This window comes from Vidua macroura, chromosome 26 (genome assembly GCF_024509145.1).
Source record: "Vidua macroura isolate BioBank_ID:100142 chromosome 26, ASM2450914v1, whole genome shotgun sequence".
NCBI lineage: Eukaryota > Metazoa > Chordata > Aves > Passeriformes > Viduidae > Vidua > Vidua macroura.
In genome coordinates, this window is record NC_071596.1 from 4,036,373 (window position 1) to 4,176,086 (window position 139,714).

General features: G+C 46.6%; 6 protein-coding genes and 1 long non-coding RNA gene across 15 annotated transcripts; 2 read left to right on the top strand and 5 right to left on the bottom strand.

Moving 5' to 3' along the window:
• Positions 1-12,739: 12,739 nt before the first annotated feature.
• Positions 12,740-14,294, bottom strand: LOC128819431 (uncharacterized). Its single transcript, XR_008440704.1, has 2 exons — positions 13,777-14,294; positions 12,740-13,007 (listed from the first exon to the last, which is right to left on the bottom strand). It is a non-coding gene; the product is annotated as an uncharacterized LOC128819431 (long non-coding RNA).
• A 514-nt stretch (positions 14,295-14,808) lies between these two features.
• AP1M1 (adaptor related protein complex 1 subunit mu 1) lies at positions 14,809-23,790 on the bottom strand. Its single transcript, XM_053999579.1, has 12 exons — positions 23,720-23,790; positions 23,077-23,233; positions 22,585-22,652; positions 21,921-22,051; positions 21,634-21,781; positions 21,082-21,208; positions 20,232-20,374; positions 19,463-19,534; positions 19,022-19,180; positions 18,266-18,391; positions 17,997-18,072; positions 14,809-16,909 (listed from the first exon to the last, which is right to left on the bottom strand). The coding sequence occupies exons 1-12, from the start codon at positions 23,759-23,761 to the stop codon at positions 16,887-16,889; spliced, it is 1,272 nt and encodes a 423-aa protein (XP_053855554.1). The 5' UTR covers positions 23,762-23,790; the 3' UTR covers positions 14,809-16,886.
• A 259-nt stretch (positions 23,791-24,049) lies between these two features.
• On the top strand, positions 24,050-32,178 carry CIB3 (calcium and integrin binding family member 3). Of its 2 annotated transcripts, XM_053999709.1 has the most exons (7): positions 24,050-24,086; positions 28,147-28,333; positions 28,650-28,684; positions 29,462-29,573; positions 29,929-30,076; positions 30,803-30,998; positions 31,483-32,178. In XM_053999709.1, exons 2-7 carry the CDS (start codon positions 28,283-28,285, stop codon positions 31,502-31,504), a joined length of 564 nt encoding a protein of 187 aa, XP_053855684.1. In that variant the 5' UTR covers positions 24,050-24,086; positions 28,147-28,282; the 3' UTR covers positions 31,505-32,178. The 2 variants fall into 2 exon arrangements, with proteins under 2 accessions (XP_053855684.1, XP_053855685.1); XM_053999710.1 differs by lacking the exons at positions 24,050-24,086; positions 28,650-28,684 and having other exon boundaries at positions 26,454-28,333; positions 31,483-32,176.
• On the bottom strand, positions 24,298-26,266 carry FAM32A (family with sequence similarity 32 member A). Of its 3 annotated transcripts, none has more exons than XM_053999708.1 (4): positions 26,145-26,266; positions 25,322-25,460; positions 25,175-25,228; positions 24,298-25,018 (listed from the first exon to the last, which is right to left on the bottom strand). In XM_053999708.1, exons 1-4 carry the CDS (start codon positions 26,249-26,251, stop codon positions 24,950-24,952), a joined length of 369 nt encoding a protein of 122 aa, XP_053855683.1. In that variant the 5' UTR covers positions 26,252-26,266; the 3' UTR covers positions 24,298-24,949. The 3 variants fall into 3 exon arrangements, with proteins under 3 accessions (XP_053855683.1, XP_053855682.1, XP_053855681.1); XM_053999707.1 differs by lacking the exon at positions 26,145-26,266 and adding an exon at positions 25,849-25,994; XM_053999706.1 differs by lacking the exon at positions 26,145-26,266 and adding an exon at positions 25,583-25,695.
• RAB8A (RAB8A, member RAS oncogene family) lies at positions 32,101-40,445 on the bottom strand. 2 transcript variants are annotated; one of them, XR_008440717.1, is made up of 9 exons: positions 40,143-40,445; positions 39,831-39,891; positions 39,525-39,585; positions 38,594-38,671; positions 38,089-38,178; positions 37,359-37,424; positions 36,955-37,005; positions 36,567-36,645; positions 35,946-36,032 (listed from the first exon to the last, which is right to left on the bottom strand). XR_008440717.1 is itself a non-coding variant. In XM_053999705.1 (8 exons), exons 1-8 carry the CDS (start codon positions 40,300-40,302, stop codon positions 35,940-35,942), a joined length of 660 nt encoding a protein of 219 aa, XP_053855680.1. In that variant the 5' UTR covers positions 40,303-40,445; the 3' UTR covers positions 32,101-35,939. The 2 variants fall into 2 exon arrangements, 1 of the variants encoding a protein (XP_053855680.1); XM_053999705.1 differs by lacking the exon at positions 36,567-36,645 and having other exon boundaries at positions 32,101-36,032.
• Positions 40,446-40,528: 83 nt separating this feature from the next.
• Positions 40,529-48,999, bottom strand: TPM4 (tropomyosin 4). Of its 4 annotated transcripts, none has more exons than XM_053999700.1 (9): positions 48,766-48,995; positions 46,684-46,809; positions 43,788-43,921; positions 43,405-43,522; positions 42,920-42,990; positions 42,621-42,696; positions 42,264-42,326; positions 42,109-42,178; positions 40,529-40,913 (listed from the first exon to the last, which is right to left on the bottom strand). In XM_053999700.1, the coding sequence occupies exons 1-9, from the start codon at positions 48,877-48,879 to the stop codon at positions 40,831-40,833; spliced, it is 855 nt and encodes a 284-aa protein (XP_053855675.1). In that variant the 5' UTR covers positions 48,880-48,995; the 3' UTR covers positions 40,529-40,830. The 4 variants fall into 4 exon arrangements, with proteins under 4 accessions (XP_053855675.1, XP_053855678.1, XP_053855677.1 ...); XM_053999702.1 differs by lacking the exon at positions 40,529-40,913 and adding an exon at positions 41,377-41,611 and having other exon boundaries at positions 48,766-48,999; XM_053999703.1 differs by lacking the exons at positions 46,684-46,809; positions 48,766-48,995 and adding an exon at positions 45,900-46,144.
• A 10,553-nt stretch (positions 49,000-59,552) lies between these two features.
• TINCR (TINCR ubiquitin domain containing) lies at positions 59,553-74,244 on the top strand. Of its 2 annotated transcripts, XM_053999729.1 has the most exons (5): positions 59,553-59,812; positions 67,406-67,843; positions 68,209-68,379; positions 69,653-69,769; positions 70,809-74,244. In XM_053999729.1, exons 1-2 carry the CDS (start codon positions 59,553-59,555, stop codon positions 67,407-67,409), a joined length of 264 nt encoding a protein of 87 aa, XP_053855704.1. In that variant the 3' UTR covers positions 67,410-67,843; positions 68,209-68,379; positions 69,653-69,769; positions 70,809-74,244. The 2 variants fall into 2 exon arrangements, with proteins under 2 accessions (XP_053855704.1, XP_053855703.1); XM_053999728.1 differs by lacking the exons at positions 67,406-67,843; positions 68,209-68,379; positions 69,653-69,769; positions 70,809-74,244 and adding an exon at positions 67,142-67,217.
• The last annotated feature ends 65,470 nt before the right edge of the window (positions 74,245-139,714 follow it).

A 139,714-nucleotide genomic window follows, 5' to 3' on the forward strand; every position in this document is an offset into this window, starting at 1 on the left:
AGTCCAGAACAGATTTTATCAATGTTTTTGATAAATGACAATGGTAGGAGCAGCAGATGCCCCACACTTAATGCTCTAAACTCACTATAATTAATTAAAAAGCTCTAATGGAAAAATATCCTAAATCTCATGGCTGGCCAGAAACCAACTCTGGCTTTGTTTTACCAAGAGCAGTAAATAAACCCGACATGAATAGACATGAAAGGACATTCTGGAAGTGGCTGGTTGTGATAATTCTGCCCAGGAAGCTGCCAAAGAGCACCACGGACTGGCTGCCCTCTCCTTTGCTGCCTCTTTTTCCCCTGTGTTCTTATAAAATCAGGGGAATTGATTTTGCTTCGTGACGTTGGTTGACTTGGACCATAGAGCTGCACTTCTAAAGCCTGGATTCTGGGAGAGAACACTTTTAACATGCTTTACAAACTGTTTTGGCTATTTTCAGATTGACTATTGAACCACAGTGGAAGTCTATGTATTCAAGATATTTCGGGTGATTGTGTAACTGGAAAAAACTGTCCTGATTTTAAAGTATTTTTGGCCTACAAGTGGAAGTAAATAAGCAATTTTAGAGACTCACTGGAAAGTAATTGCTCCTGCAGGATGCTGGCTGTGCCAGGAACTCTGGCAGATGCACTGAGCCCTCACTATTAAGCTTCAAAAACCCCTATTTTCTGATGCAAAGGATCAAAACCAAGGATATATAATCTAAAATGCAAGGAACGTGGAAAGAATGGATGTCTGTGAAGGGTGATGTCTAAACATATGAACTGCATTAGGAGGCAATACAAGGGGAAAAATGCCTGGTGAAGTCTGGAGACTCCTTGGCCTGTCTGGTGGGAAGCAGGAGCTGTGGTGGCACTGGGAGCCTGCTCTGGGGATGGAGCTGCTGGTGGCACACAGACCCCAGGGTGATCAGATGTGAGCCTGGCCTCATCAAAGACTTGGGCAGGAAGAACTGCTGGTGACAATGACATGAGAGAGAGCAGGAGCAAGAGAAGCACCTTGTTTTGGGTGACACTCAACCACTGGATTGAAACCCTTGGATTAAGAACAGTCTGTCCTCACTCTTCCATCCAGTGATTCACCAGTGACTAGGAAAGAGTCATAAAAGCACCACTGTCAGCTAATGTGTCATCAAAGGAAGTGCTCTGCTGCTTTTTTTCCTAAACAAGAAGTTAACAAAGTGTTATTTTTCCCTGCTCACGCTGTAAGCTGGCATTTCAAAGGCTGGGGTGACTTGCCTTTGCTGTTGCTTTACTTGCACCTCAAGGCTGTAATGAATTCACCCAGGCTGGTTTGCAGGTCTGTGCTGTCAGTTCTCTCCATGGAAATCCCTGCTCTCCCCTCCAGCAGCCCAAGAGTTGATCTGAAAAGCTCAAGGGGCTGTGGACAGCCACATCTCTGTAGTAAAGGACATGAGTAGCTTTGAAAGAAAAGTTTTTTACCTGCAGAAAAAATTCAAGATATGTGTACGACCAACTCCCTCCCCGAGTTTACTTTTCTTTTTCCTTTTCTTTTTCTTTTTCCTTTTCTTTTTCCTTTTAATTTTTCTTTTCCCTTTTCCCTTTTTTTTTTTTTTTTCTTTTTTTCAACCAATATTTGCTTGAGCTGCCCTTTCCCTATATTCCCAGATTGGGGGTTATAGCACAGCAATAGTTTTTTTGTTTGTGTAGATTTATCTTTCTTTCCCAATCCAGCCCAAATGTGCTTGTCTAAAGAACTTTAGCCTTCCTGAAGCACCCAGAATAGTTCAATACAGGATGACAACAGAAAGAAGGATTTTTTTAATGCTTCAGGATGTATAACTTTGTCTTTAGGATTTGTATCTGGGTTCAATCAATGCAGTAGCAGAGTAGTAAATCAGCCATATGAGCATTAGCTCTCTGTTTAATCTGATGGGACACTCAATTCCCTTCTGAGAGGAGCAGGAAAAACCTCCAGAGAGAGAAAATCTTCCCAATTACAGTAAAATGCCAGTGCCATGGTGAAATGTGAATGTCTCTGTTTTCTATAGTGTCATGGATAGTAATCATGAGGTGCTGAATTCATTAATATTAGCAAAGGTCCAGCTTCCTGTCTGATAGAAATTTACAGAAATTTTGTTTTTTAATATATTATAACTCATTTTTAGCTGCGTTTTAGAGCAAGCATTAGTGATTGCATTCTGATTAAATGATATATATTGCATTGTGATATATATTACATTATGATTGCATCTGATTAAATTATATGTATATATTTTATATACTTAAAAGATATAAACCATCTCTGTATAAGCTATATTTACATGTACACACACACATATATATAAAACCAAAGATTTTTTCTGAAAGGGGCACTGAAGGAAGGCTATGAGAGGAGAAGGACCAGAGTCATCTGTGCAAAAAGAAGCTATTTAGCCATAATGCATGTTTTTGAAATTGTTTCCATATATTTTTTAGGAAAAACAAACACCCTTGTTATATAATAAATCCACGTCACATGTGTATAAATACACCAGAAACCACCACAAGCTCAGCATCAAATGGCACAAAACAAGCACACACCCCAGTTAAACCTCCCCAGGCAGCCTGCCCAAAGCTCCAGCCTTCAAAAGGTGGAAGAAAAAAGTGCAAGGTTCATGTAGCTGCCCCATGGACATGAATCTCATCGAGCTCATCTGGGAGGCTGTGCCTGACTGGGGTTTTTGCTTACAAGCATCACCCCTCCAATGATGCCGTGGCTCAGCTGCGCTGTGGGAAGGGTTGTTGTGATGGGATGTGATGCCAACGCTGTGCTTTTTCCATCTTGTCACTGCCTCTGGCTGTGTGGCAGCACTTCCTGAGTAAATGGGCTTGTGGCAGCAGAGGAGCAGCTTCATTTTGCATCCCAGAAGCTCCTGCAGATGGATGATCCTGCAGAACATGAGTGCACACCTCCCAGGAGCCACTGGCGCTGGGCTCTCGGTGGCAGGAGGGAAAGTGGCAGCTTTGGGCGTGTGACAACTTGTTCAGGGACAAGGTGCAGGCCTTGTATGGCTCTTCTTTGGTCTGTCTGGCCTAGGGCACAGCTGAGTTTTCAACTCCTCCACAATTTCGTACCAACAACCGAACAAGTCGTTGGAAACCACTGAAACTCCACGCTCCACGAAAGCAATGGTGCCACAGCCCTGCTGAGCAGCACCCGAGGGAGGGCTTGAACTGACAGGCCATCAGCTACACTGACCATCTGCAACGCTCCTTTTTGCCTTTGGAGCTGCTTTGGAGGGTGCTGCTGTGCCCAGGGAAGATGCTCCTGGAGGAGGACAGGACAGCTCTGTGTGCCAGGCAGTGAGACCTGGAGTTGTCCCCTCCTCCTGCTGGTTTTCTGAGAGCTCAAACTGCCTTTTTGACAGAAAAGCAATGTTTCAAACTTGCTGTCGTCTTTGAAACTGCAGCCTGAGCACAAACAAAACTCATTGCACCCCACCAGTGGCATTTCCTGGAGCCTGTGCTCTCACTGACAGTGGTGTGCAGGGTGGGAGTGGACCCCTGGCCCTACAGGGGAAGAGACAAACCCAGCTGGATTTAAAAGTGAATAACAAGTGAGCTCTTTAGGCAAGGACTGATTTTCTTGCCCATTCTCTGGTGCAGGGGAGGTTTTATGTGCTTGGGACTCCTCAATACCACGGCAGGAGTGGGTGCCAATGAAATGACACGAATCAGGGCAGGTCAGCCCTAGGGGCAGCAGGTGATGTAAGAGCACCCAGAGCAGCCCTGTGTGTGCCACTGAGAGCTGCAGCACTCCCAGCAGACGTGATGGATTCGCTGCAGGAAACACAGGAGAAACTCTCTGGCCCCTCTGGTGTGGGTCAGAGGGGGAATCACAGTCCTCTTCCAATTCTCTCTCCCCCTCCAAATGACTCTTGGCTCCTGCACCAGTGCAGCTGGTAAGGACATGCTGTGAGGCAACCCCTACAGGCGCTCTGGATACTGAAATGTGCTGCTCAGTGAAGCAAGTTAGTAGTTGTCATCCCCTCAAAAAAGTCCAGAAATAATATCTTAGAGCCAAAGTGAAGCCTGCCAAGGAATGAATGCCCTTGGGTGGAGATTACTGATGCTGTATTTGTTATATTAGGCAGGAGAGATCAGACCATTCTTTAAAATAAGCTACAGTAAACAAGCTGGGTAGCTGAGCCCTTCGAACATTTAATTACTGATGAGTTTTAACGTTAAGAGCTTCTATCATACAAATCTTGATCGAGGGGAAGATAAATGTGCTGTTTTTTAGCATTTCACTACAAACATGGTGTTTGTGCCAACTGACACAGTGATTAAATATGATCATCTCTTCTGAGAAATGAGGAGAACTGTAACCGCACCGAGCTCTCCGCCGCCGATTTGAGATAAAAAGAGTCAAATCATGTGTGGTTTTCTTCAGACCAAACTTGTGGTGTAGCGTTTCGTGAATGATGCTGTCCAAAGTCAAAATAATCTGTTTTGCCCGAAAGTATCTTTACAGAAGACTGCAAGAGTGTATTTTTTCAAGGGAATAATAGAAAAAGTTAATTTATCCTTTGCTCCATGCTCACTGATGGCTCTTTGTTAGGCCAGAGGTTCAATGCTACAGTGTGGGAATTATTATGTGCCCAATTTCTTTCATTCTAACAACGGCTAAAAAGGCAATAGCCTCCAAACAAGCTGAATATATGGTGGGGTTTTTTTTTAAGAAGATCTAAAATTCAGGCCATTTTCCCACCCCTGTGCCTGCTCTTGCTGAGTGGTGCCCCCAGTACCCCTGAGAGAGGGGCTCAGCCCAGCTTCATGCAGCATGGTGGGGCTCTGACAGCAGCCCTGGCACCGACGGGTGCTGTTTTACACAGAAAATGAAAAGCAGCTGTTTCTTTCTTTTCAAGAGTATCAGAAAAACAAGAAGATGGTTCCCTCCCTATGTGGGCCAAAGGCTCCTTCATCCCTTTCACTTTCAGCCACGCTGGTAGCACTAGTTCTCTGCCTTTCTCTGAGGAGGCTTTCCAATTTATTTCACTGCTGCTCTTTCAGGCCCGTGGGAATTAGCTACAACTGTCCTTCCCCTGTTGCAAACCAAGATAAAAGCAGTGGTGGAGCCACCCAAAAACCCAGAGAAGCAGAGAGTCTCAGCCTCAGGCACCTCAGCACCCTGAGGGTGCTGCCCACAGGGCGCTTTGCAGCCTCTCCAAGCCTTGCAGGAGGCTTGGTTTGCTCACTCTGGGGAGGATGCCTCACCCTCCTCACGAGCCAAGGGCAGCTGTGCTCACGCTTCCTTCACCACCAGCTCTGAACTGATGCCTTGTGCAGGCTGAGCTACAGCAGAGGCTGGACAGAGCTAAAGAATAAAGCAGGGATTTATTCAAAGGATCTCCTCCACGAATCCACCTTGGGCAGCACCAGAGCCCAGCCTGGGCTGCACCCAAGGTGAACCAAAATGGTCCCAAAATGCACGAGCGCTCCCGGGGGCTCTCACTGTGATCAGCTCTGCTCCATTTGCACCTTGCAGTTCATTGTCCCATTCCAGCTTTAGCCCAGGCACTCCCATCCTGCTTGTTTTTCTCTTTTCAGCCCACGTTGTTTGTGCTCTTGGGCCTGAGGTTTGGATCATTTGTCCTTGGTGCCCAGCTGGAGCAGGAATTGTTTTGTCTCCCTGCTCTGTGCAGAGAGCTCCCCATCCCCTGATGTGAAGCCCAGAGTCCCACACTAAAGCAGCACAGAATGTGAGAAATAGAAAAGCTCAAACCTGAGGCATCAGATACCTCACTGGTACCTCCAGGAACCAGCAGCCCCTTCTGCCTGGCTCCACCAAGGCATGAATCTTTTCTTGGCACAGCTGTCGTGGCCCATTCCCCAGGCTCCAGCAGGTGCATCCCAAGTCCTTTAAGCTCTGCTTTACAGGGCATGGGCTTTGTAGGACATGGGCTCAGGCAGTGCCCTGCTGTCCAAATGACCTTCTGGAACACCTGGACACTGCCAGGAATAAGATCTTAGAGGAGATTCATTGTGAGTGACAATTATGATTCATCATGACTGACCTGTTAATTGCTCCTGAACCCACAATGTGCTATTTAAACCTTTTCTCCGTTGATGGAGCTGTTTAATGGCTCTGAACCAAAGGCTGTTGCTGATGGGATCTGACATGGGGCACCATTAAATGCTGGGCCACAAACAGCAGGCTGAGAGCCTCCCTTCAGAGCTGCACTGTGGCTGCAGGGAAAAGCAGCTGTAACATTTATTTTCTCTCTCACTCTGTGGCTATGGGGAGAGGAGATGGTCAGAAGCCAGGAGAAGTGAGGCCAACATCCCCCACACAAGCACCAAGCCAGCAGCTCCTAACCCATATGGCAAAGGATGGGGAACCAACGGCCTGGAGGGGAGAGGGAAAAATACCTGGTGCTCAAAATTCACAGCATTCACAGCCGTGGGTGTGGATGGAGGGCAGGGAGCAGAACATTTCTGGTACCAGCCGCCCAACAAGGCAGAATGGGACACACCATGGGCCGCTGAACTTTCCCACCCACTGGCTTTCCCCTGCCCTCGCAGAGACAGCGCTCTCACCCAGGATCCGTGCAGGAAACGTGGGTGAGAGGTTCCCCGAGAGCAGAAATGATCCTGCACCCAGCCCAGCCTCCCTCCCTGCCGTGCTGTGCCTTGACTCAGCGTGTGGGGAGTCACAGCTGGGGATGTCCCACGGCACCTGCAGGAAACTTGAACCCAGTGTGGAGGTGGTGGTGTTGTGAGGGCAAGAGCTTTGATGAGCTCAGCGGGGGGAGAAGATCTAGGAAGGATTACGCCGATGTTTTGGAGGCGAGGAGCTCCTGCAGTCCTTGAGAGCATCACCTGCAGAGTCCACACCTGAGGACAGGACCTGTGGCAGCAGTTCTGGGGCTCTGCAATTTTTGGAAGAGGTGTGTTTTTTGGTGGAGGTTCCCTCCCATCTTCACACAGGGCTCTGAGCTCTCCCCTGCATCAATTCCATCAGCAAATGCTTGCACACAAACAAATGCTCTCCTGGAAGCAAACTCCTCTAGCCTGACTTTGCTTTAACTTCCAGGCATTGCAGCTGCTCTTTCTTTTCTCTGCTGAATTCACGTTCTCATCCCAATTAAAAAAAAAAAAATCATCTTGTATTTGCTACAAAAAAAATGTCACTTCATTAATCTGAACCTCTCTGGCTTTGCTGTCACAAAATCCTGCTTGGAAAAGAGAAAGCTGCTCCAGTGCTGCTGCCTCAGAGAGTTTGGGCACTCCAACACTTCAGTCAGGAAGACCAAAATGTTCCCTCCTTCCCACCACCTCCACCAGCATGCTTCAAGAGTGAGCAAGAGGGAGGAAAAAAGCTCTCAGTTCCCCATCTATGACTGTGTCACCCCCCCCAAAATAACACCTGTCATCATCAGCCCCTGATATTTTGGGTATTTGACACAATACATGGGAGATAAGTTTGGGGACATCATTTTGCACTGCAATCCCAAGCCTTCAAGTGCTGCAGCTCCTGCCTCTGGCTTTGCTGGGAGATGTCAGGATGTTTTGAGACAGGCATCAGTGAGGGCCAAATGAAGCTTCTGTCACCAGTTAAATGCTCAAATGAGCCTGCAAACTTCTAGGTTGGGTTGGTTTTTTTTTTAGTGTGTACTATATAGAATAAAATGGAAAGAAAATCCTGACTTTTCTCATTATAGAAGCCAGTTTTATTGGTTACAAAATGATCCTTTTGTCCATATTTACCAAAAATTTTGCTATATAAAAGATATCTTTGATTTCTGATGTCAGGAGACATTTAAGAAACATTTTAATAAGAGTGAAAGTTAAAAAATCTGGCTTTGTGAGGTTCTCCAAGGGCAACATGCAATAGTGCATAAAGGTTGTGTAGCACTGATTATTCTGAAGGATCAAAATCACCCTCAAGTTATTAGAATTTCTCATGATGCACTTTTTAGGAAAAATTTGGGCAGTCCTCGGGCTGCGTGTTTGGTGTTGTAGTTTTTCCTTCTTGGTAGTTACAGTTACTTTGGATGAAAACAGTGACGACAGCTGTGGAAAAACCCACTCCAGCTTTATCAAATGGGCCAAGCGAGGCTTGTTATAATCAACAAGTGGTGTAATTCCATACAGAATATTAATTGCAATATTGGCCCCCCTCCAAAAGAGCTCTTTACAGCTCCATTGAAACACTCCTTGCTCTGATCTAACACTAGTTATAGATGTTACTGCACTTTTTTTGCCATTAACTGTGTGAGGCAGAAGGGCTGCTCTGTTCAACACATGGATCATGCAGAACGCTGCTCATTTCAGAGCCCAAATATAACATTTTATCATCCAGTGAATCTGAAATTTGCCTGGATAGAGCTCAATCTTTCACCATAGAAGTCTATGAGTATTTAATGAAAGCTAAACATGGCCTGCATTGATATGATTTATGGATTTGTTGTTTATATGCTAAAGGCTTCTTTACGAGGCTTATATCACCATATTAATTCCTTTAAACATGTCCATCTGCACTCAAATAATAAAAATACACATATGGACTGTAATGAAATACCACCCTGAACCATGCAGGGCAAGAAAATTCATGCTGCAACTATAGCAACCACTAAAATAGCAAAGCACACTGATTTCTGACATGAACCTGTTCCTAATGTCCAAGAGACACTGTGTGCTGCAAGCTTTATATACCAGTTCCCAAAATATCCGAGTCCTGATAGGATGAGAAAATACTGTCATGTTCTTGCACCAGGCCAATTACAAAGCTGTAGTTCCTGTGCTGGTAAAGATGTTTCCTGTTGATAACACAACAGGACAACACAGCACTTAGCTGCTAATGTTATCTGGCACCCTCGTGACCTCTTGGAAACTTTAACAATTGTAGAGTCCACGACACGCAGAAGCCTCTCTTCTTGTGCTTTTGTTTGAATAAATAAGCAAGCAAGAAAATAAACACTTGTTCTGCAGCCATGTGCTCGTTATTGGTCAGAGTAATTAGAGACTGAAACACAGAGAGCTCTGCTCAAGGAGCAACAGGTTCCTACCTCTGATGCAGGGCAGTGCTTGACTGATAAGTCCTTTTCTAAACAAATACAGTGCAAAGGTGGAATTCTACACGAATAATATGTTTTGTCCATTTAAAACGTGCTCCTTTTCAACTTTATAGACTGCTTTTTTTTTGTGTTTGAAGATGAAAACGCAGATTTCATTTGTTTATAATGTCAGCATTTCTGAAAAAACCTCCTTCGTTATCCTTTCCCTCAAGCTTTTCCCTCGACTTTTATACTGAAATGTCTTCAAACCTTTCCTGTCTGTGCAGTTTTGTCTCATTTCCTTGGGCAGACAGCAGCAGTGACAGGTACAGCTTGGAGCAGCATTCCAGGAGTTTTAAGAAAGGACTTCTTCAAAATATAAAACAGCACGTGAATTTGGGTGTAGCATTACCTCTCAATAACTGAGAAATCGTTTGAGATCTCCCACACCCACCATCCAATCTGTATTTGCCTCAGTTTATGTAAAACCCCCCTAAATCTTGATACTACAGGAAACTCAGTGCCCCTGCTTGCTTCTGAACTTGGTGGGATTGTTGAATTCTTCATTCTCTGCTGGGGAGGAGCCAGCAGCTTCTGTGACCTCTTTAACTACTTAAAGTGGAAAAACTCAGATCAAGATTTGCCCTCTTTCTGATTTGGAGCAACAGCCAGTTCTCATCAGTGCAATCCAGTGTGCCCATGAAGAATCACTGTGCAAAGCTTTCCCTGAAACCCAACAGGTACAGGAGTGACCTGTAACCCAGTGGCTTGAAGATCCACAAAGAACAAATGGATGGATTTACCCTACGTGCCTGATTTCCCTAGATACTCTTCTGTCCCTCAAAATCTGTGGTGCAACCACCATGCTGCCTCAGATGGTCTAAGAAATTCTCAGATGAGGTATAGGACATTCCTTGAGAAGGATGGAAAAGGTAGCTTTTCCTAACTTACTAGGAAAAAAAAAATAAAGCCTTATAATTGAATATAAAGCCTATATATTGAATATTTGGGCTTCAGTTCAGTGCAAAGAGTGAGTCCTTTCAATGGTTTTTAAACACCCTATTGCTTTTCACCTACACCTGCCCAAGTGGAATAGCAGAGGTGAAGCTAGTCAGCATTCTTCCTTGCTCCATTGTTATTCCTGCTGGAAAGAGGCAGAACTTCTTGCAGTGGTTTCCTTTGAGTGGTGCTTATTCACAGCAAGTCACAGTGGGAGTGGGTGGGAGGCAGAGTTCATTCATTTTTGTAGCATAACATAGAGCAGATTGTGTTTGGATTTCACTAGATATTTGTTGTTTTATGTTCCTTTGCTTTATATTGGAGAAGGGCCTGTAACAAAACTTTGATCCAAGGTACAAATCCACAGCCAAGATTTGAACCAAGCCTACAAAACTTTCTCCAGCCCAGCATGCTGACTCTAGCAGCATCTTGTTCTTCACGTTGCTGATCATTTGATTCAGGTCTGTTTCTGTTTATTTATTTGACCATTAGCCCACAAACAAACTTGGAGGCTCCGTGATCTAGTCCAACAATTCCAGCTCAGGGTAATTCCACCTACAGCAAAATGAAGTTCCATTGATGCAATGCTGCAGCTGTCAGGGCAGGACTCAAGACCAGACAGACATAAAGAGATGCAGAGTCAGAGGAAAGAGATGAGGAGAGGTTATAAACTGGGCATAATCTCTGATGTTAAACTCAAAATTATCCAAGTCCTCTGGTTTAATGAGTTTGTCAACAATCGCAGAGCAGCAGAACAGCTGAAGTGGGAAAAGTGGCTTTAGTCTTGCAGTGAAATGCCATGGATTTGGCAGGGCTGTGGAAGGTCTCAGTTTTAGGGGGCTGTTTGCACCAATTCTTGGGAACTCAGTCCGGGATGCATCCTGATAAAACAGCACTCCTTCATTTTCAGGAGAACAAATACAGATCTGAGTTTAGCTATAACTCCTATCTCTTAAAAAATCCCTACGTCTTTCTCTTTGGGAGCTGGTGTGAAGGAACAGAGGCAGATGTGCTGCTGCCCAGAGCAGTGATGACACTGTGAAGAGCCCACACCTTGATCCCCACACAGCCCTGCACTGCCAAAGCCTGGGGGGTCACAGGCACAACACAGGAGAAGTACAAGGACCTCAAAACCCATCTTGTTCTATCCCCTGCCATGGTACCTTCTACTAGACCAAGTTGCTCAAACCTAGTCTTGAATATTCCCAGGGACAGGGCAAATCCTCTGGAAAACCTGTGCCAGGGCCTCAAAACCAATTTTTTTCCCTAATATCCAATCTAAACCTTCTCTCTGTCAGTGTGATGCCATTCCCCCTTGCCCTGTCACTCCAGGCTCTCTTGTGGGCTCCTGTCAGATACTGGCAGGTCACAGGTCACACCAAAGATTTGGAATTGGGATTCTCCCAGCCTTTCCTCACAGCAGAGCTGCTCCATCCCTCTGATCATCTTGGTGGCCTCCTCTGGACTTGTTCCAACAGGTCCATGTCCTTCCTGTGCTGGAGCTCTCAAAGCCCCAAGGTTTTTCACTAATTCCCTAACGTGCAATATTTTTCACTGAAGTTTTCACTAATTCTCTAATGTGCAATAGCTACAAAAGGGAATCTCCTACATCTGCCTGCAGCGAGCTGCAAGTGTGCTTTCACAAATGCTGAGTCAAGCCAACGTGCTGTAACTACAGGAGAAACAAGTTTTATCTGTGTGTAGGGAGGGCATGACTTAGAGAACGCATTGAATTGCACAAAATTCCGTGGAAAAGAAGTTTCACAATTGTTTGTTTACATTTTGACTTCTCCTGTAGTGTAAATAACATTGTTGTATAGTTAATTACCGTGGCAATTAAGATTATTCATATTGTCCCTTAACTTTGCTCTCTCATGCTGTTTTCTGCAAGGCCATCAACCTTGCCAGGGCTGCTGAAATTACAAACAGCAGTGGGTGTCAACCACAGAGGGGGAAAAAAAAGCACTGAACATATTGCAACACTGCATTTGGCACAAGATAAAGACAGAGGTGCCAAGGTTTAGACTTTTTATTTTCACAGAATTAAGTCAGAAATAAACAGGTGCAATCGCCTAACCAGAGGCAAATCCACTCCAGATAAAGTCTCATGATTTCTCTTTATGTGTAAGGATGTTTTATAGACAAAACCAGCTCAGACTAGAACTGGGAAGCAAATATAAGCAGTCCAAACAGTATTCCAGCAGAAAAAGTTGCCAAGTGAGAAGGAAGAGTAGGAAAACCTTAAAAACACGTAAGAAAAGACTCTTCAGCTGGAAGACCAAGGTGGAATGAAGCTTTTCTAAGGCACCCATTTTACTTGGTTGGGAAGTAGGTTCTGGCTTAATTTCTCGAGACAAAACCAGTTTTCTCTAGAGCTAATCAAGTGTGTGGGGGTGAAAAGGTCCTCTTTTTTTTTTTTTTTTCTTTTTTTTTTTTTTTTTTTTTTTTTTTTTTTTTTAATATTCTATCACACAGGAGCTTTCAGACCAGCAGCTGAGGTTTAATTTGTGACCCAGCACCAATGTACAACCCCAAGTAGTTGCTCCTGTGATACTGCACGGGGTCATCCCTTCCCTTGGCACCCTACTGCACGTTGCAGGAGTACCAGTATCGACCACAAGAGAGAAAAAGCAAGAAATAAGAATGTTAAAACTATCCAGCTAAATTGCGAAGTTGCTCAACTCAAAAAAAAAAAAAAAAAAAAAAAAAAAAAAAAAGAAAAAAAATCACACAGCATAAGGCTAAAAAAATAATTTAATGACATGTTTTGGGTGGTTTTTAATGCACGCAGGGGCACTAAAATAGCCGTGCCTTCCGAAATCAAGGCACGTTGGGTCCATACCGTTCGCACGGCTCTTACTGGTCCGTGCTGGGAATGCCATCTGCTGGCAGAGCCGGCCGCGGGCAGCGGCACGGAGCGGGCTCGGAGCTTCTCTCATTCAGTTCCACACACGCACTACTACAGGAAATGAAACTACTCGGACAGGGAGCGCCGCTGACGCACCTGCAGAGACAATTATCTAATCAAGGAGCAATTAAATGGTGCATAATGAAGTGACAGGTCTGCGCGCCTGGGGAGGGACAGGGAGTGTTTCTGCTGCGAGGATATCCAGCCAGCTGCCAACACAACTATGAAACCACAGCGAGCTGAAAACACAGGTTAGACACTTCAAACATGCAAATCCTCTTTTAAAAGTCTTTTGTATTAGGCACTTACCTATAACATGGTGGCAAACCAAGATATTTACATTTTACCACATTAAGCAGAGAACGAAGTTCAGTGAGATAAAGATTTAACAGATAAGAACAAAACTTGTGGGAAAAAAATTACTCATAGGATCACAGAGTAGTTTGTGTTGGAAGAGACATTACAGCCCATCTCATTCTAAATGAGACACCTTCCACATTCCCAGGTTGCTCCAAGACCTGTCCAGCCTGGCCTTGGACACTTCCAGGGATCCAGGGGCCTCTCCAACCTCCCAGGGAAGTTTAATCTCAGCGTGTCACCCAAACCTGCCCTCCTTGTAGGAGATCAAGTGCTGGATAACACCCCTTGTTTCTGTCTTTTTGCCAGTGCAGCTACACAGGCATCCACAGTGCAACAGTGAGTGGCCACACTCAGGGCCACGGGCCCCTGAACACAAACACCAGAACAAAACTCACCATGTGCTATTCACATGCCCCCTGAACAGAGGGAGACTTGGCTTTCTCAGGATTGCTCCTGAGAGAAGCTGTGAGAGAAGCAGAGAAAAGAGAATCAAACCAATTCTTACCTCATTTGCTGCTCCTGTTTGTGCCCACGTGGAATGTGGTTTGGGGATTGTTCACCCGAGGTGATTGCTTGTTGGATTCTGGTGATGGTGTTTGGATTCATTGACCAGCTGGATCCACGTGTGTGTTGGGACTCTGAGGAGAGAGCCACGGGTTTTCTAGTTAGTTAGTTAGTTCTTGTTAGTGTAATATAGTTATAGTATAATATAATAAATTAATGAATTAGCCTTCTGAAATCATTGGAATTCAGACATCATTCTTCCCAGGCATCAGGGATCCCAGCACCAATATCACCACCCCAGGTTCCTTGGGACTGTCAAGGAAGCTCAGATTTGAAGTGGAGGTAGGTTGTTTATGGGCTCCTTCCTGCACAATTCCGAATTTCAGGAGGTGGATGCCCACTCAGGGCCACAGGCCCCTGAACACAAATGCCAGCCATGTTCCCTGTGAAAGAAAACTCAGCAGCCCAGGTTCCTGATGTCAGTTTGTAGGGTTCCCTTGGGACTGTCAGGGCAGCACAGGTTTGAGGTGGGGGCAGCTTGGGTCTGCGACACATCCTTGGTCATTTGGATTTTTTGGAGGCGGCCGCCCACTCAGGGCCACAGGCCCCTGAACAAAACCACAGCCCTTTTCCCTGTGAAACAAAAGTGGCCAGCCCAGGTTCCTGATGTCAGTTTGCAGGGTGCTCTTGGGACTGTCAGGGCAGCCCAAATTCAAGGTGGTGGCAGGTTGGGTCTGGGTCACACCCTGCGCTGTTCGGAATTTCAGGAGGCGACCATGAAAAGGAGGGGGGGGGGGATTTTGCTTTCTGATCACCAATTTTATTGTGCATGGGTGGATTCTGTTGAGAATAGGAAAGTGAATTTTTTTCAGAATTTGGTAAATAAATCAGGAATATTGTTACTTTTTGCTTTTACAAAGTTCTGCTCCACTTATCCAGGCCTCACATTATAAGAGCTGAGCATACCCTGAGATTAGAGGCTACTACCTGGTGTAGATCAAACTGAAAAAGAATCAGGCAAAGTACAACTGAGTCAAAGAGGACTTTCTGCCCTTTATTACCTTCTGGACAAGCATGGCTGATGCCCCATCATCAAAACAGTCAAACTGCAACAAAATAGGAGAAAACATGGTTCTGGTCCACAAGATCCAAATTTCAAGAGGAAAACAAAGCTATGGAGAGTCACATTTTACAGGCATAATTAGAACAAACACTTGGAAAAATAAAGTCAGCAGAAAGTGATTTGTCAACAGTTTTAATATAAAAAGTTTTACTCCAGTCATAAGCTTAATTGTTCAAATGAAAATGAGTAGTGGAACTGAAATCTTGAACAAGATGATTCCATTTCAACATCAAGTTTTTTGTGTGACAGAGTCAGAATACACCTGGTCCACACCCATGGTTGCCAAAAACTGGGTGTGTGGCTGTTGCCAAACACCACCAGACATTAGATTTCCTGAGGCATATCTTCTGTGATGTCACAGCAGCTGCAGCCCGGGGGGAGTTTAGCTGATTTTTGGCTAATTGTACACACAGGTGTCTCTATGTACAGTCTGTTCAGTGAGGACAGTGACTGAAATACCTTCTCACTCTTTGTGCACACTCCTGGACTCTCCCACCAGCAGAGAATTTTGCACACAGTGTATTATCACATCACATCTGCAGACACAGATATTTAGATTTTGATGGTGTAAGTTTAGCACCGCTCAGGAGTACTAAATTCAACCTAAAATATCCTAAAAGTTGTGTAAAGAAAATACTGATAACCGTCACAATTTTCCTGGAAAAAAAAAAAACAACCTCACCAAAACCTAAAATAACTATGTACACCCATGCCAATTGTAGCTTCTCAGAAAAAAATGAAATGGCATGTAAAAAAAAAAATAATACCTTTAAGAATAACATTGCAAACTGTTATTCATTCTGCCAGGAAGATACAGAACAGAAAAGACTGAAAAAGAAAACATCTCTCCTTAGGGCAAATGAAGTTAAACAATTCTAGCAAACTATAGCAAAAAGGGGAAGTATTTGCCCTAAATTAACACAAAAGGCAAGCTGGAAGAAAGATGGCAACTGTATTTTTGTCGGCCTCTTCTTACACAGTAACTTCCAGGAAGAGCTTGGAGTAGATTACTATTATCTGGAAAAAGAATCATGAGCACCCAAGCTTCCTACCAAATGACATTACCTCTAAAAGTGTTTTGGTCTTTGAATCCCTAATCTAAGGCTTCATGCCTACATATGACAATTGGGAACATGTTTGATGAACAGAAATTTGAAAAAGCAAGTACTGGTCAGTTGGCAGAGGGTTTCCAGGCCCTGGGGTGTCACAAGGTTGGAACTCTTTCATCTGCATTTTGACTGAGTGGAGCCAGCAATCCTGCTTCCAGAGACTCTCCCACAGGCATTTACTCCTGTCATCTCTTGTTCTCAGTTAACTTAGTCTTTAACAAATCCCTATTTTTGTTTCCAAACCTTTCACTTGAAGCTGTTCTCTCAGATTAATTCCTTTGAAACCATGCAAAAAAAAAAAAGCTAACCGTGTTTTTTTGACTTCAGATAATTTCAACTCATATTCTGTAATTTTTTTTTAAAGTTAACAGAGCTATGAATGAGTTAAGGCACCCAAATGCCCAGAAAAAAAAAAAAATAAATACCTTGGGCTAAATACAACGAAGTGTTCAGCAGTCATTTAATTGCACAATCATGTCCCTAATTTGTAGCATAATGCTGCCAATGTCTTTAGGGATCCTAAAATACAAATACTAGAAACTCTGTGACTGTAATGGACAAGGCATCGACAAGACATTCCCAAGGTTCATTCTGGATTCCTGGCTCCTCAATGTAACTGCTACTCCTAATGTAATTAGCATTTAGCAGCAAGATCAGCATGTTCTAAGAATGAAATAAATATTCACACAATCAATACTAATGGTTCAAAAGCTCAAACACATTATTGAAATCAATAAATTTCCAATCTTTCTTCTGTCAATCCAAGATTGCAGAAACGAGACCCTTGGCAACAACATTCACAGCTCTCAGGACCACAGAAGCTTCTGCAAATGAATTCTAGGCCTGAAGGTTTGTTGTCTGTGGTGCCTGTGAGGTGTTTTACTGTGTTCGGAGCTGGTAGTCTGTGAAGGGGAAAAAAAACCAACAAAAACCCAATTTTAGTCATTTGTCTCATTCAAAGGAGTAAAGCAGAGCAGCAAGTTGGGATAAAGTGATAAAATGCATCCTTGTATTAACATATGTTAATAAAAGAATGTGCAAATATCAATAAAACACTGAGGGGGAATAGCCTTCAACTGAAGGAGGGAAGGGTTAGATGGGATATTAGGAATAAATTCTTTCCTGTGTGGGGGTGAGGCCCTGGGTGCCCAGGGAAGCTGTGGCTGCCCCTGGATCCCTGGAAGTGTCCAAGGCCAGGCTGGATGGGGCTGGGAGCAGCCTGGGGTAGGGGAAGATGTCCCTGCTCAATGGCAGGGGTGGAACAAGATGAGCTTTAAGGCTCCTCCCCACCCAAACCAGTCTGGGATTCAACAATTCTATAAAATAAACTCAAATCTTTGCTTAGAATGGCCATGAGAAGCAAGGCAATTGTGGGCAGTCATGCTTAAATGCCAGAAAAAATTACTTAGATAAACAGAAACAAAAAAAAGTGAAAAACAAACTAAACAAAAAAAAACCCAAAATGACAACAACAATACCACCACAGCAACAAAAAAAACCCAACAAAACCAAACCCCACCATTTTTGCACCATTTTGCTAAGAATCTAATATTTTGTACTAGACAGTGTCTTATACATTTTAAGAATAATATGCGTGAGCATACTGCTAATGTTGTCTTTGTTTTTAAATTTACTGAATTCCAGCTCAATCAGAAAATATTTGAACAGCATTACCACTCTACCCCATTGGGTCTTTCAATTACTACACCAAAAAGGGAACTAGAAAAGAAAGAGTGTAGTTTAATCTACTGTGTATGTAAACCAGACAGTTCCATACTCAAAAATAGGAGCTTCAATTTATAGGTTATATCTGGAGAAACAAAATATTCCCTTCCTCTCACCTCCATTCTAATCCCCAAAGAGGGGAGTAGAAAAGAAACAGTGTAGTTGAATCTACTGTGTATCTAAACCAGATAGTTCCATACTCAAAAACAGAAGCTTCAATTTGCAGGTTTATTCTGGAGAAACAAAATATTCCCTTCCTCTCACCTCCATTCTGGGTGATGTACCGGACCCAGGGCAAAGCCTGGTAGCCACTCTTCTCAATTATCTTTAAGTAACGAACCTGGAAAGAAAGATCTGTAAGACATAAAGCCTCCCATGCTGACAAAGCAGCATTTAGCAAAAAACCTGACCCTTTTACGGGTAAAAATCTGTCTTGTGGATAAAACTGAACAGGAATCATCAAGATGAGAAACAGCTCGTGTGTTAGAGGGCAGCATGTGAATTTATCAGTATTTCTGTTTTCAATCACTGACCTGGATTCCTGAAGTGGTGAAATAGGGAATCTCAAACTTTACACTGATGGGAGGTTTTCCTTCCTTGTCTTCAGCTTCAACACTTGGAAGTCCAAAGTGAGCTCTCATCAGGTATTCTTTTCCACCCTATCCAAAAGGGACATTTTTTTTTTTTCTTGAAACAAAAATAATAATAAAGAACTTGCAATGATACGAGTAGCTTTCTTAACATCAAACTGCTGAACTCCACTATGTACTCCAGCTCTTCTCCAGGGCCTCAAAGTGACATATATTTTAATTTTAAAAATCTTTTTTTTTTTTTTTTAAAAAAAAAAAAAGCAGATCCAGCCTGAGGCATAATTCATTTTTTTCCAGCCTCATACTCATAAATTCAGATTAAACAGTGACACACAGCTGCACTACTATCACATCATTAGCAGTGGACAGGCCTCATGCTCATGGAACCACCCAAGAAGTAAAGCCTGACAAAACTCCAACAGCTGCTGCTAAAGCCAGGCCAAGGATTACACCACCCAGAGACATCACTCAAAAATTTGCTCTCTGCCCAGGTTCTGAAAAAATATCCAAGTGAAACAAATATAAACTACATCTATTAGCAAGTTCCAATCTTTCATCCATGGAAAAAAGAGGAAGAGTCCACTGCTACTTGCCTGATACCAACAGGATTTGCTTTAGGCAGAGTCTAAACGTGAATGAAATATTAGTGTTAAGTAATTATTACACTCTTTGGTGGCAAGAGTAAAAAATAACACTTACTGGAAAAGATTTAATGGACCAGACAATTTCACTGTTCTCTGGAACCCATTTGACACTTCCAACAGTGGTTTTAAACTTTGGCGAATCTGCATCATTTGGAACTGGGATGTGAATCTCCACATTGTTGGCAGTTGATCTACGCTTAAATTGACTCTTTGCCTAAAGAAGAAAAACAATAAAGCAGAAAAGCAGGGTCTAAGTATTTCCATGATGCTGCTGAGCCCAGAGAGCTGTGAGACACACTGCTCCCCTCCACCCCCACCTGTATCCTGAGAACCAGAACTGGAACTGAGACCATAATTCACAAATGAAGTCTTCAAAGGTATCTAAGTCCCACAGAAATCCTGAATACTTGCACAAAAATGTATATACTGCTCATCAAGCTTTGAAAACAAACAAAAGAAGATTAAAATTAGCCGTGATTATTTTAGGATGTCTGACCTTGATCATGTACTCGATGCGGCTGTGGGAATGTTTCTCAATCACAGACTCAATCCAGATCAGGGGCTTTACCTGGTGGTGAAAAAACACATCACAGCTCTAAGTTTTACTCTGACAGAGTCACTAAAATGTTGCTTTTCCTTAAAACTACACTCACTATGTGAACCACACAGAAAATGCAGCCTGGGGCTTTCAAAATGACAGAATTGTGGTTTTTAAAGAAATAACTATACAAATGAGCAAGCACTGATATACCAATGAGCAAATGTACAAGAATTATAGGCTTAAAAAGGTATGTCTCAGATTAATCCCTAAAAACAGACACTTGCATCAGAAAATATTTGATAGTTTTACATACTAGGGACTGAACTATTTCTTTGCTATAGACCTTCTCTAGATTGAATTTTTTGACTTTTCTGAAACAAAGGCCACCTTTGTCACCATGGCTGGCATACACCAATAAAATGAAGTGCCAAAAATACTGCTGTTAACAAGCACAATTAATTGTTACACTGACATTATGTAGTTAGATTAAAATTAGTATTTCAAAAGCAGTTTCAACAGCAGTTGAAAATACAGAGACTTATTGCTAAGTTAAGTCTAAACCTTCTTCTTCCTCCAGAAGGAGTGAGCACCAAGTTTTGCTATTAACAGCTGACTCGAAAATCCACGTGCTGCCCATGTTTTATGAAAAAAAAAAAGAAGGGAAAGCTATTGTGGCTACAATCTAAACCATTCTCATTTTAAAAAGGCAAACATCCAGACTCACGTGGGTATTGAGACGATATGACATGAGCTCAAACTCTCCATCAGGTGGAATGAAGGAGATTGTCCTGTCGTTTTCAAAGCGAGAGAGACGAACACACTGGTGGAACTTCACATCTTCCAGTTCCACTGATTTACTTTTCCCACCTAGCAGGAAACACACAGGTCACACAGGCTATGACCCAAGTGTCACCACAGCACAGCTGCTGCCTGCTGACATTCCTTCCTTTTAGCCAACTTTCCAGGATCAGGGCAGTGACCATCCCCCTGTGCTGAGCACTGCTGAGGCACCTCCAATCCTGCCACCAGTTTTGGACTCCTCACAACAAGGAAAACATTGAGGGGTTGAAGTGTGTCCAGACAAGGAAACGGAGCTGGGGAAGGGGCTGGAGCACAAGGAGCAGCTGAGGGAGCTGGGGGGACTCAGCCTGGAGAAAAGTAGGTTCAGGGGGAGCCTTCTCACTCTCCACAACTCCCTGACAGGAGGATGGAGCCAGGTGGGGTCAGGCTCTGCTCCCAGGCAACACGGGACAGGACAAGAGGAAGTGGCCTCAAGTTGTGCCACTGGAAGTTTAGGTTATATTCTGGGAAACTTTCTTCACTGAAAGGATGGTCATGCATTGGCACAGGCTGCCCAGGGCACTGGTGGGGTCACCAGCCCTGGAAGTGTTCCAAAGGCCTGTGGATGTGGGGACACTGCTTAGTGGTGAACACGGTGGTGCTGCTCAGCAGTTGGACCTCATGATTTTAGAGGGCTTTTCCAACCTTCATGATTCTGTGATTACCATGCTCCCCAGGCACCCCAAAACTCAAGACAGCATCTGTGCTGATTGTCATGACAGTGCAACACTCACGGCCTGTGTTGTCAAAAAGAACTTTGTCATTCAACCCAAGGCGCAGCTCTGGCATTCCTGAGAGGAAAACTCTCATTTTAATGGATCCAACTATCTCACTCCGTAACACGTTCCCGTTGGCACTGACCTGAACAAAGATGAAGAGGGAGGTAAGACATCTCTGATGTGGTGTGCTGTGACATCAAGAAACACTCCCACCCTATCGCCATGCCCTGGGTTTTCTTGGATGTGTTCCTTATCAGGAATTAATCCAGTACAGTGAATTAAATCAGGGATGTGAAGCAGCACAGATAGAGGATCAAAGGACATGTCCAAAAATCAACAATACACACAATTAAAGCATTATTTGTACTGGATTTCCTTAATGATTACATTACTTAATTATTATTACATTACTTAATGATTTCATGGGAACTTAATGATTACATTGCTTTGGGTGTCACAGCACACCATCCACAGTCAGACTTTTTATTGCAGGTTTTCATACAAAAAGCCCTTTTTAACACTTCCTACTACAATTCTTACGCAAAAGTTGAAGTCCAAGGTACCCACCAAAAGGTTAACAGACTCTATGACATCGAGGAACACCTCATTTTTCCTGTATTTTATCCCTTCTGACCTCCAGGAAACAGCATTTGTAACAGTGGCAGGCGGGCGTGGGGCTCCAGTTTCAAGTTTGTGGCCTTCCTGAGTGATGTATCTTCACAACCAGAAAATTGGCATGGAAAAAAAATAAAATTAGTATTTTTGATAATTAGAACACACACAAAACATTTGTTTGCCTATGGAAAAAGGCTCAAAACATTCCAAGGGCTTTGTCACTGTTGAGTGATACTTACTCTTGTAAAATTTTACTATCAGTGGTTTGTGGATAACCAAAATCCATAAGCTCATCTAACAACTCATAAATAATAACAAAATTATCCCTAATGCTCTCTTCTTCCAACTCCTTGAAATATTCAGAAAAAACCTGAAATGCAACAAGAGGAGGGAGAGGGGGGGAAAAAGGACATTAACTGAGGCAGCACAGCACAAGCAGAAGGTATTCCTGCATCTAAAATAATAATCTTGTAAAGTTCCAACCCCATACTTCCCAAACAGCATTCTGCTCAGATCAGCCCCAGGAAACTCACCACAACTAAAACAGATATAGAGAATCCTAGAAGAAACTATTATGAAGAATAGCTATTCTGGAGAAAATATTTTTCTCAGCAGGTACAGATGAAGCAAACACAGGAGCTGTGTGAGGCACCACAACACAAGAACCAGTTCACAATCTCCTCCAGGTGCTCAGGTCTTGTGTAACTACTCACAGCACTGTGCCCCATCCTGCCTACACAGCTCCACAATATCAGTGCCCTTATTAGTGGTTAAGAAGATAGTTCTACAAAATAATTAAAATATAAAGTAAAAATGCTATTGATTGAAGTTCTTAAAAATTGTGAACGCTCTATGCTCTTCTATTTAGACAGAGCATAAAGGTTACTTCTGAAATATACTCACCTGAACTACTTTATATAAAAATGAAAACACCAGTGATACACAAGCATTTTTCTTAGAAGTTGCAACAACTGATAAAGGATGTTCAGGAATTTAAAAAAAAAGTTTACTAAGTGCATTTTAAAAAGCCTAATTTAAGGCACTTGGAGTTGCCTGGAAGAATTATGCATTAACTACTTAACTGCACCTATGAGCTAAGGAGATAGGAAGATAAACATTCAGGAAATCATTAATTAGAGTAAAATTAAAACACTTTTCTGGACCTTATGCTGCTGGTACATAAAAGCACACAAAAAAAAACCTTATTTAATATAACCAACTTTACTGAATATAGCACAAAAGCACACAAAAAAACCTTATTTATTATAACCAACTTTACTGAATATAGCTTCTTTACAGCACTTCACCCATCCTCCAAGTTGCATTTTGACATTGAAAAAAAAACCCAAGCCAGCAGCCCTTGGCACGTCAGCACATCTGCAGCACAAAGGATACGATACAGGTTGTTATGTTTAATCCACATGAAACGAACTCCTCCATGTGCTAGGATAGGAGAAAGTGTCCCCTCTTCTTCCTTTTCCATAAGGATTGGCATAAAATGTTCCACCTCTGACATGTCCACATCTCCACGATAATTCCGACATATCAGAACCTATAAGGAAAGCAACCAAATCCTTCTTTTTTCTCTTTCACAAGGGGGTTATCATGCAAGACGCACGAACGCTTGAAAAACCCCTCTAAAATAATCCAGCTTCCCTCGAGGCTCTCTGCATTTGTAAGTGCAAATCACAATGCCGAAGCGCTTTGCCGATTAAAACGCAAATACCAACATTTAATTGCAAAGTCATGTATTAGTATTTTCCAGACCTGTCTTTCCCCTATTACTGCTCAGGCTCTAAGAATGATTTTAGGATAAGAAAACACGCAACTCCTCTGAGGCAAAGCAGCTACGACACCGGCAGAGATTAATCCCCCCGGGGATGCCGCCTCACCCAACATCTCTACCGGCGAGGGGCTACAGGCCACAGCTCCCCCGTCCCCGCTCGGCTAACCCGCGGCCGGCAGCTCGGGAAGCGGAACGCGGCCCCCGCAGCCCTCAGAGAGGCAGCGGAGCCGCCAGCTCCGCGCCGGGCCTCACCTTCCCCTTCAGGTCCAGCACATAGACGGCGCTGGCCGACATCGCCCCGGCCGGGCCGCGTCCCGCCCGCCTTCCGCTTCCGCTTCCGCGGGAAGTGACGGCACGGGCGGTGCGGCGGAAGGACACCGCCGTTAAATAGTCCCGTTGTGCTTCTCCGCCGGGGCTGTCCCGGCAGCGCTGGCACAGCCCCGGGCGGGCCCAGAGGCTCCAGCCCGCCCAGGCTGAGGGGGACCCCGGACACACGCCGAGTACCCCGGGCTCAACGGCGCCCGCGGCGGAAAAACAAATCCGGGTTAAAAACAACATCCCGGTTTAAGCGGCGCGTTAGGAGCTCGAACATCACGAGACGCGTCATCCCTCAGAGGGAGTAAGAATCAAACCCCACACGCCCCGTTTCATACGTGTGTCAGCACCAAAAAAAGGGATGAAAGCAGCGTTTTAATAAATGACATCGAGTTTACAAGTTGCAGCAGACGCCTGATAGAAATGATACTGCTGATACTCAAGATAGAAATGATACTGTCTTCCACAAAAATCGGATTCAGTACCCGGTGCACAGCAAGCCAGTAATTACACACTCGAGAGACACACTGATTGTTTATTTCAGAGCTGCACAAGCCTGGCTGCTCGGTGGGATCCCAGAAATCCAGCACATCAGCCATCAAAACTTGGACATCACTCAGAGCCTGTTGGCTGCTCTCTGTTTCATGGATTAAACCTCCTTTCTTGCTGGTTAGGCTTGAAAGTATACAAAGATCAAATACCAAAGAATATCCTTTCCTAAAACAATTTTACATATTTCACATTTTGCAACATGGCCTCTGACAGAACTTGATAGAAAGTAATTATACAATTCACATAACTTACAAGAGAAACTTAAATGTGAGACTGCCAGACTCCCCACTTCAAAAAGGGAGAACTGTTAGAACCAAAGAAATAAAGGAATGTTTTCCATCTGGCTCACAGCAATTAGTTTTGGCCTTAATCTCACTATAAACACTAAAAAAACCCCAGCCCTCTGCATCGACGTAAACCAGAGCTCCTTGGCTCAGAGGAGACATTGCTGGATGTTTGGTTTTAAAAAACAAGTCTATAAAATAAGACAGTATAAAGTCATAAAAGCTCAGAAGATGTATTGGACAATATGGAGAAAATACAGATTTACATGGCAACGCTGCTTGATAGAAACAAAACACAACTCCAGCTCCAGAGCCGTGAAAAGCAGCCCGGTCATTTAGTCCAGCTGACTTTGGGAATGTCGTAATGCTCAGTCAGAGTATCCAAGTGCCTGTTGAAGTCCTGAGGGAGGGAAAGAGAAAGAAAACGGGGTGCTGACATCACCAAATTGACCCACAAGCCCCCGTGCGTCCCGGCTTGTGTTTCACAAGGCGGAACAGTTCCTTCAGCCCAACAATAAACACGCTGGTCTGAGGAACCCGGGATGATTCTGCTCACCTCCACTCGCTGCTTGTGGGTTTTCGACGCTTTCTTCAGGATCCGCTCCATTTGCTGTAGGAGACACAGAAGGGCCGGTTACTCCCGGCACTCGCAGCCCCCTCAGCGGCCGCACCCCAGGGGTGACGGCGCTTTTTAAAGCCTTACCCGCTTCTCCTGCATCTTCTCGTAGGCCACCTGCGCCGGGGTCCGCTTGTCCAGCCCGCGCTTCTTCTCCTCCTCCTGCTTCTTGCTGCTCACGATCTGCTCCAGGATCTGGGCCTTGTCTTTCGCCTTCTTCTTCTTCCTGCGGGAAGCGCCCGGTCAGCGCTCAGCCCCGGGGCTGTGAGTCCCCTCCTCGCCCACCGTTCTCCCGGCCCCTCCTCACCGCCCCCCCGCTCTCCCCCGGTTCCCCCCGACGCCCCTCACCGCTTGCCGGCCCCCAGGGCCCCGCCGCTGCCCTTCAGCCGCAGCGGACCGCGCTGCACCGCCTCGTAATCCGCCATGGCGGAACGGCCGCGCCCGCGCCCCCTGCCGGCACCGCCGCAACGGCGCGGCCGGGGCCGGGAGCCGCACTCGAGCCCCGCCCGATCGCTCCGTGAGGGGAACCGAGGCTCCTTGCACCTCCGTGAGGGGGACCTGCCGCTCCGTGAGGGGAACCGAGGCGCCTTGCACCTCCGTGAGGGGACCTGCACCTCCGTGAGGGGACCAGCCCCTCCGTGAGGGGAACCGAGGCGCCTTGCACCTCCGTGAGGGAGAGCGAGAACGAACCCCGCCCGGCCCCTCCGTGAGGGGAACCGGGACAGCCATGAGCCGCCTTGCACATCCGTGAGGGGGACCAGCCCCTCCGTGAGGGGAACCGAGGCGCCTTGCACCTCCGTGAGGGGGACCTGCCCCTCCATGAGGGGAACCGAGCCGGCTTACGGCTTGCACCTCCGTGAGGGGGACCAGCCCCTCCGTGAGGGGAACCGAGCCGGCTTACGGCTTGCACCTCCGTGAGGGGACCGGCAGCTCCGTGAGGGGAACCGAGGCGCCTTGCACCGCCGTGAGGGGGAGCGAGAACGAGCCCCGTCCCGCCCCTCCGTGAGCCTTGCACATCCGTGAGGGGGACCGGCCCCTTCACGAGGGGAATCGAGGCGCCTTGCACCTTCGTGAGGGGGAGCGGGAACGAGCCCCGCCCGGCCCCTCCGTGAGGGGAACCGGGACTGCCATGAGGCGCCTTGCACATCCGTGAGGGAGATCAGCCCCTCCGTGAGGGAGATCAGCCCCTCCGTGAGGGGGATCAGCCCCTCCGTGAGGGGAACCGGGACTGCCATGAGCCGCCTTGCACATCCGTGAGGGGAATCAGCCCCTCCGTGAGGGGAACCGGGACTGCCATGAGCCCCCTCACACCTCCGTGAGGGAGACCGACACCCAGTCCGGGGGTATCTCCGTGAGGGGAACCGAAGCTGGACTTGAAAAATGTGGATTATATCAAGGTTATTTTAAATTAGATTTTTTTTTTTAATGTAAACTCTTTGTATACTTTCAAACCTAATCAGCAAGAAAGGAGACATAATGAGTGGGAAGACAGCAGCTAGCAGCCCTTAGTCAACGACATATGGGAATTAACAAGCTTTAGGGATGTAGTAAATCAAAATGTTATGTGTGTGTATACATTGATAATTTGGCAAAGGACTCGAGGTCTGTATATCCTACAGCTGAACTATCTTCATTATAATACTTAAGATCATGCCTAAGGGTCAAAAAGATCTTGCCCAAATGCAGACCCTTCCCCATTGCATGTGGAGAAGTTAGCTAGCGATTGGCTAACTTGTATGGAAATTACTAAATAATCTTAATAGAGGGAAAAATACTTAACTCTGAACTTCTGTAAATAATGGCGTGGAAAGTCCAGGGGGTGTGTTTGATTTGTGGAAACCCACCAAGCATCCAGGCTTGTGCAAGTAATATCTCTCTCAAGCGTGGCTTGTTGCACACCACATAATAAATCTGATTTTGAGGACAACAGGATGGAATCGCCTTGAGGAGAACACTTGGAGATCCAGGCTACACCAGGAGAGACCAGCCCCATCCCTCCCCACACTTGTTGTTGCACTCTGAACAGAACCATTCCAGATCGTTTTTGCTATGTGAAGATGCCCTGAGGAGTAAGCCTGCCCCAGGAACAGATCTTCCACCAGCCAGAGGGAACCAGTGACCCAGAAATAGAAACTTTACAGATCCATGAAAAAGCAGCCTGTTCCAGTTCCTCCTTTTCCCCCCTAGTTTTTCATCTTTCATACAGCCTTTCATAGCATCACATTCCTGTTCACATGTATGAACTATACACTCACACGTCTTTTCAGTGCAAAGGCCATGTATGTATCAGTATGGATGGATGTCATGCTAATCACCATTAATTAGTAGTAACATACATCAGCAGATGATGCAGAAGGAAGGGGGTGAGCGGACTTGATGGGTACTACCTCCAGTACAAGCTACCATCAGCAATAGTGTATTTTAACAATGTGCATTAAAGGAAAATACTGGCACAGGCTGCCCAGGACAGTGGTGAAGTCACCATCCCTGGAAGTGTTCAAAAAAACATGCAGATGTGGCACCTGGGGACATGGACTAGTGATGACATTGGCAGTGCTGCATCAATGATCTAAAAGGGCTTTTCCAACATTTATAATTCTGACCCTATAAAATACGAGACGGAAAGGAGGAGGGGCTACCAAATTTCCATCATTTGATGTTAAATTCTAAAGGAGGAAAACACTACTAACACTTTTTGGTTAATTCACCATATCTGAAGGCATGAAAAAGCAGGGTCCACTGGGTCTACCTGCAGCTGAAGGGCACTAATGAGCAGCTATTACTTATTTGGCTAAACCCTGTAACCCGAGTCTTGGTGGTGCACACAGGAGACGGGTGAATGCTGCTGGATAAGAGCCTCAAGCAGCCAGACTAAAGATTTGATGAAATGCTCCTATTATGATACTTTGCAGCCTGTACCAGTTGGTTACCTGATCCTCTGCTGTACCTGAGCCTCATTGTTGCAGCTTTTAATAACTGAATATCCAGAGGAGCTATAAAGGTGCCTCTGAGGAAGGAACTGACAGGAGTCAGTATTCCCAGCTCAAAATGGGCAACAAGCAAACCATTTTCACTCAAGAGCAACTGGATGCATATCAGGTATAAAGCAAACTAAATGGCTCTTTGGGCAGGACATTGAATAATGGCAAAGGTGTTGTTGGGTTTTTTAAAACAGCATCTTTTAAAAATTAATAAGTAGATGTACTGAATTGCAGCAAAGATTTTAGTAACATAGTTTGATTTTTATATCAAAAGGAAGGGTTATAAAATACACCTAATTGTATGCCAAAAAGAAATCTTTAATGCTTACACATACACTACAGGATAAATTCATTTAAGTCACTGCATGGGAAAAGTTTGGGCCAATGCATGCTAAAAACTGTCATTTCGTGTTATACCTTTTCTTACTTCATAGGACTGCACATTTTTCACAAGGAAAGAAATTCTGAGGTGAGTCTTCTGTATGCATGTTGTGAATAAAGGGCAGAGATTGCTGTAAAGGCAGGTTACATATGGGATAAGGTATTTCAAAAATAATTTTAAAATGGATTTACTCAAAGTTAAAGTGATACTTTGGGGCAATCTGAGCTTTTTGTTTTGGCTTTTTTTCATTTACAAACCCTATCCTAAACTGAGTCAGAATTCTAAATTTTATATTATGTACTAGTCCCTCTATTTATTAGAAATAAATGCAATTAATTACATCTTGGTGGCAGTGACATCCACGGTTCTCTCACATGGTTTCCAGACAGATGCTTCAAAGTGTACTGTTACTCTTTGGAATACTTTGCTGGTTTATGAAAACTTTAATGATTGTGTCAAGTTTTCTTCATGTTTTCTTGTAAATGATTACACTGCTGCTCCAAGACGCATTTTTGCATCAAACTGAACTCCCTATTTAATCTCTGGCCAAAGGATCTGATAAAGGCAGGATCGGGTGGAACTGAGAGTCCTCTCTGAAAACATGAACTTGTTCTCCTCTCATCAGGGTTTGACTGCATGTCCTGTGTAAGCATTTTCACCTAACAGTTCTATAATGAAGCTTTGTATTTTTCACCAGTTATACTATGTTGCTTGTTTTAATAACGGTTGTTCCAACAAAAACATACTAACTGTTACTTACTGACTGATCTCCATCTGGTAATGGATGCAAAGCGTGAAAAATGAGGTGGAAAAGCAAACCCCCTCGTTCTCAGAAGAGCCAACAAGCCTTTCTCTCTGTCTCAGGCTGTTTCACAGGTACCGAGATCTGGCCCCGCAGCTCGTTCCCCTTGACTACTCGGACAAACCCGCCGTGACACTCCCCTACGAGCTCATCGGCAGCATGCCAGAGCTCAAGGTACCGAGCACACGACTCGAGTGACACATTTCAGTTTCATCTACCCTTCTTGAATAATTCATCCAGGACTAATTGCTGGGAGGCTGCCATAGAAATAAATTTGGGCTATCAAAGTAAAAAGTCTTTCTGGAAGCTTCTAGTAATTCCCAGAAAACACGCTGAAACAGCACAAAGGTTAAAGAGGGTGTGGCTGTGTCTGCTTCTGACACAGCATTAGACAAGAACTTAAAGGCAGAAAGGGGAGAAATTGCCAAAAAGCTGTTTCAACAAAAATAATCTCACTCCACTTGCCTTGCCTGCACTGAAATCAATGCTAGTAAGGATGACCTTCCCTTGCTCCTGTGCTGTTTCCCAGGACAACCCATTCCGCCAGCGAATAGCAGAGGTGTTCTCAGAGCACGGCGATGGCAATATGACTTTGGATGATTTTCTGGACATGTTTTCTGTGCTAAGTGAAATGGCTCCCCGAGACTTGAAAGCTTATTATGCTTTTAAAATTTATGGTGAGTGAGACACGCATAAAAAGTAAGTGGGGAAATTCTGCAGCTTCGTGTATGGCCGCAAAATCCTCACTTTGTCAGCATAGTGATTTCTAGTTACCATTTCTTTTAATTCCACTTGAATGTTTTTCTCCCTCCTCTAAAAACTTCTGGTTTTCTTTATCCTTTTGTCTCTAATTTATTTGGTACTAAGATTTACTACCAAATTTACAACTTGAAATTACCTGCAATTTTCAAGACCTGATAAACATTAAGAAATATTTCTGTATGAGGAAAAGTACAGCACAGGGGATTTGGCTGCCCAAGAATCTGTAGGGTGGATTTGGGAGGGGGAGGCAGGGAAGCACACTGCAGGCTTTTTTTCTTCAAGGACAAATGTAAAGATTTTTTTGACGTATATTTACAGTTACTTTCTTTATGATCAGCTAAAGACAGTATTTCAAACCAACACAGTTTTGCTGGAATGATTTAATGATGGCTAGGCTATGTTTAGCCATTAAACTACTTACAGTTGTTACCCTTTGCATGAAAATAAGAAATTAAGAGATTTTTATTTTGTGGCTCATTTCTTTTACAAATAGATAGAGGTAACTTCATTTCTGATTTGAGAGTTCTACTGATAAAAATCCATCACAGCCTGGGAACCAAACCCTTCTATTGGGTCTTGGCAAACAACCATGTAAAATGCTGACTTTTGTAGCTTTAAATTAACTTTGTCTCCTTTGTCAGACTTCAACAATGACGATTACATATGCAAATCAGATCTAGAGAAAACTGTTAACAAATTAACCCGAAATGAACTGACCCCGGAAGAAGTCAGCCTTGTGTGTGAAAAGGTGATTTACGAGGCTGATGTGGACAATGATGGCAAGCTGTCCTTGGCAGACTTTCAGCATATGATCGTACGAGCTCCAGATTTCCTCAGGTAATATTTGCTTTTAATTTCTAACCCCAAATTCTCTTAGTTTCCTTGACAGAAGGCTCCTCAGCATTTGCTGATCACCACTCTTCTGTGGCAGGTTTCTAGTAGAGCTGCCCACTGCAAACACTGCAAAAATAGATGTTTGAAAAAGCCTGGAGGCTTCTTGACTTGCTTTTGAACTTCCAAAGTACTTTTTACATGGTACAAGGTCCTTGTAACATAGAAAGTTAGCACTTAGCTAACTTAGCACTTAGGCTGCATTGATAAATGTATAAGATTTGCTCACTCAATGCTTAACATAGTGTTAATGTGGTTTCTGATGCACATCTTACACAAACCAGCACTCACATCTTGCATTTAATGTACCTCATCTTGGCAAATGCTTTGAAAAAGAAAGTTTCCAATTTATCACACAGTCCTACAATTAATTGTAGTAAATCCTTTAAACAGTGATACATAAATGATCATGACTTCCTTTTTTTAACAGCACCTTTCATATTCGAATCTGAATCTAGTCAACCACGGGGATGGGAGTGCTTTCAACAGCTGTTACTACACCTGAGATTACCAGCCATGAGAGCACAAGCTGAGAGGGGCAAAGAGTAACTTCTGGTAACTGAACCACTCAGAGAACTGTCTTTCATTTATCTCTTTAAAAGGAACAATTCATTAAGCTCTTCATCAGGATTTCCCTGTAATTTAGCAAAATGTCTACTCCCCACCCTCAGCTAGAGCAAACCTGGCCTGGACTGTCAGAAGGGAAGTATTTTTTTTAAAGTTCAGATACGACCTGGAAGTAAAGAAACTTGTATCAAACTATAACCTCTAAAAATTCACCCAAAAATGCCTTAACCAGTAAAAAAATCTCTTTAATTTCAAAAACATAAGTAACTCATCTAATTATGTATGGTCTTAATAAATGGTCCAATGAATCAATTCCTGAAGTATTCTCCCACAGTGCAGGATTTGCAATGAAAAAGTCAGCATAGTTTAGAGACAAAAAGAGTCCACCCCAGGTCCTGTCCCTCTTCTCCATTTTCAGAAATCCCCTATTTTCCACACCCACCAGGGTCCCTACGCACAAATGATGAATAGGACTGAAAACTTAAGTTTGTAAAATTCTCTTTTCATAAGAAGTTTATTTATGCAGTGCTTAGGGTCCTGTACAAGAGAGTAAAAACAGACATACTGTAATAAACAACAGTTTTAATACAAACGTGAAAATCAATGAGAAGTGTTTAAGAAAGCAGTTGTAATGTGGGAAGGGTGGCAGCCAAAAGTGATCATTCGAAAAATACAATTTACAGTTATTTTTACAAATTTTGGGATGCATTAAATTCCCTTCAAAACAAAGTCATAAGTCCCAACTCACACTCAATGTAGAGCAGGTGATTCCTGCAGAAAGGCTGGAGACACCAGTTAACCAGCCAGTGACCTTTATTAACCACAGAAACTCCAGGGATCAGTGAAGGATGGGTCAGGGAATAAGGCAGCCTGGAACACTCAGACTGCACTTACCATTCACATTCCTTTAAACAGATCTTTATTTAAGCTAGAAATGAAGACACAAGTTAGTCATCATTCTTCCCCAAGCTCTACAACTTCTACAAGTACAAAGGAGCCCATCCTCACACAGCTCTTTGTGCACTCCCCTGGCAAGTCCAAGAGAACAAGAAATCATGGCAGTTTTGAGCATGATCATCAGCCAAACACACCTCCACAATAACCCCTTAGCAATCATCAGGGAGATGATCAGCATCTCACAGGAAAGGAGAGACCAAATAATTTTCAGCAGCAGTAAAGAGACTTACAATAATCCATAGGATTTATAAATCTGAGGCTGGAAGTCTGATGCTGGAATAAGGTTTGGATGTCAGGAAACATGAGCTGTGCCTGTCAGCACAGGACAAAGATAACACAGGTGTTAAATAAGTGTTAGAACAGCAGCTCCACCGTTTATTGACAGACTGACAGGTCTCCACCCCAAGGAGTGATGACTGTGCAATGTACTGCAACCAGCCTCAAAAATAAGGTCAACCACAGAATTCCATGATACTCACTAAAATAAGGGAATTTGAGGACATGCTCAAAAGTGGGTTTGTTTCTCTACAAAACAAGTGTTAATCAATTACCTGACATTTTAGTGGTATTTAGACACTGAGAATGTGTAGTAAGCACAGTTAGTTTTGCAGACCTACTTCAGTTCCTCAGTTTTACAGGTTTTGTACCCATTTTCTGATTTTTCCCTCCTTAGCTGAAGAAAGCTTAGACACAAGTAGATTATGGATGTATTTACAGAGTACCTCTCTGACAATTGCATTTTCCATTACATTCATACTTAAACACAGTAATTGAATGATGTGAATGAAACATACTGTACTTCTAGATTTGATGCCTGTGTTTGGTGACACATAGCTAAGCCCATGTGCAGTGCAGTGTCTTTAACCTTTTCCTTTCTTACACTTGCATTTTAGGTTTCACGTTGCTTACACAGATTTCATGTCTGTGTAGAGCCTACCAAGAAGTACAGTGATGACTGTAGTCACAGTAACTGCATGAGACTTCCTGAGATCAAGCAATAATGTTGTTTTTCATAAACCCAACCATTTCAAAGGCAATAATGTTATAAGTAGGTACATAAATACATGCAACAACCAGCATAAGTTTAAACAGAAGGTATTCACATACAAAGAATTCTGAATGCAAGAGTAACTTCAGATTTAGAAAGTAAGTGAAAAATCACAATACCATCCTTCATGTTTTACCCACTTGTAAATGAATATGGTTTGCTTTCCCATCTTGGGATGAGTTATTGATACAGTCCACAGGCAAGAACCAGCATCATGGCAGACCCATGGTATCAAGTCAGATAAACACCAATTTTTCCAGTCACTCTGAAAAATAAATCTGGCTCAGCATCTGGCTGTATAAAGCACAATACAGATTCAAGACAATCCACAGTTATTACTAAGCCAGAAGCAAATTGTTACAGAGTTACATAGGAAATTCAACCTGTCTTATCACCACCCCAGTTGTGCCTCAATAATTTCTTGAAGCACACACAAACTCTTTAAAAAACATCCTTAGCTCAAGACAGAGGTGCTGCTTGTCCAGTCTACAGGTCTGTGTTAACTACACTCTGTCTAGAGGCCTCCCCAGGAACTTAACATGGTTTTTATCCTACAAATACATCTATGTGTAAATCCACTACAAGGGCATGTTCATCAAGTCCTCATGCTAAAAAGCCACAAGTAAACAAAGAACCAAACCATCATAAGGTTCTGGTTAGATGAAAGCTTTAATCAGGACAGAGATCATCTAAATGCATCTAAAATGCATTTCTATAAACCAGCAACTTACAGAGTGAAATCTTTCTCCACTTTGGAACACGCAGTATTCCTGCTGGGCCCAACTGCATGCTGCAGATTTATACAGTTTAATTGTGAATCCAACAGATATTTAACCACAGCAACACTTATTAGCGCTACTCTGAGGCCCAGAGTTCAATACCACAAACTTGAAGAGAACAAAACTGGTGAGTAAATTCCACAACTTCAAAATCAACTTTAATTTTACCCTTAAGCGCAGCTGTCAATGTAAACAAAGCATGTTTCAGTTCCAGCGAGCTGCAGGACCCAGCTGGTGTGTTCACTGGGGCAGGTACACCATCACTGCAATCCCTGGGCAGCAGCCTTGGAGGCTGATGCTCTTACTGGCTCCTTCTGTCAGTCTAATCCAGAGTCAGGCTTGCAGCCTCTGCCCTGTGAGCAGCACCCACCGAGGAGCTGTGCTTGGCTCTGGGAATGTACTGGGCTGGGTTTGTGGGAATGAGTAACAGGCTGCTCTGCGAGGGCTGGACGTGCACTGACACAAGCTGTGAGCGGGCTGATGGCTGCAGTGATCCACACCCAGCAGCAAGGCCAGGCTCAGTCCAAGAGAGTCTCTTTTCACAAAGTGTTCTGATGTGCAACATTTATTTGCATATGTGAGCAAGTGTGCTTGGGAACACACGACTGGGAGCAGTGCAATACGTTTCCTTGTCATGATTTAAAACTACCTACTCTGTCATGGTAGGTCTGGAGTCATTCCCAGCTGGAGAGTGGTAAAGCCACCCATTGTAAGGTGACAGATTTTGTGTAAGTGTCCCTGCCTGACCCTGGTTCTCCAAGAACAGATAACAGATCATCTGTACAGGACTCAGTGTAGCCATCAGATCCTGTTAAACATGTCTGAATGTTTGGAGTACTTAATTAAGCACAGTCAAGTCTAACATGGATGAATTACCAATGATAAGGACCCATTCTATGTACAGCACACATTCTTTTTTTAAAAAAATAGAGATTCCTTTGAGGAGATTTTTTTTTAAAACTTCAATTGTACTTGTGGATTGTCTAGAGTAACACAGCTGAGTAAGAGACAGGCAGATGAAGGAGTTTCTCTGTAGTAGTAAAGAGATGGAGCTGCAGAAAGCTCCCTTGTACCTCCTGGGAAGGCATCAGCCTGCACTGCTCACCTTGGTGCATTTCTGGGATGGTCTCATGCCACTGTTCCATGTGCAGCTACACACTGGCTATGCACAAGTACCATGTATGCACACCTGTACTTCATTAACAGTGGCATTTAAGTTTCTTATTTTGATCACAACTTCATCTTTCTAAACTGGATACGAGACAGATATGAATGAAGACTGAAGCAATGGTGCTGCATCCCAGGTCACATGTGCTCTGCTCTTCCTCTGCTAGACAATACACATGCCCAGTGGCAATCTGACAAAAATAAACTTGTTTCATCTCCAAAACTGAAGAGTCAGACAATTACCAAAATAAGCCATTTCTTATTCAGATGGTCACAGAGTGACAAGGTATGTTGGGAGCACTAAGTCCACAGAAAGAGGAAACCTCACTTAGCACAGGCACAGTCCAGCTCAGATTAAGGCCGTGTCCCTCACAGAAGAACACATCGGAAAAAGCTGCTTTTCTTTTGCTGGTCTTGTGTGATTTTGACTCCCTGGTTGCTGCCTTGAGGGCTATTGCCTTCCTGAAGATGGAAAGAATATCCAATTATTATTTATACTTAACAGATTCTTCCATCCATACTTCATCTGGTCACTCTTAACCAAGCCTGACATACACAAGAACCTTTCCCACAATCAGTAAGAGGCTTCACTCATTTATCTGAGTCTTACACCAGCCACAACCAAAAACTGGAGAACTGCATCTGCAGCTTTTGGCTTCAGCCAGCTCACCCTGTGCCTATGCCTCAGCTTCCATCAACTCAAGGACAGCTGAGACTAAAAACCAATAAACTACAGGGCATGTTGCTGAAAGGCCTAGGCATCATCAGCAAGACCCAAAATATCCCATTACACCAGTTCATGTCTGGTCACATGAAGGTGGAAATATCAGTAAGAGTAGAAAGAGCCTTCATTAGCTTCATTTCATATTCCTTAAGGAACAATTCAACATCACTGTGCATTTATTTGTGTGCATTTATTTATTTATTTGTAAAAACACAACCGAATTGTTGCTCAGGATATCGTGCAAAGATTATCCAAACCAATTCATTCTTTACCTGTTCTTAAAGGGTTTGAAGTGTCTACCCTGAAGTATGATGTCTGCCTCCTCTAGCTCTAATTTACAGGATTTTCAGACTGCACGAGTGAGAAGTATCATTAAACTGCTCCACCCCTCACCTGACTTTTGATAAAACAAATAACAGATAATTTTATTTAGAAAACCTCAACCATTGCAGCTAATTCCTGAAATGAAGAGACAGCCAACGTCAGAGCACAGCTTGACAAACTAAAAATACATTTCTAGAACTTTCAGAGGTCCTACATGAAAGAGACTATGACACACTTTTTTATACACTGTGAAACAGTTCTTGCAATGTGGCTTTTGGTTTGCCTTTTTTTTTTTTTCTATTTAAATCCAGCATGGATGAAATCAAAGTTACTCACCAACTTCTTGTCCATTTTTGCTTTGATATCTCTTGCAAGAGTGAAAAATGCCTGTGACAAGTCAAACAGTTCAGTGTTACAGGTATAAAATATTTTCTAACAGTTCTGTATAGCAATAAGCTGCCATCCCAAGTACTGACAAACTATACAAGAACGTTAGGCTATCAGTATTTTCCCCTCTGCTCCAGGTTTTAATGCTCCTTCTCTAGCTCCACAACTTTCTTTCTGAGCCCCAAAGCCACACTGCCACCCCCAGCCAGGGTCTGTGCTGCAGGGAAGTGTTTAACAACCCATCTGTGGTACCCAGCAACGGAGTTCTGCATCCCACCAGCATGGGCCACTGCCCACACTGCTGCTTTGCACAAAGAGGACAATAAATACAAGAGAAAGGCATCAGTACTTACATTCTCTATGTTTATATTTGCTTTTGCACTGGTCTCCATGAATTTAATCCCGAAACTTGCAGCAAGCTGAACAAAAGCATATTGCACATTATTGAACAATTGCAGGAACAGCTCCAAACACAGCCCTGGGCACAGCATCTGTCCCTGCTGCCACCAGCAGCGGAGTTGGGGATTTACTCCAAATCCCCAGAACAACTTGCAGAAATTAGGAACTAAATCCCACTGCAGAACAACTTGCAGAAATTAGGAACTAAATCCCACTGCAATTGGCATCTGTTCTCACTGCCTTTGCTCGGCTCTTTTACACTCTGCACACTTTTTAACTTGCTATTTTTTGTTTCTTGCGTAAATACCATGTCAGTCTCATAACAACCACAGCACAGAAAAAAACTCTGCCTCGACTAAGTAACACCTGACATCAGAAAAGACAATCCCATCTACCTTGTCTCAGTGGCTTTCAGCCAAAACAGACATTTTCTCCATGTCCAACTCTAGCATCCCTTTACAGAAGTCCTGCTGGTTGCCTTGCATCTGTTAGGTAATTGACAAGAATCCTTAACGCAGGTTGTGCTGTTGATGCCAGTGGGGAGAAGCACTGCCATGGCAGCTTGGGGAATGTGCAGTCCCTGCACTCAGGAACACCACTGGGGTGCCATGGCACGTGCAGACAATCAGCAGGCCAGGTTTTGGACTCTGAAAAGCCCAAGTCAAAATACATGGAAGCACTCACCTTCTCCCCTTGCTCTCTAGAGACTTGTCTTTTGTCATTTGCATCACATTTGTTCCCCAGGATCATTTTTTCAACATCTGGAGAGGCGTGCTGAGACAAACACAGACCAGAAACTTGGGCTTGGCTTTGGTAGGTAAACATTGTCAGACAGCTGAGGCACCCACTGAGTACCCAACACAGAGATGCCAGTCCTGAGAATCTTCCACAGATTTCCAGGCTCCCCCAGCCCTTCTTCCCAGCATGTAACCTGCACCATGGCAGTTCTTGGATCAATTGTTGTGGCAGGAAATTGTCACATTAGGTGCCCTCAGAAGTACAGGGGCTACAGCCCTCGCAACAAATCACAACCAGCCACAGCATTCCAAAAGCTATTACTGATTTCCATCCCACTTAACCCTGCAGCACATGGCAAAATGTAATGCTTCTGAAGCAATTAAGCTTCAATTACTTTCAGAGAAAGAAATGACACCTTTAACAGTCAGTAATGAATAAAGAGAGAAATTACCTCTTCAATATTCCTCACCCAGTTCCGAATATTTTCAAAAGACTTTTCATTGGTGATGTCATACACTAGCATAATGCCCTAAAGGTAAAGAAAGACTGTTTCAGCAGGAGTGAAAGGTTTATCCATAGCAGAGAGGAGCAACTCAAGAGTGGCTATTTTTAATAACTGGTTCCCAGCTAATGTCAGCGAGATAAGGGGTGCAGGACATTTATTTATAGAGTGAAACATGGAGGAAGCTGCTTTTCCAAAGTCCCAGATTGTCCCAGTGTGGGAAATGGATTTGTAGAGAGTTCTCAGAGACAGAAGGCCCACACAGTATGGATCAGTACACAAACTTTGAGATGAGAAATGCTGACTTAGAAATACTATAGAATAGAACAGGTATTGTTGAGAGAGAAATGGAGCTAGAAAAAAAAGTTTCAAAAGATGGTCTTGTAAATAAGACTAGATACTTTGGAGAAATAGAATTATGGGAGATATATTGTAGTGGGACCTATGAGGGGTAGTTTTAGATGATTGGTTTTAAGGTATCTACAACACGGTGTGGTAAAAAGTTGATAAGCCAAGAAACACTTATAGTGTATTGTAATTAGGAAATAGTTGGCCTCTGATTGTGATGGCCTGAATTATAACATCTAAAAAGCCACAAGTAAACAAAGAACCAAACCATCATAAGGTTCTGGTTAGAGGAAAGATTTATTGTGTATTGTCTCACCCTTCTCATGAGACTGAAAATGGAATAAAAGATTTTAAAACGCCTCTCAGTTACCCCATCTCTAAGTCAAGGCAAGGCTGTTATCCAAATGCCAGCACAGCTCCAGCAGCACTTGTTCAGGAGCAGAGCCAGGCAGAGCAGCACGCTGTGAGTGCTCCCCGCCAGAGCGGGCTGGGTTCGTCACCCGCCCGTCCCAGAGCCCCGATCTGCCCCTACCATGGCTCCCCTGTAGTAGGCGGTGGTGATGGTCCGGAACCGCTCCTGCCCGGCCGTGTCCCTGCAACAGACACAACACGCGGCTCACGCAAACCACCTCCCCCTCAGCTCCAGCTAACACCACCTAAAGCCTTCCGCTAATGTGAACAGTCTTCAGAGCACCAGGAACTGCCTTTTGGCTTCTGGAACACCATAAACCGCTGAGCAGCACAACCGGGTAGGAACCGAAGCGAACCGAAGCCAACCTCCCCACGCACAGCGCACAGCCCCAGCGATCAGACGCTCGCTGCAGCAGAGGAGCCTTACCAGATCTGCAGCTTGATTCTCTTGCCATCGAGTTCTATCGTTCTAATTTTAAAGTCGATTCCTGAAAGGAGAACCAAATCCTTTACTCACACGTCCCGCCCAGCGGCCAAATCCAAGGCTTTGCCCTCAGTTCCGCTGCTCGGTGTCGCGTCCCTCCGTGCTCCCTCCCCGGCACCGGCCGGCTCCCGCGGGCTCTGGCCGCAGCCCGGTCCGGAGTGCCCGGCCACGGCAGCGCCCGCCCCGCGGCTCCCGCGCCCCGAGCGGGACCCCGGTGTGCGGCGCGGCCGGGACTGGTGCCCGCGCGGCGCTCACCGATGGTGGAGATGAAGGTGGCGTTGAAGGCGTCCTCGGAGAAGCGGAACAGCGCGCAGGTCTTGCCCACGCCCGAGTCGCCGATCAGCAGCAGCTTGAACAGGTAATCGTAGGTCTTCGCCATGTTGGTGGGCGCCGGCCCCGCCCACCACACGCTCATTGGCCCAGCCCGGCGGGGAGCGCACGGAGCCGGCACGCCATTGGCCGGCGGCCCTGATACGTGCGTAAGCGGCGCTGCGATTGGCTATCGCCCCCCCCCCGCCGGTGTTTCGTCATTTCCCGCTGCGCACAGGCGAAGCCGGGGTGACAGTGACGTCACTCCCGTACCTGCCCGCGCCGTGACGTCACGCCCCCCGAGCAATACAAAAATCCGCAAGAGGCCTCGGTACTGTGAGAAAATCGTTTAATAAGAAACGGCAGCGGAGGTGGCGCCACCGCTCGGGTGCAGCTTCTACCGGGGTTTATACGAGAGGACTAAGGAACCGTGAGAACAGCCACGGCGCGGCACACGCGGCGGCCCCGGCACACGCGGCGGGGGCTGCCCGGCCCCGAGGCGTGCCCGGAGCCCGCGGGGTGGCTGTGCCGGGCATAACTTAAGTGGCTTTTCCAGGATACAGAGAGAGAAAGGAGGGAGGAGCGAGGCAGGGGCAGGGCTGGCTCCCGCTGGCTGCCGGCAGCTCTGCGCCGCTCATATACAGTTCAGTTCGTTTAGCGTCTGGTCCAGTGTCTGGTGCAAGCCCAGGTTCTCCTCTTTGGCTTGAGCAAGTTTTTCTGGTGAGAAAGAAGAAAAGCACAAGATTTAAATCATGTTATTTTACAGCCTTTTTCTCTTTAAATAAAACCTGGGGTAACTTACCTTCATATTTAAGATGCCTTTATACCTAGATCATCAAAACGGGGCTGATTTTTTTGGAGGTTTTTGGACACAGCTCATGGAATGTGAAAGACCCGTGTTTTAATGTGTTCCTGTGTCATTTATAGGCCACATCCTGCTGGCTTTTCCTTGGACTGAGAGGTTTTTAACCAGGCTGGTGGAGCACGAGTAGACACTGAGTGCTAAAAGTAAAGCTTTTCACTGACTAAAGGGAACACTAAAATTCGAGTGTTTGCCAGAGCCAGGTCCTGCCCCATCCTGACCGTGTCTCGCCCAACCCCACACGAGGAGCTGAGTGTGTTTTTGGTGTTATCACCACTGTATTTGAGCTGATCTGTGCAGAACAAACCCTGCAAGATGAAAGGTAGAGGTATCATGTTTTATTGAGCTCAGTTCCCACAGAGGTGGAAGGGTGGCTTGTGGAAGTGGCACAGGAGTGACAGGGATTACAGGCAAGAAAAGCTTGAGAAAACACAGTGAGTGGGAGCCCCGTGTCCCCACACAGGGGCAGGTCACAAAGAGGTCATGTCGTTGAGGGCATGGTCGAGCTCCTCACTGATGGCTTTGTACTTCAGCTTCTGAGCGTAGAGCTCGTCTGTCAGGCACAAGGGCAGCAGGAACAGGCCAGCAAGAAATGCAGGGAAGAGAAGAGGCCACAGGAGGAGACAGGCAAAAGGCAACAGCAGCCAAAGCAGTTGGGGAGGAAAACAAGAAAACAGAGGCACAGTTGAGTATCAGAAGGAAAGCAAAACACCCACAAAGCTGCCTGGGCAGAAGTTTCACCTGTGTGAACTTTTTGTCTTTTTGTAATCTCACAATTGTTTTCCAGTAAGCAGAATAAATATGGTGGGGATTGTGAGCCCTTGAGTCCCTCCATCTGTTAGTTGGCCAAAAGCAGGTCATTGTTACCAACTTCATGGAAGAAAACCTTTTTCAGAACTTCCACCACACTGGGCAGCTGCCCAGTGGACACATCACACCCATATGCCTGAGCAGTGCTGCTGTTCTTTCCCATTAAATCCACCACCCACTCTTAGAATTTGTTCTGATTTGAAACTGATCACTGTTAAAGAAACTTGACTCATTCCATACCTTCCAGGTCATCAATAGACTTTTCCAGTTTGGCAACAGTTCTCTCTGCAAATTCTGCACGAGTTTCAGCCTAAAAAAGTTGAAACAGTATCACTGGATGTTCCTAGAAAGATTATGCCCAAAGATGCATCCAGCATGGGGATGGCCAAACTTACTTCTTTCAGCTTGTCAGAGAGAATCTTGATTTCTTCTTCATATTTATCTTCTTTTTCCGAGTACTGTGAAAACAATAAACACTCTTTAAAGGGAAGTTGTAGCAACAATAATAAATGTTTATGGAACTGTGACCTATTTATAAGCACTCTTCCTTTTACAACAGCTGCAAACACCATTTCCGTGCTTTTCTGCTCTCCTGCAGACCTTCAGGGTTGTTTGGGCAGAACTGAAGGAGTGGTATCCACAAGCAGGCAGGTAAAACCTCTCATTTGCTTTGTATTTCTAGTCCATTTCTATGAATTCTATTTACAAGTTTTGGCTTTGCTCACATCCTTTAGTTTACTGAAAGAACCAACCTTTTCAGATTGAGCTTCCAAAGATTTCAGGTTGTTTGTGACGTTCTTTAACTCCTCTTCGAGGTCACTGCATTTACTAGAAGGGGAAAATAGAAATATGGATTACTAGTGTTGCTGTTATGATTTGGAGGAGTCTCAAAAACACAAGGGAGGAAGTAATTAAGTCTGAAAGAGGAAAACCAGGTATGTAGTGTACAGACAAACTTTTCTGCAAGTACTAACTACATGCCTGCCTACCAGGAGATTATTTTTAATGAAATGTAGTGTTGGTGTTTCCTATATTCTAAAAAGTTACTCACACTTCAGACACCTCTGCACGCTCCTCAGCTCTTTCCAGTTCACCCTCCAAAATAACCAGTTTACGGGCAACCTGTAAAAAGACAACAGTCAGGCCAGTGTGCAGTTCACAGAATCACAGCACAGCTTGGGTTGGGAGGGACCTCAAAAATCATCTAGTTCCACCCCCTGCCACAGGCTGGGACAACTTCCTTACAGATTTCAGAAAGCACTCAGAAGTACTCCATTCCTGCTTCCTCTGGAGTGAGGAAATGAGGTTAAAGCATGCACCCACAGATGTAACAGCCCTCCCCAGTTAGTTAGATTTTGCAGAATTTTTAGCATTAGGTACCTAAGATGCTGCCAATCACTACTAAAACTCCTCCTTGTTGGCAATGTTCCAAGGTTGAAGCATCACCCAGTGCCAATTGAACAGAGGGACTAGACTGAAGAGCAGTGTTACTGTTCATGGCTCTCCTGTATTTCACCATTTCCTTCTCCCTTTTACCTCCTCATACTTGCGGTCGGCTTCTTCAGCAATGTGCTTGGCCTCCTTCAACTGCATTTCCTGAATTTCCATTTTCTCTTCATCTTTCATTGCTCTGTTCTCAATAACCTTCATTCCTCTGCAGAAGTCAAAGCATGTTTAATTGAGAAGCATCTTGGCACTTGTATCTCAACTTCACAACGTGGAATTTGATATTTGTAGCCTAAAAGGGGCCCATTATGACCATCATGTTCATCAAGACTAACAGAATTACCCAATCAAGCTTGTAAAAAAGTTTCAAGTCTCTGACCTGCAGTAGCACATGCAGATACTTAATTACACAGGAATATTTTATTCACATACATTCATTTTTTTAAACAACAGAAAATAAAAAAAAAGCGTACCTCTCGCTCTCATCTGCTGCTTTCTCAGCCTCCTCCAGTTTCTGCAGGGCTGTGGCCAGTCGTTCCTGGGCACGATCCAACTCCTCTTCCACGAGCTGGATGCGTCTGTTCAGAGCTGCCACCTCACCTTCAGCCTGCGTGGAACAACAGCCCAGAGCCGGGGTTACACAGGCCACCTGCTGCTGGCAAATGCCCCCAGCAAATCAATTTCCTTACAACAGCATCTCCCTGGGACGTGCAGGGGAGCTCAGGGGCCCTTCTGCCTCTTTTTTGTTTGCTTAAACTCTGGCATCTCAGGAATGTCAAGGTATGGAGTGTGTGCTTGCTCCTTTCTTTTTTTTTTTATGGCACTTATCATTCCTGCCACACAAAAAGGAAATCTGCAGGATTGCAAAAGGATCGGGGTATTTTTGGAGCACTATCCAAACTTTAAAAAATGAACTGTTTCCATGATGGCTTAGTTCCAAAACCTTCACCGTTGGTTTCTCTGCCCTTGGTTTCAGAGATGCCCTGTCACAGCTCACTGTGAAGCTGGATCAGTTCCTGATCCATCCTGGCTCCCCAGCCTGCAGACACTGGAGATTCTACGTGGTCAGCTGGGCACAGAGAGAGGCCTCAGCATGGCAGAGTCAGGCTTTTTTGGGACAAAATCAGATCTATTCTTAAAATAAGTTAACTTTCCTTCCTGTGGTACTTAAGGAATTAGGCAGGATGCATTCCTCAGTAATAAGATCTGTTTGTGTATTATTGAATAAACTGCACAGTAATTGGAGCACCATTAATGTATAAAAAATAGACTACTTAATAAATGGAAGAGACTGTTGGGAGAAATGCTCGATACAGACAACATGGACAAATTGGTGTCCATAAATATGTTTATTAAGGTTCTGCTCCTTTCATTGCTTGTTTTTGATGGAAAATAGAGCCCTGATTTAGTAACTGCCAGCTTGTGCACTGTATTGTCCCCCAATCTGAGGAAGATTGCCATGTACAAGATTAGTTTTTTTTTCCCCCAAACACTTTTATGGAATATAGACTCTGGAGAGGCAACTGTTTTATGCTTTATGTTAAAACACTTTGGAAAAAAAAAAAAGCGTTTTGCTGCAGCTTAGCAAATATGGTCACTGACCACTCCTAAGCTGGAGGAAGTGGTTTCCATTCACTTCTGAGCCATCTTGGAAAGGAGTTCAGTGGCTGATCCAAATGGAAGCTGACACAGGATTCCTCTAGTCATAAATTATCCGACATTTCATCTGTTTTTACCCAGTGCAGTGTTTAACTTCCCGATTTATACACAAGGCATCGATCATGTACAAAACTGGCATCTGTTCTGTGGCAGCAACTCCTTCCACTAGACAGGGCACTTTTAAGTCACATTTTAATTCAGCAAGATTCCAAAGTTATGGAGTCGGGGCCACTGGGAATCTGGGGTGAGCCTGGCTCCACCTCTCCCAGCAGCAGCCCGCAGTCCTTATACGGTAAAACTAACTCGCTGACATGTGATAAAATAGCAGGAAGATGCCGAGAAGGCTGATCGCACACAAATCTAAGTGAAACCAGCTGTCCAACCCCGGGAGAGCCGCACGCTAGCGGAGATTTCGCATTTCTCTGTGAAAACCAGGACGGAAAGTTATTTTTCAGCAGTTCGGACATTTCCCAGCTGTGCTGAAGCCAGCGGTGCGGCGCCGAGAGGCGGGAACTCCCCGCTCCGTGTCATGCAGCGCTTTTGCCTAATTAAAACAGCCATTTCCTACTAAACTCTCAACCGCTCCCCAGTGCCGATCGGTGCTCGAACGCCTTTTCCGCAGGAATGGGCCCCAAAGCGCGATAAGCGGCGGGCGAGCCGCCGCCGCGCCCGGTTGTCCCGCGGGACGGGCCGGGCCGGGCTGGTGCGGGCGCGGCGCTGCGGCAGCGCCGGCGGCTCCCGCGGGCGGTGAGTGCGGAGCGGAGCGGGGACAGCCGAGGGATGGAGGCAGCCGGCGGCCAAGGCGTCCTCCCGCAGCGGGGAAGAGCCGGGCGCGCCGCAGCGAGAGAGAGCCAGAGACAGGAAGGAAGGAGCAGCCCGGGAGAGAGCGACCGAGAGAGGCGAGCAGGCAGCCCGGGCGGTCTCACTTTCTCCCGCAGGTCCCGTTCCAGGTCCAGCTCCCGCTGGAGGACCTGCGCGCGATCCTCCGCCTCATCCGCCTGTTGCTGCAGGCACTGGATCTTCCTCTTGACGGCTTCCAGGGAGCTCGGCGCGGCCATGGGCGCGGCGCGGACGGCGGGCTGGGCGCGGAGGTGCTGCACGTGGCGGGCCCGCGCCTTTCAATGGCCCGGTGACGTCACGCGGCTGGAGGTGGAGGTGGTGACGTAGCGCCGAGGAGCGGCGCGGGCACGGCCCGGCCCGGCCCGGCCCGGCCCGGGGGATGCCGCGCCCCGCAGCCGGCCCCGCAAACGGGAGGCTTTCACGCCACTGCCACGACGGAGCGGGCGTGGCGGGGAGCCTGGACTGGCCTTTAGCCCTGGCGCGGGGATGAAGGCAAAGGGCATCATCCATAGTCCTGCTGGCGTCCCGTTTTCCTTCAAAAGGCACCATTTTGTTTAGTTCTATTAAAGGGGATTTCTCCTTTCCTAAAGAACTCCCAGCAGGTCCCCCGGGGTCCCGCCAGGGGGTCCCAGCAGGTCCCCTCCGGGTACCCATCGAGCCTCAAGTGGTGCCGGCTCCCGGGGGCAGCTGCGGGTGCCATGGGATGCGGAACAGCCCCGCTCCCTTTAGGAGAGGCGATTAAAACCTTGCACCTTCTAAAACCCTGTAACCCCGCCTTTCTGTCCCCCGGCAAAAATGCATACAGCCAGTGAAGTGCATACAAAATACACCGAGCAGAGTTACAGGCAAGTGTTAGCCATGGATACATACATCAGTGGCCTTCTTCTCAGCCTGCTCCAGCTTTTCCTGGGCATCTTTGAGAGCCTCTGAGTATTTATCCAGCTCATCTTCAGTTCCTTTCAGCTTCTTCTGCAGAGCTACCAGCTCATCTTCTACCTTTCAAGAGAAAAAATCCCCAACATGAGCATACTGATGTAGGATCAGTTACAGTTTAATATAAAACCAGTCTTTACTATTAGTTTTAAGCCAATATAGCATACAAAAAGCCACAAAAGACCAGATCAAAGTTCTGCTAGTGATAGTAGTCTGAGAATGACTGGTAGCAGTTGCCAGGGAAGGATCATTAAAAACACGTCATCCTTGAGCAACACCGCCTGCCACCACACACACAGGATCTTGGTATAAGCCCTTTTTCACCTCACTGAGCTTTTTTTTACACCCTGCAGCAGTTTTGCAGCATAATTCTAGATGTTTTTAAACTATGTCCTTTTACTGTTTGTTCTAACACTATTACCTGGTGATTTTTCAGGAAACTCTTCAATTCCTGTACAGCTGAAAAAAAATTAGTGGTCCTTAATGATCTCTGTGTGTGCTTCAGGACACTTCACCCCAAATGAGGTACTCTGGGTGTGGGAGGGAACAGGGCTGGCCTTGCTCCAGGTGGGACCTCGGGAGGTCCCTTCCAACCTGGATTATTCTCTAACTGTGGCCCAACACGATAAGCTTCACTAGACTGTGAGGCTCAGACTCCTCCATACCATATAAATCCATATTTTTCACTAGAATGGTGCTATTTATAACCTGCTGGGAGGCTGTTTAGTGACAGTCTCATGCTCCCTTGTGCATGAGTGATAAGGTGAAGAATTCACCTTATCAAAGGCCTGCTGCTGATAAGGGTGGGCCTGCAAACCCATCTGCTTCATCCTTTCATTTGCAACACAAAACAGCTCAGTCCGTTGAGACAGTGATTTATCCATTTAGCTCCACCTTCACAGCAATTTACTCTACCAAAATAGTTTGTGTTTTGGTGTACTTCCTTCATTTTAGTTTCACTGATAGTTTTAAAGACATTTTTGGTAGTGTGCTGTTTTGGAATGTTGTGTTGCAGAGAATAACCAGACAGTGTGAGAGAACTGCAAACCTTGCTCGGTTCTGACAGAGGGACAGTGAGCAGCATGAAGCAGATGCTGGCTTTGTGTATGAATATTAAAGTAATTATTTGAGTACTGTGCCCACATTAAAAAAGAAGCTGAAAATTTTGAGACAATTCAGAAAAGAGGAGTAAGATCAAAGATTTATTTTTTTTTCTAAAGAAGAAGAAATATTAGGCCAGATGAATGCTTATAACATATTAGAGCAGCGTGGAAGATGTAGAAGCAGCCAAATTTAGAGAACGTGAAAGGGAAATGTGGTACCTTACTAGAAGTGCTATAAAAATTTGAATGTACTCAGCTAACATTTCAAGATCATTCTGGAAATATTAAAGCTCAAATAGGAGACAGAGACCCAGAATAAAGACATTGAAAAGCAAAAGAATATGAAAATGTTATCGTTAGAATTCAGTTAAAAGAACATCATTCAAATTAAGATATTTTCCATTATTCTTGACACAAAAAACATAAGAGAACATATCTCCTGTTGAGTCTAAGCTGGTACCTCTAAGGGGCACTCTCTGCACCAAGAACTTGAAGTGAACTTTATTAATTCATTTCAAGGAGAGGCTTAATTAATGTTTAGACACAGCCAACTCTATTAGCACTAGTCCTACAGGTGTCAGGGTTTGCAGCTTTGATTTTAAATATGTAAAGGCCTTTTGCATGGAATCAAAGCATGAGAAATTTAGGACAATTATGTAGGATTCAAGAAAACTTAGACAAAGTACTGTTAATAATCTGTGAATGATGTTAATTTTGGAAAGACTGAGATGGCTGAGAAGTTACAGCCTAGTCCTGGCTGTAGAACCATAACAAAAAGGCAAAAAACTTCAAAAGAAGATTAACAGAAAACTGACTTCAAATTATTTTGCTTTCTGAATCAGAACATTGCCACACAGTATTTTGTTACACTTATTTCCACAGCACATACACAGCCAGTGATTTTATTTCCACTTACCTGCTTGCATTTGTCCTCAGCTGCCTTCTTATCCGTCTCAGCCTGCTCTGCTCTGTCAATGGCATTCTCCTTGTCTAACTTCAACATCTGCATCTTTTTCTTGATAGCTTCCATTTTTGCTCAAGGGCAGGCTGGATCTGTCACGCAACTAAAAGAATCTTATTAGTAAAATTTTAGATTTTTAACAGCTTGGACAGAGAAAGAAGTTGTACCCAGGCAAGTCACAGGGAAAATGAGCTACAAGTGGTTTTAGACAGCTTTAAACCCAGAGCCCCCTGGACAAAACCCAGATCTATTGGCCTCTTCTCCAGTGCTCCATCCACAGCCTTTCTAAGGAATGAGCTGGAACAGACTCACTAGAGGAATCTTCACTCCATCTCCTTATTTGGGTCCTGTTTTCTTAAAGAGAAAACTGTTTCCATTTTTAAGCTTCTGACAGAAGCAAAAGTGTTGACATATGAACACATGCTTGAAGAAAAGCTGATTAGCTCCCCTTTGTGTGTGCAGAGCAATTAACCAACCCAGCAGATCTTGGGGATGGCCTGCCCTCCTGGAATAAAGGCATGAGGCTAATGAAGGGAAGAATCTCTTTACGTTACTCCAAAATAAATCCTGACATGAAATAAATAATTTAAAAAAAAATCTATGCTTAAGAAGTGGCTAAATTTAAGTTATAAAAAGATGCAGGATATGAGACAGCAGAGGTTTTTGCTGTAAAAATAAGCACTGGTGTTAAGGAACTAGCTATAATGTGTGATAGTATAACGCATAACAGAGCTCAAATTTAGATGTCAAGTTTAGGCTCAAGACAAACTCAATGAGTTTGAGTGCCTGTCCTTGAAATTTCCCTCAATAAATACTTGGGGAACTGAACAACACCTGAAGTTGCAGTCTGATGAGCACTGTAAATTACTCCTTCTGCTGTATGAAGCAGTCACCTTCACTCTGCCAGGGAAGAGCAGGCTCAGGGGAGGGCAGGAACATCTCCACTGACAGAGGACACCAAGCAGAGCATCCAACGGCCCCAGAACGAGCTCTGCTTCCTCTTGCAGCTCTATTAAACACGTCCCCAAAACCATCCCATCCCTTCACATGCTCTTGCTGAGCCTCCCAGCCCCACACAGCCTTGTCCTGACTGCTCTGATGTTCTGATATTCTGATGTACGGCACCTTCCAGAGCCAGTTTCTGACTTTGCTACCCTGGCACCTGCATAGAGCCATGGAATACACCGAGATGGGTCCCACAGGGTCATCGAGTCCAACTCCTGGCTCTGCACAGACAGCCCAACAACCCCACCCTGTGCCTGAGAACGTTGCCCAAACACTCCTGGAGCTCTGGCAGCCTTGGGGCCCGTCCCCTGGGCAGTATGTCCAGTGCCCAAGCACCCTCTGGGGGAAGAACCTTTTCCTGATCTCCACCCTTTGCATTCCCCAGTTCTTTGCGCAGTCCGGGTCCCGTTGACCACACGATGCCCGTTCCCTGCTCAGTTTTGCTCCGTGCAGCCCCGTGCTCCCTCCCACGTCACTCCCAGCCCGAGCTCCCTGCTCCCCTCAGCCCCTCGGTCCAAGCGCCTGCAGCCTCCCGGCCACGAGGGCACCAGGGAACTCGGCACAAAGACCCAGAACCTCCCCATCCTCTGGGGCCGAGCTGGCACAGCACTGAAAGGCCTTTGGGAGAGACTTTTAAGGAAAAATCTGACCTTTATTGAGCTAAATATGATGGTAGAGCGGACATGAAGCCAACACCAGCACAATGCCTGCGGCTGTGATAGAGTTAATTTCCTTCCCATTGGCTGGTACGGGGCTGTGTTTTGGATTTGTTCTGAACACAGGGTTGAGAATATAGTGATGCTTTTGTTATTGCTGAGCTTGCACAGAGCCAAGGCCTTTCCTGCCACTTACAGGACCAAGCTGGGGAGGGGGCTGGGGGTGCCTGCGAGATTGGGAGGGGACACAGCCAGGATATTCCAGGGCCAGGGTATTCCAGACCATCTGACATCCCACTCAGGATATAAATGGGGAGGAGGAGGAACAAATAGGGAGAAGAGCAAATGGGGGACTTTAGGAGCGACGGCATTTGTCTTCTCATGTCACCATTCCATGGGATGTGGCCCTGTTCTCCTGGAGTGTGCAACACCTGCCCACGGGAAGCAGTGAATTAATTCCCTATTTTCCTTTGCTTGTGTGCACAGCTTTTGTTTTCCCTATTAAACTGCCTTTCTTTCAACCCAGAACCCTTCCGATTCTCTCTGATTCCGCTCGTGGGCGAGCAAGTGAGCGGCTACATGGTGCTCGGCAGCCAGCTGGGGTTAAAACACGACAACGATTTGTAATCGTTTGTTGTAATCGTTTAAATCAAAATGAATGAATTTTACAAAACCCAGCCCGCCCCGCACCCCAAGATGGCTGCCGGGAGCCCTCAGGGGCGGTGCTGAGGCGGCGCCAAGATGGCGGCGGCCGCGGACTGCGGCTCCCGGCGGGCTGTGGGGATGGGCCCGCCCCGCCCGGCCCGGGCACCGCCAGCGGCGGGAGGGGGGGGGGGGGTCTGCTTCTTTTGTGTGTGATTTTTACCCTTTCTTCTTCTTCTTCTTCGTCTTCTTTGTTTGTTTTTGTTTTAATGTTAAAAAGGAATTCGGAATTTCTAACTAGCTCTAGGTCCAGTGTTTGCTTGGAAACGAGTGCTGGCACTTGGTATGCCCCTGTATCCCTCTGAACGCCTCAGGAAATTAAGTGTGATTTTTCCAGGTAGCTCTGTAGCAAGGCGGCCCCTGGGGATTTTTTTTTTAAAGTCTAATTCCAGTGACTTTTAAGCTATTCTGTGATTTGAACAGTGGAAGGCAAAATCACATAGGACCTCAGTCTGGAGCGGGTTTAAGGCATAGGGGGGAAGCATTGTTTTATCAGTGTTTCCAAACCTTAAGAAATATCATTACAGCCCTATTAACCACATTAATCACAATCATTTGCACTTCTCCTCGCCTTCCTGCCGTGGGAGTTTGCTGGTGGAGGGCAGCAGAGGCTCTGCAGGGGTTTGGGGATGAAAACAAGGAGCTGAGCGAGGCTCAGTGCTGGCGAGCACAGCGTGAGCACAGGACCCCCACAAGATTTCTTTGGGACAAGATACACCTTTAACAACTTTCCTCAGCTGGCCGCAGCCCGGTGGTCCAGCTCACTCTGCTGCTGTCTGTTCCAAGCAGCTGGCCGTGTTTTATGGCTCCTTCAGGGCTTCCTTCCCTCAGTCGTGCGGCCGCTGCCATCCTGCCTTCAGAGCTGTTTCACCTCCTGCGTGCACCGGGCTGGATGTGCCCACAGGCTCTCTGACTCAGGAGCAGCTTTTGGGGTGTAGTTTGAAGACACAAGGGAGGGCAGTGGAGTGGGAAGGACCGTGTTAGCCCTGTTTGTCCCAGCACATGTGGGAACTTGTGGAATGGAGGCTGATGCGGGGCTGTGCGTGCTGCTCCTCGGGACAACAGCTGCTTGTACCCTTAGGTACAAGGGTAGGTACATGCTTAGGTACAGCATTTTGAGCTGTTCCTGTGGCTGCTCTCACAGCCTCTTCATAATTTCTATGATTGAGAGAAGCACAAGTGGTTTTCCAGTCAGCTCACCAGCCCCCTTCCTGCCACAGCTTTGGGCAGGCTTGGGAAGCAAACACCGAACAAGATTCTTTTTCCTTTCTACTTGAACTGAGGAAGATAATTTTTCTAATCAACGCTGTTGCATGACTCAGAGCCACATTTAGAAAGGAACATCAAGAAACATGTCACCCTCTATAGCCCTTCAACCAGGTGCATGCCCTTCTTCCCTTCCCTGCTTCACGAACTGGAGAGAAACACCTGAAGAAATCAGTGATGATAATCCTGTCAGTCCCACAGCCTCTGGTTTTCATTAGCTTGGGAAACAGTGAGCAACCAAGAGAGAAGAGCACTCTAAACCTTTTTTTTTTTTTTTTTTTTTTTTTTTTTTTGTTTTTGTTTTTTTTTTTTTTTTTTTTTTTTTGTTTCAGGCAGGCAGGAAGGTGCTTTACAGGCTGTAAGAGTTCCTTTGTTTTTCCTTTTCTTTCTGAGGGATTGTTTGGGCTGAGCAAAGCTTGGCAAGGTTGGTGTGTAAATATGAGAGGATACCAGAAGGAAATGAAGTTGGATTGTTGGAGAGTGTGCTCATTCCTTTGGCAGCAGGCTGCATGGGAAGCTTGTCACAGCAGGCATCTGAGCAGACTGGGGGTGGTCAGACCTGTGGCCTGAAGTCTGGCAGGTCTCAACATTTTCTCTGCTGTCAATCCCTACCCCTTTTTTTTTTTTTTTTTTGTGCCCCAGCAGTTAGCTGAGACCCACAACAGGGCCCATTTCTCTAGCTGGGAAAAACAGACACTTTATATTCCCCAGTTTCTCCTGCAGCTCCTTCTCTGCTCCAAACTTTGGTCATAAAAGATCTCCTTCCTCTCTTTCACACTGATTGAACTCCTACCCCTTATATACAAAGCTGCATGTATCAAGGCTAGAAGCAATTCAAAGCAGAAGAAAGAAGCTGTTGACAACCCTTTACCAATTTCCTTAATTTTACTAACATAAGTATCTCCTAACAATCCACTCTCTTGTAAATTTTCTGTTGTAGAAACTATATAATATGGTGTATCAGTAGAAAAGGTGGCACTAGACTGAACATCGAACTTGTCTCTTCCTGACATGTCCTTTTAAATGACAAGATGTGTAAACCCTCACATCTCAGTGAATTTTTTGCTCTGTGTGTTCTCCCTTCACCCTTTTCAGTGTGTGTGCCAGTACCAACATGAAATACATTCTCATTAAGTATCCATTACTGACCACGGATGAACACTGGGCTGAGTGTGATGAAAATAGCAGATCTGCTTTTCCTGTGCCTCGATCCAAGGGAAATCTATCTCTTTTCTTTAATAATCCCAGTTACCTGCATTTCCCAGCAGGATCTTTGAACACCTGAGATAATGAATTTTACACTGTTTTGAATAGGATGGCAGAATTCACTCGATACCTGAAATACACACCTGCTTGGGAAGCCTGTCTCACTGCCAGCATTAGAAGAACAGGGTACAGCAGAAGAAAGCAAATGCCACCCTGAATCCATGCTAATATTTCGGGCTAATACAGAATGGAGAGGATCCTGGAAAAGAAGGAATCAGCAGCCTCTACCAGAAGATTTCGGCTGCCCTGCTTTTCTCTGGACTGGTCTTTATCAGTGAGACCTTTCAGCTGCAGAGGCAGGATTTGCATTTGGAGCACAGGACTATCCCCTCCTTGTTTTTTTACTGTTCCAGCCCATTGCTGGGCCCCAGCCAATGCTTCCAGCTCTGCCTTGCCGTTAGATGGCAATGCACATCCACAGATTGTGCCTCTTCCTTGAGCCTCTGAAAAATGACGGTGCTGCAGCTGGAATGGCTCACAGAGCCTCAAATCTTCTATTTCCGCCCATCTCACTTTTGAATACTGAGGCACCTGAATTTGTTTTTCCTGAAAGAAGTGGAGCTGGCTGCCTGGCATGGCAGCTCCTCTGAGTCCTCAGTGCCACAAACATTCTCTCTGTCTCTCCATCCAGGCCCTCGTTTGTGTGCAGAGGCTTGGGTTTTTTTTTTTTGCTCTTCCATCAGTTAACTCATTTTTTTGTTTTGCTGTTTCCACCACCATTTCGTTGTCTTGCTCATAGCCAGCCCTCTCTGGCGAGTGAGTCATGGGCTGCCTCAGGCCAAAGCCCAAGGATACAGACTTCTTCTGAGGGCCATGAATCTCCCATCTGGGACGTTATAAAGAACTGCAGTGAGAAATAGCTACCACCACAAAATGCTTTCCTCCATATCAATTTTTCAGCTTTTCCATTGTCTGCACTTGACTGGTTCATTTAACATGTGCATTACCAGGGTTTCTTTCCTTCACATTGCCTTTTCCACCAGAAAATGTCACCAACTCACATCCAACTTTTGCTCAGAAAACTTGCAGGTTCATTTGTGTTCCAAACCCAGGCAGGTTTCCTCCTTTGAAACTAAATATAAATACTTTTTTTTTTTTTTTTTTTTTCCCTGGAGCCTGTTTGAAGTTCCATTCCATGCCAAACAATCCACCAACTCCCAGTGGTGCAATATTTTTGCTGGGCAGCTGCCCAGAGCAGTTATGGGGCCTTTTGGAATCTGATTGCAGCAGGATCTGCTTTACTTGGTGACTTCAGCTGTGTTACTGGCAGAAATTCTCATTTGTAGCAGAAAGAATGACAGTACCATCTTATAAAAAAAAAAAAAAATTCTATTATACTGGTGGAGCGGGTGGAGAGCTCCTGGTTGTGGCTTAGAGCAGGGCAGGAAGATGTTGACACTTTCCCCCATGGCAGGCAAGGATGGGAGGCTGGGGCTCTGCTTGACAGTCATACTTCCCATACACATTAAAGTAAGCACCTTCCAGCTTTTCTGGATTTAAAATGTCTAAACAAAGAGGATTTTGTCTTAATCCCCAGGAGAAGTGCTCCTCTATCACAGAAAGGCTCTTTTTTGCTGGTGCACAAGAAGTTCCTAGTGTTCCTAAGCCCTCTTGCAGATGTGAGCAGTGTGCTGCAGATAAGTTGTATCAGGAGAAAGCCTTATCACTTGGGCTTACATATTTTGTCCTTATCCGTTGGACTCTTAAAAAGCTGTTGCATTTAATTACTCATTTCTCAAAGCATTTATTAATCATTTATTATCTCTCTGTTCATTTGCTGGAGATGTAAGTTGACATATAAAGTGAGCCCAGTCATTTCATAACCAAGCACATCTCAGGAGGAGAGAAGCACTGAGTGATAGGAAAGGCCTTACTCATCTTGGCACATGGTGGTACAGCTCTAGTTGGGGCCTCTGGTACTTCAGAAATATAAATACCAGTGCATTAAGCTGCTCCATCACCTGAGGAACTGAATAATTAGGTGACAGCTGCATACTGGACTGAAGATTATAACCTTGTTTTATCACTGTTAAGCCTGCACAGCTGTTCACTCTATGAATGAACCTTTCCCAGCCTCCTGCTCCCCAGCACCTAGTTTGGATGTCAGAGCTCACAGTGCTGCAGCCTTCCCTCTGCACCTTTGGTTAATGGAGCAGGAGAAGAGTGTTTGGGTTGAGAATGTGCCCACCAGCTGAATTGAGTCTTTTTGGGACTCTGACAAAAAGCATTGTAGGACTGCAGGTGTAAAGTCTGGTCAGCTCTCATGCTTCATCCCTTGCTCTTCTCTCTGCTCTTTGTCCCCAAAGAGATATCAGAGGAAAATCCTTAGTGTTCAGCACTACTGACCACAAGTCCTGGGATCAGAGGGCTTCAGGGAACAGCAAAGGGTCTGCCTTGGCAGAACGACAGCACTGGCTGAGCGATTTCCTCAAAGACTTACAGGTTCTGCCAGGGGAATCAGCATCAGATTTCTCCCAGATATTTCAGTTTACCTGTGATTGCTACCAGAAAATAAAGAAACTTTTATTTCCATATTGAAACCTTTATTTCCTTATCAAAACCTTTATTTTCTTATTGAGCATCATTCCACTTCTCTCTTGCCCTTTTCAAGGAGAGCAGCATGGCAAACAGCAAAACAGCCACTGTCAAACGACCAACCCCACCAAAAACCCACCTGCCTAAAAAATGAATGTCTCTATTCTGTCATTATGAGAAGAAGTTGTAAGGCCCAAGATCATCTCAACCATCTTGAGACATCTTAACAAAGCACCTAATTTAGGCAGGTGTTTCTCTTTTGCTCTAGTCAAGGAGTAAGGAAGCTCTGAGAACAGGAGACATTTTATAAATGCTGTTGCTTTATTTCTTCTGTCCATAAAAAAAAATCACAGCCCACCTGGGTTTTAAATTGCTTTTCAGGCTTTCCTAATGAATGTCTCTGAATATTTGCATGTCTTTTGTTTGCCCTCAATATGGGGAAAAGCTTAAGTCAACAAGTTTTTATTTGATTTGTAAATAATGCCAGAGTGACACTTTATTACGGATTCCCAGAACTCTGACTCCATGTCTTATCCTCCAGATATGGCATACCAGAGACATCACCAGAGACAGGCTGCCAGGTGCAGGCTAGGGGACAGAAATTAAAATAATTTTGAGGAAAGACCATCTAGAACTTTACCCTGTACCTCTGTTTAGCCTACAAACCGTCAGGAGCTGGTGAAATAATTGCTTTGGACAGATAATAAAACATCCTCAAGCAAAACTAAGGTATTTAATATACTGCTCAAGTCAATTTCCCTTATTTCTGCTGTCCTTTTGCTTTTAATAGTGGTTTAATGAAAAATCCAGAATTAATTGAAACTGGCATTAGGCATTCACGTGTTCCGTGAGGATTTCATTGCTTCAATATTTCATAAGCTGACTTCACTGCTATATGCTTCTCCTTATCCTGCTTTCATAGGCTGGGATATCATCCCTTTTCATAAAATGAAGGGTCCCAATGTGGGCAGATGGGGGTACATGAGGAAAGTTTGCAACCACATCATAGGCAAAGAAATAAAAATAATAGCTGCTTTCTTCCTGCCACCATCCCCCCTTTCTCTGTAATGATTTGCATCTGAGCCTTGATGGGAAAGAGCTGTCCTAAAAATAAACAGGATCTGTCTGAAAGGTGTCTGAGGGAGGTATTTGGCAACTGTCAGGCTGTCACGTATGCTGGAAGGATGGAGCTGATGGACTCGCTGACACCAGACAGGCTCTGCTGAAGTGAGAATGCCTTATGCTCCCCTTGGCACTCACTGGGCAAATTCTGCTGGCCAGAGCCATCAGAGCACGGTGTGTCTGGGGCCTGTTCCAGGTCTGGCTGCTGTCAATGAGAGGCAGCCCTTGGATGGCTCTGGCAATTTGATCAGACCCTTGCTTTACCCCTGAGACTCTGGCTTTACACCAGGGATGAAGTTTGGCTGCCTAAGTGAATGTCACCCCAGTGGAGAAGGAATCACCAGGCCCTGGGCTTGAGGCTTTCTGCAGGTCTCTGAAAATGAGAGCCCTCACTGAGGTACCTGGGTATGGGGACCAGAGCCTGACCTTTTGCCTTTTCTTGGTTTTAACAGCTTTATCCCTCGATTTTTCCATCTCTCCTAGGGGAAATGTTGTTCTGTCTTCAAGGTTATTGGCATATTTGTAAATCCAGGCATCCTTAAATGCTCCCAAGCCATGACTGTGCTGAACGCAGTTCCTGTTTCCCACAAGGTGCTTAAGGAACACGTGTTACACCATACTGCAGTCATGAGGTGAGTAAACACAAACACCGAGGCATGACATGACTCATCTCACGCCTTTGCAGCAACTCAGTGGCAGAGCAAGGACCCAAGAATCCCAGACCCCACCAAAGCAATCATACCTTTGGAGTGACCCAAGCTAAAAGAAACGCTGCGATGGAAGCTTCAGTTCTTCTCAATTCTCACAGGGAAATCTCCACTGCCTGTGGTTGTGGTGCAAGAAGATATTTGCTGCTGTTCTTGGCAGAGACATAAAGTGCTGGGGAGGGAAAAGGGAGGTGTGGAAGAAAGGTGGAAACCTCCTTGTTCCCCCATGGGAGAGTGGACACTTCTCTTATTCTCAGTGGGAGCTGACTGCTGCCTTATCTGAAAATCAGACTGTTTTGCTATCTGCTGGGCAAGTGCAGCTCCTTTTTAGTGAAGAGCAGACCCTGAACTCAACAGTCTTACAGTACTTTGGTCTGAAAATACTGGTCTATGTTGAGAAGAATGGACGAGGGAATTAAAGCCTGTAATATGGGCTGCAGAAAAGTTACCTACAAGATAAGAGGGTGACTTGATCTTTTTGAGAAAAAGAGCAAAAAAGGCTTCCTTATCTTCATGGTGTTTGCTCTGAAGTATCATCTTGTGACTGCCAGAGACTGCCTCATAGGATCAGTCAATTACAGCCTGTGGCTGACATAATTCCTTCCTTTCAGAGGTGACATTGTGTTTCCCAAAGTATGGCTGGTTCCTCTTGGCACTTCAAGGCCTCTGTGCCAGCTGTTTGTGCCTGCAGCCAGTGGTGCTGATCCCACTGACGTGCTGCACAGGATACCATCAGCCCTGCAATTAGACAGTGGTCTGAAAGGAAGAGGAAATCAAGACCATGAACCATCGAGGAGCTCATGTGAGTTAGTATGAGATATATGGAGGTATGACAAGCAGTGAATGAGTCCTACCCCTTCTGGAGGGTCCCAGATTGTTTGTGAGCAGTAACAGTGCAGATCTCCTGGGGGAATCTGCACTGCAACGATGAGAGTTGTTCACACAGCCAGGCTCCATCTCCTCAGGGTGCTGTGGCTCTCCTCTGTGAGGAATTTGTCACTATGCAGCTGTACTTCTCTTCATTAAAGGGCCATGTTAAATAGCTGTGAGGTTGCTAAATGCTTACTATGCCAACTGATCTTCTCCCCAGCTGGCAGCTTTTTAGAGCAGGAGACATGAGGTTGCTAAACCCATTCATTTCTCACACGCACCCACGTTTCTAATGTCTGTGGAGATCTGACTTTAAAAGTCCTCTGCCAGCCATTGGAATGAAGAGCACTTTTGAAGACATTGTAATTATTATGGGATTTAGGGGTGTGTGGAAATGATTCATGGAGATGTTTCCCAGCCAGCAGGCTCATGGAGCCAGGTGAGCTCTTCCCTGGAATGTGAAGCATGCAGCGTGGCAACTGGGAGAAACAGGTTTGGCAGGACGTTTAAAGCTGTTTGCAGCAGCCAGCCTCTTCAGAGCCACGTCCCTGCTTCGCTGATCTCCCAGCTGGATGCTCTGCTCTGCCACACTGGCCCTGCTGAGCTGGAGAGGATGGACACGCTGCGCAGGAGCCTGTCTCGGTGGAAGAGGTACCACATTAAGGTGCACCTGGCTGATGAGGACCTGATGATGCCCCTGACAGTCAGGCCCAGGGACACGGTGATGGACCTACGGGCTCTCTTGGTACGGGAGGGCATCACTTCCTGGAAGAAGACATTTTATTACAACTCTAGGCAGCTCGAGGAGCACGAGACCCTCAAAGAAGCCAATATCCAGAATGGTTCTGTCCTCCTTCTTGTCAGCAATAAAAGGTAGGCAAGGAGCTCGTCTGCCGTGGGGGTGGTGCAAAGGAAGGGGAATGCTCGGTGTGTCTCAGCCCCTTGGGACACTTTCTTGTCGGGGTTTGTGGAAGGCAGACCAGGAACTCAGATCCTGCCATTTCCAGCAGGATCAAGACTCCAGGCTGTTCATATCCAGACATGCTGTGCTGTGAAATAAGCAGTTCAGAGGAGGAAATCTGGTTGCTGCTGCTTGTCCTGTCTCTGGTCAGGTCTCGTTTTCCTGGGTATGTGGCCAAGCAGAGAGAGAGAAACATGACAAGAAAAAGGGCAGGGGAGACTGTGCGACATGGGAGAGTGTTCTGAACCTCTCACTTGTCCTCTTGTGCCTGTGTCTCCCTGCTTCTTTTAGTAAGTGCTTTCTGCAGGTGTTTGGGGGTGGCAGAGTCCTGCTGTGACACGAGAAGTGCTGCGAGCCAGCTTACAGCAAAGCACGAGCAGTGTGGACAGGGATGGCAAGAGGCTGCAGCTGCCCAAAATGTGTCTGAATCACAGCAGAAAGTACAGTGAGAACAGAGACTCCCAGGAGAGCCAGGGCGTGGGAGATCAATCACAGCAAGCACTGTGTTCTAGTGGGGATGAAAGCTGAGATAATGGACCTTGGACTCACTGGCCCACAGGACAGTTTTGATTCAGTGTGGTGAATTTATGCCCACCTGCACTGTCTTTCCTAATGCCGGGTTGTTGCTGCCAGCAAGATTAATTCTGTGAAGCATTTTGGGGATACTGGGTAGAAGAGGTATGTTGTGGGTATGTGGTGTCTAATTCATCTTTCTAAATCCTGAGCCCTCTGAGTTATGTGTCGATGCTGATCAGAGTTTTCTCTGCAGAAAACTCCGCACTAAAGACTTCAGTTCCTGATTATATCCCACATACTGGAATGGTCCTATTTTCCAGTCCAGAGGCAGCTTGAAATCTCACACAAAGAAGATTTAATAAAGCGTTTCCTTTCAGAGCTCAGCCAGACACAAGAGATTTCACATCACTCAGCTAACTGCAAACCCCAAGTCACCCACGGCCCTTTTCTCCAACATCTCATTTCAGTTCTCTGATTAACTTGGCTCAGCTCCTCCTTTTCACCTGGTTTTTAATGGCAGAAGCACTTCTATTTGTTGTTGTTTCCAGTATTTATTTTCCTAATTTTTACAGTCTGAATTTTTTGAAAGTAAAAAGGGATTTGGAGGGTCTGAGTTGATGGGGTGCACATACTGATGCTTGTTTGGTAGATGCCTGGTTTCCATAGTGTGCTGGGCTCCTTCCCACATGCTGCAGAAGCAGGGTGTAACTGCAGCAATGCAAAACTCACCAGGAGATCCTGCCTGAACTCTGCTGAGTTCAGAGGGCCCAGCTGAAGTCACTGGCCATTTTTGAAAATCTAGAGCCTGTTGCTCAAAGTCCCAGCTCAATTTTTGTGAGTACATTAAAAAGGGAGTGGGATTTCTAATATTTCTTTCCTTGGATTTCCTGCAAACTTTCCTGGTTCCTAAACTAGCACCTTTGGCCAACCTCCTATTGCTTTTTCCAGGGCTGGGTGCAACATGGGGAGTGCCCAGTCTCTACCTGAAGTAACATCTCTTTGATTTTTTTTTTTTTTTTTTTGACATAAAAGATTATTGAGTTGTGCCAACCTCACCCACTCCCAAAGGCAATTTGGTAAATGCCCAGATACTGGGGACACATTTCTCTAAAGGTTCATGGGGCAACTGAGCTGTGGTAGGAAAGTTCCCTTAGATATTGCTGAGATGTGTGGCCAGGCAGTCACCGCCCTGCGTGGGACAGTCCTGGGCTGAGGGCAGGTTGTGACTCAGCACCTTGCCAGATCTTCAGCACAGAGAAGTTTTAGAGGATTTTAGATGCCTGTCTCTCACTGCCACTGGGTACAGGGTGGGAAAAGGCTGCATTGTAACTGAGATTACAGTACCAATTTGAGTCTTAAGATCACTCAGGCAGATCTTTAGGTATTATAAATCCACGTTGCACCAGTAGTGTCTTTGGAAATACACTGGTCTGCATCAGCTGGGCAACAGTGAATAACCATGGGGACTATAAGAAGAGTAGCCCATGCACTGTTGGGGTGTCTGGGAGCCACAGGAGCAGAGAGGACAGTGAAATTTCTGCTGCATTTGGCCAGCAGTCCTGAGGATTGAAGGGTTGATTTTAGTGTTTCACCAGCTCAGTGAAGTATGGACCCCTCCCCATCTACTTCTTCAGTTCTCCCTGAGAATCCTGATGTCTCCTACTTCCTCTTGTGTACCGAGGTACCAGCCAAACAGAGCGCTATTAATTCCAAAAGTGGAGTTGCTGTGATTGCCAAGGTCCGCAGCTCAGTGTCGTGCCTATAAATATTAATGGTCACTCTGCATGCTGCGTGTTCCTACAATGGGCTCACGGGACAGTTTGCTTTGAACCAGAGAAAACATGAAAATGACCCTATTTTTCATCCTCCCCTCCCCGCCTAATGCCTTTGTAGATAATTGGCATTTAGCAAAGGCCAAGTCAGCATTTCCACTTCTTGCTCGTACTTTCTGGGGTTTGTAACTTAGTCATAAAAATTCACTTAAGGCGGCAGCTTGGCAGGAAAGGGATCAGCATACCAGCTAATGCTGAAAATTTATTTAGACCTTAATGTTTAAAAGTTCCAGCAAGCCGTTTTGGAGATCAGTCAACATGACCTCTCACCCTGGGAAAACACATGGGCTGGCCAGAACTGCAGATATCACATCCACCTAGGATGCAATTCCCCTTTGTGCAGAGCCTGTTAATCACATTACTGCTGTGCTGACTGAAATTGCAATCCTGTTGCAGTAGAGGCTGAGCAAGGAACTCGCTGAAAAACAGTTTCTGCCCTAGAGAGTGACATATTACAATAACATGGTTTGCCGGTGGGTAAAACAAGCAAAGCAACAGTTGAAATGGGAATGAACAAGCAGAGAAATGCCCCAGCTCAGTGGCCATGGGCCAGCATGTGGTGTTGAAGCCATCAGTGCCTAACAGGAGACCAGCAGTGGGTCTTGGCATGAGCAGAACAGCCACCCAGCATGGATGCAAAAGCATCCACGGGCATGCAACAGGCTGTCCCAAACGCCCAAGGCGTGATCAGTGCTGGCACTGTGGACCACACCACGGCAGAACCCGTTTGGCTCGCTCCGGAGGCAGCGCAGGGCCCCAGAGCCAGGGAGCTGCTCAGCTGGTCTGGTGGTGACGTGGGAGTTCTGAAACTGGCACTGCTCTTCCCGAATTTTGTCTGCTGCAGCGAGCTGCCTGGGAGCTCCTTGCTGGTGCATTCATCCTGCACCAGTGAACAGGGCCACCCCTGGGATGTGGATGCAGCAGTCTGGTCAGAGAGAGAGAAAGCTAGATAAGTTTTCCCATGAATCGGCCTGGGAGACTTTAGAGAGCTGGAGAGCAAGAATTCTAACCACTCTGCACCTGGTGTTTGGTAATAAGCTGTTTTGCCCATAAGGTTGTTTACAAATGGGGTGTCTTGTTAATTAGCCAATCATGTGAAATGTATTGATTAAATGACCAGTCAGATCCCCCTGTATTGACCAGGGCATAAAAGAAGTGGTTTTAGTAAAGTTGGGGCTTCTAGCCTCTTAGCCTTCTGGCCTAGAGTTTGTGTCACTTGTACCCGTTCCTGACCCTTATGGTGACAATGGGGCAGTGAGCAGCAGGGCTGGGTAGTGGGCACGTGGAATTAGCTGCTCCTTGCTTGTCAGAACCCAAGGTGTCCCTCAGACACTCTTGGATGTTCCGGGTCCAGGTCAGAAGCACCTGACACCCTGGCAGGCAGCTGGAAACCCCTGTGGCTTTGAATCTGATCCATGGAGCAATTTACCAACCTTGCAGGAAAAACACGAAATCACAAAAGTTTAGATATTATAATAGAAGTAGTCACAAAGTGAAAGGAAGGATTTTTGAGTGCTGTACAGGGGGGTTTTAGGCCTTGTACAGAGGGGTCTGAGTTTTGTACATGGGGGTCAGAAGTTCTAAGATGGAGGGATTTGGGCGTGCCCTGTCCTCCTTCTTTCTCCTTCCAATCCTCCATGTTCATGGTGATGTTGGCACTCACAGATTGGTTTAGAGTAGAAAGTCACTGTTCAATATAGGTGATAGGCATTGGAGAAAAACTAAACATTTAATACGTGATGTGTGGTATAAAAGATGGCACCTGCTCCTTGGGGGAGAGAGACGGAGAGAGATGCAGAGGGAGAAGGAGTCAGGGACGATGTCAGGGAGTCTGTGTGCCTTGAGATAACATGCAAGAAACTGCCTTGAGACCAGACAACTGAAGACTACTGAGTCTTTCTTTAAAGGCACGGGTTGGAGGAGAGATTTTACCACCTCCAGATTTTACCAATCTGGGGGTGAGCCCCGTCACTTGCTGACCATTTACTGGCTGTGTTTGGATGTTCAGTGGGAGGAATATTGCCTTGAATCCTCTACTTAACCCATGAGCTGTTTCAAACAGAGGATGTCAGTGGCTGATCCAGGGTGATCCTTAGACATGCCCAGTGTGGCTGCCCAGCTCCAGCTGGATCTGTATGTGGTATAAGCACAAGCACATTGACAGAGCCTTTGCTCTTGGTTCCAGGCTCCTCTCCTGCAGTCTCCTCTAGCAGCCAGCCAGGCAGGGTCTGTGCTGATAAATTAAGCAGTGCCTGGACTTCTCTCTGTTACAATGATGGAGTATTGCACTGCAATTTTTGGCTCAGTCCAGGTGCATTTCAGGAGCCAGCACGGGCCAGGGACTGCTCCTTATGGGATGTCTGGATGTATCCACACAGCTTTGGAGAGTAAGAATTTAATAGGAAAATCTTGGCCATTGTGTGCCAGCTGTCCTCTGAATGTCCCAGGAGGATGTCCCAGGCACATTTGATTTGCAGCCACAGGACATGGGTCCCCTCAGCCTTTTGGAAGCTGTGGTTCATTGAGGCTAGGCAGCTTTTCTCATCATATGTGGCTTGCCTGGAGAATGGAGTTCAGGAGGTCATTGGTGAATAGGTTAAATAAAGTAGATGCCAGCACTGAGTTCAGCAGAAGTCTATTATCTGGAATCTATTGGTGTTGATTTTCTGGCCTGGAGCCACCTGAAAGCATCTATCTCAGGGCATTAGCTCAGTTACCATAACAACTCATCTAGGAAAAGCTCCTGACAGCTCCAAGAGCAGGCCAAGGTCCCACATTGTATATCATAGCCACTCTTAGGTCAAAATAAGCATGTCCAGGTTCCTCCCTCCCCTGCAATCCAGCCTCAGTGTCCCCTGTGAGTGCCAGTCCTCATAGAAGCTTTGACATGCTTGGGAACCTGTTTTATTCTTCAGAGGCTGCTCAGTCTAGTTCTCCAAAGGTCCATCTGCTCAAGGATGGATATTTTACCTCCTGTCAGAATAACAAACCCATCCATCCTCAGGGAGCCCATGGCATTCCCTTCTTGGCATTCAGTTTAGAGTGTCTGATTTTTTGGAACTGCAAAGGAAAACTATGAGCCACTTGCACAAGGTGCAGTTTAGCTGATGCAAAACTCCTGCCTGTGTTTGACTCCGTGGTGGCATAAGGACCAATGACAGGCACTCAGCAGTGGCTCACTCCACACCTACATCACTGCCCTGTCAGCCCTGCTCACTGTCACTGGGATTGCCTGGCACGCAGTCACCGAGCACAGCAGGTGATGTTGGGCCTCTAGCAACAAAAGGTAATGGCATCTACACAGTTAGACCCTGAAGTAAGTTCTTTACTCTGAGTTTCAGTGTGGTTTTGTGATGCCTGCTCCTTGCACTGACCCTCCCGCTCCTGCAGTTGCTCAGCAATTACTCCTCAGCACGGAGGGGAGACTTTTCACCCCCATCCCACTTTTACAGCCTTGCCCTGTTAAGCTGAGGCCTAGCAGCAGGCTCTGAGGCATCTCACAGTGGGATAACGATCCTTTAAATAGCACTGGGAGTCTCTCTTCTCAGGGAGAGCTAATTAAGTTCTTCAGTACATGCTTAGACATATGCTGACCTGGCATGGCCTTAACAGGTCTGCTTCCACCTACCAGATAAATAATACTGGCTTAAAAATATCCTCCTAGAGATGTGTTACTGAGGCAACAGCCAGATGGGGGGCTGACTACATCTCAGTGGCTGAAGGTAGTATTTATGTGTATTATTCACGGGCCAAGCTCTCTTCTGGTGTCCTCAGTTAAGTGATTTTTAAGTTCTGCAAGCATTAGTGCAGTTACCTCTGCTGACACCTCACAGCACACAGGTCAGACGGTCACACCTGTATTTAGCTCATTGACTTATCATTCAGCCCAAGAAGCTCGTTTGACAAAAACACAGGGAGTTTTTGTTAAAACACTGCTAGGGAATGTGCTCCACAGGATTTGAATTCCTCCCTGTGCAGTTGCATGGGATTGCAGCAGATGAAACTGAGCTAATATGTCCCCCAGGGGTCTGTCTTGGTTCTAGGCAAAGAATTAATGAGTGGGAAGTACCATCCTAGGTTTCCTTCTGGTGTGATATGGCCCAGCTTACTGGACTTCTCTGTAGTTGTGCTGATTTGTATCAGGTGAGGATTTTGCCCATTTGGGATAAATTCCCCCCTCCTGTGTCATAAAACATCTGTTTTATGGGACAGATGTGCTACAGGGTGGGCTCACAGCAAACCCTTGGCTAACAAAATCCCCTGAAATTTCAAGTGAAGAGGAAAGTGCTGAAATATGAATCATGTTCTGGGTTTTACAGAAAACCCAGCCAGTGACTGATATCAGCCTCACTAGACTGATCCTTTGCTAGAACACAGCAAAAACTCCCACCCCATAGACTTCAGAATTCTCTAAGATCTGATGAAATATTTGCAGCACAGGCTCAGTTTCTTGTCATAAAATGAAAACATAATTGCAAACAGCAATTCACAGGAGTCAAAAGACTCAGCCCTGCTCTTAGCTGCAGTCCAAGGTGGGATAATGAGCTTTCCAAGCAAATCCCAGCCCCGAAGAGGTACCCCTATAAACTTGGAAGAGCTTTAGGCTCTGTTCTGGAGACCCCAGGGGGATAGCACTGGGTGATTTCTAAGGGGTTTCAGAAGGGTAACTTAGAAAATAATGCTGCTTTGCTAAGTTTAGCCCTTCTGTGGAGGGTCTGGACCCCTGTCAGAAGATGTTGATAGACCCACAACCCCAGAAAGCCACCATTTAGTGCTAATGCCTGAGGGTGAATGTGTTGAGAGCAGCTCAAGCTTTGTCTTACTGCAAACATTCTCAAAGTGCTCCTAAAGCTACAGACTGCCCTTGTTCTAAGATGAAAAATGGATTTCCAGGAGCAGGCACTGAAGAGGAAGAGCCTTGCTTATGAGAAAAAGGCTTCCAGACAGTTGTGGATTATCTGAAGGAGGGCGAAGGCATCTTCTGTGGAAGGATAAACATGTTTGAAACACTGAGTTACACAGTGTGACTGAAGAACAAAACCAGCCAGAGGATGAGGTTTACATTCCCCACATGTCAGGGTCAGTGCCTGCTTGGTCAAATGCCATTTTTGATTGCTTCTCTGTAGTGCTCCAAGTATTTGCCTCTTTTTTATTCAGATAATGCCAAAGAGCACAGCCAAAGCCATGAGGGACGGGGAGTGTGACAAGGGCTGAAGGGAAGCAGATGGAAGAGAGCTTGCCCATGGAAAGGCAGCCTGGCCACCAGTGTTGGTAAGTCCCTCCCTGCACACCAGCTCAAGGACTGTTCAGAAAGCAGCTCCAAGCGTTTCCAGCGTGGTGCCCATGAATAATTAACCCAAACAAAACAACAAACAGTGTTTCCTCATCAGCATGCCATGTGGACCCAGCTGCCAACAGAGGAGTGTGGTGAGACTGACTCAGCTCCTGAGAGCAATGAATCAGTGAAATGCCCAGGAAAGGGGAATTCTGCCTGGGCAGAGGAGCAACAAGGAGCTGAGGAGGACTTTGCTTAGGGCCCTAGATGGGGACATGGGACATCTGAGCCTCCTTCTGACTCCTTCTCAGGATTCTGCAGTAAGTTGCTTGTCTTGGCTTCTGTTTTCCTACATGTAAGTGTGAGATAATTCTTTTTCCCTTTCAGCCTGTCCATCCAGGTGTAAATTACTCAGGTCATGGACTGTCTGGGCTCCAGAACTCTTTTTGTACAGTGGAGCCCCATTTCCAGGTTACAGGCTTTGTGCAGCAAAAGGTGATCAGTGCACTAGAGACAGTCCTGGAGCTTGGCAGCCTCTCTGTGTCCAAATTTACAGGAACTGGTTGGCCTCTGGTACAGCCACCACCTCAGCAGATCTCAGGGACCCAGAGGTACACCAAAACTGCCTCATTTTGGAGCCAGGGTTTATACAGCAATGAGCCTCCTTGTGTTCTTCTATCTGCAGCTGGTCCCTCACTTTCCCCTGCTCCAATAACTTCTGAACCAGCTGACCTGATTCAACCCAATCTGATGGAAAAAGAGAGGTCTCACAGACCCAGGATTCCTGCAATTTTCATGAACAAACAGCAGCTGGATAGAAGAGAGACATTTAAGTTAATATCCTATTGAAGGAAAGGTAATTACACCTCTTGCTCCCTGCCTATTTTGGGATGCAGCAGCCAGGTGACCAGCTGGCATTTAGATATGACTGGTCAATCAGTTCCTGCCCAGCTTCAAACCAGCCCCTGCACTTGCTACCCCTTCCCTGCAAAGCAAGAAGCTGCTGGAGCAGCCAAGGGTTTTGCTGGGAAGGTCTGGAGGGCATCAGGTGCCCTGAGGATATTGCAGTAAGCTGGGAGCACCAAGAAAGGAAGAAATAAAAAGCAGTTGTAATACAAATCAGAGGAAGAACGGGTTTCACCAGTTCCTTACTCACAGAACAACTTGATTTTTAGGTTCAAACTTATTTTCAGGAAAACAAAATGGATGTTTCAGTAATCTCAGTATTTTCCCCAGAAAATTCCAATGACTGACAACTCTTACCAAACACCCTGAATCTGCATTTTCTGGTGTTTTTTTTTATTATTATTATTTTTTTCCAATACAAGCATCTGGAAAAAATGCTATGGAAAATAGAATTTTTCATTTTCTTTTTCCCAAAGAACAAAAACATTCCCCCTAGGAACATACTTGGACAGAAGGAGATTCTGAGACAAAAACCTGAACAAGGTCACAGCTGAACATCTTAACAAGCAACTGGGATGGACAAAGAGTGGGGTGGGACTAAATGTGGGAAGAAGGAATGTGAGTTTTCCAAGGTCACCCAACAAGGCAGGTCCTGGTGCTGTTGGGTCAGCAGTTCTGCCACTCCATGCAGTGCCTCTGCGTGTCTGTCCTGAAATAATGAATTTCTTGGAGCAGAGCCAGTACTTTCCCGAGTGCTTGGAAAGTGCCTCACACAGCCCTGGGTGTAGTCATAAATAATAATTAAAATTAGAATAATAATATTAAAGTGGATGTGTGCCACTGGACATGGGACACATTGAGCAACAGAGTTCTAAATCCATGCCCCTCGTCTAGTAAAAGGTACAGTTTGCTTCACAAATCCTGGGAGACAGGATTTGCTTCCCTGGGCTTGATAATCACAGTCTTTTGCTCTGCAAAAGGCAAACTGACCTGAGCTGAATTAGGTCCAGGATCTACTCTAACACCTCCTGCCTGTAGCTGGCAGCTCTGGTCAGCTCTGGAAGGCTTTTTGCAGCTCAGGGGGATATCTGGAAAGACTAAATTAACCGTGGTGGTGTGGGGAGCTGCCTGGACTAATGTTTTTTTCAGAGATAGGCTTTGATTGACACTTCAAATCTGCCTGACAATCTTTTATTCTAAGTGCAGTTGCTGCCTTTCTTCAGAGCAGGAAGAGCTGGTTTGGTTGCTGTCCTTCAAATGATGCATCTCATCACATGGCAAAGAGTAGGAAAAAAACCACAAACCACCTAGAAAGAGCCACAGGACCAGCAGAAAAAGAGGTAAAACGAACTGGATCTATTTGAGGTATTTCTGCTTTTTTTTCTTCTATGCCACAATCCAATGCCAGACACTTGAGAACAGGGGCTGTGCTCTGAGGAACAAGAACTGACTGGTTTTTTTTCTTTGTTTGCCTGTTTATTGTGTTGTTTTTCACTGCAAGGGATTTGTTTAATGCTTTGCTAATAAAACTGTGCAACTCTTTAGTGATGAATCATGAAATACCCTGAGTTTGGAGGGACCCACAGGGATCATCCAGTGCAGCCCCTGGCCCTGCACAGACCCCCCAACAATCCCACCCTGAGCATCCCTGAGAGCTCCTGGAGCTGCCAGGGCAGGGACCATTCCCTGGGGAGCCTGGGCAGTGCCCAGCACCCTCTGGGGGAAGAACTTTCCCCAACATCCAATCTAAACCCCCCTGACACAGCCCCAGCTGTTCCCTAACATTTCCAGTCCCAGTGCTGGGAAGACAGAGGGATTTTCTCTTTTACTCAGTGGTTTTACACTGCCTCTTCTACTTGTCTTCCCCATGCTGCCTCTTACTCCTGGTTGCAGGTATGCTTATGTTTGCTGAGTGGTGGGATCACACCTCTCAGCTGCTGTCAGAGTAGGTGGAAGCCACTTTTTATGGTGGAATTGAGACATTGGGGTTTACCTGAGTCTGGCCAAGAAGGTTGGATCACCAAATGGGCAGAGGGATGTTTCCAATCCTCTTCTGGACACACCTAGGGGAAAAAGAAGTCTTTTGTTTGAGATGTCCTGTCTCTCCTTGCTTTCCTAGGTCCTTCAAAACCAGCCAGGCTCTTTGGAGTTTTGCCTTTCTGCAGAAGGCAAACTGACCTGAGCTGGATTAGGTCCAGGATCTACTCTAACACCTCCTGCCTGTAGCTGGCAGCTCTGGTCAGCTCTGGAAGGCTTTTTGCAGCTCAGGGGGATATCTGTAATGACTAAATTAACTGTGGGGAGCTGCCTGGATACCAGAAAAGATGCTGACAGTAAGAACTATTGTGAAATGGATGTTTCCCTTGTCTGTGAACACAGGTGTGGACAAGACCAAGGAGCAGCACTGGAAGCTGTGTGAATTATTCCTGAGTGTACTGCAAGATGGAGAAGTTTGAAACTTCACCGTGCTGCCCTGTGGATGGGACTGCTGCTTGTTGGGACTGCTTACCTTTGTGATCCTGCTCCTGCTGGAGCATCACAGACAGGATTATCCAAAGCACTGCTGTTTACCTCCTCCTCTGAGCTGCAGCCAGGCCTTCCCAGCAGCTCCTTCTCCTGAGCTTCCTGAGCAGAAGGCAAGCCCAGGCAGGTCATCTCCAGCAGGAGCTGTGCTCTAGTCAGGCAGCTCAGGCTGGGGCATGTTCCTTCTCCTGTACCTGAGACATGCATGCATCAAATGTTTCAGTTTACAGGGCCATCACCCTGGCAGCTTTCCTCGCTAAATTTACTTTTTAAAGTTCCATCAGTGTTGTATCCAGAGGGAATGGAGGAACAGATGCAGCTTGTGGAGTCTGGCTTTAATTCATCTGCCTCATTTAATTTCCTGCCCTGCCTACTAATCAATGAGTCTGCACTAGCAGCCCTGGGAATACCACGGGTTTTCCACATCCAGGAGAATTCAACACAGTGGCTGAACTCCCAGGGTCTCAAACAGGCTGTCACTGTCCTTTGAGGCCACTTCATGATGGATTTCCCTCCCCCAGAACCCTTGCAGACACTCTCCAGCCCACGGCAGCTGCTCCTCATTTCCTTGCAGGGCACGGGGCAGCTCTGTCCCATTGTCCCCCCCCCGGCCTGTGTGACATTCCCTCCTGGAAGTGCTCTCCTTCAAGGGTTTCAGCCCCAGGCTTTGCTTTTCAGGGCCACACACACACTTCTTGCTGGGGCTGTGCTGTGTCAGACACGCTGCTGGGGCCATTTGGGCCTCGTCACCTCCCAGGGCTCCCAGTGGGACCAGCAGAGCCTGGCAGGGGCTCCTTTCTCCCCCACAGCCCCTGAGTGTGTCACTTCCTGTGCCAGCAGAGAGAAACACAACTTTCCCAGGCATCGATCTGGGAAAGGTCTGTGAGAAACTCAGAGAAAAGAATGAGAAACAATTCTTACCTTGCTACACCTAGTATTGGAAACATGCAAAATGTGTTATAAAGATTTGTCCACCAAAAAGTACTTTCTTAATTAACCAATAGCAATAGTGTTTTAAGTAAAAAAACAATTAAGTCAACCTGTAGCGAGCTAGTCTATAAAAGAACAACAGCTTTCTTAATAAAAATATATTAATCAACCTTCTGTAATACATAAAGCCTATAGCAATGATTACCTGGCCGCTGTGATAACTTCCAGGTGTCCCTTCTCCAAGGACAGTGGCACCATCTCAGCTCAGTGCTGCTGTCAGGCACTGCCTCAGGGCTGTCAGGAAGCACCAGTGAAAGGATTTCTGGCACTTTTGCTTTGTTTAAGCAGACTTCCTCTGTCCTGGGGCTTTTTTTGGGCTCCTGTTAATTGCAGGCAGTGCTGCTCTGTTGTTTAATCAGCTGGTGTCAAAGGCTGCCTTTGCCTGGTGGTACCGATTTTGTGACACCACAGCTTTGCCTCGCATGTTATAATCTGTACCAGATTGCTCTTTGCCTGCTAAAATGGACAATTAGGATCCAGTTGTAATGCAAATCACACAGTGGAATAAAAGCTGTGGGGAACAAAATCCCCAATAAGTAGTTATGTCAGCCTTTGTTATGGTGTGATGGCTTCTGCTCCTGCTCTGTGAAGGATCAGGGGGAGAGAATCTGTCGTGCCTTTGTGTTTTATAGGCACCAGCTCGATGTAAGGCTGCCTTTAGGCACTGGCAGCCCTGAGAGTGTGTGTGTGTGTGTGCAAACCTAACAGACAGATTCCACCCACACTGGAAATTTGATGATTGCCTTGTTTTTTCAAGGCTCTCTTTTATATCCTACAGGCCATACCCATGGGGTAATTGCCAGTCTCTGCACAGGGGTTGGGATGACGTGGTGAGAGAGAAGCACAGAGATGCTGAAATTTCAGTCTGCCACATTAATGTGCTCCTAATCCTGATGGCCTTGTAATTGTGATGCTGTCACTGGTGTCATTGCAGTTGTTCTTGTCACTGTTTTCCCATGTTTGGTGCTAAATATTGTAAGTGAAGAGAAATATTTAGATTTGTAAAGGAATCTAAATTTACTGTGGAATTAAACACACAGGAGCCTGAAAAGTCAAATGGAAGAAGTATGTTTTCATTTCAAATGCCAAGTCATAGCCATGTAAAGTGATATTTTGTTGATACAGCTGCTTTTACTGCGGATCTGCTTTGCATTTCCCCAGGCCATGGGTAACAAAGAATGAAGCTGAACAGTTTTCTCATCCTTGAGAACTGAGGTGGAATATCCGTGTTGGTAAAGTGTTAAGAGCTGGAGGTCAGTGTTGTAAGGGTTTACCTGAGCTTGTGCCCCACCTGTGAGACCCAAAGTGAGAACAATGCCTGTCCATATCTCATGGAGATGCTGGCTTCCAGAGAGCAAGGAACAAGTGTGAGGCAGATGGATGAGCTGGGTTCACAGTCCTCCTAGAAGCTATGGCAACATAACTTGTATATCTACTCAGAAAAGCCTTTGCAACCACCATAAATGACTTGAAATGGCCTTATTTTCCTGCTAGCAGTGGAATAAGCAGCTTCAATGGGGAGAAGTAAATCCACTTGATTACACATGTTGCTGGGAATAACACTCTTATTGGTTATTACTAATAACCCAATCTATTAGTGGTAGTGTGGCTGCTGACACTGGCAGTCTGATCTGCCAGGGAATAACTGCACTGCTCCTAAAATTCCAATTACAGTGGAACAAGGGGACTCAGAAGGGCCTCAAGGGAGGAAACTCAGTAGGAAGCAAAGTCAACATGGAGCACTTGGGTTATAAAGAACGTGTGTGACAAATGAAATCTATCTTTGGAGGAGCATTTCTGCCTGGCAAGGCTGAGCTCTTTCCATCCTGATGCTTTCCTCAGGCCATCCATGGTGTTTGTGAGTCAGGTCATGAGGTGATGGAGGTTTTGGCTTATTGGCTGATCTTCTGGAGGAACGAGGGGCTTCTAGAGCTTGGGTGTGCAAAGCAGCTCAAGCTCGGGGCTTCACTCCAGGATTTAGATGAAATTTCTCCATTGAAATCAATGGCAAAGCACCTGATCACCACAGCAGGAGTGTTCTCACACAGCAACACCCTGGGAAATTCTCTCTTGGAACAGATCAGCTTCTGCTCTTATTTATGCAATTATAAATTCAGTGTAGCTCCATTTGAAACAACTGTTTTCATCTGATGCAAATAAGATCAAGATCTGGCCCAGGCTGCTTTTGTACACAATGGAAACTGACTGAATTATGGAAAACAGGAAACAAATCTAATGTAAATCTGAATGGAAATATCATGCTCTCTGTTACATCAGAATAAATTGGAAGGAAGTCTGTTGATTCTAGTGGAATTCATCTGGATTTACACCAGACTGTGGCTCAGCATTTGTCAGTTGGCTGCACACTGACATCAAGACTCAAACCATGGCACCTCATCTGAATAGCTTTGAATATTTTCTCCCTTTTCCTTTATATTTAAGCAGTTGGCTGATTAGCCTTTTCAAACAAATAAACCCCTGCAAACAGGCATCAACCAATAAACCTTGCTCTCACTAGCATTTGCAGATTCTAAATGATGAATATGAAGTACAGAGCTTGGGTTTAGAGTCACTTAAACTTGCAACTGCTCCTCTGTGCTCTCACTTTAGAGCAGCAGGACTGAGCTCACGGGGGGGACAGATCTTGACAAAACCATTTTGATTTCCCCAAAGGAGGGAAATCCCAAAGGCAAATTCATTGCCCTCTCTCCAGCAGTTTCCCAGGATGCACAGGATTCACCCTTCAGTAGATCAGCAAAATATTGTCATTCTTTCACTCTTTTCTGTCTCCAGGCAGATGGTCAGAATGGAGCCAAACCCCTCCCTAATGGATCTAATAGGCAATCCAATGAATTTATTAGGGAATTGTGTCACACTCTGTTTCCACAGGCAAGGGGAACATGGGAACCTGGGGGTACTTTCCATGGGAAAGCAAGAGGGTTAATTAATGCCTGAGCAACAAATTTGACTCCGAGTTAAAGCCACTGGACAAACACAATATCTGAGCAAGAGCACAGCCACATCAGCCCTTGCCTTGATTCTCGTGTACCCCAGCTTTTACTTAATCCAGTTTTTAATCTGTGCTCATGTTGCTCTTCAGATAATTAGTAAAATGCATCTTAATTAAAACAAGAGGAGGAGAAGAAGACACACAAACAAATGAAAGCCCTAAGTCAATGGGATTCAGGGAGGGGCAAAGCCAGTATTCAAATAGAAATCTTGAGGCAAACATGGTAATAACAGTTATGGAGAGTGTATCAAAGGTAAAGAGTTTTCTGAAAGCTGGGTAACTGTTTGCCTGAAAAAAGGACAGGCTGGAGCCTGATGTCTGAGTACCAGAAATCAGCCTCATGGGGAGAAGAGCTGAGGGAGCTCTGTGGTCAGCAGTCTTTGTTTTTCTGTTTCTCTGTCACTGATTTTCTGTGTGATCGTCAGGAAATTAACTGGGCAGGGTTTTCACAAGTGGCCCCTGTCTGTGGTTGCTGTGATGTGTAGATGTTCAACCTGAGATGTACCTGATCACCCTTTGCTGTGCCATTAGTAACAGAGCACATGTGGGTCTCAGCCACAGGATCTGAATGTGCCAGCCACTCCCTCTCAGAGTCATTGCTTTCCCATCTGTAAATTGATAAAATACACACTGTCCTCATTTTATAAAGTGTCGCAGGGACATTCTGCTTTCTTTCAGGATTTTTCATAGAGGAGCACAGGGGAAAGAAAGAGAAAACAATTTCTATTTCTGCTCCTTGTTTTTCCCATGTGGAATGTGTTTGGAGAATTGTTTACCTGGGGTGATTGCTTGGTTGGATTCTGGTGAGGATTGTTTGAGCCTGGTGGCCAATCCAACCCACCTGTGGCTGCACTCTCAGAGAGGGTCACCAGTTGTTAGTCAGATAGGGTAGTTAGAGAAAGTAGGTTTGTAGTTTTAGTATCTTCCTTTAAATAGTATATTCATGAATGATAGTACAGTTCTAATAAAGAAATCATTCAGCCTTCTGAGCTGGAGTCAGACATCAGCATTTCTTCCCACCGGGTTCACCTGCATTTACAATATAAAGCTATTCAAGGCTCTCTAATGAAACACCTGTGATTATTATGGTTTACTTTTGCTCAGGCTTATTCCTAAGCCTGTGTTCCAGGCCAGGTTGGATGGGGCCCTGAGCAACCTTCTCTGGTGAGTGGCATTTTCCTGCCCATGGCAGGTGCTGGGCACTGAATGATCTTTAAGGTCCCTTCAAGCCCAAACCATTCTGGGATTCTATGATTCCTGCAGGTGAGCTCTGCCTAATTTGTGAGATCTTTCTCACTGCTGCAGACCCTCTGTGGATGCAATGTCTGTGCTGCCTTGTTTCTGTCCTTCACAGCATCACCTGGAATAAATCCCCACAGCCAGGAGGCACCTGCCAGTGGTGTTGTTGATGCACAAACAGCAGCTCCAGCTTACTCATTATCACAGCCTCTCTAACTCTGTTTGCCATGCACCACAGGCTCGTTCCATCCATGCCAGTGAAGTTGGCATGGCTGAACTTGGAAGCAGAGAGAGAGCTTTAATGAGAAGAAGCTGGGTCTCAGCCCAGTCCCAGCTCTCTGAAGGACTGCACCACCTGCAGTCAGAATGGAATCATGGAATGTCCTGAGCTGGGAGGGACCCTCAGGGATCATTGATCCAGCCCCTGGCCCTGCACAGACCCCCAACAATCCCACCCTGGGCATCCCTGGAGCTCTGACAGGGCTGGGGCCATTCCCTGGGGAGCCTGGGCAGTGCCAGCAGCCTCGGGGGGAAGAACCTTTCCCTGAGCTCCATGCCAAGCCCTGGCACAGCTCCAGCCCTTCCTGGGCTCCTGTCCCTGGCCCAGAGCAGAGCTCAGCCCCTGCCCCTCTGCCTCCCCTCAAAGGGGCTCCAGAGGGCTTTGCAAATATCCATAATCCTGGGGGAACCAACTAAAGTCAATTTTCCAACCTCCTTGGGGAGTCTCAGCTGCATCACTGGTCTTTACTCACTGCCTGTACATGATGCAAGTGCACAAGAGAATAAAGCTGATATTGAGGTGGATGTAATGGGGCCACCAAATAGAGTCAAGAGAGAATCACAATTGCAGAGGCATTTTCTGCTCCAGCAATACAAGAAGATGGGGGGCAGGTTTTTGCGCTTATAGGAGTAAAACTCTTTAGGCAAGGACCTTAAAAGTGGGAATAATTATAATTTACTGCTCACACCATGCAGTGGGGAATCAGGCCCAAGCTTGTAGCTGCAAGATTTAGCTATAAATGCTGTGGACTGGCTGTGCTGTACAGAGATTTACTGAGTCACATTGATTCCAGAACTGCTTTCCCCAGGGAATGGCACTGCTTTATTCCAGTAAGGTTGTGAGACCCTGCACTTGATTCTGATCTTATGTTCTGAAAAATCGAGTGATTTTTGGTGGGTATATGCCTGACGTACTTGCATATGCATGTAACATGCCTTCAAGAGCTGATACAACCTTGATAAGGTTCTTATTTAAGTCATTATTCTAATTAAACCCTGTTATGTTGGGAGGAATTCTGTCCCTTTCCTCCCAGAGACTCTGTGAACACTGAGCTGGCTCTTACAGCACAAATCAGGTTTGCCATGATGGCAATAGAACAGGTTAGCCTGTAAACCCAGAGTAAATTTGCAAACTCCATTTGTTAAAAAGAAATGCATTAATGGATTCTGTGACTGATCTCCTGAAATGTCATTTGAATAGTTTTGACTGTGTGTTTGTTTTATTCCTGGGAAATTTCACAGTACAAAAAGACTTTTATTTTCCCTTCTTCATTTGCCAAGAATCTCTTTGAATGTTATTTGTAATATAGACTGAGGTTTGGGACAGATTTTTAGCTCACATAAGCAGATCCATCTCTATTGTTTTCTGTAGAAAGATTCTGATATACTTGAGCTGAGGATCAGGGGCAAGAAAATGAAAGAAAGAAACTGCTAGGAATGAAGCTTTTTGACCAGAGGAGTAGTTAATGCAGGAAACGTATTATTTCCTAAAAAAACAACAAAAAAAAAACCACCCAAAAATAAAATGAAAAAAAAAATAGATTTTTCTAAAATTCCAAGCTTATTCTTTGGGATATGGATGCCTAGAACAAGACTTCCTGACCCAGTGCTGTTCTTCTCTCAATCCCTTTTAATGCTGTTAATTTGAGACCTTTCCCACTGTTTTCCTGCTCTGCCTCCCAGGGTGTGTGCAGGAAACGCTGGGTGGTTTGAATTAAAATATTCCACTGTGAAAAAAAAAGTTAAAAAAAATTTAAATAGAAAGTCTTTGCTGATAGCAAATTGGAGAATGTGGTGCTATGGAAGAGTCTGGATTATTTTAAATGATTTTAGTGCTTCTGAAAGCAAATGCCAAATGCTGAGAGTGCAACAGGTGATGTTTTTGGATTGATGTGTACAGATGTGCTCGGATCAGGAAGAGAGAGGGACACAAGGCAGATGTGGGAGTGAGGAGAACAACCCATAGACTAATGAGACACTAACATGGGGAATAAAAGGAGAAAAATGGGTTAACTGGAGCTTTGCTCTGGCCCTGAGCTCGTTAGCAAGGGCTCAGAGAGCTGCTCAGGAGGACTCTGGACATAAAGTCATGAGGCAAGGCTGTATCACAATGAAGAGTGTAGAAAAAAAAACCAATTCATGTTTAAACCGGGCTCTAAGCTCTGGATAGGCTTGGCTGGATCTGCTCAGTGCTGGCTGCTCACAGCTTCCTCTGAAGCTTTTAGTGCAGTGAAAGGATGCTGGAGGAGAGGAGTCTCCTGCTGCCGAGCCAGCACCATCACTGGGGAGGTGACTCTTTTGTGCTTTAATAGTGGGTTGTCACTTTTCAGGGCTGCCAGTGCAGTGCCTTTCTCCCACAGCCAGGAGCTCATTTCGTGTGGATGAAAGAGGACAGAGCTGCTTTTTCTCCTAAAAGGAGAGAAGAAATACTCCTCCTGACAGAATCGCAGCGAAGGCGCTGGGCTGCCAAACGCTGGGAGAATTCCCTAAAAGCATTAATTGTGATAATGCCAAAAGCAACACAAGCTGCACTCAGAGGTGACACAGGAGGGGTGCCCTTGGTGAGCTGGAGGGCCAGGCCATGGAACAGCTGCAGGTGCTTGAGGAAGGAACACGACACCAGGAGATGCAAGTGGCCTTTCCCATCCCAGTTTCTGGAAGCTCATGCTCTTCCCAGCACTTCTTCTTCTTCCTGTTGCTCTTGACTGAATTATTGTTTCTATTTTCTGTCACTTGGAACAAGGGGAAAGGAGAGGAAGCTGGTCTACCAAGCAATTTCCAGTGTGCTTCCCTGTCTGTCTGCTCCCTACAAATAATTGTTTTTTCTTAGGGATAAAGGCAGAAGATAATTCCTTTAAGTGGCAATTAAGCTCCAGGTGGCTGTAGAAAGCTGCAGCTTTCTCCAGCTCCTGCAAAGACACAGCTTGAGTCCCAGGTTTTCCTACTTCCCTAAACCAGGAGATTTTTTTCCCCTGGCTTTCTTTTGTGTTTGGTGGTGATTACACTTCTTCAGGGTAGCCCAAAGTGATTGGAGCAGCAGGGAAAATGACAAGCTGAGGATGCTCCATAAACGGGTTCTGCCCTTCTCCTGAAATGCACTAATTGCACAGAGTAGAGAACAGTTCCATCTCCATCCTGATTTGAGCTCCTCGTGTTTCACCTGCAAAACCTCTGTTTTCCAAGCAGTGAGCCCAGTCCAATTTCCTTTTACCCCTGCTGTGCTGGCAAGCCTTAGGAAGAGACTTTTGATCGTGCTGGATGGAACACTGAGGGCTGGTGGAGCAATACTCGTGTTCCAAGACTCCAGGCGAGTCTCATCTGCAGACTTGTGTGATGGCTTTGGCTCATTAGCTAATGAGGTTAATGAGAACACCTGTATGAGCCATCTGATAGGAAGGGGGCTGTGTCTAGCCCTGGTGATTGCTCAAGATGACACAGCAAGTCACTGGCAGAGCTGGCAGCCAGCAGAGCACAGCAGGGCAGAGTTCCACCTCCAGGTCTGAAGCCATCTCATCCCCCCTTTGGAGCAAGAGCAGGGACACGTGGGCACAGTGTTGGGCACAAGCCCACGTTCAGCTGGGCTTGTGCAGGGGGCTGGAAATGTTCCCCACTATCAGTGAGGCTTCTGTGACCCTTGGGAGCTTCAGAGCCAGCCCACAGCTCCAGCTGCAAAGGAGTGTGAGCCACTGAGCCTGAGAATCTCGCTGTCCCAGACAGGCTTAATATCAATGGCATCTAATAGCAGAATGTCACCATTTCTACCTGGTTTTAATGATTTATCAGCCCTGAATTATGCACCATGGGTGACAGTAATGTTCTCTGGTGTGGACAGGTGGATGGAATTACATCTCTCTGTGTTTGGTGTGCTAACAGAATCAGATTTAATATTTTGTCTTGCCTGGCTTATCTTAGCTAGCATTAGCTATTATTTCACATACTCTGTTTCTCTTCCCCCTCTCTGTCACAACTGAAATAATTTGAATTTGAGCTGTACTTGAAGCAGGACTCACCTCAAATCAGATTTCCAATTCCTTGACCGCAGTCTGATCCCAACCAATCTCCACTGAGTCCAGGCAAAGGCAGTTGTGGAATCGGATGGCTCAAGCAGGGAGAACACATTTTGTGGGTGACTGCAGGCACTTGCATGCAAACATATTTGACTTTGACATGCTAGTCAGCGTGGGGAAGAGCAAGTGAGAGCCTGCTCCCCACCAGAGGGTCCCGTGCCCCACGCCACGGACGTGGAATCCCTCACTGGGATCCTGGAGGCAATGGAGGTGTGTCAGTGCACACACAGGGTCCTGCATGGCTCAGGGTGTCTGGGCACACCTGTGGGTCAAAGCAAAGAGCATTTTGTTACTCACAACGTGCTTTTCCTCTGCCTTTGCTTTTTCTGTGCTGCTCCCACTAGTGCTGAATTACAGCCACCACGACCCGTTCCTGCCTCCCAGTGTGGGATTCTGTGTTGTGCTAGATTCCATACATATTGCATTGTTTGCCTTCTTTATTTCCCTTTCTCCTCCCTGCTCATGGTTGTTTGTTTTCTCTTCATGTGTGGCATAAAAAGGCTGTTTGAAGAGAAACTACCCAATCCAAATGAAAGGAAATGTTGCTTTTGGAGGATCCAACTGAAGCCTGAGCAGAACTGATAGTAAATTTTGAATTAGCTGGAGATTTTTATCACTTTTTTTCTTTGTCCTTACTTTTTCTTGTCTTTTTTTCCCCCTCCATGTGTATTTTCTTAACCCTAATTAAAATGTGCTGGGCAAAAAAAGTGTAATGAAGAACTGGACTCATTACTTTTGTTTATGGCAAAATCCAAGTGGAACAGAACTCTAAATGGGCTCTGGTTGAGTCCCATCTCCTTCCATAAAGAGTATAATAAATATCAGCCACATTGATTTTCCTTCTCCTGAACCCTTCCTATTTGTTCTGGTCTAAGTGCACTATGTTTTCCTCTGAGGTTCTTTTGCTCTAACTGTTCTATTATCTGTTGTTGTTGTTAATCTGTGTAGAGTGTGTAATTGAGATCCTAAGAGGGAAGTTAAGAGAAACCCCCTCAGGAGGACATCTGACCTACATGAAGAAAGAGAAAAAACAAAATAAATAACCCAAGCCATTGAGGCCAACTGCTCCATTTACCTGCTTGAGACATTTCCTTCAGCAAGGACTTTCACCCACTCCAGGCTCAGCTCTCTTTCTCTAATTAGTTCTGTGTATGTTTTTTTTTTAACTTCAACTTGATTTTTGCATTGATTTCTTTGCCTTGGGGGGACATTTACCTGTTCCTTCCATCTGATTTTCCCACTACCTGCAGTTATCTACTGAACTGGTGTTACAGGCAGAGGTAGGATGTGGCCCCTTTCCTCTTCCCTTTTTCCTGCTGTGATTTAACCTGGCCCCAGTGACACAGCTTGGGGGTGATGTGGAAGAAGTCTCAAAGCACCAACGACAGCTTCTTAATTCCTTGTGTATCGTAAAAAAGGCAACCCTGGCTCAGGGAAGAAATGATGATGTCTGCTCCAGATCAGGAGGCTGAAGGACAGCTTTATTAAAACTATACTCTATTGCATTAATATACTATTTAAAGAGATACTCTCCTGTTCTACATACTTACTTCTTACTCCCCTCTCTAACTAACTCAAACTTGTGACTCTGCTGAGAGCCCGAGCCACAGCTGGATCCCACTGGTCACTGACCCCAAACAACCTTCACCAGAATCCAGCCCAGCAATCACTGCAGGTGAACAATCTCCACACCACATTCCACATGGGGAAAACAAAGGAGCAGAGATAAAGATTGTTCTCTCTTCTTCTCTCTGTGCTTCTCCTGAGAGACAGAATCGTGTCTCTCTGTCCAGAGGATGTGAATGCCACACCCGTGGGTTTCCCAGCGGATGGGGCATGAGCACAACTGAGAGAAACCATGTTCACCCAACCTCAGCCTGCTTTCCTTCCTCCTCCAGCCTCCTCATCTGGGCACTCTCTGTCCTGAGCAGCTGAACTTCCCATCCCCCTGGTTCAGCCGCTGCCTCCGGGATGTGTTGCAGATACGTGGAATCCATTACTGCCTGCTTGCTGCACCAGTTCCCAAATCTCAGCAGATAAAGAGTTCTTAGTGTTTTCTTAATGTCTCTTTGTAGTTTATTAAAGGCCTGGGAGGCACGAGGGGGAAATGAGAATGTGACTCAGAAATCCCTGCTCTCAGCCACGTGCTTCCTTCACAATCTCATTTGTAACCAGACTATTAAAAGTGAATTATCTGAGCCAAGTGGCAACACTGAAATGGAAGGGCTGGGGGGAGGGAAGCAACACTTCCCTCTGGTGCCTCTAGATGTGAGCAGGTTACTTCAGCCACTTTCACCTGCCCATATTGGATTTTTGCTGTTATTACAGGAGAGTTGTTGGCATTGACAGTTGCAGACATGGCTGTTTTTTTCCCTCCAGCCTTTTTGAGATGTGTCCCTGCTGGCTGCAGTGTGAGGACATTTCTGTGGGAGCTGGGCAGAGCAGAGTGAAGGGCCTGTGTTATAGATATAATATAATATAATATAATATAATATAATATAATATAATATAATATAATATAATATAATATAATATAATATAATATAATATAATATAATATAATATAATATAATATAATATAATATAATATAATATAAATTGGCTTATCACAAATATTAAAATGGATTTTATATGTGTAATGTTAAAGTAACTTTGCTATAAGGATATAGGTTTTATTTCTGTTGTTAATTAAGCTTAGTGAAATAGCTGATATAAATCTGCTTGTGTTAAAATGCCTGCTGGGATGGGATAACATCCCATGAACACAGGATGAGGACACCTGTACACATCTGCCAATTATCAGCACTCACTGACTGAAGACAGCGAGGACCAAGGCCCAAAAACTGGAGGTGATAAAAAAGAACTAAAACCACACCCAAGGAATGCTCTAAAAAGGCAGATCCGAGGAGGGGCCATGTAAAATAGTTCCTGGAATATGTAAATCAGTTTATGGGCATGCAACAGGCTGATGTAAGGGGAAAAGCATTTAAGGAGTATCCCTGAAGGTCACAGTGTGCTCTTGGCTGTAATAACTTCACTCTGTGGTCCTTGTCTCCAATTGTCCTTTATGAAACTTCTTAAATTTTTACACCTGTGTGGTGCCAGCTCTGCTCTCCCTGCAGAACCTGCACTGAGGGGACCTGAGCTGACAGCTCCACTTGCCATCATGTGAGCCTGGCACTGCCATCACATTTCCATGGCACTGCCATCACCTGTCCCTGGCATTGCCATCACGTGTCCCTGGCTTTACCATGACGTGTCCCTGGCACTGCCATCACATTTCCATGGCACTGCCATCACATTTCCATGGCATTGCCATCATGTGAGCCTGGCTTTACCATGACGTGTCCCTGGCACTGCCATCACATTTCCCTGGCACTGCCATCACATTTCCATGGCATTGCCATCATGTTTCCATGGTACTGCCATCACATTTCCATGGCATTGCCATCATGTTTCCGTGGCATTGCCATCATGTGAGCCTGGCACTGCCATCACATTTCCATGGCATTACCATCACCTGTCCCTGGCACTGCCATCACCTGTCTCTGGCACTGCCATCACGTGAGCCTGGCTTTATCATGATGTGTCTCTGGCACTGCCATCACATTTCCCTGGCATTACCATCACATTTCCATGGCACTGCTATCACCTGTCCCTGGCATTGCTATCACCTGTCCCTGGCACTGCCATCACATCTCCATGGCATTGCCATCATGTTTCCCTGGCACTGCCATCACCTGTCCCTGGCATTGCCATCACCTGTCCCTGGCACTGCCATCACCTGTCCCTGGCACTGCCATCCTGCCTGCCTCCAGGGATGCCTGATAAACTGGCACAGTTGTGATGAGGATTATCAGGGTTCAGTGGTGCTGCTGAGCCCAGGCTCCCACTCCGCTCATGATGAGGAATCTCTGTGTTCTCCAGGGGCTGCTGAGACCCAGGTGGAGCAGGGTGAGGACGGGGCAGCTTCTGGGCCTGTGTGAAGCAGCTGGGGCTCCTCCAGATCCTGCCTTGTCTCTCCTGTTTCTAGTGACATTTCCTCTAAGCAATTCCCTGTTTCTCAGCAGGGGCTGGAGCAAGCCTTTCAGGAATTAGATTCTGTTTCAGTTCATAGCTCAACCTCTCAAAAATTCCCTTTCGATCTCTCCTGTTCTCTTCAGGAATTGCTCTGAGTGTATCTATTGACTTTCCACAGAAAGTGGACATGGCCAAGTAAAAAACCTTGCTGCTGCTGATTTTACAGGAGTGATATTGACCTCCCCATAGATGCTGAAGAGAATAGAAAGTCCTGATTCTCTGTAAAACGAAACTAAAATTGTATTTGATGAGTTCTATAAAATGCTTATAGATTTTTTTTTTTTTCCTACTTGGGCTGAAACATCTTTTTTTTCCCCTATAAAGGCCAGCTGCAGAATATTTACAGAGAAGGGGGAAACCTTTTTCTTTGAAAAATATTTGTACTGGTAAATCACTGCAAACTAGTAAATTCCCAGATAAATCTAAGTAAATAATAGCAGAACTTTGGCTGCATTTGCAAAAAGGCAATTAAAACAAACAAACAAAAACAAAACAAAACAAAACCTCACCCTGATTTATGGGCTTCAGGTATAACTGAGATCTAAGTTAGGCTTACTGAATATTTACAGATTTTGTATCTTTTCCAATGAAAGCAGTAGCTATGCAATCTTTTGGGGAGTAAATCCAGGTCACAGCCACTCCAAAACCAGCTCAACTCCTGTTTTTATTGGCAAGACTCTGATTGCTGCAGAGTGCCCTGCTGTGGCCACAGGCTCCCAGATCCTCCCAGAGATGTCACAGATTTTCCAGTGGTGACATCAGTTCCTTCCTTGGGTGAAAAAGCTGAGTTTCTGCACACTGGGAGAAAACAAATAGAGAAAACAAATAGATTTAGAGGGCTCTGAGCTCCCAGGGGCCAAATTTCACCTGGTGCTGGGCTGGGCAGAGAAAGAGCCATCCTGTTTCTGGTGCCCAGAGGGATCCCATGGCCTCTAATGCACTTAGAAAAAGGTGCAGGAAAATGGTAATTCTTCCTAAGAGCAGCTCACATCTCCTGTTCTTGCTGCTCCTTGTCTCCTGAGCTCACCAGCAGTGCTTGAACCCCGTGGCCATCGAGCAGAGCTCTTCCCTCTCTAGCACAGGAGCATCCCCAGCAAGCACAGAACACCTTAAAACAACAGCCAGGCCTTTATTTGCTTTTTGGCTCTCATCTTCATATTTTCCAGGTTTTGTGCCATGGACAGAGTACAGAAATATTCCACTCGTTTTTAAATTAAACTGAGATAACCTGTGCACACGAGACAGAGCACTGCCAGAAGTTTCCAAAGAATTTAAAGAGTTCCCACCCAAGATACTGTGGCCACAGCAACCTGTTGTCTGACCCAACTAATTATTACAATGTACTTAAATAACCATTAATTAAAAATGTATAAACTCTTTCTATGTAAGCTTCACAAAGCACATGATCCCTGCTTTCCTCTGAAAGCTCCTTCTTTCCACTGAGTCTTTTATTTCCCTATCAGCTCTCCAAGACTTCTCTCTCTGTCTTTTCTCAGCCTCTGATGGCTTTGCTCAGTTCATCCTCTGTCATTTGTGTCTCTGGGTCTGGAAGTGTTTCTCAGGACGTTTGACTCATCCATCATTTAGATAATGACAAGGGAAAAAACGCCAGCTTCCAGCTATGAGCATCCATAAAAAGCACAAAGGAAAGAAACCCCCCTCACCTTGAACTTCCCTTCCTGCTTTGCTTTTCATTTAATTTGAGAATCTGTCTTGACAGTCTTTGCTCTGGCAAAAGTCCCACTGAAGTTATTAAGGGCAAGAGCTTGTCAGGATTAAGAGGAAGGATTTGAAATATCTGTGAGTGATAGCAATATCCCCTGTTCTATTAGGCCAGATAAGGACATTAACCCTGGAGCCTTGAGCCAGCTGCTGACTGCCCTGTGGGGGAAAGGAGATGAGGATTCCAAAGGGGAAAACTGCTTCACAGCTGCTGAAATAGGGTTTGACATCCCTTTCCTTGCAGAGCTGAGCTCAGCCCACTTCCTCTCCAAGAATCCATTTGCCCATCAGGTACAGGGTACAGGGTGGGGTGTCACTACTGGACACGAAATGAGCACACAGGAGCTTGGGAAGTTCAAAAGAGAAAAAGAGCCAGTTTTATTCCAACATCTGGTATTTATGGAATTCCAAAGGTGACCGTGGACTGGAGGATGGAATCACCACCTCTCCAACCACACTGGTCCAAAGATCAATCAATCATTTCTCTCCACCCACAGAGAAATATCTAAACTATTCTATTTATACATGACATTGTGCGGGAACTCTGACTCTCAAAACAGTATGTAAATATGTAAACATTATCAGAATGCAAACATTATCAGAAGGCTAAAGAAGTTTTATGAGAACTTTAAAACTTTGAAAAGAACTATAAAAGAAAACTTAACACTTTTAAAAATCAGGGCAACAGTGGTGGGAGAAGTGAATGGGCAGTGGGGAGCCTAAATGGGAATTAAGATTAAAAGTTGTTGCTGGCGCAGCCTGGGTGTGCTGGGCTCCATCAGAGGGGGTTGTTGCACTGCGACACAAAATAACTCCTGCACTCACACTAAGATGGAAAGAGCCAAAGGAAGCAAAAGGAGGAGACTTTATTTCTGACTTTGCAATATACAGAGTTCCAAAAGTGGCAGTGGATTGGAGGATGGAATTGCCACCTCTCCAACCACACTGGTCAAACCAAGCCCATCAATTCTCTCCTCCCACAAAGAAGAATGCAAAACAATCATTATTTACATGAACATGCGTGAGAAAATCCAATAGAAATATGCAAACATCAGAAGGCATGGAAAACTTTTAGAAGAGCTTTAAAACTTTTAAAAGAACAGGGTGACAGGGGTGGCCCAGGGGTGCAGCCCCTGGACAGTGTTGGGGCTGGCTTTGGGAAGTGAGCTGCACTGCAAGCTCTGGGTGCAGGTGTTTGGGAACGGAGGGAGCAGAGGCACCACAGCTGGCTGTAAGCCAATGTTTGGTATCTTCCCAGCAGCTTGACACCCCTTTCTGCTGATGGAAACTTCTGCTGCTTCTCTGCTCCCATTTCTCAGGCAGTCATTGTTACACTGATCAAATGCTCATTTTGCCATTTGAAGGGCGTGACTTCGAAGCCAAAGAATCATGGAATGGTTTGGGTGGGAAGGGACCTTAAATCTCATCTTATCCCACCCCTGCCCTGGACAGGGACACCTTCCACTGTCCCAGGCTGCTCCAAGCCCTGTCCAACCTGGCCTTGGGCACTGCCAGGGATCCAGGGGCAGCCACAGCTGCTCTGGGCACCCTGGTCCAGGGCCTGCCCACCCTCACTGCCAAGAATTTCTTCCTAAAATCCAATCTAACCCTGCCCTCTGGCAGTTTAAAGCTATGAGGGCAAAGGGACAAAGGTGAGTGGATCAGGAAAGGAGACATCAGGATGGGGTCACTTAAAAAAACTTTCCTTACACTTTTTTATGCTTTCTTGAGCCTGCAGGACTGGGTGGATTCAGGGATTACATGTATTCCCAGCTGGGCATGGTGGAGGACAGTTCAGACAAGCAGCAGCCCCTGGCCTGTGCAGTGAATTGAAGAGCTGATCCCACTTTTGCCATCTTTTCTGCTGTAATTCCTGCCCTGACACACATGGCATCTGTGTGTGCACGTGGTTCTCCATCCCTCTAGTCAGGGGAGATCACATTAATGCCAATCTTAAAACCAAATAAACACCAAAATAAATTTAAAACAAAAATAACGTTGCCAAGGCTGTTCATCCCCACCACCCACCACCATGTATAACTAATTGGGGCTTTGTTATATTCCCTCACCCAGTGACAGATAAATACTAAACTCCACTGGTTAACAATAATCACCCTAATTATGCCAAGATGACATTTACAATACAGGCAATTGCTAATCCATTACCTCACTCTGCTGAATACTAGAACACTCAAATTAAAAGTTATTCACCCACAAAGAACAATGTTTTAGTAGCTGACACAGCTTAGTAAAGGAATTTATTAAGGCAATTTGCAGTTTTCCCATAAATAAAACATTCTAGTGTTCCCCCGTCCTTCTCCCTCCTTTCCCCAAAGTAATCTTTTGTGATAAATCTCTTTTTTTTTCTCTCTCTTGTAGCACCCTTAAAAAATAATAATTGAAACTGTCAGGCAGACTTAACATATTTAAATTTGCTCACCTGAAAGACAACAGAGAGCTGCTCACCCGTGTTTTCAGGCTCTTTTTGGAGGGCGGGGGCGACAGTTTGGGGTTTGTGATGTTGTAGGAGGTCCCTGTGATAAAACCCTCAGCAGTGTGGGGTTGCAGTGAGACCTGAAGATGGCTCTGGATGTGTCAGGGAGTTGTGCAGTGTGCTGTGGTTGAAGGTCTGCCGTGCCAAACCAGGACTCTCTGCCCTCATCAGGGAGATGCTGAGGAGGAAGCAAAAGGGCAAAGAGCCTCCTCCAGCACGGGCTGGGACTCACAGGGGTAAATGCTGCAGCTCTGCTTATGTGCCATCCCTAAGCAAAGCCAGACAAGAACCCTGTGAAAAACACCTCCACTCTCCTGTGAAAATGTAAAAAGTTTCATAAAGGACAGCAGGAGACAAGGACCATGGAGCCAAGGTTGTTATGGCATCAGCCAAGAGCACCCTGTTATCTTCAGGGACACCCCTTAAATACCTTTTCCCTTACATCAACCTGTTAAAATTCACAAACAATTATGCAGACTAAACTTTTCCCCAGACTAGTTTATGTGTTCCAAGACCTGTTTAGCTTGGCTCTTCTTTGGGTTTACTTTTTTAGAGCATGCAGATTCCTTGGTTGTGGTTTTAGTCCTTTTTTTGTCACCTCCAGTTTTTGGGCCTTGGTCCTCGCTGTCTTCAGTCAGTGAGTGCTGATAATTGGCAGATGTGTACAGGTGTCCTCGTCCTGTGTTCATGGGATGTTATCCCATCCCAGCAGGCATTTTAACACAAGCACACTGATATCAGCTATGTCACTAAGCTTAGTTAACAACAGAAAAAAACCCTATATCTTTATAACACAGTTACTTTAATGTTACACACATAAAATCCATTTTAATATTTGTGAAAAGCCAATATTATAATATGTATCTATTAGAAACCCAAAGGAAGCTGCCTGTGTGCCCCAGCCTGCAGCAAGCAGCACCTGCAGCTTTATTCCAGTACCTGGAGGCTTTTTTCTTCCAGTGATCTCTTCCTGACTCCCATCCGTAACCACAACAGGGGAAGGGAGGGACTAGGAAGGGAAGAACTCCTGCTGACAAATATGAATAGAGGGAGGAAAGGGTGAAACAGACACAAAAAAAAAAAAAAAAAATCAAAGCTGGGTTTCATTGCACCCTGTGGGCAGCCCCTTGCACCTGGTGCTGGCAAAACCCCTGGCAGCAGCACATCCAGCTAAAGGATGGAGCAGAAAGGCATTTTTGGGGCTTTGGTTTTTACTGTTATCACAGCAGCGCTGCCCAAAGCTGTTTGCAATGAATCAGTGAGTCACAGCCAGCCAAGGATCCCTGCTAGCACATCCCCACTACGTGCTGGTGTGCAGCAGCCCAGGGCACCCGTGTGGGTCTCAGCCCCAGCTCTGTGCAGGGAGTTGGCCAGAAAGAGTTGGCTGAAGAAGAGAAGCTGGTAAAGAATCACCTCTGCCCCTCAAAGGAGTCCTACCAAGGCTGTCAGCATGGAAATGGAGGAGAAGAAGGGATAAACGAGGGGCCTGCAGTTGGATTTTGGTGGAAAACAGTGGATATGAGAGTCTGGTCAGAGAGAGAGAAAGCTAGATAAGCTTTCCCATGAATTGGTCTGGGAAGCTTTAGGGAGCTGGAGAGAAAGAATTCTAAAGTATCTGCAGGTGGTGTTTGTAACAAGTTGTTTCTCTCATAAGATGTTTACCCCAAAGGGTATCTTCTTAATTAGCCAATCATGTGGAATGTGTTGATTAAATGACCAGCCAGGGTATAAAATAAGGGGTTCCAATAAATGTGGGGCTTCTAGCCCCTTAGCCTCCTGGCCTAGAGTCTGTGTCATTCCTGACTCTCGGGGTCTGGGTGTCGAGGTGACCCCAAGAGTGTAAAAGTCCTCATTTCCCAGCCCGAGCAGCCAAAGGAGGAGTCTGAATGTGCAGGGTCGGCTTCTCAAGGTTGTTTATTTTCCCTTATCTAGAACATTCTCTCTCTGCCCTGCTGAGCTCTGTCCAGCAGCTCGGCCATGGCATTCTGTCTGCCCTCAGGGCAGTGTTCACATTTTATACCAAAAACTCCGTGTGCCGTGGTTACAATAACGTGCCAATGTCTGTCATTGATGTTGGACAGTGTGTCTGTGCCTGAAACCAACAGAAAAGTGTCACCAGCACAGCAGGACATGGAGGGCAAGGAGAAGGAGAAGGAGAAGGAGGTCAGGACATGCCCAAATCCCTCCATCTTGTCCCCTGAATCACATTCTAAAAAAACCCAAAATTCTACTTTTCCACCCTGTGTTAACTCAACTACCACACTGCTCAAACCCTTGTGGCTTGTAATTCCTCACACAGAGTTGGCAGCTTTTTCCACGGGTTAAAATGGAAGCCACAGGTGTTTTTGACTTCGTGCCAAGGTCTCTGAGCCCCCTGCCAGGGTCTCAGCCAGGGCAGCCAGAGGGGTGTCCTGGGTTCCCACACCTGACTCAACATTGACAGAAACCATTGGTGGAGACCACCCTGCCCCAATGAACATTATATTGATTTATTGTAGCCGTGAATAGGTATAAACTTTGTGAGAAGGCATAAATATTTTTTTTTAGATTTTTTTTTAATTTTTTTTTTTTTTTTTTAATTTTAGCATGCTGCCAAAATAAACAGAGAGAAGCCTTCTCAGATGTGTGGTGTTCTTCTGTCTCAACAGCCACACACCTGGAGGCAGGAGCTGCCAGAGCCATCCCTGCCTGGCAGGAGGTGGCTGGAGGACCTGGAGCGGAGCTGCCCTACATCTGTGGCTGCTCACAGATCCAGGCACTCCATCCTGGTGTAAAAAAAGGACATGAGCCTTTTCCCTGCAATGCTAAAGCCTCAGCAGCCGCGTTGCCCTGATTTTTAAAAGTGTTAAGTTTTCTTTTGTAGTCCTTTTGAAAGTTTTAACGTTCTCATCGAACTTTAACCTTCTGATAATATTTCCATATTTGAGAGTCAGAGTTCCCACACAATCTCATGTATAAATAGAATAGTTTAGATATTTCTCTGTGGGTGGAGAGAAATGATTGATTGATTGATTGATTGATTGATCGATCGATCTTTGGACCAGTGTGGTTGGAGAGGTGGTAATTCCATCCTCCAATCCATGGTCGCTTTTGGAATTCTATAAATACCAGATGTTGGAATAAAACTGGCTCTTTTCCTCTCTGGAGCTTCCCAAGCTCCTGTGTGCTCATTTCATAGCGACACAGCTGGGCTGCAGCGGTGCTCAGGGTGGGAGCAGATGTCCAGAGCTCCGGGCGTGGACCCTGGGCTCTCCGCTCGCTCGGGCTGTCCCTGTGACCCCGCGGCGCTGTGCCCCACCCCTGCCAGGGGCACGGACCGTCCTTCTGGGCAGCGTTTCGGGCACCGCAGAGAGCCCTGCTTTGCTCTGTGCTGCCCCATTCCTCGGGACTCCGGAGGGGAAAAGCCCCGGAGCTGCTCTTTGCAGCAGGAATGCTCGGAGCGGTGCAGCTCTGGAGCCTTGCAGCTCCAGAGCAGCCGTGGCTGGCCCTGCATCCCCTGCTCTGCCAGCAGCCGCTCTGCCCTTTGCAGCAGGAGTGCTCAGAGTGTTGCAGCTCCAGAGTATTGCAGCTTGGAACATTGCAGCTCCAGAGTATTGCAGCTCTGGAACATTGCAACTCCAGAGTATTGCAGCTCGGAGCACTGCAGCTCCAGAGTATTGCAGCTCCAGAGCAGCCGTGGCCAGCCCTGCAGCCCCTGCTCTGCCAGCAGTTGCTCTGCCCTTTGCAGCAGGAGTGCTCAGAGTGTTGCAGCTCCAGAGTATTGCAGCTTGGAACATTGCAGCTCTGGAGCAGCCATGGCCAAGCCCGCAGCCCCTGCTCTGCCAGCAGCCGCTCTGCTTTTTGCAGCAGGAATGCTTGGAGTATTGCAGCTCAGAGCATTGCAGCTTGGAACATTGCAGCTCCGGAGTATTGCAGCTCTGGAGCAGCCATGGCCAGCCTTGCAGCCCCTGCTCTGCCAGCAGTTGCTCTGCCCTTTGCAGCAGGAGTGCTCAGAGTGTTGCAACTCCAGAGTATTGCAGCTCAGAACATTGCAGCTCCAGAGTATTGCAGCTCGGAGCACTGCAGCTCCAGAGTATTGCAGCTCCAGAGCAGCTGTGGCCAGCCCTGCAGCCCCTGCTCTGCCAGCAGCTGCTCTGCTTTTTGCACAAGGAGTGCTCGGAGCGTTGCATTTCGGAGCGTTGCAGCTCCAGAGCAGCTGTGGCCAGCCGGGCTCTCTGCTCTCCCAAACGAAGATCTGCCAGCTCTGTTCTCATCACTGCCCCGTGCTCTCCCCCAGCTCAGTTGAGGGGGTGTTTTCCTGCTCACCCCTCTGCTGCTATTTGCTCTGTCTTGTGCTCCTGTGGAGTTTTTCCTGCCCTTCCTCCTGCCTGATGGACTGGGCTCCACTCCAGCTCCGAGCTCCCAGCCCTGTGCAGGCACCCAGGGGAGGAAGGAGACAACTTCCAGAACTGCTCCTGGGAAAATGTGAGGGTTTTTACAAGGAAAGGCCTCACTGTAAAGGAAATTGAGTGACAAAAAGAAAGGCAAGGCTTTAAAACACGCACTGAACTTCGTGTGGGGGTGCTCCTATCTGCAGATAAAGTGGTGTTAATTTGAATGAACTTTATTCCTTCCCGAGGAAGGCAAGTGCAGCCTGATTAAAGCCACTTGAATGCTGAATCAGAGAGTCTGCCTGGGGAGTTAATGGCCAATAACAGGCAGAAAACAAAGCCGGGTAATGCTTGTCACAGCAGGGTTCAAACTTCAGCGCATAACTTCTTATGACCTGAGAACTATATTTCATCTCAATATATAAACTGACAACCCCAATTTGTACAGGCATATCAAGGCAGTGCTCTATGCCATTCTACTTGTTCCTGTTCAAAGGGCACACAGAGCCCTGAGTACAGAGTGTGGGGCAATCACAGAGCAGAGGAGATTCATTTCTACCCTGGGAGGATGCAGTGACCATCACCTGAGCCCTGCTGCTCACCCAGCTCTGCACCACCTCATCCTGCAACTATTGAAGTAAATACAGAAGTTTGCTGAGCTCACTCATGCCAGCTGATGACTCCTGCCCCAATTATCACCGTAATTCCCCATCCATTTTCTTCTTATTTACCAACTTGTTGCCATTAATCTGGTTTTTCATCTTCTCCTCCACCAAATTCCTGCCTAATTGAACCCAGGAACTCTGACTCATCTATTTCTCTTCTGATGGGAGCTCAGCCACTACTTCAGCTCTGCTTCTTGTCATCCTGCCTGGGCGAGGTCCCCAGCACAGGCCTTTGGGTCTGAATGCAGTCTGGATGCTTCAGCACTGGAACTGAAGGTACAATTTCACACAAACTGGAGCAGAGGGAGGCAGTGCACTGCCTGGAGAGAGCTGAAGAGTTTGTCCTAGAATCCAGCATCTATTTATAAGGAAAGGAGAAGGCTCCACAAGCTTGGAATACTTTTCTCTGACTGCAAATCTGAATTTTGGTGGTGAGATGCATCCATGACTGTTTTTGACCCCCACTTGCCTCCTGCCATTAGCAATGCAGAAAATTCACTTTCCCACCAGACTTGGGAAAACTGTAATTGTCTCTCCTGGTTGGGGGACTCTGAGGAACAGCAGGGAAGATTTCTTGCTCTCTAGTCTCAAAGTAATGGAAAGATGGAGCTCCCTTGTTCCTCATCAATCACAATTATTTAACTTTTTCCATTTCTGAGCTACATATTTCTTCCATGCCAAGCTCCCACATCCATCAGACAGTGCCCGGTCCTTACACTGAGAGTGCACAGAAGTGATGGAAAAGAAAGAAGGAATGAATGAAAGAAAGAGAAGGGAGAGAGGGAGGGAAGGAGACTAACACTGAAATCAACAGTTTCTCTTCCTCTCATTTTAGGTCAGAAAAAGTCTTCCCAACTTTATGAAAGGCATATTGAAAAAAAAAAATCAGTAAATTCATGAACATGCAGTTATTACTTAGGAGACAAATTGCATTTCTCCCAAAATGTTCCAAAATGCATTCATTTTCAGAGTACATTACTTTCATAATACCGTGTGGAACATTAAATGAGAATTTCCCTGACTTGGCTACAGAACAGATTTTTATATTTCAGTGTCTGACACAGAGCCCAGGGTAACTAATGAAAATCTTTTCGAAAAGTGACAATCTTGTCTAGCAGCCTTGCCTGTTGAAGAGATTGCAACATAAAACAGATGAGTGCCCTGCTTGACAGCTAATTGTGTCGGGCTTAATTACAACAAGCAGAATTTAATCGGCTGTGCAGTGCAGTTTTTTAGGATGGGGGAACCATCTGGAATATACCTTGCTCCTGGGCTGATGGAGGGGTGGGCATTGCTGGATTTCAAAGGGGAGCAACTGCGTGCAGATTTAAATGCAGAAGTGTTTCCTTCCTTAGTGTATTTCCTTTGAGCTGTTTGATGAATTTTAGAGATATTTATGCAAACCTGCACGCTGTTGCTTCACGAAGACAAGGTTTTGGAAACCATCCCAGTTTCAGTTTGATGAGCTTCGTTCCCCTCTGTGGCCCCGTGCTGTGGCCAGAGCTGACACAGAGCTGCCAGGCTTCACCCCTGCTCCCTCCCCTCGCAGCTCCTCCTGCCCCTCCATCCCCTGGCTGCCCCTGTCAGGTGTGGCCAGCCCAGGTGTGGGGCAGAGCTCTGGCACAGCCAGGGGGAGTGCTGCAGAGCCAGCTCTCTCAGGGACAGCTGTGTGTCACTGCCCTGTCCTGCTGGACAGCCTGGCACCAGGCTCCTGCACACAGCAGCACCTGGAGAGCTCTGTTTATCCCAGCCCAGCCTGGAAGTCACAAAGTAGCTCCGAGCTCCTGTCATTTTCAAGCCTGCACCCATCTCCCAGAGGCTGCTTTGGGTTTAAATGGAAGAAAACAGAGCAGAATTTAGCCCAGGCTCTACATTCCTTGGCCTCACATGGGATGTGCAGAAACAGAGCAACTGTGCCGTTGTTTCTCCCCTTCCAGTGCTGCCCTGGGTCTGCTGCTCTGGATCTGCTGCCCTGGATCTGCTGCTCTGGTTTTGCTGCCCTGGATCTGCTGCTCTGGATCTGCTGCTGTGGATCTGCTGTCCTGGATCTGCTGTTCTGGATCTGCTGCTCTGGATTTGCTGCTCTGGATCTGCTGTTCTGGATCTGCTGCCCTGGTTCTCCTGTTCTGGATCTGCTGCTCTGGATCTGCTGCTCTGGATTTGCTGCTCTGGATCTGCTGCCCTGATTCTGCTGCCCTGGATCTCCTGTTCTGGATCTGCTGCTCTGGTTTTGCTGCCCTGGATCTGCTGCTCTGGTCCCAGCTCTGCCCAGTGCACCCTGGATGGGGAGGATTTGTGTGTGGTGGCAGCCTTTACAGCCTGTCTGTGAACAGGCAGCACAACCCAGCACCTGCAACACTTGGGTTCATTCCAGATTTCCCACATGACCTTGAGCAAATCCCTTGACCTGACATTTTTTGTCCCTTAGTTCCAATGAGAGGAATGAGAACATATGTAGGAAACAGCTCTGGAATCTCTAGAGAAGCCGTTCCTGCATCCCACACTCATTGCAAAACCTTGCTTCTGTTTCTTTTCCACTCTTCTCTGTAATTTTCAAGCCAATAATCATTGGCCATCCCCTAACGAGTTCCCCACCCTGCCAATTAGTATCTTTTATGCCCATTTTACAACAGCAAAAACCAAGAGGCAAGGTCAGCCACTGGCAGACTGGAAGTTAGAGGCAGGAGGAGTGTGAGAACAGCCCATTTTCCATACCAGCATCCCTGCTTTGACCACTAGACCTTGCTACACTCAGAAACCATATCAGGGAGAGCCAGACGACGAGCATTGTCCACAGTGCTAATCTTCAGAGCACCATATTAGTGCAATTTGATGTCAAAACGCCTTATCTATCACCAAGCAAAGAGTAAGATTAAAGGACTGGAGTTACAAGTGCCTTTTTGTTTGCACTAACTGGCTGAGTGTCTGTCTGGAAAACAGAGGCTTTCCATCTAAATTGCTGTCACGTTTGCCATACAGGAGTAGATTGGTCTCAGCACCCTTATTAAAAATACTCCTGGCATTCTACAGCAGCTGCTCAGAACGCTGCAGCTTTCAGTAACGAGTTGGGAAGGGGATGTTGAGCACCATGCACTGATCACTGCTTTCACCCTGGTGTAAATCTGAAGCAGCTTTCCCAAAGCCAGTGGAATAATTCCTGGATTTACACCAGAACCCTGTGCCTGGGACCTGCCTGTGTTCCCCACCCTCTTGGCACCAACTCAGCTGCAGTGGACCTGGATACAGCTGCACGGATTTGCACTGGGTGATGCTGCCTCCAGTTTGTCACACTGAAACCAATATCCCCACTGGTGCAAGAACAGTCAGAATCAGTTCTTTCCCCTGTATTTGGTGAGGTGTTGCTCCAGATCATCCATTAAATGACTGGGAAGAAAAATGAAGGAAGGTAAAAAAAGACTAGATTAATTAAAAAAAAAAAAAAAAAAAAGGAGACGGAGAGAGGAAAGAGAGGAAAGAGGGAAAAAAAAAGAAAGAAGACGGGGCAGGAGAAATGTGAGAAGGAAAGACAAGGAGGAGCACAGGGCAGAGTGTTATCAAAGGCTTTCCTTGTGTGCTAATGATGCTTTAATCCCGTAATGACATGGAGGCGCACGAACATGAATATGGAAGGCAGGTACATCCAGGATCAAACAGGCTCGGGGTTTTTTTTTTTTTTTTTTTTTTTTGTCTTTTCACCTGAAATGCATCCAAACCACGCTGTCAAACAGCATTTGCTGCGCTTGTCTCTTGCTGCTGCTCCTCTGCCTGGCAGCTGCACTGACACTGCTCCAGCAACAGGGCAAGGGAGGGAAAAGGGACTGCAAACTTCCTGGAGGAAGAGGACGATAACCACAGCACAGCTCAGTATCCTCCCGAGACTGCCGGGCTCTGCTGCTGGCACCGACAGCCCCGCAGGTGGCAGTGGCAGGTTAAAATCCAGCTCAGCTCAGAGCTGTGCTGCAGCCTGCAGCTCTCAGCACACGCAGCTGCTCCCATCCCCACCAAACCAACAACTTTTACCCGGCCCACACTGTGATCATCCCTCCTCAAGGGAAAGGTTTTCTTGCTGCTTTCTCTTGCTCCCTGGACTGTAGAGGAGCCGAGGCCACTCTCGGCTGTGCTGGGAGGAGCAGGGTGCTGATGGCAGGCAGTGACACAGGACTGCGACAAGTGGAAAATTGGAGACAGAAAGGCAGAGCAGGGAGCAGGGAGGAGCAGTGCGAGGTAGAGAGGGGGCAGATGGAGAACAAAGCTGCCTAGCAGGGAAAGGGGAACATATTGGCACAGGTTTCCCAGAGCAGCTGTGGCTGCTCCATCCCTGGAAGTGTCCCAGGCCAGACTGGACAGGGCTTGGAGCAGCCTGGGGCAGTGGAAGGTGCCCATGGTAGGGGTGGGACTACTTTAAGATCCCACCAAGCCAAACTGTTCTGTGATTCTACACCTTTCCCATGGCACTCCTGCAAGCTCTGGGGTGAGCCCCAGGTTCCCTGTCCCTGGGAGTAGTGTGGATGAGAGGCACCTGCTCATTACCATGTATTTATTTGCATGGTGCCAGGAAAGCACAGGGACTTCGTAAGAGCAAGAAAAGGGAGTTCTCACCTTTAAACACTTTGCAACTCAGCAAGGAGAGAGGAGATTAATATGAGCTGGTGCTTTGGAGGGCAGAAGGGAGATAAAGTGCAGGAAGGGGAATTATCAAGGCATGGAACCAGGAGGTGAGCTCAGGGAACTTAGAGGGGCAGGAACTACGTATCCTGGTGTTAAGCAGCTGGATGTTGCATTGCAGTGTCCTTTCCACCTGCTCTTCACTCAAATTTCCATCAGGAAAAAAGAATATTCCTGAATCTAACTCCTGCAAGTTCAGTGGGAGGGGCAGAAATCTACATTCTTTTATTTGAATAATTTAATTATAAGCTCACCAAGACACTAAAGAGTGGTTTATCTTCTCCAGAGCTCTCAGTTCACAGCAAAAGAATAGGGATTTTATGGCATTGTGGATTTCCTTGCCCTGTACCCCCCAGGACAAGTGATGACACCAAGTAACTCAGGAGCTGAGTGCAGATCCCTGTCCTAAGTTCAAGCTTTGCAGTGTGGATGTGTAAGGGACACACTCGTGGCGAGCTGCAGGTCTCTCCCAGCTGCTTGTGCCAGACTCCAAAATGCAGAATAGAGAATCTGTCCAGTTTGTTCTGAAGCTGCCAGCAAGGACACAACACCCAGAAACACTCCAGCTTCACCTGGAGCCAAGGGCACGTGCACTGCTGGTGTCTGCAGGAGCAGCACAGAGATCCAGAGCCCAATCCCTTCCCTGTCCTCTGTGTCTGGTGTCCAAGGTCAGGATCCCACTCTGGGGGTCAGGGCTGGGGTACAGCTAGGGTTAGGGTTAGGGCCAGGGTTAGGGTTAGGATTAGGATTAGGGTTAGGGTTAGGGTAAAAGTTAGGGCTAGGTTTAGGGTTATGGTTAGGGCTAGGAGTAGGGCCAGTGTTAGGATTTGGGTTAGGGGTATGGCTAGGTTTAGGGTTAGGGTTAGGCCTAGGGTTAGTGTTGTAATTAGGATTAGATTTAGGGTTAGGATTAGGGCTAGGTTTAGAGTCAGGAATAGGGGTAAGTGTTAGGGTTACAGTTAGGGTTAGGTTTAGAGTTAGGGTTAGGGTTCAGTTTAGGGTTCAGGTTATTGTTTAGGTTAGGATTAAGTTTATTCTTTGGCTGCTTGGACAAAAAGCACCCCCTGCCTCTCTGTCAAGGGCAGTTAGCTATGAGATGTGAGCCTGACTTGCATCAGGGATATTGCCTCTGTTTCCTCCTGGGCTCCCTGGAGGGGAAAGGGCTTCTACGTGTGCATGTCTCAATTCCTCCTGTTCCCATCTACAGTGTCAGGCACGAGCTCTTGTCCAGCACCTCAGCCAGTTCCTCACAGAGCAGCTCTTTGACCTTTGGGTGTGCTCTGCACACAGAACACCCCGGGTTTAAATGAGGTAAAAGGCTGAGGATGGGATAAAAAGCTGGGAAGGGAGCAAGCAGATATTAACATTAATCCATCACCCGTTGCTCTATTGTCAGAGTTGAGCAAAATGACTCCAGTGAGTCAGCTGCTATGGGAGAGACAGTGCTGGGAAATCCTGAGCACTGGTGGTAGATTCAGCACTCCCCCTCCTCCCAGCCTTGAAGCAGCAGGTCAAGAAGGCACCTCTGAAAGGTCTTTTTACTCCCTTGGTCTTCCCCCTCACACTTATTTTGTCATGTACTTCTCTCTCATCCTCTCCCTCTTGCCAATGAAAGATGGATCTGTCGTCTTCATGTTTCCTGGGTAATGAAAAGAAGTTTCCCTCCAGCCCAGAGGCAGAACAAACCCATTCTGCTGGAAAATTCAAAGTGAGGATTAAAATTTGTAAAACAGCACACAAGCTAGTGCAGCATCTCCCATTCCTGCCAAGTTGCCCAGAGTATTGTGAATAAATGGCACTGCTCATGCCACTGGCGTGGGATTGTCCAGAGGATCCTTTGTGGTAGTGGAGGGACAGTGCTCACCTGCATGGACAGAGAGTTTTGTGTGTGGAGTCTTAGAGTCCCATGGCCCCCTCAAAACCAGCCCTCATTCCTTTGACTGCATGCAGACACGGCCTGGAGAGTGCCTTTATTTTCCACAATGGTTCTGCATCTCCCAGCTGGCCTGCCTGATCCTGTCCTGTCTAATCTGGCAGCATTAAAGACAGAGTTAGCAGAACAACTTATGCCCAAGTAGGACTTCAAGTGGTCTTTAAGCAGGAGTTGGTCTGGGTGGATTGGTGCCCCAAAAACCCTGAGCAACAAAGGTAATGGTGTCCCAAGGCACCAGCTGGAGAGACCTTGGTCTGGAGCAAATGACTTCACAAGACTTAAAGGATAACAATTTTTGCATTTAATATTTCAGGCCATCAAACATATTTCCTCCCAAATGAAACCTCTGGGCATGAAGTACCTGAGTTCCTCTCTGGAACTGATTTTAAGGCACCCCAGTCTTTAAACACCTAAATTTCTCTGGTGCCTTTGTTCTGCCTCTCACCAAACCATGCTCCCTGCCCATGAAGGGTTTACATCCCAGTGATGAGACAAGAGCCAATAGCTTGATGCCAACAGATGGAAGCAATAAGCAAGAACAGGGACTGTAACAGAAATAATAAACAACCACACGTAGAACATTTTCTCCTACGCTAGCCAAGGAAAGTCCATTAATTCTCATCTGGAAATCCCTGTAACGTTGGCAGCGAGGATCTGCCATGGCTGTTCATGCTGCTGCCCCACTGCACGCATTTGCCTTGGTAATGTGAGCCATCACCCAGTAAATTCTGCACTTTTCTCCTACCAGCTCCTTTCCCCATACCCAGGGAAGAAGAATGTGCTGCCTGGTAAGAGCTGGGCGAGTGAAAGGAAGAAGGGTTTGCAGCTTGGTGAACCAGCAGTGTAAAACCCATAGCCAAACCTGCTTTGCCCAAGAAAAGGGAGAGGGGAAGCAGATGAAATATTGCTGAGGAGCAGCTCCAGAGGACCCAACACCTCTTCCCACACCAGCCCTGCATGTGTCCAGCCCCAGTGGGCACTGCAACCACAGATTGTGGCCTTTTTGCTCTGAGGGATGGGCAGACACCTCAGCCTGACTGGTGAGTCAGTGCCAGCACCAAGGACCACCAAGCCCAAACAACAGACTCACCTTGACAGCTCTGAACATCTCCTAAGAGCTCCTAGGCTTGTATTCCTTCCCCGAGGACTGAGCTTCTCCTCATGCACCTTTCCCAGTCCCGAGCATCAGCTCCATGGGTTGCTCCACTGGGGTCACTGTGATGGTTTCCTGGCTGTCCCCTCATGCCCCCACGCCCACCCTCAGCAGCTCTTTGCCTCTCACCTTGGTCACATTAATGAGAAGGAAGTTTACTCACTGGTCATCAGTGAAACAGCAACTTCTTTCTCCTTGACATTCAGGAGGTTGAAAAGCTCCTTGTAGGGTCAAGCACAGTGGCTTTTAAATAATGCATCATGTTTGTTAGTGTGCTGGCATTTAAATGCTGGCTGAGAGGAAAAAAAAACAACTGGGGTTCCAGTGCTCTGTGTTCTTTATAATGGGGCCTCTGGGAGCCCTTGTGCAGTCACAACACTCACACACTCACCCGGCCCTCCACTCACCTGCTTCCTCTCCACATCGTGTTCTGGCTCCTCCTGCATGCTCAGGGATGTGCTTCCACCCTCACTTGCACATCCCATCCTTCTCCACATCCCCGTAACCTCACCCAGAGCTCATGCTGCTGGGCTGGGAGGATGTACAGATAATAATAATAATAATAATAATAATACAGATAACCTGGCCCTGAAGTGTACCTGTGTCCCTCCTGGCTGCAAAACAGCCTGAACCCAATGGCTGAGGTCACCTGGGTGTCTCTCACTGCTCTGGAGATGGGCAGGAAGAGATGGGTTTGTGCACCAAATCTGGGCTGTGAGATGGGTTCTCTCAGAGGAGCAGCCCCAAGCTGCCTGCTGTGACACACAGACCTTCCCCCCAGCCCCCAGGCGTGGCCATGTGCCCTGCTAGAGCAAGAGCACTCAGGGGGTGTTGTGCTCTGTCCTCCTCCACCATTGTGCTGTGGATGAGGAGAGAGGGGCAGCAGCGAGAATTCACCTTTCTAACAATCAGCTGAACATTTTGGAGGACCTGGGTTGGATTTTCAGGCTTGTGATGTGTTGCCAGGAGCTGTCACTTCTACTTGGATCAGTCATTTGAGCAGTGTGCTAGCAGGTGGGGATCAGTGAGCAGAGATGGGGAAAGGAGCTGGAAACACAAGTGACCTTCTGCCAGTGCCTCTCCTGCTGCTGTTTGTCACTGCAGAGCCCCACTGAGGTCACCCTCCACTGCCTGGCTTTAAAGCTGCTGGCAGGCAAAGGCGAGTTGGGATGGAGTCACATCCAGCACCCTGCTCTGGGGCCAGCGTGTCTGCTCCCTTCTTGGGGTTCAGCTGATGCCTCAGGTTTGAGCTTTTCTATTTTTCACATTCTGTGCTGCTTTAGTGTGTGGCTCTGGGCTTCACATGAGGGGATGGTGAGCTCTGTGCACAGAGCAGGGAGACAAAACAATTCCTGCTCCAGCTGGGCACCAAGGACAAATGATCCAAACCTCAGGCCCAAGAGCACAAACAACGTGGGCTGGAGAGGGAAAAACAAGCAGGATGGGACTGCATGGGCTGGAGCTGGAATAGAACAATGAACTCCAAGGTGCAAATGGGGCAGAACTTATAAAAGTGAGAGCCCCCGGGAGCGCTCGTGCATTTTGGGACCATTTTGGTTCACCTGGGGTGCAGCCCTGGCTGGGCTCTGGTGCTGCCCAAGGTGGATCCACTGAGGCCTTTTCATAAATCCCTGCTTTATTCTTTAGCTCTGTCCAGCTCTGTTCTAGCTCAGCCTGCACAAGGCATCAGAGCAGCCTGGGGATGCTGTGCCAGGGCTGTGACCTTGCCCATTTCCCCAGTGCTTTCTGAGGTCCACACAAAATGTGTTTGTGGGGGGTCTGTGCTCTTTGAGAGCAGCTGGGCTTTCCCAAGGGTGTGAAGAGGCAGAACCTGAGCATCCTGTCTCCTGCTCCACCCTGCTGAGCAGCAGTTCATCCCTTACCAGCTCCCCCAGAGTAAACCTCTTTCCACCCTTGAGATCACTCCCAGCTCTTTCAGCCCTGTTTGCATTGACCCAACCCCACACTTAACTGCAGTGACATCAAAGGATTGAGCAGCACAACTCAGAGGAGCAGGGAGAAAAGCAAAATGCCAAAAAGCAAGAGGAGAGAACATGGATTGTTCATCATCCTGACACAGCTGGACTGAAAGCCCTGTGACACCTGCAGACAGCCCAGTGCCTCTTGGGCTGCACCATCTCCCTTCCAGTGGAGAGAAACACCACTGACCCTGAGGTGTGCCTCTGGAATTAGACTGTGCAGCAATAAATAGAGGCTGTGTTTTGAGGAAACTGCTGGTCTGTGATACCCACCTTTGCATCCAATACCATCCTCAGCATGCTTGAAAGGGCTTTGTCATATACAAGAGATAACCATGCAAACATCAGGGGATCTGCTCCAGATTTACACCGTGGCAGGAAGAGAATTGTTGGCCAAATCATTTGTGTGGGGTTTTTCTTTTTTTTTTTTTTCCTTCCTCTCCCTCCCACCCCCCAACCCTGGCAATTAATTAACCTTGGTGGTTTACAGCAAATTGCCTTCCAGCAAAAATCAGACCTCATGTGATAGCAGTCCTAATTGCCATGTCAGATATTTCCTAGCCCCATTCATTCCCCAGCACCATCAGCTATTGGTATAAATTAATAAAGCCTGGACACATCCCGTATTTAAGAATGAAAGCACAGAGAGAGAGAGGGTGTGATGGAGCATTAAAGAGACAGGACATCTGAAGGCTCCTGACAGGACCCCAAGATTCTGATCTCCTTCCCTGCTTTCCAAAAATAACAACAAAATATGAGACTGGAGGTATTTCTAAATGCAGCTCCCTAAAAACTCACCCATTAGCCTAAAAACACATCCATTCAGAGTTACAGTGTATTTTTAGACTGTAAAAGAGAGCAGATATAAATATGTCTTCATTCCTGCTGCAATCCCATTGGCTTAATCAATTACATCACTGATAGCTTTGATCCATGACATCCAAACAGAGATTCTATAATAGAGTGAGCATGCAGAGCATATACATGTGTGTGTGCCTGGGGGATAGATCTGGTTTTATTTCATATTTTATATATATATATATGTACAAATTTATATACAGGCATGGACACATGTACCCTTCCCTTTTCTATTAAAAAGAAAAACAAACAAAAAAACCACTCCTTGAATAATTTTCACAAATAAGACAAACCCCATATTTTGCTGGCAAAACGATTACTGCTGTCAGGTCTGATGGATGCAGTGTCTGCCATGAATTATTCATAGAGGCTAATTATAAGCTGGCAGATTTCTGGCACAAATGTGCTGGAGATCCCAGTTATCTGTGACTGATCTGCTCCTCCCAAGCTCCTGAGGCACCAGAGGAGAGCAACAAATGGCTCCAAACTGACTCACTCCATATGAGCTGCCTTAGATGAGGACTCAGCCCTGCTCCTTGGAAGCTCTGCCAGGTCCAGCGTGACCCCAGAAGTGACCCCCAAAGCACAAAGGTTGTGTGCTTCAGTCTCTGAGGGTCTGATGAGGGCAGTTGCTGTGTGAAACAACCACGCTGCTGCTCCAGGAATCTGCTGCCATGTATCCAGCAGATGATGTCCAAGGAAAGGCGTGAAATTGGTGATAAGGATTCCAAGGCAGAGCCTCTTCTAATCAGCACTGCTTCCTTCATCTCCCGCGCCTTTCCCTCTTGTGATTTTCAATAGAAGGAATCATGTGGCTCCTCCTCCCTCCTCAGCTGGCTCCAACACAGCCCCAGCAGCTGGTGGTGAGGAGTCTCTAATGGAAAGCAGTGCAAAGTGGATTTTCCAGGCTGGGAAAAGTGGATTTTCCAGGCTGGCAGTGGATGAGCTCGGAGGGTTTGAGAGGCCCTGACCCAGCCCTGGCTAACCCACTCTGGGAGGTGTCTGGGGGGCATTCCCAGCCTCTGCCAGAGCCCACAGCCATGGCAGCCCTGCAAACCCTGCACTGGAGCAGGCCTGAGCTGTGAGGATGAAGAAGAAGAGGGCTGCAGGGATGGGAGATGCAGTGACCAGTCCCCCTGGCCTGGCTGAGCAGTGTGGCCAGGCTGGACGTGGCACACAGTGTCACCTGCTGCCAGGCAGTGTCCCACGTGTCCCTCCCTCCCTCCCAAAGCCCCTCAGCACTTTCCTGCTGTGGGTCTGCAGCTCTGGTTTAAAGCTCCTTGCTTTCTTTGAGGCTTTGGCCACTTTCCAGGAGTTTTATTCGCCCATCATCAGTCACTGTCTGGAGAACAAAGCTTCAGAGGCAAAACCAAAGGTCAAAAGAAGTTCCCTGTTCAAAGTCTTCTCCTCAGCAGGGGTTAAATACAGCATCAAACTCCACTGGAAGCACGGTGCCTCTCCAAAGCTCTGTTTCCATGGCTGGAGCTCACCTCTGAGCAAACCAGAGGACAAAACTCCCAGGCTTTGACTGGAAATTTAAGAAAAAGTCCCAGGTTCTGCCCCACACCAGGAAACCATGACCAGAAAATCCATGACCACAGGTTCCATGCCTGAGAGAAAGGGACAAGGCAGATTTCTTGAGGCTTCTCCAACCCATTAATCTCCTGCCCAGTAATGTAAGGCTTAATTCTGTTGGCAGTGGACACCTTAAAGGGGAAATTCAGGGCTCATTGGTTCAAATAGTCTGACTAGTTTCCAGCTTCAGTGGGTATTTCATTACTGCCCAGTGGGGCCAGTTACAAATTGTGTCTTTAGGGCACACCTAAAGAACATGAACCCCATGTATGAGCCCTTCCTTGCCCTGGCTCCCTGGCAGTTCCCACTGAAATCAATTCTCCTCTGGGGGACTGTCAGTGTCTGAGACACAGCTTTGATTTCCAGCTCTTCTGGCTGTGTGTGCAGCCACCAGCCCTGTGCAGATCCACCAGGAGCAGATCCCCAAATCCCCAGTGGGCTGGGAACACCTGAGGCAGAGTAAATAATCTCACCACACATCTGCCCACGTCCTTGCTCCCTTCAAAATAAAAGGGCAGGTTGTGAGCAAGAGAATGAATGTTCCTAATAAGGCCAGGGCTGGTAAATAACATGATGCCTTCATTTGCTCTGAACTGTTCATATTCTTCCAAGCAGAAAGGTAACAGGAATTGTGCAGCAATAACAGATCATCAGCTGCTGGGAGCCTGCAAACTTTGTCTCTTCTCTCAATGCATGCTATAAAAATTACCCCTCAGAGAGCTTTCTTTCTCTTTCCTTTTCCTCTTGACATACTGTAGATATAAACTCTCTCCCTGCAAGGAAATTTCTTCTTCCATGCACTCCAAGCTCAGTGACATTCTTCACAGTGCCCTGGAGCACAGGGCCTCTGTGTGCATCCATCTCCTTGGTGTGAACTTAAAGATCAGGAGTCATTCATTTACAAAAATAGTGAGGACACTTTTTTTGCTTCTTGCCCCAGCCTCTTCCTAAATCTAAAGAAAGAAGGAGCTTCCCAGGTGCTGAGGGAGCAGCAGGCCTGCCCAGGTCCAGTCAGGATAATTGGGATGCAGAGGAGACAGACCTGGCTGAAGATGTGCATCCATCTCCCTTGTCTGTACACTGCCCTCCCCACCCTACGCCTCCTCTGCAGTTTTAATGTTTTGTTTCAACCTCTGGATTGTATTAAAATATTAATGCTAAGGTTTTATTATAATTTTATATTCTGCAGTTAATATTTTAATACAATAAAAGCCCAACTGAAATCTTTCAACGTTATTGGGCAAAATTATTATGCACAATTGAAACAAAAAAATCCATTAGGGCCAGGAAGATGTTTTCTTGGAATTTTCTTTTCCTGAGTGTTAACCAAATGTCATTCTTTTGTTCTGATGGAAGGACAGCCCTCCCTGCTTTCAAAATATTAAGGATCCAATTGAAGAGTGTATTCAGGTGCCTCAGATTGAAACAAACACCCCTAATGTGGTCCAAAACCCTGTCACCCTGTTCTTTTGAGAGTTTTAAAGTTCTTCTAAAAGTTTTCTGTGCCTTCTGATGTTCACATGTTTCTACTGGAATTTTCTCACACTGTTCATGTAAACAAAGATTGTTTTACATTCTTCTTTGTGGGTGGAGAGTTTTAAAGTTCTTCTAAAAGTTTGAGTTCTTTTGAGAGTTTTAAAGTTCTTCTAAAAGTTTTCTGTGCCTTCTGATGTTCACATGTTTCTACTGGAATTTTCTCACACTGTTCATGTAAACAATGATTGTTTTACATTCTTCTTTGTGGGTGGAGAGAATTGATGGATGTTGGTTTGACCAGTGTGGTTGGAGAGGTGGCAATTCCATCCTCCAATCCACTGCCACTTTTGATATTCTATATATAGTGGAGTCAGAAAATAAAATCTCTCTTTTGGTTCTTTTTCTTCCCTCTTTTACATAACATGCATCTGTGATTTATTTCGTGTCTTAGTGTAACACACCCCTCCATTTTATGGCACAACTGGTAACACTTCCAAACATTTTTTTCAATTTAAGGCAGATTAAGAGCAAAATTCTAGTGGGACTAACAGTGTGTAATCTCCTTTCCATTCCTCCTCCTGCATTCTGAAGAAGAGCTCCCTGCAATGGCGTATTTCACAGTCTGATGCTGATATTTCAATTTCCTGCTCAAGTTACAATAAAAACTGCCCACCCTGCTGATGCTCCCTTGAAGAATAACTTATGTTGATGGACATCCTTTAATTCCCCTTGGATGCAGCTAATGATTAAGAGATGCCAGGAAATTTAAAAGCATGTCCTACCTGCAGACTCCTCTAAGCTCCTTTGGAAGGCTTTGAAAAGCTTCCAATTTCAAGCACAAAATACAGCTGCTGGTCTTTAAGCACCTTCCTTGCCTTCCCTTTCTTCCTCCCCTATTTTTTTTTGCCCACCCCAGAGAAAGAGAGAATTAAATTCCTGACATCAATGAAAGCAAAGGGAATTGAATTCATGGCAACAGGGCAACACTGGGAGGTACACTCGCCTTCCCAAAGCTCAGGGCAGGGCAGCTGGGTGCAGGACACTCTTCCTGCATTCCCAAACAGGTCTTTAGGACAGCCAAGAGTTTGATGAAGCTGAAGAACCCATGACTGGGGTTTGTATTGATGATGGGGTGCACTGGGACTGGTTTCAAGACCCTGATGGGCGACTGCATCTTTGTGTACTGGACAACAGTGACACAAGTCAGGTGTTGGCAGAAGGGAGCAGAAGCCTCAGGTGTCAGCAGGTCAAAGGTGTGCCCTGGAGTCATCCCCACTCCCCCAGCTCTGCCAGGCAACCTCAGCTACGGGGGGAAACTGCTGCAGAGGAAAAGCTACAGAATCAGGCTGTGGAATCAGGCTGAAACTTGCTCCAAAAGCAGTCCCTGCACAGAAACTCTCAAGCCAGCTTTGCTGGGAACCTCATGTTGATCAGACCTGAGAAAACATGACCTTCTTCCCCTCCTCACACCCACCCACACCTTTGCCCCTGCAATGAAGGAGTCATTTATATTGTGGCCTTTTGCCAGGACAGTGAAAGTTTTCCTTGTATTTGGCAAAGCAGCTTTCTTCCTATCTTCTGTGGTCAGGAAGTGTTTCTCCATGAGGATTTGCCTGTATGGCAAGGATTTACTATTCCAATCAAAATTCAGCTCTGCAGGCCACTAATACCACATATCTACAGCAGAACAATCCATCCAGCACAACCACATGAGGGAATTTCCCTGGGTGGACAAAATCTTGTAGGCCCTTTGCAGACTGCTAAGTGAAGAGGAAAAGGGAATTGGTCACTGGGGCTCCCCAAATTTCAGCAGATTCCCTCAGGAGCTGCTCTAGGGTTGCTGAAGCTCAGAGAGTTTAAAAGCAACCCCAAGCAAGGGAAGACTGAACATCATTTCAAAATGCTGAAGAATCTTCTCGTCAAAATAATGTCAGAGCCTGTCACGGCGGAGGGAAAACAAACGCTCTGAACATGAGCTTCTGCATGCAATGTAAAATGCTGTTTAGTTAAAACAAAGCTCCTTCAAAGCACTCAATGGGGAAGCAGAGGGAGGGAAGAGTAAAGGCAAAAAGCACCTTGTTTTGTAAGTTTAAAAGATATTTAAACAGAGGAGCCTGTTGAGTGGTGCAGAGCCCTGCCTGTGCTTCCAGCACGTGCTGCTTGGCGCAGCCAGAGGCAAATGCTGTCACTCAGGGAGATGGGATCCCCTTCCCCTCGAGCTGGTGGGGCTCCTGCCCCCCTCAGAACACCCCCTTCCCCTGCTCTAGTCACCATGGGCTGATGGGAGTGGAGGGAAAAAGCCTCTTTTAAATAATCAGAAGTAAGAGGAGGAAGTGTCACTTGGAACCTTGAAGAACAGCTGCCAAGAGGTGTTGGATCCCTGCAAATTTAGTTCCTGCACAAAGATATTTTGCTCCTTCCCTGGTTGTGGGCATGTTTCCCATGACAGAAAACAAAATGCCATTTACAGGGATGCACTGACAGAAATCCACGGTTTGGAGTGTGGATTTGAGGGTGCCAGTGTCCTGTGGTGCCCTCAACACAGCACTGCTCTGACTTCTTCCTGCTCTCCAGAGATCTTTTGGCAGAACTGCCTCTGAAGCCCAAGAGCATTCCACAGAAGAGATGGGATTGCAGTCAGTGGAAAGGGTGTTGCAAACTTTTTGGGGTTCCATCAACTCCTCCATTTTGCTGCTGTGTAAGAGAGCAGGAGTCTTGCATGTGCCTGTTACCCTACCTATAAAGTCAAATCAATTTAATCTCCCTCTTCTCTGCCCATCTATGAGACAGATCCTTTTAACTTGTACTAGTTAATAATAACAGCCCCAAAGGATAACCCTCAGACAAGGAGAGAAATCACAGCAAAGGAAAGGAAAAAAAATCCATTCAGAATTGTGGAAGATCAGCATACCTGAGGAAAGAGACTCTCATGGACATGTCTTTAATCTTTCCTGCTTCCAGCCCTTAATAGCAGAACCTGATTCCAAGACTTGGTGATTGATTTCCAGCCCAGACGCAAAGTGACAGGCTCATTTTCAAGTATTGCACAGCTATAATTCCGTGTTTTATTTGTTATTATTGTAACCTGCTGATGGAGTGGGGCTGTATTCAAGGTAGTGGGTAACAGCTCTGGCTCGAGGCATTATTTAGAGTTGGGTGTTTAATGCCAGAGCCTCGTGCCTCTCGATATTTATGAAGAAGATGTGCCTGTAGCTCCAGTGCTCATATCTTATTTGTTTGTTGTTCAAACAAAGGATCAGGAAATTGGATGCTGTTTCTGGCGAGTGATATCATCTCGACAGGTAAGGGAAAGCCACTGCTCTTTACACATTTCTCCAGCACAGCAGTGAGGAGAGCTGCCTCCAATTCAAGGTGAATGAGTCACCTTGGAAAGTGCTTCATCTCTATAAACAGGGCAAGGCTCTGCTCCATAAACCCACGGGACAGAACAGCCTCTCAGCTGGGGCTGAGCAGCACCCCGAGGTTGTGGGGGTGCCTATTCTCCTATTCTCTTCTGATTTGCCAGAGTTTTACCCCTGTCTTGCCTTAATTTCTCCCTCTTCTAATTAAAGATCAAATTAAGAAATCTTGCCTTGGCATTTTTCTCACTTGGAATAAGCTTCTTGGCAGAAAAACCTTCCAGCCAGATTCAGTGAGAGCATTCATCCCACTGGAGACCAGAATGGACAATCCTGCTGGGGTTCCCAGGGCTTTTGTGGGATTGGGGCCTGTTTATGGAGCCAGAGCAAAGGGTCATGCTGGGTGCCCCCTTTTCTAGGCCAGAAAAGTGTTTTAGCCCTGATCTGGCAGCTTGGGAGCTGCCCCTGGTTCAAACCTCAGCTAACTCCCCTTGCCTTGCAGCACGGCTGCACAAAGGAGAGGCTGCACAACTTGCTGCACTCTATGAACTTACCTGTGAGCTCCTAAATAACTCTGGCAGCTTGGAAAAGCTCACTCAGCCTGAGAAACTGAGCCTGCTGCAGCAGCAGAAGCCAAGGAAGGGACTTTATGCTCAAGCTCTGGGGTTTAACCTCTGCTGTGCTTCTGTGCAGCAGCAACGAGTGGCACTTGTGCTCACAACAGAAAGCTGTAAGCAGTGGTTTCTGGAGGCTGCCTAGAAACCCCTGAGACAGGATTTCTTCACAGACTGAGAGTTTGTGCTGAGATGTTGAGTGTCTCTATGAAGTCTTTGGTGTTGCTGTTCCAGTTTCTGGTTGATTGTGTAGAAGACCAAGCCCTGCCTGCTCTCAAAAGGCTGCAAGTTCTGCAGGGCTCTGCAGAGATCAAACAGGTACCAGCCCAGTGAGGGCAATTTGAAGGTGATCTGGTTTTACCTGTTTCTTAAAGCCCTCTCATCTTCTAGGCTTTCTCACTACACCCTGGTCAGCAAGGCACTTTTGTTCAAGAAGTAGCACTTCACGATATCATTGGAAGGCACGGTGAGATTAGGTCAAAGCTTGGACTCGACAGTCTTGGAGGCCTTTTCCAACCTCAGTGAGTGTGGATCTGAGTGTCTGGCGTGCCAGCAGTCCACATGGACTACTACAGAGACCCTGAGCCCCGTGTCTGTGCCAGCTGGTGGCTCTTTGGACGTGCAGAGCATGGGAGCACAGCCCAGATGTGTGCCAGGCACCCTGGTGTGACCCACGGCGAGCCACAGGCCACCCCTCTGCACCTGCCATTTGGCCAATGCAAGAATGAGAGGGGACAGATTAAATATAAATCCCACCCAAGCTGCTACCAGTTCTGTTTTGCCAGGGTGTTATTCATAAAAACAACCTCTGGTGCCAGCTCTGGTTTGCAGCCAGGGCTGCAGACAATGAAATTGCCTTTTCTGAGCATGCAGAGCAGCCTCCTGTGCCTGCAGGATGGGCCACCCTCCTCACTGGCAGCCTTCTGGGGGTGGTGGCAGGCAGCTCCTTATGGACTTGTCAGCAAATGGGACACTGAAATGAGGGCACAGTGTAGGAATGTGCCTCCTGTTGATGGAGGCACCAAATTATTCTTGGTCTGCTTAAAAAGGCAAAAAGCCCAGAAATTTCTCTCCCAATTTGGTGCAAAGACACCTCATAGAACCTGTTGGACTTCACCTCAGACCTGGGGCTGAAGGCAGAGGCCAAGAGGTCCCACCTAGGAAATTCACTAGAAAAGGGAGAGAACAAAAGAAATAATCACGTTTGAGGTGTGTTTTAGCAGGAGCAAGAACCTCTTGCCCCTGGCTCAGTTTTTCTCTGTAAGACCTTTGTTATTTTGCCTTTTATTAAACCTTTTTTCTGTTTCCAACTCTACCTCAAAAGCCATCCTGCTAATTTTATGCCATTCAGGGTAGCTGGGCTATCTCAAGTGGGATGGGTTCCTCTTAGAGCTCATAAGACCTGGCTCAAAGAGTAGCTCATTAGCAGGGCTCTAATTGCTGCTGAAGCTCTGAAACTTTCCCAAAGATGAGACTGCAACAGGGAGGATGGTGAGGGAGCCAGATCTGCCTGGATGTCCTGCAGCCATTCAGCTGGCCTGGAAGGGTGGAAGGACAGGGGAGAAGCAGGGAATTAATTAGCTGAAGGCTTAGAAGAGCAGTTCTTAGGAAAAAGACAGCTGTCCTTGGAGAACTCTGCCACTGCTCAAAGGCATTCAGTTCTGCTTTATTCTCAGAGGGTTTTCTCCAGCTCTCAGCCTCACTCTGCAGGCAGAGACATTTTCCATCAACACGAGGCTTGAGCAGGTCTAGGGTGAAGCTCTAGCACTCCCTGAGATACCCTCTCCTACCAGCACGGACAGGGAAGCAGAGTGCTCTCCAGCAGGCACCTGGCAGCAGCTTTAACAACCAGCAGCCCACAGGAGTCACTGCTGTATTCAGCAGCCTCCTTCCCAGAGAGCAGATTTAACAAGGGGAGAGGGTGACTGGCCCATGCAGGGCTGGTGTGTCCCTGCTGCTCCTGGTGTGTCACTGCTGTGTCCCTGGTTCTCCCTGGTGTGTTCCTGCTGCTCCCTGGTGTGTCCCTGGGTGTCCCTGGGTGTCCCTGGGTGTCCCTGGTGCTCCCTGGTGCTCCCTGGTGTGTCCCTGGTGCTCCCTGGTGCTCCCTGGTGTGTCCCTGGGGTGTCCCTGGTGCTCCCTGGTGCTCCCTGATGTGTCCCTGGTGTATCCCTGGTGCTCCCTGGGTGTCCCTGGTGCTCCCTGGTGCTTCCTGCTGTGTCCCTGTTGTGTCCCTGGTGTGTCCCTGGTGCTCCCTGGTGTGTCCCTGGTGTGTCCCTGGTGCTCCCTGGTGTGTCCCTGTTGTGTCCCTGGTGTGTCCCTGGTGTGTCCCTGCTGCTCCCTGGTGTATCCCTGGTGTGTCTCTGGTACTCCCTGCTGTGTCCCTGGTGCTCCCTGGTGCTCCCTGGTGCTCCCTGCTGTGTCCCTGGTGTATCCCTGGTGTATCCCTGCTGTGTCCCTGGTGTATCCCTGGTGTATCCCTGGTGTATCCCTGCTGTGTCCCTGCTGTGCAGTTACTCACAGGGTGGAGCAGGGGCTGCACAGCTGCTGCCTGCAGGGTGCCTGCAGCTGGCCCTGCTTGCAGAGCCCTTCTGCCACCTGCCCAGCCTGCTCAACCCCCCGGGATGTGCCAGCCACATCCCTGACCCTCACAGCTGTCCCCAGCACGAAGAAAAGGCAGGCACCTAAAAAAGCACAGATCTTCCTGGAACAGAGAGGAAAATCTCCTGATGGCACACTCATGAGACCTGGTGCAACTCAGTGCTGCTGTAGGTCGCTATCCACAAGTACAGCTGCTTAAAAACAATATTCTAAGGCTATTTTTTTTCTCCTGTAGTGGATCAAAACCTCAACCTGCCCATGCTTCGCTTTCCCACAGCAGAGAAAGGGAATGACAGCACTGAGTGCTGGGAGGACAGGTTTGTTAAATCCAAAATGTGTTCATCTGTCCCAGTGGTGGGACTGGCAGAGGAGCAGAACAGCAGAAGGGAAGCTGCTGCTCTGTGCCTCGGCTGCAGCTGATTTCAGTCAGGCACTGCATCCTACCCCAGCCCGACCATCTCGGAGCCACAACACTTAAGCTCAGTGTTTCTTCCAGTCACTTTCCCTCTCCTCCCTTCCCAAAGTTGCTGGCAGCCTCTTTTCCCCACCAAACGTGGCCCTCTGGTGTTCGCAAGCGAAATACAGAGAAACCAGTAACAATGGTCATGAATACGAGAGGATTATTGGAAAAGTGGCTTTTCCACGCCTTAAACTCCGTTTAGATGGCTCAGGGAGCCACGAGCAGCATCCTACAGTTTTCTGCCCACAAGAGCAAGCTGAACATCAACTCGAGCATCACAAAGATTTCTACTTTCCCTCTTACTCCCACCTCACCTCCCTCTGGTTTGGAAACAAAGATTCCTTGGAGGTTTGCAGGTCTAAATATGCAGTGTGCTTGGAAGAAATAAACCCCAAGCACTATAATCTGAAGGGTGGAGAGGAAGAGCAGTGGGAAAGGATGCAGATCAGCGTGGGGTGGGCACGCACACGGGGATGTGTGGCCACACACACACGGGGAGGCTGCAGCTCAGCTCAGACGTTCTGAAAGGAAAGGAGCAGTCGTTTGTATCAGGGTTTCCATAGAGACCGAGTTTTGAAAGACTTAAGGTGGAATGATTATGTATGTTCCAAAGGGCTTGAGATAAAAATAACCTTGCCAAGCGTTGCATGGAGTAATTAGATGATGATCCTTGACTTGGAGCTCTCCTCGGTGGTGCAGCCACTGGGCCCCCGGGCTTGCCCACATGTGGTGTGCAGTGGAGAATGCAGCACCTCCAACAGCAGCAGTGATCCCTGTTGGGTGTTCCCCTGGAAGGTTTTTATGCCTCTCAGAGGCTTGTCTCTCGCTAGCACTCTGCCAGCTCAAGCAGAAACACAGAAACAACGCGTGCTCCAAGCCTTCTGCTGCCCCAACACCCAGGCAGAACCCCTGGGCTCACACAGTGGGCTTTGACTGTGGCTTTGCAAAAGAAAGGAAGAAGCAGAAAGGTAAGGAGGAGCCCAGCAATGAGCACTGATGGATTTCCACCAACAAATTCAACGAAACCAGCCCAAAAAGCATCTCTTTGATGGCAGCCCTCCATCAGACAGGGGCATCCCAACTCCTGGGATCCCCAGGAAGTCCAGGGAGCCCCAGGGAGTGTCACATCCAGGGCAGGGGGAGGGATGGTGGGGACTTGGTGAGTTTGCTCCTTGACTGTATGAAACGCCCTGACCTTGCTGTGTCTGCCACAGCCAGGTACAAATAAAAAAACAAAATACAAAAGGGAAGGCCCTCAAACAAGAAAACAAAATACAAAAGGGAAGGCCCTCAGCCAATGAAATGGGAGATTCTCTGACAGCATCTCTCACCCGATGTTTTGATGGAACAGTTACTCAGTCTTGGCCAAACATTTAATCCCTCAGAGACTGCCTGGGTTTTTTTCTCCCACTTTCTGAGAATAAAATACACTTTGGGTTGCAGGTCAGCAAGAACTGTTCATGCACTTAGGTCAAAAATGGCAGTGTGGGAAAATTCCTTTTTTGAAGGAACCAGAACAAAACCTTCTCAATACTTTGCTTTGAAAAAAGGGCATTTTGTTTGGTACTGCAATAACATGGTAAATGCATCCAAGAAAGCAACAGAATCTTTTGTTTTGATGGGGAACAAACACAATTCTTTGAGGCCAATTACTTCTACTTGGGCAAGGGATAATGGAAAGAACTTTGTTTCAGGTGGCCCTCCCCCCATACCCACCACTCTCCAGTTTCCTCCAGTTAAAGCCACGAAACAAATGAGAGATTTCTCACTCAGCTGCAGTCCTTAGCCAGAAGAGCAATTTCCATGCTGCCCTCAGCCCAGCTGTCTCACAGTCTGGCTATCTAACAAGCCACACTGACTCTCAGGATATTTTTCCTAAAGCAAATTCCTAATGATGGTTATGAAAACCTCCTTATGGTTTCCCAGCTGATGCAAAAGTAACATACAGTGAGAGGCTCTGATTCACGTGTGAACGTTTCTATAGTAAAAAATGCAGCAAAGCCAGGCTCAGGGAAGAAATGATGATGTCTGCTCCAGATCAGAAGGCTGAAGGACAGCTTTATTAAAATTATATTATATCACATTAATATACTATTTAAAGAGATACTCTCCTATTCTACATACTTACTTCTTACTTACCTCTCTAACTCAAACTCGTGACTCTGCTGAGAGCCCAAGCCACAGCTGGATCCCATTGGTCACTGACCCCAAACAACCTTCACCAGGATCCAACCCAGCAATCACTGCAGGTGAACAATCTCCACACCACATTCCACATGGGGAAAACAAAGGAGCAGAGATAAAGATTGTTCTCTCTTCTTCTCTCTGTGCTTCTCCTGAGAGACAGAATCGTGTCTCTCTGTCCAGAGGATGTGAATGCCACACGTTTCTAAAAGCAGCCTCTGATTTTTGGGGCTGTGTGTGGGTCACAGAATCATGGAATACCCTGAGTTGGAAGGGACCCTCAGGGACCATCAGCCCAGCCCTGTCCCTGCACAGCCACCCCACCAAGCCCACCCTGAGCATCCCTGAGAGCGCTGGCCAAATGCTCCTGGAGCTCTGGCAGCCTCGGGGCCGGGACCATTCCCTGGGGAGCCTGGGCAGTGCCCAGCAGCCTCGGGGGGAAGAACCTTTCCCTGAGCTCCATGCCAAGCCCTGGCACAGCTCCAGCCCTTCCTGGCCTCCTGTCCCTGGCCCAGAGCAGAGCTCAGCCCCTGCCCCTCTGCCTCCCCTCGGGAGGAGCTGCAGCCCCCGAGGAGCCTCCCCTCAGTCTCCTGTGCTGCAGCTGAACGAGCCAAGTGCTCTCAGCCACTCCTCAGCCCCTTCCCCAGCTCCGTGTCCCTCCTTGGGACACTCTCCAACAGCTTTGGATCCTTCTGACCTTGTGGTGCCCAAAGTGCCCCCAGCACTGGAGGTGAGGCTGCCCCAGTGCAGAGCAGAGTGGGACAATCCCTCCCTTCCCCGTGACCCCAGGTGCTCTTCAGGGACTAAGAACAAAACACCTTCACCAGCAAATCCTGCTTCACACCTGACCCAGCTTCAACGTGCTCACCAAGCAAATGTTGACAACTTTTGTGTCACTGACTCTGCCTCATTTGCTTTCTGATGGCTCTCACCCAAAGACTGAGGGAAGGAAAATAAAATCTCTTTTGTCTTCAACCTCTGAAGCCTGGCAGAAAGTGGCAGGTGATAGTAGAGCTGAAGGGATGCAGCTCTGCTCTGGTTTAGAAAAAGGGTAGCAAAGACCATTTTTGATTCAGAGGATTGCTCCTCTGAATCTTCAGGCAGGATGGAGATTTCTGTCCCTGCATCCACTCAGCAAGTAAGTTATTAGGGGGACCTTCTCCCCCTTAGTCCCCTGCAGCCTCTCTCTGCTGAAAGACTGCAGCATCTCCTTCAGAAGTGCTTTTACAGAGGCAGTTCCTGGCCATGGTGGTGTCAGCTTGATGTAGCACTGCTGATTTCTGACTGTGCCTTGTGCTTTCCTCAGGTGCAAATGGCAAGAGACTCCAGCATCTATTTCTGCTCCCCGTGGTACCCCCTCTAAAGATCAATCCTGCCTGAGCACAAGGGAGAATTAATTCAGGCAGACAGCATGTTCCTCTCTGTAAACAGTGCCACAGCTCTGGCATCTGCAAAGGTTCCATGTGACGCAGGAAGCCTGAGTCAGGCCACAGAGACACGAGCAGTGAGGGCAGGGACCAGGAGCAGGACATGGATGCAGACAGCACAGCCCAGAGTGTCCTGTGCTGCCCTCGTGCCAGCACGGGAAGGGGGGATGTGATGTGGTTTGACACGAGCAGCAACAATAGAGCTCTCCTCCTTCCTAAAACAGCCAGTTTGCAACTCGTCACCTGCTCTCAATAGAGCCAACAAATTGCCAAATTGATTTAATTTCAGCCTGGTCTCCTATCAGACCAGTGATCAGTGTGTGTGCACACTCGTGTGTGCATTTATATCCTTTCCTTTTTGCCTTATTCCCCCATAATTTTGACCTCACTGGCCAATTCAACTCTAATCTGACAGAGGCAGAGGTCTCAAAAAGGCTACATCCCAAGGGAAATGGCAAAATTCCGTATTTGATGAGGATTGGCAGACACTGTAATGAAGGGAATATCTGAAATGTCATCTCAAACCTTACTGCACACCAGCCCAGCAGGGGCTGAGCCAGAGGGATCCTTGCAGCAGCCCCTCCCTGAGCCTCAGGTGGACAGGAGTCTTCAAGTTCTGCTTTGGGTTTCCCTCCCGTTGCCTCTTTCCCAGCACCCAGATCTCTCCAGAGCTGCCAGGGAAAACTGCTCACCAGGTGAGGTGATTGTGGCTCCCCAGTCCCAAAAAGGCACCTTTAACCTTGAGAGAAACACAGATTTTGCCACTGTCCCCTTCAAAGATGCAGTGCCTCCCAACATGAATGCAGCCATTTATTGACACTCATAAATTTGGATTGACTTTTATAACCCCTGAGCCTCAGATCACAAATCTGCAGTAGAACTATTACTGAGTTTCTGGTTGCTCTCAGCCTCACCTCATCATCACCTTTGGCTGCCCGTGGTGCCCCTGACCCATGGGCAGAGGCAGCTCCTGTGCCAGGCACTGCAGAGATGCAGCACCACTGCCTTGGCTCTGTCTGGCAGCTCTGCCCTGGCAGGAACTGCAGCAGGAATTTTCCTGGCCCTTCCCACTGTTCCAGGACCTGATTATCTCCTGCACAGGGAAAAGCAGCTCAGTGCTCAGCTGTCAGTGCACTGAAGGTGCCTTGAACCCCCTATTTTCCTTCCCACTCCAGGAAGATCAGCACCAGCTGCTGCAGGTGCTGCCAGGGCTCCTGGGGAAAGAGAACAACAGAAATCCTCAGCTGAAGGTCAGCAGCACACCAAAGATTAATGGCACTTCAAGGTTTAGGTCTGTCTGTGCTGGGAGGGTCTGTGGAGACAGCCAATAAAGGCTAATATAATTTTACATACAAATGAATCCTTTTAAGGAACTGAATGCCCTGAACAATCCTGTACGTGGCCATGCTCCTGTCCTGAGGAGCAGGGCAGCTATTCCCCCCTGATCTCTCTGCAGAGAACATAATTAAAGAAGAGAAATCCTGGATTTTGCAGGCTGAACCTGTGGGTTTTGCAGTGTTTTGCTCAGGCAATAAGGCTGCTGGTCAGGAGGTGACTGGGGCAGCATGGCTGTCCTGGTTTTGCATTTGTGGAAGTGATCCAAAATTTTACCACCACAATGGCCCCGGGCACAGTGCAAGGCTGGGCACCCCTGGCTCTCACCCTTGCTCTGGCCCTGGAGGCTGTGTGGCCTTGCAGAATTTATGCCCCTCTTAAAACAAGGATCCTGACACTGTCTTCCTTTGGAAAGCACCCTCGGAGCTCACAAGGAGGAGCAGTGCATCACAGAGAGTTACTGCTCCCTCTGATCCTTTCCTTGCCCTCCTCAAGTGAATTTCTGAGCATCTCCCAGACCTGCACCCAGCAATATGACTCACATCTGTCATAGGCAACTCCTCCACCATCCCCAAGGGGAAAACGAGGTATGTGGTGGTGTGTTTTGTCTTGGCAGGGTTGTTTCATGTCTGGGCTCAGTTCCTAGGAGAAGGGCTCCCTGTGTGCATTGTGTTTTTAGTCGCCCACAGTGTCTGTGTGCAAGGGAAGGGAGGGAGAGAAGCTGCTCAGAAAGCAGGAAACAGGCAGCCATTTACGGTGTGGGGCCACCCAGGCCTGACATTTAGAGGCAAAATACACTTGGAAGAGGAGGTTTCCCAACCCCAAGGGCACCAGGATTTGAAAAGTTTGGTTAGGGCTGAGCTTTGGTCCAGTAAAATCCACTGGGACCCTTATTTCTCCACCTTGTCTTCCCCTCCTGAGATCTGGGAGGCAGAGGGAATTAAAAAATTATCGAAAGGTTTCCTTCCCTCTGCTCCCACAGCCCTCTTTCCCCTGGGAGCAGAGGTGCTGTGGTGGGTGAGGACAGGCAGGACCCAGGGAGTCCCATCCTGCTGGAGGCTCTGTCTTTGGTGGGCTGGGCTGGAGAAGGTCTGTGATCCCCTCACCCAGTGCTGAGCACCAGGGCTTTGATCTCTGGGAAGATCCAAGGTAGGAGAAGGTGGCCATGGCCTTCACCACCTCCTGCATTCTCGGGGGTCTGGTGGTCGAAATGAGGTTGTAAAAAGTCTTTTTCTCCCAGCCTATGCAACCAAAGGAGGAGTCTGAATGCGCAGGGTCAGCTTCTCAAGGGTGTTTATTTTCCCTTCTCTAGAACATTCTCTCTCTGAGCTGCTGAGCCCTGCTGAGCTCTGTCCAGCAGCTCGGCCATGGCATTCTGTCTGCCCTCAGGGCAGTGTTCACATTTTATACCAAAAACTCCGTGTGCCATGGTTACAATAACGTGCCAATGTCTGTCATTGATGTTGGACAGTGTGTCTGTGCCTGAAACCAACAGAAAAGTGTCACCAGCACAGCGAGACATGGAGGGCAAGGAGAAGGAGAAGAAGGTCAGGACATGCCCAAATCCCTCCATTTTGTCCCCTTGAACTCCATTCTAAAAAGCTCCAAAATTCTACTTTTCCACCCTGTGTTAACTCAACTACCACACTGCTCAAACCCTTGTGGTTTGTAATTCCTCACACAAAGTTGGCAGCTTTTTCCCACGGGCTAAAATGGAAGCCACAGGTGTTTTTGACTTGGTGCCAAGGTCTCTGAGCCCCCTGCCAGGGTCTGAGACAGCCAGGGCAGCCAGAGGGGTGTCCTGGGTTCCCACACTGCATCTGATTTTTTCCACCTTTTCAGAGGACTGGAAGGTGTCTGGAGCATGGTCAGCCCTGTGCCTCCCATGCTCTCTGTTAGCAGAGGTGCAGCAGAAAAGGAGAACATGGAACATTCTCCTCAAAAAAACACCCAAACCAATCCTGGGACTTTTAAATTGTTTTTCCAAAGAAATGATTTCTTTATTTTCTTTGAAAAAAAAAAAAAAAAAAAAAAAAAAAGGTCCCCATGAAAAGACAAGTTTTTAATTTCAGGAACATTTGATTTTAGGATCTTTCTGAAAGCCTCAAACAAAAGTTGAAGGGGTGGTCTGGACACTACTTTAAAATGAGAATTTCCACCATCCTTCATTCCCATTGTCATAAAAGATCTATTTCATGGTCCATTTGGAAAGCACTGCTTTTTAGTTTTGTTCTTTTTTTTTCTTTCAGACTCTGAACAAACCCCACCTTTGACAATTTCAGTATTCCCTGCCCTGTGCTGAGACCTCCTTGTCTCCCTGTGAGGCACCTTCTCTCCAGCAGCAGGCAGGGATGGAGCCTGCAGGGCAGCAGTTAACGTGGTAATTCCCCAAGGATTTTGTTTAGAGTTTTATAGCATTACACACCAGCCTTATTGGATTTGAATGGCTTAAATTAACTGGGTTATTTAATGGATTGTCCAGATTAGGGAGGAATCTGCAAAGGATGTTACTTCAAGAAGAGCAGCTGCAAGGGAAGAAAAGATCTCCAAGTAACATTAATATCCTGGAGGCTCATAAGTCCTGACAGGCCACTCCTGTCCTTTATTGACATTCTCTCATATGCATTTAGCCAGGTTTGTGTTTAGTTTAATAATCTCCTGAAAGTTTAATTGTTGCTTTATTCATCCATGACCTTTCCTTCTCATCTGGAGACATATTATTGCTAATCTACAAATTTCAAGAACCAGATTTATTTGCAAAACCAATTATTCTACTATGCAAATCTCTTCTCTTTCTGCAGCCTGCCTGAACAGGGCTTTTTACATCCACCATAATATATAGACACTATTCAAATATTTGAATGTAAAATTTATCTATATTTCTTTTCAAGCATGCCCAGGTTCTATGTGGTGCAAAGTTAATTAAAATCTTTAGAATCAAGAGCAGGTCCCCTGACCTTGATCCAGACCTGACAGATTTTAACCTCCAAAGTCCTCACTTAACCACAGGGGACCTGGAACTACCAGCAAAAGTGGAAATCACTTGGCTGACAGTGAAATTCTAATGGGGAAACACATCAGTGTCAGCCATGGCAGCACCAGTGCAGTTCCAGACACGCAGAAAAACACCCAGAAAAAGGGGTTTTGCTACAGATCTTTACCCCAAAACATTCTCAGTGCCACCTCCCCCATTGTCCCCAGAGTGATGCTGCCCTGAGCCTCAGGGTTTCTAATCCTGCTGGCACAGTGACATGGGCTGGCCTGGGTTGGAAGGGAATTTAAACCTCATTTGTGCCACCCCTTGCCATGGGCAGGTATTGCTATTGGACACGAAATGAGTACACAGAAGCATGGTAAGTTTGAAGGAGAAAAAAGGAACATTTTATTCCAACATCTGGTATTTATAGAATTCTAAAGGTGGCCGTGGATTGGAGGATGGAATCACCACCTCTCCAACCACACTGGTCCAAAGATCAATCAATCATTTCTCTCTACCCACAGAGAAATATGTAAACTATTCTATTTATACATGAAATTGTGTGGGAACTCTGACTCTTAAATATGTAAACATTATCAGAAGGTTAAAGAAGTTTTATGAGAACTTTAACACTTTCAAAAGAACTATAAAAGAAAACTTAACACTTTTAAAAATCAGGGCAACAGGCAGGGACCTTTCCAGTAGAGCAGGTTGCTCAGAGCCACATCCAGCCTGGCCTTGAGCACTTCCAGGGGTGGGGATGCTCTGGGCATCCAGGAACTTCATCTCTCCTCCCAAATAATCAGTGACTATAATACTTAACATTAGTCATTCATTCCAAAGTATTGAAAAATTGCATCCAGACCACTCAGCTTTTGTTTGGGGCTTTCAGAAAGATCCTAAAATTAAATGTTCTTGAAATTAAAAACTTGTCCTTTCCTTTTTTTGCAAAGAAAATAAAGAAATTATTTATTTGGGGAAAAAAATTTAGAAGTCACGGGGCTTTTTTGAAGGGAAAAATCTCATGTTTTTCTTTTCTTTTCTGCTCTGCTAACAGGGAATCAGCTTTAGCTGTCCTCTGCCTCAATTTCCCCACTGTCATCCCTGACAGGAGCACTGCCTGTTTCTGTTCACTCAGCAGCTGAAGTGTGGAGTGTCACCTGCTGGAGGTGACAGTCACAGTCACTGCCATATGGAGCATCACCACCACCTTTACAGGCAACCCAGAAATCAACATTTCCCACTCAGCCTTATGTCAGTGAATGGCATTGTCAGGGGAGCTCACACAATTAAACCAGAATTCAGTGGAGAGATGTCAAGGGCTTTACCCATGAGCAAATTAAGGGAGCATTAGCCATGGGATTAGAGGGAGAGGCACTGTGGGTGCCAGCCAGAGAGCAGAGACGTTGTGCTCCTGCTGCCAGCACTTACCCTGGAGCTGCTCCTGCTCACCCAACATCCTCCTCCTGGACACAGGGGCCTCTGGAGCTCCAGAGCATCCAGAGCTGACAGCTCAGCCTCACCAGGTGGCTGCAGAGAATCCAGGATCCACTGGTGCTCTTCTGGATGACCAAAGAGAGGGAAGCAGAAATTAAAAGGGGGAGATTTTGAGTCGAGGCGCTGTAGATAATGCAGGGTTATATTTGCTGAGAAGGACAGGCTTTATTCTTGCCCCAACACGTGAAATGTTTGCAGTCCTAGGTTTGGAAGAAACAGCATGAGCTATGGATGCATCCCATGGGGACAGCAAAGCTCCCCAGATTGCCAGGAGAGGCCACGGCTCCCCCAGCTACAAATCCTCCTGGACCTGACTGAGGAACAGCAGCTCCTGAGCCTTGTGCTCCTGGTTGATGAGACAGAAATAGTTCTGTATCACCAATAAATCACCACTATCAGGCTGATGGACAGGGAACAGCTCCAGCAGCCTTTCACTGAAAGGGAATTACTTGTGCACATGGAAACAAGACCGGGGGTAGGTGTTGTAGGGACAGCCAGCCCCTGTCCCACACGCTGAAGGAAGGAGGATGAGGGCAGTTTGTTCCTTTAAATGTAATAAACTAAGAGCTCTGCTTTAGACATGCAACCACAGATGGCTCTTAGACACTTGTGTCTGGATCAGCCCCTTTATCCTTGGTACCTGCAGACCTCAGAGGTGGGAGCTGGTTGTTGTTTTACAGACTCCCTGTATTACAGAAGGTTGATTAATGATAATTATTAAGAAACCCATTGCTCTTTTATATCTTAGTTCACTACAGGTGTGACACTGTTGAGCCAGGGAGGGGCGAAATGACTTGCACAATTTTAGAAGGTAAAATGAGTGTTTATTTAGAAGCACTTCTCTCTTTTATAGAGAACATTGTGAATATTAATTCTATTGGTCTTAAAATAAAAACATTTCACCTGATTGGTACACTGGACTTAGGCCAGTGTGGTAGAATGTATCTATAAACAATGTGAAGGGAAAGCAAGATAATAGATTGTTTACATTCCTCTCAGACTGGCAGAAATCTTTTTCTCTCTGACTAAAAGGAGAATATCCACACAGGAGGACTTAATTGGTCTTCCAATCTAAACACTATCACTACTGGTTAATTAAGAAACCACCCTTTGGTAAACAAATCTCTAGAACACATTCTACATGTTCGTAACACTAGGTGTTGTAAGTTAAGAATTGGTTTTTATTCATTTTTTCTGATCTTCTCACAGACTTTTCTGATGAGAATGATGTCTGGGAAAGTTGTGTTTGTCTCTGTGGCCAGAGACTTGCTGCCACGACTGGTCATCTCCTGGCAGCCCAACGCACTGCTTCAGCAACCCACACCCACTGGCTTCAGTAAGCTTTCTATATTTCAGATCTGAGTGGCTCTAAGCTGTTTTTCACAGGCTGTGGATTGTTTCTCTTGCTCAAATAATTTAGCTTTAACCTGAGGCTGTGGGCTCAATCCTTGCTGTCAAAACCCAGTGTGTAGCTTTGCATGCAGCTCCTGAGGGTATGGGGGGATACAACATGAATCTCCCTGGCTCTTTCAAAGTCTTGCAGAGCTGCTTTATGTGTGTAGAAATCAACATAAATAAAAAGAAATCTGACAGGCTTTAGTCTGTGTTTCTCTGCTATAGCCTTGTCTGCACTGGATTTACCCGGGCTGGTTTTTATCTAACAGCATCAGCAGGGGATGTTCACAGTGAGACAGACTCCAGTAAATCCTAGCAGGGATAAGGGTCCCCTCACAAATATTTCCAGGCCAAGTAACAAATAATGTGCAGCCCATGGACGTGGGAGTCACCAGCAATCCCTGGCTGGGTGTTCCAGCAGCCCCAGCTCATTTTTGGGCTGTGCACACCTCGGGGTACCCCAACCAAGGTGCACAGCAGACCTGGCAGCTTTAAATGGAGTTTTCCTACCTCTGTAAATGGAAGTTTCAATGCAAATTGCTCTGTTTTCACTGCTAGGTTCACTTGAGTTAAGAATTACTTTTTGTTCTTCTATGTAGAGGCAAACAGACCCTGCACAAGACCCTGCAACAATGTCCAATTACACTTGGAGCTGGAAACATCAGAGTTTCTTGTGGGAAAAGAGGCCACGTTCCCCTGCTGCTGCCTGTGCCTTGGTGTGGGCATAAGTGAAATGTGAATGAATTGCACCACTCTTACCAATGCAAATAATTACAGGGCAGCTGCAATCCAAGGTGAAGCTGAGCCTTTAGTAGGTTTATTTTAAGCTCAGACACCATTAAATATACCAGAAACATGAAAGAAACTTTCCCTCTGTGACATTTGGATGAAAATGTGACTGATTCTAAATGATTCTAGGGTTTTCTGGTGCCCTGCAGCTGGACTCTGGCACCTGTTCTGGGCTGGCCACAGGCACCCTGTGCTGGGACAAATGTCTCCATGAAGTTTTGCTGTAACTGGCCATCCTCATTTTGCCAGAGTTGTTTGATATTTTTAGCTTTTCATCACAAACTGACTCTCATCTCACAAAGCTGCTATTGAGGCAGAACTCCACTGAAATCCCACTTCTAATCTAAGTGCAGTCTCATCCATTGACACTGAGCCCTCTGGAAAGCAGTGGGTAGCATCACTTTGCTCTAATGCATATTCAGGCAACGAGAGAACGGAGCTGAGCCTTTGCCTGATGGACCCTTCAGTGGCAAATGCAGCCAATTGCACCCAGGCTCTTCTCCTCACCCCTGTCCTCTCGTTACCCTGCACTGTGCTGGCCCATCCAGGTGTGTGGACAGGCTGAGAGAAGGGCTGGGAGAGTGGATCAGCTCAGAAGGAAAACAAACTCTTTTATTTTTGCTGGGTGGATTTTCAGCCAGAGCAGGGCAGAGTGCCCGTGGGGAGGAGATGGATCAGCAAGGAGCTGCAAGGGACACCCTCAGTCTGTTCTTGTCATCATGGCATGATCCCAGACCTGCCTTCCTAAAATAGATATCACTCTCCTCACATCCAATGACATCAGCACTCAGATCCTCTGCCAAAAACCTGGGACACAAGATGCTTTGTCTCCAGAACACACTCATCTTTTCCACGTCTTCAAGTCAGATGATTCTTACAATTTGTCACATAGCTGGTGGTTTCCAAACATTATTTAGCCAGTGGAGGCTGAGGGAGGGAAAGCTATTCTTCAGGTCAACTTGTGAGTCATTTGGCTTGCCAGTCAACCAAGTCTCACTCACTTGGAGACAATATATCTGAGCTATAAAACCTCAACTCGAAACATAACTCACCAAATTTAGTGAGTAGCCTGTCATCACTGAGAGCAATGATCCTCAACCCCTTATCTAGCTCCAGGGAATCATTATCTGCAGTTGTTAATTTAAGCTTGTTTTAAGTAATAAAAAAGCATTTCTCTCTGCTAAAAATGTCTGATACTACTACTGCTTCACTATTCAGTTTCATACTAAGAATTTTTTTTTTTAATTGATTCAAATTGACATTCAAATAAATACCCAACACACTAGCCAATTAACACAGTTACTGGCCAAATTCCCAAGCATTTTTGCTAGCCAGGAAAGGGCTGCAGAAGCCTCTGAAAATGAAGCTGAGTTTAATCCACCCTTGTTGAGCTGTGCACATTTGAAATGTCACCCCAGCCCTTGCAGGGCGTACCAGGCAGGGATTTCCAGGCTGCACAGGGCACAGTGGCACTCTGGGTTCACTGGCCTCACCTCAGCTGTACTCACCAGCCCCTTTCAGCACAGTCTCTCAAGCATTATCCTTCCAATTCTCTTTGGGTTGCACTGTTCTCTGTACGTTCATGTAGAAAAATAAAAACAATCAGGTGCAATGCTGCAGTGCCTTGCAGGTTTCAGCTCCTGTTCAGGAATCCATTCCTCACTGAGCTGCAGTGAAGGCTGGGGGCAGCTCCTCACACTAACATCAGCCAGGAAGGGGCCTCGAAATGCAGCTCAGCTCATAGGTAACAGTGTCACACTGACAAATTTTCTCCGAGCAGTGCCACGTGTGACATAGAAACACCAGAAGTCACAGCTGTGTTTCCTGGGGGTCTAGAGCACAAGAAAAACTCCTCTCTCCCTTAATAGACTAAGTATTAATTATCTAAAGAGTAACAACTTAATCAAAAATCCCAAGTAGTGTCTCACTGTAGTTTTTTAGAAATTGAGTAAGAAAAAGAAGAGTGTTTTAAAAAGTTTTCATCCTAAATTTAGTGTGTGTCTTTTATAGTAATAGTAGTTTAATAAATATTTTTTTCCCCTTTGTTATTAAACTTAAACCTACTCTACTCTGTTCCTAATCACATCTCACAACATTTATTTAAGAAAATAGATTTCAGGAAGGTGCTGGCATTGTGACAGCATCAAGCCATAACACAGTGATATTCCCTCACAGCAGGATGAGAAGGGTCAGGTGGAAGGCTGGACATCAGTCACTAATACATAGAGTGGAAAAAGAAACATGCCAGGAAACAACAAAAGCCAGTTGACCAGGTTGGGAACACAATCACCCCCAAACTTCTAAGGCTGCCACAATGACCACAAAGCCTCGAGCAATCCATCTGTCAGCTGGGAAGATGTGATTCACATAGTGAAGGGAGTCACACTAGTGGACACCTCTGTGGGAACCAATTTACTTGAAGAAGGAAGAAATTTTAATGAGTCAGGGTTCAAAAGGCCTGTAACTCATGTCAGAGCAGAGCAAATCTGATTGTACACTCATCACAGGTGAACAAAAGATCAGAGAAGACAAAACAATTACAAGCTGATAATGAACTGGATAGTCAGCAGCACAGAGTGAATCCAAAGAGTGAATCCAAGGTAACCATGCCCGTGACAGCAAGAAGAGCAGGAGGAAGGAGAACCAGCAGGACTGGCCCCATCTCCCGTGTGCTGGAATCCCTGGAAGAGGGGAACAGCCCAAATCTAACCCTCAAGATGCTGTGGTTTGGGAATCAGTGCTTCCCCAACCCCTCTCCTTTGTGGCTTGTGCTGCTACCACCAAAATGTGACGGAAGCCTTGAAGCCATTTCCAATTCCTCAGTTGCAAACCACCAGCTGTTTCAGGATGGCTGCTTCTGCCCTTCCTGCTCTGCTGGAGACCTGACACTTGCTTTGCGGGGTATGAACGATTCTTCTCCAAAGCATCAGCTCTGAAGAAATAATTGCCCCAGGGAGCCCTGAGCTGTAGTCGTGGGGAGAGGCAGATTAGAGGAATCAGAGTCATTTTCCACTGGAACAGCTGGGAATGTGCACGCACTGTGGGTGACTGTCTCAGATGAGACAGGTTATGAGCAGCTGACAGAAAGGAACGTCTCAAACTGCTCCGAGTGCCGAGGCACAGACACCCAGCAGGATGTTTGCTCTGCTCCTCCAGCCCTCTGTGGAGCAGGGAAAAAGGAAAAATCCACCTCTGCCAGCAGGGCTGATGATGCTCCACACAAGGAGGATGATCTCCAGCCACACGTGGAACTGGGAGCCTGGAGCCAGGCTGAGCAAGAGGGTGTGGGCTGCTCACACTCACACCAGCACCATCTCCACGGGTACCAAACCCCCCTCTGTGGCTCTGCTGTGCCCCATCGCAGGTGGGAGGACTCAGGGGAGCCCTCTGGGGTGGGGGCCTGTGTGAGAAGAGCCTTGCAGAGAGCAGGAGATGGTTATTTCAGAAGAAACCCTATTGGCTTCTTAGAGAACAATCCTTATCTTTCCATCTCTCCTGATGATCCCTTATCATTACCCAATCCTCCGGGGCTTCACAGACATTAGCTAATCTTGTGATAAGAGATTAAGAGAAAAGCCAAGACACCCCAGCCATTAATGGCAACTCCCCCAAAGCCTGAGTATGTGATGCAGAGACCCCGAGATGCCTTCCAGGCACTGCTCCGTGTGAAAGACAAAGGCAGAAACCTGATTACTCCCCACTGGCCTGCTGGGTACTTAGTCATGGTTGTTCGAGTTGTTTTAAGATGAGAAAAATATTATCATTAGGAGGAGCTGTGCTAGATGGTGGAGCAGCAATAGCTGGAGCTTTGATTATGCCCATGGAGAGATAAATGTGCCAGAGGGTAACGCAGCATTCTGGGAATATTTCCTGCATTCAAAGCAGAATCTCTAATGGGAAGGTCAGGCTTTTACTCCAGATTGGGATAAACCACACTGAAACTGGAAGGCTTTAACTGTTACTCCTCAGTAAGAGCTGCAGATAAGTGCATGCACTCACTGAAAATAAGAAGGAAATGCAGAACTGCCCTGAGTGGAATACTTTGAGGAGAATTCCTTGTTTAATTTGGAGAGGGAGTGATAAAAGGAGCAGCAGAGGAAAGCCAAACACAACCATGTGTGTCTTGTGGGGAGGCAGGCACACAGAACATGTTTCTGAGTTGTGTTTATGTATGAAAAGTTTGGAGCTGTTGCTTTAGGCTGTGGGGTTTCTCCCCTGATCTAAAATCCAGACCTTTGTACATCCATGCAAGGAAAATTGCCTCAAGGATTCTTCAGGATTAGCTTCCTCCTAACAAGAGCAGTCTACAATATCTCCAACTCAGTCTACAGTACCTCCTACTGCAGTCAAAAAGCCATTGAGAGGCCAAATGTAGAATTGCCCACCCTGGGACATCACCTGAGTCATTTTGTGGACGATGGTGACCAGGTTTCACAGCGTGGCTCTCTGTCTTGGGAACCACCTTTGGGAAACTGCTCTGTATCCAGAACTTGTTGCTCTACAGCAGCATAAATCCAGGATCCCCACGACAGCTGCATTTTCCAGTGCTCCCAGTGCTGTGCACACTTTCCTGCCCACAAACAACAAGTTCCATTAGCCCAAATTGCTTTTGCTTTCACAAAGGCGCATACCAAAGAAGAAAGAAAGAAAAAAAAAAACATCTCTTGCCCAGGACAACACAATGTGTGTATTTTCTGGCTCACTTTCTGCAATGGCAACAGTTTTTGAAGACAAAAATATCCCAGAGGTGGTCTATGGTGCATAAAGCAACATTTGATACGAGGACCACAAATGAACTGATGTCTTTGCTGCAGGATCAGAGGGCACTGGGGAGAGCAACTTTCTGAGACACATCCTTCTCCACCAAGAGCAAAAATAGCACAGAAAACCTCTCTCCTGCAATACATTTCATTCTGCATTAAACGTTATGGTTTCTGAGAGCTGCTCCTGTGCAAAACCAGCACTGTTACTTATGAAACAATGCATCAAAGCCACAGATGGGAATTGGCTCTCCTGGCAGCACAGCAAAAAAAAAATCCCTACTAAATTCTCTCTTTTCCCTCCTGTAACAAATGGCCTCTTTCCCCAGTCATCTGCGTAACATTTAATGATTAATGTCTTATGTGGCACGACGCAGAGTCTTTTGCTTCCTTTTAAGAAAGCTTAAAGCTCTTTGGAGTCTGGGTTCTACTTTCAGAGTTATCTGTCGACAGAGAAAACACATCTCAGATGTTCAGCCAGTTTCTTTCAAGAACAGGCTAAATGGAGAGTTACCAAGGATGGTCTTAATGGACTTTGCTTAGTTTCTGATTGGCTTTCATCTAGTTTATTGTCTCTTCTTTACATTTGCAAATGGCTTGGACTGTGAGCAGAGCCTTGGACTGGATTTGGACAATCTGCAAGGCAGCAAGGAGGGCTGTGCTGCCTAATGGACAAGGAACAGGCCTGGATTCAGGAGGCCTGAAATGCAGCTGAGATGCTCCACCCCAAATCTACTCTTGTCACTTCTCTAGTTGTCTTCCAGCCATGAAATGCAGGTAAAGATACAGTTCCCAGGGACCCCACACACCAAATCACTTGGGATAAGTAGCACCAACCTTTTTCCCTCATCAAATCCAGGAATCCACTTGCTCTCAGGTCCCCAAACTATTATTCACCCCCACAGAATAGGACATCTGTACTCTGGGAGTTTGCATGTCTCACCTTTGCTGGCAAGGAAAACCCAAACAAGTATTTTAGGTTAAAGTCCTTAACTTCCAGCTCACTTCTGGCTACCTTCAGCACCTGCCATTCCTTGGGCTCCTTGTCTTTCCCATTTGGTGCAGCTGCCAATAGCACAGGTGAAACACCTGCAGGAGCCCCAGGCACAGGTTACTTCTGGGAAATATTAAGGATTATTCTGATTATTCCATCGGAACAACAGGATGGGCAGAGTGACAAAGTCAGGCCACACATTGCCTGTTACAGTCGCTCTGTGGAGACCTGTGGTGAAGCACAGCAAATTGTACCAGCAAATTCCTTGGAGACTTGTGAATGTTAAACAAGAAAGAAAAATCATGGAGGAGGCTGCCAGACTCTGGCTGGTTTTAAATGAAAAAACCTGATTGCTACTAAACGTTTTTCTGGTTGGAACTGGTATTTTCCCTTCCGTGGGGGGCTTTGAAATTTACACCTTTGTTTTGAAAGAGACCACAGCTCCCCTCTTCTGGATTTCCCACAGAGCAGAGGTTCCTGGGGCAGCCCAAGGCTTTGTGCCAGCCCTGTGTGAGCCAGGAGCTCTCCTGGGCAAGGGAAGCTGGCAGGGGACATTTCCCAATCCTTTCAAGACCTTTGTAGGCTGCCAGAGTGAGGCAGAGGGGTGTAATGGAAACCCTGTCCCCAGAGAGGAAATGTGAACAGAATCCTGCCCTGTCTTGAGGCCCTGGGCTTTTTTTTGGGGAAAAGTGACTTATTCTGTTTGTTCAGTTGCAGTTACAGAAACCACTCAGCAAAAGAATAAAATAAAAGCAGAAACACTTCCCCTCAAAGCTCCATCTTTGAATTTCAAGTCTTATTTGCTGACCCAGAGGACTTGAAATGTAGCTCCTGGAAGGGTGGAAGGGCTCTGCTCTGGGTTAAAAGGGGACAAAGAGTCCCTGGTGTGCACAGCACAGCAGGACCCGCCCAGGCTGACCCTCACTTCCCCAGTGCTGGGTCTCACTCTAATCCCACTGATTTCAGAGGGGTTTCTGCTGATCAGCACCATCAGAGTGCATGAGCCTGGCCCTTCTCCCACTGCTTGGGCACCTCCTAGAGCAGAGGCAGGAGCAGGCTCTGAGCAGGAGCAGATTCAGACCTTCCAAAGCTCTGAGTGAAGGCTGCAGGGTTTGCCCTCTTTGCCACCACTGGTGTTTTACACCACTGTTTGTGTTTTTACTTTGGCGAGTCAATGATAGAATGGTTTAATGTAATAAACATGAATCTGTCAGACTCAAGTGCCCTAAAATATTCCAGGCTGCAAATGCAGGACCAACAGTGAGCTTGTTGATACAGCCTCAAGCCAGAACTAATCAGACATATACACCATTTGCTTTCAATAGAAATTATATTCAAGAGGGCTGCTTCCTGCTTGCAGGGAAAGATGGGAAACAAACCAGAGTGATGTGGCACACTGAAAGGAAAGAGTTCTCTCCCATCAGGCAAAACATCACAGGGTTTCAATGTCTTGCAGGGACAGAAGCTCCCTATTTTGACTAGAAGTTCTGCTGACTCAGCTCGTGGCTGAAGATCTTCCCAAAGAAGCAAAAACATAGAAATGAATAAAGCAGACCTTGTTGTGTGCAGGGTTGTAAATAACAGGTAGTGAAAGCAGAATCAGCAGCAAACAGGCTGGGGCTGTAAAACTGCATGTGTTGGTGCTGCATCAGGACAAGGAAACAGTCCTTTACCTCCTTGATCTGGCACAGAGATAACATTAATTTGCCTTTCAAGCAGCCCCTCTGATGCCCAGGAAGGCCAAAATCACTTGTTCTGGAGTCTCTGCTGGGACACTCAGGAAAGAGCTGGCAGGAATTCAGTGCAGAGATCTCCACCCTCTGTTACACTGGCTGTAAATCCAACCCAGCTCACTGACAGGAGAGAGGTGACTTACACTGGCAAAGATGAGAGCAAAATTCCCTGGAATGAGCCCTGGGAGGTGCTTTGATCTGATCATCAGGGATGGATAACTAGAAGCACATGAGCCTGTAGCCTCCCCAGCCCCACTCCAAGAACTATCCCTGAGTGAAGCAGAACTCTTAACTTTAGCTCGGCATTTCCACACCACCATTATTCCCCAGTTACACTTTTCCAGGACCCCTCTCCTCCCACTCCAAGCAGCTCACACATTATGGCACTTTTCCTTTGAGGACTGTTACAGGTCCTGGGAGCATTAAACTCCAGGACCTGTTCTTACAAGATCAGCAGCTTTGCTTTGCAAGCTCAGGGACTTCAGAAAGCTTGGAGGGGATCCAGGTTCAAGGGAACTTAACACAGATATGACAAGGGCTCCCTGGTGCTAGAGTAATAAATAATAATTAATAATAATTAATCACGTAATGACGAGGTTCCCTGATCACTCATGATCACAGCTTCATGGCTGATATCACCATGCTTTGAGACAGATATGACAGGCTTGACCTTTCCTCCTCGCTGGCTTTATGCTGTTATAATTTTGGTAAGGCAAACCCTCAGCTTGTGTAAATCAGCACAGCCAGAGTGACTTCTGATTTATGTCAGTACAGGAAGGGAATCACATCCCCTACATATTTTACCAGCCTAACAACCTAACACATAGCAAGGCAGAGTCAGAGTAGGACTCTTTTAAACTGCTGTCTCTCACCTGCAGAGAGGAAAATAAAATCAGCGTTCAGCCTCTAGGTATGATTGCTTCAGGGTCAGGAAGGGGAAACTCATTCTGTCTCTCCTCCCTTGCAGTTGGTATTCTCCTCCTTCAGCATATCACATGGCAGCTGAATTAGTACTACACTGCCTAATTACATTTTATCACCTCTGGAACATCAGATTTCAGGCAGTGAAAGAGGGGCCGTGTATTTGTAGCTGCATCCAGAATCCTCCCTGACTTTACATGGGAAAAAGAATAGGAGAGAAACACTCCTTCCACCCCCTGAAAAGCTTTTAATATTCCTTTCTTCCTCCTCCTGTGGCTCTTTTCACTTTTCCAGAGGCTGCAGTGAACTGCCTCCCCGACTGAAGTGAGCTTCCTCTCAAGGCTTTATCTCTTGAGCAGACTCGAGATGTTCTGGCCCAGTGCTCTGCTGTGTGGGCACCCTCCCCACTCTGATGTTCTTATTATCCTCATTGTCATTGGCCTGAGTCATTGTGGGCTCTCTTTGTTACACTCCCCGGAATGGCCTGTGATAAAGACACTTCCACGTTATTATTGCTTTTTGCAAAGTTCTTTTTATTTCTTCTACAGCCAAACAATGATCTAAGGAGCCATATTGGAGGTAACGCATTAGGACGTGCCCGCTTTATTATCAGCACAATATGGGCCTGTAATCTGATAATGATAAAAATCTGCCCCTTTGCTTTGCCTCTTATCATTTAATTGGAGCGAAGGAGCACATTGGTTTGTTAATAATTTTATAATTGGTGCTATCTGCCGAGACCCATCAAAGGAACCGTGCACAACAGCCTCTTTCAGTAGAAACCATCTCCCTGATAAAACGAGCTTTATGGCATTTAAATGTTCCTGTTATTGTTTGCAGGGCCCTCAGGGCACACACATCCCTACACAGGGACCCACGTGCTGTCACCTGGGGAGCTGCTGGCTGCTGCAATCCCTTCTGTTCTGCTTTGGCTCGGCATCCCAATATTGTGACAAGGCAAGGATGTATCTCTTCACACTCGTGTCTCCATGTGCCTCCCAGCCCCACTCACCTGGGGCATCCCTGCTCTCCCCACGCCATCTGCTCATGAGCAGAGACAGCTGCACCTGCATGGGGTGTGAAGGCAAGCACAGCCAAAGGCTTTGTTTCCCCCAGCCATGGAAACACCCAGGATGTGTCTACGCTGACAGTCACGTCAGAGCCAAGCCTGTTCTTAAATCCAGAGCCAGGCTTTGCCCCGTGGCTGGGCTCGGTGGGGGTGAGACCCAGCTGAGGCAGCAGCTCTGTGCCAAGGCACACGCAGTGCATCAGCCCCAGCTCCTACAGCTCCATCCACCCAGTGCTGGCCTGCACTTGGCAGCTCTTCCCTCCAGCATGGGCACTTTGGCTGCAGCTATAAATACAGCAAAGCAAACAAACGGGCCACAGATTGCTCTTTTGCCTGAGGGGAAATAGCATTGCTGGGCCCGTGGCCACATGGCTGAACTCTTCCTCTTTCTCCCCAAAAGTCCTCATCATTGCTGCAGTCAGAGTGTCCTTTGGGATGTTGTGTCCATCAGGGAGGGGATCCCACCCCCGTCCAGAGGAGGCAACGAGGCTGCTCAGGGGCTGGGAACACAAGCCCTGGGAGGAACGTTTGAAAGAGCTGGGGTTGTTCAGCCTGGAGGAGGCTCAGAGGTGACCTCATTGCTCTCCACAGCTCCCTGAAGGGAGGCTGCAGACAGGTGGGGTTGGTCTCTTCCACTGGGCAGCACTGACAGAACAAGAGGACACAGCCTCGAGCTATGTCAGGGGAGGTACAGGTTGGATATTAGGAAAAGATTCTTCACTGAAAGAATAATAAAGTACGGGAATTGTCTTCCCAGGGAGGTGTTGGAATCACCATCTCTGGATGTGTTCAAAGAAAGACTGGACATGGCACTTGGTGCTATAGTCGAGTCGAGGTGTTAGGGCATGGGTTGGACTTGATGGTCTTAGAGATCTCTTCCAACCTCATTATTCTGTGATTCTGTGATTCTCAGTCCTGGTGAGGCAAATCTGGAGAGCTGTGTCTAGTTCTGAGCTCCTCAGGAGGGGACAGACATGGAGCTCCTGGAGCTGGTCCATGAGGGCTGTGAAGATGATGAAGGGACTGGGGCTGCTGCATTCACTTGACTCCATCTCTAAGCAGCCCAAACTCATCAAATAAACCTGAAGTACAAATCCTGCACCAGCCACACAGCTGTGGCACCTGTCAGGGCTGGTCTGCAGCAGAGCCTGCTCTGCTTAAGGGGGAGGAAATGGCAGAGGGGTGGGTTTTGGAGCTAAGACATCAACATTTCACCTCCAGTGTGGCTGCAAGTCCTGCCCACCCCACTGTTTCACCGCTGTTTTTGAGCCCCAAAGTTGTCCCCGTGGCTCAGCAGCGTGCCAAAACCCCACCAGCCTCCCACGCTGCAGCCTTGCTCTGCTGAGCAGGAGCACAGGGAAACCAGGGCTAATCCTTTTGAGAGTGGCTACCAACACCAGGCACCTGTGTTTCTGCAAGGCCCCTCTGAAGCACCCCACCTTCACCTCCCAAAAGAGAAACAGCACCAGGCAGAGCTGTGGGCATGATGTACAGTGTGTGCTTTTCAGACCTGTTTTAGGGCTGGATGTGATGCTGTGCTGTGGGAAATTGGTAGGAATTTTCTGGTGCTTTCCAGGAATTCCTGGGTCTAAAAGCTCTTGTGCCCAGGATTTCCTGCAAAGCTCTGGAACCCCTGCAGTTCAGCAGTCTGTCATTAAAATTATTTGGACAGAAGCTGAGAGAAAGTTATCACAGGCTTCCTCCACTGCCAGCTTCTTCCCAACACTCTGATCTGTTTATGCATCACACAGGAATTAAAAAAAAATATTAACAAAACTGATTAAATTTACATTTGACCTTATCACATCTGTATAGGTCTGCTCATGCATCAATCAAAGGGAGAGCAAAGAAAAAAAAACAACCCTCAATCTTTAATAACCCTTTACAACAGCTCTGTATCAGCCATCTGTGCATACATGGATGGCAGAATGGTGGGAGAAGAGGAAAACCCCCCAAGCTTTGAGTGCCAGATGCCAAGAGGCTGCCAGGCTCTGGAGGGGACATCAGGAACTTCGTGCTGGGGCTGGTTTGGGACCTGCCACAAAGTTCTCGTCCCCAGGTCAGGTCTGCCCCAGGCACTGAGATGTCCCTGACCCTGCTCAGCTCCTTGGGGCTGGGACAGCTGTGGGCGTAGGTCCTTCCCTGGAGCTCTCTGCCCCATCCCCAGGGGAAAGAAGGAGAGGAAATTTGGGCCATCTGTGCTAGAAAGCACCAAGCAAGCACTGGGCCAGGGAAACCACAGCCCAGGAACCAAATCAAATATTCCCCTTTTCTTCCTTTAAAAATAGATACAAATTTCCTTTCCTCCCCACTTCCCAGGGCAGTTGAGAGGATTAATTAACATTGCATACACGTTTGGGCCTGACACGCTGTATAAGCAGTTAGGATGAATCAGATTGAGTTTGATCAGCTCTGGCTCAGCACAGCCCTTGTCAGCCCCTGTCACACCTCAGTGCTCACTGCCAGCACTGGGCTACTGACAGAGCTGTGTCTGAGCCCAGGACTGACCACTGCAAGAGTGACCCACTGCCCCTCAGACCCTTCCACACCATGGATACCCACGGGCCCTTCCAACCCAAACCATGTCGATGTTTCGGGGTTCAGAAGGTCGAGGTCACCCCGAGATTGTAAAGAGTTTTTGTTTTCCAGCCCAACGCAGCCAAAGAAGGAGTCTGGAATGCTTCAGATCGCGTTCTCAAGGTTGTTTATTTTCCCTTATCTAGAACATTCTTTCTCTGCCCTGCTGAGCTCTGTCTAGCAAGGAAGCCATGGCATTCTGTCTGCCCTCCAGGGCAGTGTTTACATTTTACATCAAAAGTTACATACAGACTGTTTACAATAACGTGCCAATGTCTGTCATTGATGTTGGACAGTGTGTCTCTACCTTAAACCAACAGAAAAGTGTCACCAGCACAGCAGGACATGGAGGGCAAGAAGAAGGATAAGAAGGTCAGGACACGCCCAAATCCCTCCATCTTGTACCTCCTGAACCACATTCTAAAAATCCCAAAATTCTACTTTTCCACCCTGTGTTAACTCAAATATCACACTACTCAAACCCTTGTGCCCTGTAATTCCTCATACAAAGTTGGCAGCTTTTTCCACGGGCTAAAATGGAAGCCACAGGTGTTTTTGACTTCATGCCAAGGTCTCTGAGCCCCCTGCCAGGGTCTGGAGCCAGCCAGGGCACCCAGAGGGATGTCCTGGACTCCCACATCACCGTTCTGGAATTCCGGGACAACTTGGATGTCTGTAAAAGCCACTTTTCTGGCTGTGAGGCCTCTGCTAAGTGTGGTTTTTGAGAGTGGAGGGGCTGCTCTCCAGGGTCTGCATGTCTTGTTTACCCCTCGGGTGGTGTAACACAACAGGCTCCTCTGAGAGGCAGCTCTGCAGCTGCTCTGCCTTTTGAGGACACACTGAAGAACGCCCCGTGTGGGACACAGCAGTGTGATCTCATGTGCCACGTGTGTGAGCAGCAAGCACTCCAGGGAGCAGCTCATTTTCCATCTCATCCAACAGTTCACAACTGTGCTCCGAATCAGCCAAGGGGGGCAGGACCAGCCCTTCTGAGGAGGGATGAACTTGCCCCAAGGTCGGTGTTTGGGGTGGAAGGACCTTCCCTGAGTGCTCTTCACCCATGCTGGAGGGACCTCAATGGGATGCTTTCCTTGCAGAGGACTGATGTCATTTTATCCTGTTTGCTGTCTGAGTAAAAAGAAAAAAAAAAAAAAAATCTTTGCTTGGCAGTTCTGTTGTACAGTTTTTATTGCTTCAAACTAGAAATAGGAAAAAGTAGAACTGTGTGAGGTGCCAGACTGGTGAGGGAGGAACTGGGACCTCTTTACCCCACTTTCCCCTGCAATAAGGCAGAACAAGCTGACTTTCCCTGGCTATAGATAGACCAAGGCATGTCCTATATCCTGCCTGCAGAGCCAAGTGATGCTGGCTCAGCATTAGCCTGGCTCTCCTCCAAAATTGGATTTCCAATTAATAGCGTCGACTCATCACAGAAAAGAGGGAGCTCAGGTCTTAGTTGAAGGTCAAGGAACTTCAGGCAGCACGCTTGGATTTACACAGCACCCAACTTCCCAATCA

Excerpts from the sequence above, each read along its gene's own strand:
- AP1M1 (XM_053999579.1), bottom strand. The coding sequence starts at position 23,761 with ATGTCGGCCAGCGCCGTCTATGTGCTGGACCTGAAGGGGAAG. Across the intron at positions 19,535-20,231 it reads CATATCGTCTCAATACCCAC|GTAAAGCCCCTGATCTGGAT; the intron begins GTGAGTCTGGAT and ends TTTCACCACCAG. Across the intron at positions 19,181-19,462 it reads GCATCGAGTACATGATCAAG|GCAAAGAGTCAATTTAAGCG; the intron begins GTCAGACATCCT and ends TTTCTTCTTTAG.
- FAM32A (XM_053999707.1), bottom strand. The coding sequence starts at position 25,979 with ATGTGCAAGGCGGCTCATGGCTGTCCCGGTTCCCCTCACGGAGGGGCC. Across the intron at positions 25,461-25,848 it reads GGGCTGGTCCCCTCACGGAG|GAAGAAGAAGAAGGCGAAAG; the intron begins GTGCAGGTCCCC and ends CGCTTCCCGCAG. Across the intron at positions 25,229-25,321 it reads AGAAGATGCAGGAGAAGCGG|CAAATGGAGCGGATCCTGAA; the intron begins GTAAGGCTTTAA and ends TGTCTCCTACAG.
- CIB3 (XM_053999709.1), top strand. The coding sequence starts at position 28,283 with ATGGGCAACAAGCAAACCATTTTCACTCAAGAGCAACTGGATGCATAT. Across the intron at positions 28,334-28,649 it reads AGCAACTGGATGCATATCAG|GACTGCACATTTTTCACAAG; the intron begins GTATAAAGCAAA and ends CTTACTTCATAG. Across the intron at positions 30,077-30,802 it reads TTATGCTTTTAAAATTTATG|ACTTCAACAATGACGATTAC; the intron begins GTGAGTGAGACA and ends CTCCTTTGTCAG.
- RAB8A (XM_053999705.1), bottom strand. The coding sequence starts at position 40,302 with ATGAGCGTGTGGTGGGCGGGGCCGGCGCCCACCAACATGGCGAAGACC. Across the intron at positions 38,179-38,593 it reads GGGTGAGGAATATTGAAGAG|CACGCCTCTCCAGATGTTGA; the intron begins GTAATTTCTCTC and ends TGTTTGTCTCAG. Across the intron at positions 36,033-36,954 it reads CAAAAATGGACAAGAAGTTG|GAAGGCAATAGCCCTCAAGG; the intron begins GTGAGTAACTTT and ends TTCCATCTTCAG.
- TPM4 (XM_053999700.1), bottom strand. The coding sequence starts at position 48,879 with ATGGAAGCTATCAAGAAAAAGATGCAGATGTTGAAGTTAGACAAGGAG. Across the intron at positions 46,810-48,765 it reads CTGAGGACAAATGCAAGCAG|GTAGAAGATGAGCTGGTAGC; the intron begins GTAAGTGGAAAT and ends TTCTCTTGAAAG. Across the intron at positions 42,327-42,620 it reads TGGAAGCTCAATCTGAAAAG|TACTCGGAAAAAGAAGATAA; the intron begins GTTGGTTCTTTC and ends TTGTTTTCACAG.
- TINCR (XM_053999728.1), top strand. The coding sequence starts at position 59,553 with ATGGACACGCTGCGCAGGAGCCTGTCTCGGTGGAAGAGGTACCACATT.